This window comes from Carassius auratus, unplaced genomic scaffold, assembly GCF_003368295.1.
Source record: "Carassius auratus strain Wakin unplaced genomic scaffold, ASM336829v1 scaf_tig00013965, whole genome shotgun sequence".
Classification (NCBI taxonomy): Eukaryota; Metazoa; Chordata; class Actinopteri; order Cypriniformes; family Cyprinidae; genus Carassius; species Carassius auratus.
The window spans coordinates 1-114,928 of NW_020524464.1; the positions used below are offsets into that span (position 1 = coordinate 1).

The 114,928-nt window shown below is 36.3% G+C and overlaps 2 protein-coding genes across 3 annotated transcripts; both read left to right on the top strand.

Moving 5' to 3' along the window:
- Positions 1-34,257: 34,257 nt before the first annotated feature.
- LOC113074214 (ubiquitin-fold modifier 1) lies at positions 34,258-43,231 on the top strand. Its single transcript, XM_026246969.1, has 6 exons — positions 34,258-34,327; positions 34,427-34,483; positions 35,471-35,528; positions 37,000-37,039; positions 37,625-37,657; positions 41,956-43,231. Coding segments are annotated over exons 1-6 (273 nt in total). The 5' UTR covers positions 34,258-34,325; the 3' UTR covers positions 42,039-43,231.
- A 13,243-nt stretch (positions 43,232-56,474) lies between these two features.
- Positions 56,475-110,755, top strand: LOC113074215 (FRAS1-related extracellular matrix protein 2-like). 2 transcript variants are annotated; one of them, XM_026246970.1, is made up of 25 exons: positions 56,475-61,626; positions 63,756-63,845; positions 72,714-72,860; positions 79,462-79,692; positions 85,780-85,905; positions 86,721-86,972; positions 95,730-95,879; positions 96,529-96,738; positions 96,914-97,111; positions 98,126-98,290; positions 98,483-98,665; positions 98,927-99,057; positions 99,142-99,300; positions 101,885-102,188; positions 102,339-102,470; positions 103,239-103,570; positions 105,100-105,292; positions 106,460-106,564; positions 106,679-106,708; positions 106,794-106,921; positions 107,120-107,254; positions 107,491-107,617; positions 107,725-107,912; positions 108,276-108,422; positions 108,553-110,755. In XM_026246970.1, the coding sequence occupies exons 1-25, from the start codon at positions 56,628-56,630 to the stop codon at positions 109,057-109,059; spliced, it is 9,369 nt and encodes a 3,122-aa protein (XP_026102755.1). In that variant the 5' UTR covers positions 56,475-56,627; the 3' UTR covers positions 109,060-110,755. The 2 variants fall into 2 exon arrangements, with proteins under 2 accessions (XP_026102755.1, XP_026102757.1); XM_026246972.1 differs by having other exon boundaries at positions 106,682-106,708.
- The last annotated feature ends 4,173 nt before the right edge of the window (positions 110,756-114,928 follow it).

The following is a 114,928-nucleotide window of genomic DNA, read 5'->3' on the forward strand; positions in this document are numbered from 1 at the left end:
ATTATATATATATATATATATATATATATATATCATATATATATATATATATATATAATATATATATTTATTAATTAATATTTGTATTTTATTTTTGTGGAAACTGTGAATTTTTTCTTTTCAAGATTCTTTGCTGATTAGAAAGTTCCAAGTTCATAGAAATGTTGTAACTTTTGATCAATTTAATGTTTCATTGCTACATATTTACATAGTTACTGCATTTTCTGTGGTATACAACAATAAATAACACTTTTGCTGTCTGTCTGTACAAACCCTTTAAGCTGCTCAAAGGCATGATTCAATTATTTTGTGCTATCCCACAAAAAAAAAAAAAAAAAAATTTAATTTGCTCAACCAGGTATTATTATAAATTCACCTTCTTTTTCTGTGAGACATGGTGGCATGACAATCAGTTTGCTACACGGTGTGCCACTGAAGTCATTACAACTTTATCTGGGTCACAGCCCTTCAAACAAAGTGGAAAATTACTTAATCTTCAGCTGCAAGACAGTGAAAAGGGATAATAGCAAGTCATCTTGCACCGAAAAAGCAAGAAAGCACTAACTATTAAGAAGAGCACTACTTTCCAAAACTTTTAATTAAACATCCAGGTCTACAGGGAACAAATCACTTTCAATAGGATTAGTGCTTTCTCGGGTTCCAGGTACCTCTGCGACACGGTCAGAAAAACTATTTGAAATGCTCTGAAACAGTTTGGATGTAATCTGCACATTTACAGTCACTTCACAAAGAAGGGATTACCAAGGCAACTGGGAATTCCTGCATGTGTAAGTTGAATTGAAAAGAGGACCCAAGAGATGGTACAGTAGGTGAGACATTGAATTGTTTTAGGTATACAGGAAATTCGGAAGTAAATTTGTCTGTGATTGCCATCTTACTGCATGCCCCCACTGGGCTTTTTATGATTCAAAAGCAACTCCACAGCCCCCCACCACTTCCTTTCGTATGGCATGTAAAAGCGCATCCCCACGTACACGTAAAGCTGAGGCAGCAACTCAATAATTTCCAGGTTCTCATTCTCAATTGGCAATCAACAGAGCTTCCGTCCCAAAGGGTCGATGCAGTTGATGTTGATTTTGAAGTAGATCTCGGCTTCTATCAGAGCTTGTTTGACGCTGGCGTAGTCACCTTTCTCCACAGCAAACAGGTAGGCCTTTTCCAGCGGTGACAGTTCAGACTCGGCTCGAACTATCCGCAGAGGGATCCTGTCCCTGTATGAGAAGTTATCCGTTCTGCGAAAGTAGAGCTGTGACATTGCTTGCTATGCCTTCGTGTGAGACAACTGGGCAAAGAAGAGAGATGGAAATAGAGAGACCAAGTACAGACAATGAAAGGACGCTGGTAAATGAGGGTAAGAATCATGCATTACAGAGGAAATGGCTCGAAGCATTGCAAACCAATCATCTCCCACACCCAACATCCCCATTAGCATGACACTTAACCCTTATTTGCTTGGTTTTCTGTAGAACTTCGAGGTTTATGAGGAGGTTATTAGATTTGGGCGTTATGTTGAAGGCCACAATGAAAACCTCAGATCCTTTCTAATGGACAAGATCTTAATGGAGGTCAAGAGTTCACTTGATGTTGGGTGAAGTCATAAATGTATACGCATGGACTGGATTTTTGTTACTTGTCTAAGGGCAAAGCAACGTGGTACATTCAAAAGTCATCATTAACTTTTATCAATGAAATGATTAAATAAAATGGATCAGTTTTGCTTTACCTCACCACCACAAATAAACTCTGAAAGATGCCCTCTTGTAGTCATTTGGATTGATGTAAATCACTAAGACCACTAAGGGGATATTGTATAGGTTGTAGACCAAAACCCCAGAAATGGAGTTAACAATTTATCACTAACGGTTTCCACCAATATGGTACTATGGCAATGTGCATATTGTTTCTGACATGCACTGTATGGGTAGACCAATCAAAACAGACTGGGGCCATGCTTACCAATCAGGAGCACAGTACGATCACAGAAAGGAGGGGTTTAGAGAGACTTAATCTTAGAACGTGCTTTGAACAAATTATTTAATAATAATAATAATAATAATAATAATGAATCATTACATTTCTAGGCACTCAAGCGCTTACATAGTCAGGGGGTATCTCCTCATCCACCACCAGTGTGCAGCATCCACCTGGATGATGCGACGGCAGCCATATTGCGCAGAACGCCCACGCACACACCAGCTTACTGGTAGAGAGGAGACGGGAGTGATAAAGCCAATCAGCAGATATGGGGGATTGTTAGGAGGCCATGATGGTCAGAGGCCATTGGGCGAATTTAGCCAGGATGCTGAGGTCACACCTCTACTCTTTTCGAAAGACGAGAAAACATTGTTTGACCTATTGTAGGAGAGTCCCAAAACAATATACCTTAAAAATGGCACAATAGTATGGTGGCCCAGTAGTGCACAAACCAACGCAATTAAAAAAGCAAACATAAGCTCACAACACAATATTATAGTCGACTAATCATTAGTTGAAGAGAAAAGGCTTAATTGACCACATTATTTTTTTAGTCGCTTTTTTTTAGTCGCTGCTGGCTGTCCCATCACGGTCTTTGAACTTGAGCGCGTCAAATAATAAAAGAAACTCAGACATAAGAGAAATAGGCCTATCTATAGAAAGCAAAATGTCTCCATTAAAATGAACCAATTCAGATGGAAAACAACTATTCTCAGGTGATGTGATCTGTATGAAACATTAATATAGGCGCATTCTCTGAAGAGATCGTCAATTCATCACTGCAGCCGAAAATACAGCAAACACTGGTTTATCAACGAATTATTCAAATGTTAAGCCTCCTTGATTTTTTTTCATGATGCATTCCTAATCATTACTGTACTTAATGCCGGTGTGCTGTGTGGCAAACCTTATTCATAAACGCTCATTACTATGATTTATGGTTTATTCATATAAATGTACGATTAGTCGACCAAACTGCTTAACATAAATGACTACTGGTCGCCAAGAAAATCTTTAGTCGAAGACAGCCCTAAGAAATAATATTGATTTATTTTCTGCTCGAATCATGAATTGATACATTAAGATTACCAGGATATAAAATCATTCAGTAAAAATTAAAAAATCGATTGCACATATTAAGTTACACATATTAATCACTTTGAGAATTTCTAGTGGCATCTCAAGGAAATATCGGTGTTTAACTGTCAACACTGTCCTCTAGTGGTCAGGAGCATTTCCGCTGTGTTGTGGCTTAATGTCATTGTGTCATGAGCTTATGTCTGCTTTTTTACTTCCGTTGTGAGCTTATGTTTTGCTTTTTTAGAAATTGTGTTTGTGAGCTTATGTTTGCTTTTTTAAATTGCATTGTGTTGTGTACTCCCAGGCCACTGTACTATAGGGGTACTTTAAACACCCTAAATAAGGTCTGTGGTTAACACAAGCTCAACATATTTTTACTAGGGATGTCCCAATCAGGATTTTTTTGTGCCCCAGATCTGAGTCACTGAATATCGAATATCTGTTAATAGTGAGTTCCCAATCCAATACTTGTATTTTCCTATTGCTTGGTGCAAAATTCAAGTTCATTAAAGTTATAAAATTATTACAGTCAATCCAATTTGTACAGAGATGTGCAGAGAGTTTCTTCATCACCATGGTATAGTTTGTTTATATCCTATGTTTGTTTTTTGTTTTTTACTTTTGTCAGTTGTATTTAGGCTTTCATTTTCATAAAAGTTGTGTTCATTTATAAAGACTACCATACCCATCAAAATATAAAAGAATCATAAACTTTTGTTGGTCAACAAAGCTTATGTTTTGCAATAATCCAAAAGCCAATGGAAAAATCCTGTTAGGTTTTAGTTGAGGGAAACAGGGTGATGCTAACTTCCTGGTTGGCCAACAAAAATATGTCATCACTGCAAGAAAAATGGTTACATTTTCTGTAGTCACTGAAATCTGCATACGTGTCCGCTAGATATGGGATAGATATTTGTCATAATAGGTTCATAGCATCAGGGGCTGAAAATCAGTATCTAACCATCCACAATGATTCAGCTTGTAGATGATGCTGATGTTTTATGGAAAGTGCTTTCTGGTGTGTGCGTTCCAGGAACATGCTGTTAAAACATTTTGTTCTCCAACAGACTTAGCAGTTACTATTCTAAAACCTCATTGTGTTTTACAGGTCCAATATATATCAAGTTAAACAAACACTTACACTTGTGACTGGCACTGACAAATGCTAAAACATTATGTTCCTCAGTCTTCTCAGTGTCCTCATAAAAACTTGTAGACTAATGAGGAACTTCCAGGCTTTTATATTGTTACACTCATTGTGTCAGATTAAACAAAATTGTAAAGGATAAGCTTAATGGTTTGCAATTTTTACTTTTTTTTTTTTTTTTTTTTTTTTTTACAAATTACATAAATTCCTTAACTTTTGAATCAAAATATTGCTTATACTGTAGAAATGTCGCTATAGTCAAAGCTTTTGAACATATGAGAACATGTTACAGGCCTAATAATTATTACAAAATTTTTTAATTTTTAAGCTCTTTTGTCTTATGTTGTGTATGTTGCATTTAGTAAGTCACCATATGATGATTGTTGCTTCTAGTAAACTGGGACCTTTGTTGAAGTTATTTCTTAGAATGTGTTTTTATTTTTATTTTTTATTATTTGTGTGTGTGTGTGTGTGTGTGTGTGTGTGTGTGTGTGTTTAGATAATCAATTTATATTCAATTACTAAGAGGCCACTCACTCATAATTCCTTTTACACTATTTGCTAAAATGTTTGATATTTAAAAAATAATTTAAGCAAATTTATTTTATTTAATTAGGCAAACCCTCAAAAAAACTGAGTTCAATAAAATGGTTCAGTTCACATTTTCAGAGGATAACCTTAGATGAACTTGATAGGCTTCAGGAAAAGAAATGTGATGTAGGCTACTTCAACCAAATAAGTGTTTATTTCGAATTTCAACGCCGTTTTAGACACATCCGCACCCCCGTAGATTTGAATTCTGGCATTTTTTGGGTCTATTTATGAACCTTTTACCCATTGAAGTGGTTTTACTATAATTTACGAGGGCATTTTCATAATGTGCACAGAAGTGGTGGATGAACACAGACAGATCACTGCGCAGTGCGCTCTTCAGTCTCCACTCCTGACTGCCGCAGGCTGTGTCTCGAAATATAGTGAGCTGCCTACCTCAGCAGCATTTCTGACCATAGATGTTTTTGACTCGTTTAGAGTTAGCAAAATGTCACAATCCACGCGCACCCAAACATGATGCACATTATGTAAACGTAGGCAACGTGTATGAAAAGCAGGTTACATTTTATGTGGTGTTATATGCTAGTTTAAAGCAGTCTTTAGAGAGACTTACTTGAAATTTAATGTATTATTGATTTTCAAATACCACAGTAATTCTCTGGAAAAGCGCGTTTATAAAATGGAACTCGTTGTCACTTTACAACAAAATGCTAATTATGTTAATAGCCTACTCACCCCTGTTTTATTCTAAACCTGTGACTTACTTTTTTCACTGTGTTACACGAAACAACAAGTAACGTTATAGCTTCAGTATCCAGTGAATGGTGGGAAAAAAAGTAAATACTGACTGAGGCTGTCAATCTGCCGAAGACCTCCATTTGTGTTTAACATAAGAAAGCCACACAGATTTAGAACAACCTGTGGGTGAGCAAAGAATTTGCTTTTTTTTCGATGAACTGCCCTTTTATGAAATAACAGAATATCACCTCACCTGTTGGTTTTGGATGTTGCACCGACTCGTGACTGATTCCGTCTAACTAACGTACAACAGGTGCCCAACGAGAAGAAAACCCGTTACACTCCAACCGCCTCCACAGAGGAAAAAGCGCGAAAATGCGCAACGACAGAAATAGAACGCGGGAAAATCGTATCCATGTGTACGCGCAGCGAGACTCGGCGATCCTCTCATTTCGTATTCAAGATGGAGCTAATCTGCAGAGTTTCCCAAAGCAACATATTTGTTGTCTGTCTCCGGAAAGTGCACGTGCGAGATCTTTGATGGTTTATCATCTTGCATAGTCTACTCGCTTTCCCAAGTAGGTTTCATCGCACGTCGGTGTGACGCGTTCGCATCTTTCGTTACGAGTTCTTTTGATAATTGAAGAGACTTGGATCGCAAAGGCTACCAGATGTCCTGTCTGCATACTCTCTCTCTCTCTCTCTCTCTCTCTCTCTCTCTCTCTCTCTCTCTCTCTCTCTCTTTCTCTCCTGAGAGAGTGCTTGTACATGTTTATAGGGTCAACACTCGACGTCTAGTATCACGGACAGTCTTTAAAGGTGCTCTAAGATTTTAAATGCTAATTTATAAGGTTTGCACATTATGGATTGAAAAGCAGTTTTGAAAAATATAATTTAACAAAAAACAGACATATAATAGCCTATACCTAGAAAAAATTGGCTCCTTCTGACTGCAATGTTTGTAATCAAATGACTGTTAGAACATATGAATGTTTTGGACAGTCTTGTCTGTAAACCAGTGAGCACCTGTGCCATTTATTCACATGTACACTTCACTGTCAAAGCAGTACAAATGAAGTGAGTCCAGACACTGAGATGATGTTGGTCTCTCCTGTTCAAACCTGTGAAACTGAGTCATTGATCTGGGTTGAAGTTTTAGGTGCGAAGAAGCCAACTTTAAAATTTCAAATCCTTCCTGCAATTTGTCAGATTAAGAGGTTCAAACATCACAGAGCAAGACAAATCAAACTGCTGCAGCAGTCAAAGACATTTCTCTCTGAGAATTTCATGTCATCTCAGAGATCTGAAGGACAGACAAATGAAAGATGTGGAGCCATAAAGCAAATTTCGCATAATTCATCAGCAGCTATTGCAAAATGTTCACCACCTGTCATATTCAAACTCCTCTGAGAATGTGTAGGTCTTCTGCCTAAACTGATAATCTGCTTCTGTTTATCCTTTTTCCTTTTCCTTTTTTTTATTAATTTTTTAAAAATCTTTCTCTTTCACAGTTGTTTGCATAATATCCGTCATCTGTTTCTCAATGATGTAGAAGACGTTTACAAGCATCCTTTATGGTGAAACCAATCCCAGAATGTTCCCGCCACAGGATGAAAAAAATGTAATTCCAACTTTTTGTCTTACAATCGATTCACAAATTCTGAATCGAGATTAAAATAAATATAAAATTGTGAGATATTTGATCAAAATTGCAAGACATATTAATTGTGAAATCAAAAGTCGCAATTACTTTTCTTTTTTTTTTATGGTGGGGAGAAAATTATTTGAATTGCAAGATGTAAACTATTGCGAGGAAAATAAATTCTCGAATTAAGTTTATATTTCGCAATTCTGACTTTTATTTCCCCTCATAACTGCAAGTTTATGTCTATAAAAAAAAGAATAAAAAAAAAGTCAGTAAGCTTTTTTTTAATCCCTTGGTGGAAATGTGCTTCAATACATTAAATGCATTGATAAAATAAAAAATTAATAAATGAAGAATAAATAAATAATTATATAATAATAATAATTATTATTATTATTATTATTATTATTATTATTATTATTATTATTAATACATTTATTAATAAATTAATTAAACATATTGTATTTTCATTAAATATTATATGCTTGTTAGAGTGTTGCACAATAAACTTTTTTAAAAAAACAATTTTAAAAAAGTTCACCGAAGTTAAACAAATTCAAATTTGTATTAGCTTTTATCCCAGATGCCATTTAAAGCAAATTAATCCATTTAAAAAGAAAAAAACTTGTTTTTTCAGTTCAGAAATAGTACGTTTTTCCTTCAAGTGTTGCTGTTACTATCCTATTGCAACCTTTCCCGTGGCTATAATTGTTTAGAATAACATATCATATAATGTCTATACTGTGCTACACCCTGTAGATTCCTTGCATGGGAAATAAATATAGCAGTGAGAGGTCGGATGATGTGGAAACAAACAAACAGCTAAATTAGCTTTTAGGTGTTCATGTTTCTAAATGAGCCCCTACGAAAGCTGGGCATCGTGCTTCCTCCAGGCAATCACAGACATACCTTGGTATTCACACTCAATTCTCAACTCATCTCAATATAAATACTCACAACCTACATAAAGAAAAAGAACAGGGTAATCAAAATGAGAATGGAAAACAAATCCAATATCACCTTTTTGATTCCAATCTTTCTAAACAAATACCAAGATTTTCAGTGTGTATTCTGACCTTAGGTTCTCCATTTAGACTAGTAAAGCCTGTAAGCAGATAATGACACAGTGAATTATAATAAAATGGGATAATCTTGCAGAATGTCAGTATCGATTTACTGGGCCAGACACAATAAATTAAATGTCTCCTGTTCTTTGTTAGTGCAGGTAGGAGAATTTGTGTATAGCCTCCTTGTAGTAAAATGAAAAGAAAAGCTTTATCAGGCCTCTATATTCACGGCAGCTGTTTAAAACCATATTAGTGTTTCCACAAAGAGACCTGCTAATAAAAATGGATTGGATTTGGATTGGAAGCCAAGGCCATGACACTGCTTATTCCAGTGATCAACATTCATGGACCCTATAGTATTTGTACAGACGGCAAGACAGCAAACCTCCTTTTAATATAGTGCAATTAGAAAAATAGACAATATTGTTCTAGCACATGCACATTGTTACTCACCATTTTCTTTTATGCAATGCTTCTTGTCTCAAAATCATTTCAGTGGCTTTTTTTAAAGGTGCACACAAAGTATATATATAAATATAAATGTGTAAGATTTATCTTTATTGATAACTTTTTATTAAATTGACTTCAACATACCACTACATTTGAATAAGAGTATTATAGATAGATAGATAGATAGATTGATAGATAGATTGACAGAGTTATTTTTCATATTAGCAACATCTCAACAAGCTTATTTCATAAAGTTTCCTGCGATTTCCAGGCTTTTATCATCAGCATATGGTTAATAAATGCAGCATGTCTCTGTATGGCAGCAGAATATGTTCTCTCTGTGGTAGCTTGAATTTGTCTGGCTCTTTCAGTTTGAATGGATGGTAAGCCAGGCTTTTCTCTGTGTTGACTTCACACTGCCGAACTTGATCTTTCACACAGAAGCCACAACAGTGGAAAAACTCTCTTGGAGATCTAAGCTGTCATCGCTCAGGACACCAGTTTGCTTATTTTGAATGAAGAAATGTGAGAGGGCTTGACGGCGAACTGTCACTTGAACAATGGGGACTCAAATCCAAAGCGTCCAGAACCGAATAAATGAGGAAAATATATGAGAAAAGGTGGATGGGAGGGAAAAAACACCTCCTGTTACCTAGGCTACGGGTCTCTGGAGATGGTGTGATGAGTGACCGTCACACCGTAGTCCTGTGAATAAATACGCCATTAGCTTGTGGATTGGGTGGCATCTCAGTTGCTTCCCATCAGTGACCCCACATTTTGGACACATTTGATGTTTCAGACTGACCAAATGCTATAGAAATACATCTAGAAACTGATTAGAGTTCAGCGTTTCCATCAGCAATGGTTATCATTCAAAATGTACTCCCCTTCTGACCTCGCTGCCACAGGAAGTCGAATGAAATGATAAAACTCAGAGAAGCATTTTGAAACTCTGTCAGTCACAGATTGGCTTGTTGTGTTTGTTTGTAATAGGAATGTGAATGGACTAATGAAGCATCTGAGGGGGCAATTGAAAGCAGAAAGATTCCCGCTGAATGCTGGACAGATTCTTTGGAAGGTTGTTGGCAACACTGGAGCGGGATAAAACAAATTCACCTCAGGAGCTGCTTGATAGTCTTTGATGGCTTTAGGAAGCCTTACTGAGAAGGATTAGATCTGTGGGTTCAGAGCTGTGGTAATGAAAATAATTAGCAAATTATACACTTATCCAAATCCGAGATTGCAAATGATGCTTTACGTCCATGTAAAAAGTCGAAATACTTCGAAACCTTTGTGTTTATGTGTGTGTGTGTGGTAGTGTGTTTTCAAAACCCTAGCAACAACAAACACAAGCGCTGAACTGAAACATACAGTATAGTCTACTTGACTTTGAAATACACACTTTGAGGTAAACATTATTGAACCCAAGAGTGGTACACATGTTGTTTTGTTGTTGGTTGTGGTGTTTGCATAAATGAATCGTTAGAGACCTGTAAATAGCCTATTTATTTCTTCTGACAATTTTTTTACTATAAATAAATAATGATGTTATTATCGGTTGAATTTCATTAAACAATAAATTTTCAAGATAACGCAATTTCACCTCTGCTATCTACCTTTCACCTGAACGCAGAAGTCTTGTGTCTCACCCGACTGGAACGATGCTTTACATTTCCAGTCTAGGCAAATTAACTATATTCCAAACTGATGATATAACTGTAAACCTATGAAAATGGTTTTAAAAAGCATATGGCACCATAGTTTCATCACTTTACTGTGTCGCAATGACTGTCATCTTGGAGGAACCCATTGCTTAATGAGTGGGTAGATGACATGAAGTGACCTGGTTATCTGCCTTGAAAACACACTGAGTAGACACATACAGCCCTGAAGGGGGCAAAGTTATTTTATAATTTTACATTAGGGCACAATATTGCATTAAATATTGTATGTGATTTATCGTGCAGCCATGCTTGTTTTCTCTTGTCAGCATTTGACATAGAATGCAGAACATACACTGCCAGACACGAGCAGATTTGCTGGAGCGCAAAACTTTAGTAATTCCTTACAGGGTTAGAATAAAGTGAAACCATAAAATTAAAATTAGCCCATAAATTAGTCACCCTCAAGTCATCCTATGTGTATATGACTTTATTCTTTCAGACAAATCCACTTGGAGTTATTTTAAAAATGGTCTTAGATCTTTCAAGCTGTTTGATGCCACTCAGCGGGTGTTGCATGCATCAGTACAAAAGAAGTTAAATAAAAAGCACCCATTCTTAATAATAAAAGTAATCCACACAGCTCCAGGGGGTGAACAAAGGCTTCCTATAGAAAATCAATGTGTTTTTGTAAGAAAAATATCCATATTCAAAATGTAATAATCACTTTAATCTACGTAGCTTGTGCTCACTGTTGTAAATGGAAGCAGTTCCGGGCGGATGACGTGTGAGGTCGGCTTTGTGCATGCACCGCTCAGAATGGACATATGCAGAAATGCAGTGGACAGATCAAAACAAAACAATGGTCACTAATTAGAAGTACGAAACGAGGATTTGTAAAGAAGAATGTTCAATGATTTTGATATAAGCCAAGAAGAGACTGATATTCCTTTGGTAAAGTAAGGAAACTTTGCTTCCTTTGCTCCTGAAAATAAATGCTGGTTTTCACGAGACTCACCAACGCATGCGTAATGCTGAGCATGAACGCATTAATTTCTTGCGAAGTCTTCCAAATAAGCTGTAAGGGTTGGATTTTGTCAAAACAGCTCTCTTAGACTTTATATAGTTTTGTAATTGTGAGATACATCACTGACCCCCTTGTAAAATAAAAAAGTGAAAGTGAAGTGACATTCAGCCAAGTATGGTGACCCATACTCAGAATTTGTGCTCTGCATTTAACCCATCCTAAATGCAAACACACAGAGCAGTGAACACACACACACACACACACTGTGAGCACACACCCGGAGCAGTGGGCAGCCATTTATGCTGCGGCGCCCGGGGAGCAGTTGGGGGTTCAATGCCTTGCTCAAGGGCACCTAAGTCGTGGTATTGAAGGTGGAGAGAGAACTGTACATGCACTCCCCCCACCCACAATTCCGTCCAGCCCGAGACTAGAACTCACAACCCTTCGATTGGGAGTCCTACCCTCTAACCATTAGGCCACGACTTCCCCCAACTTTATACCTGGAATATCAGCATGTTCATATCACAGCATGTCTTAGTACAAAGTTTCATATACCTGGGATATTCCTACACCACACTGACCCCCTGGTAAAATACCCAAAATAGCATGTTAAAAGCTTGCAGCACAGTTGTTATGACATTTACAGAGAGAGCAGAAGGCTGAATCTTCAAGTTCACTTCAGAGCATCCATCCAACAATATTATACAAAAGATTTATTACATAAATTAAAGTAAAGGGATAGTTCATTCAATAAATAAAAATTATTTCATTAATTACTCACCCTCATGTCTCAAAAAAAAACAAAAATTGCTTTTGTTAAACCACTGATCTCACATGGATGTGCTTACTATTTTTCTGGGCATTGAATGTAGTAGTTATGATGCTGTCTATGCAGGGTCAGAAAGCTCTCAAATTTATATAATCATTTGTGTTCTGAAAATGGAACGACACATTCAAAAAATGATTTTAAGATACTGTTCACTTTATTTAAAAAAATAATTTTAATTGAACCCCATTCAATTTGGGTTCTTGTTCAAACAGTTGCATTGTGGTAAACTGATTTGAAACGGTTATGCTTTGGTTCAACTAAATGTTTTCAGTTTGAATGAATATTTAACAAAAGAGCATGTGGTGCTTGTTTAGTTTACTAGAATCAAGTTAACCTAACACAATTATTTTCAACCACATGCAATTTTACTCAGTTCAGTTTAGTTCAACAAATGTGTTTGAGTAGAGATAAAATGTTTCCATATCTATACCATTTTTTAATTCCTTTTTTCTTTTTTTTTCTTTTTTTTTTTAAATGATGGTGAGTAATGAATTTTTGGGTGAACTAATCCTTGATGTTTATGGTTTATGGTTTATGTTTACTTTTGTTTGAATTAGAGAATTCTTCATATTTAATTATTTTTTGGGAGATATGACACACACACACTGCCATGGAAAAGTTTGGAGTTGCAGGAATTAATACTTTTATTCAGCAACAATAAATTACATTTATTTTAAGTAACATTAATGCAGTTTTTTTATATGAAATAAATTAATAATATATTAATAAATGTCATGTTAAAATATATTAAAATAGAAAACAGTTATTTTAAATTAGTTATAATATTTTACAATATTTGTGCTGTACTGAATTTTGATCAAATAAAGCAGAGCACCAGAGAATTTTTTAAATGATATGATACAAATTGAAGACTAAAGATTCAAACTGTTCCTACCAAAATTGGTATTTTGTGAACTGCCCTTAACCCGTGTTTTTGAAGACAAAAAAATAAAATAAAATAATAAAAAAGCATTGTTTAAAACAACTGCTGCAGTGGGCCTCTGAGTGTTAACTAGAGAACCGGGTAACTGAGTCAAATGCCCTTTTATATAATAGCAAACAGCAGCTGAATTGGGCTCTAATTTCAGATAAAGTTTATCAGATGCCTCAGGAATCAGGATAAAAACATGAATGCTATTAGTGTCACTCACTCACTTTACAAGTGTGCATGCCCCCTCTCAGCTAGCGTATGTGAGGGGGTTTTATTAATTAAAGATTGATCCATCACAGACAAAGTCAGGAGGGTGGCTTAATGACATGCAGAATGGATAACTGGAAATGTCAAAAGGAAATAGGTACTTTACATAGAAAAATGAATAAATAAATAAATAAATAAAACAAAGACATTTGATTTCAAAGATGTGATTTAATATGTCTTTAAAAAAAGTTAAAACAGTTCCTGAAATAAGTATCCATGTTTGTTAGTTCAAGATGTTTTCATCAGGAAGAGACTTCCAGTACATCACAGGTCAAAGATCATACAAACAATGCCAACAATGTCTGTGTATGGCACAATTTACTACCAAATTGGTTTTTAAAAACTACAATTTGCAACCACTAAAACCAAAAGGAAAAAAAATGATATTAATAAATCCTTTGATACGCTTCCCCATTAAATGGATGGGAAATTCTGGTGAGATGGCAAAATAAGCCTTTGTCATGAGCCGGGATGATATGAAGTGGCTGTATTCTGGAGGTGGTTTTATTTCCAATGTTTGGATTCTCGTAAGGCGAGTGGGTGGAGACAGGAGATGAAACATATTTCCCACTGTCTAGAGCTCAATATGAGACACGAGTGAGCAGCTAATAAAATTCCCTCCAAGCACAGACAGGGGAGTGACCCGCTACTTTAATACAATTCTGATGCCACAAATGCATCTGCAGAATTTTCACTCCAAACACACAAAAGCCCAACAGTATTTTAAAATTCATAATATAAAATAACCACTCCGCTTATGAGGAAATAGCAATTTTGTGATGCATTTTAAAAAAATGAGGGCAAAACCAGAAAATAATGGATTTACTCACATATGTTTTAACAAATAAAGGGTCGATTTGCTTGTGACAGATAAGGAAGGGGAATCTTGTGGGTTTTCAGATAGTTCATCTGTTTCTGGGGTTCAATTCACATGATTGACAAGTCAAGTTAAGTCAACAAAAAAGTTGGATTTGTTCCATTTTCTCACCATGAGCAGATGAATTTTGAATAGCAATGAAAAATCAAACCTCATTTCATGCCGAGAAAAGTTTTAAGGCATAAGGTTATCGCAATATAATGTATCAGCCTTATTTCCCCTTGTGTTATTTCAGTCTAAACAGGATGAAATTGGAACAGCTTTTTAGAGATCAAGGTTGTGTCTTAGTTCTTGACTGTGCACTCAAAGTGTCAGAAAAAAAGTTATTACAGAACACAATCTACAAGAGCTGAGAACACCATTAACAGTGTGAACATTTAAAACAGAATGCACTCTGGTTATCAGTCGCTGCTGATTTGGCATCAAGGGATTCAAGGGTTCCCTAAATGAGGATTCAGTCATTATTTTTCGACCTCATAAACTTACTGTTATTTCTGTCTTTATTCAGACAAACACAAACACAAAAGTAAAATTGTTAGACAGGTTTTTCCATAAACAACAGCTCACTAACAAATAAAACGCCACAATAATAGTCTGTAGCACTTTATTGTACAGTCCTGTTCCACATGTACAGTACATGTAGTTATTATAGAAAATGCCAAGTTCTGTCATGAAACTCTAGATGATGCAGGCTGATGGGATGTTAATGCAAATTAATGATATTCACAGCATTTAACTACTTGGCACAAGCTGATTAGCTCATTTTGCATCTAGGGCTGTGTCGGTGGCAGATTTTTACCACCGCAGTTGTAACGGATCAACTACTGTCGGTGGCGTGGTGTTGATATATATATATATATATATATATATATATATATATATATATATATATATATATATATATATATAATTTTGAAACACAATAAATAAAAGATGCACCATCATCTATTGACGAACGTGCTATTTATTGTAGCACTTCTGTGATGTGAAAACGCAAACTACAAAACAATATAATAAATATCAAATAAATAAAGAGGTTAATAAGAAAGTTTCCTAAAAAAGAAAGTTACCCGCTGTTTACCTGACATGAGTGGCAAGGCACAACAAAAAAAATAGAACTCATTATTATCAGCAATGCTGTCTACACTGAATATGGCGAGACATGACATGACAAATCCCAGACGGTAAACTACATCATCCTTTTTGACTCCGTGGTGGTTTTGCATCCGGTGTAGACATGGTTCACTGTTCCACCATCAAGAAAGCAGGCGCATTAACTCCTCATCTGCACGCATAATGATATTCACAATGTTGAAGTAGGAATTTACTGTGAGAGCTGCTGCAGTTGTGATATTTGATCAGAATTTGCAAAGCTTAATCTACTGCTGCTGCACGAAACCTGTAAGCCCTGTTAAATAAGCAAAGTAATAAATGCCTATTGCACTTTAAAGAATGAATTTACCCTCCATGATTTATCTCCAAACTTTCATGCAACTAAAGTATTTTCTGCTGCCACAGCTATATTAGCAACAATAATAATATGAATAGCTATGCATACTGCTGCACAAATGTACTTAGAATTGCTACTGTCCCTTTATTAAATAACCAAACAACCAATGAATGTTTATTTCGCTTTGAAGCATTCTATAAACCATGTTGAACTGAATAGTAAAGCAATAAAATGCCTATTTCACCTAAAACGTACACTACCATCCAAGTGTTATCTTATTACTGAAATTTCATGCTACTAAATTTACTTTGTTATGCCACTGCTAAATTAGCAACAATGAAAATTGGATTGCGAGACTGCTGCTAATATTTCTAACACTGCGTCTGAATTTTGCTATTTGTGCTGCTGCTACTAAACTACTCACTAAGCGATCAGAATAGCTATGCATACTGCTATGCTGCTGCTATTAAATTCACTACAATCTAAATAACTATGCAGACTGCTGCTACAGCTGCACAAATGTACTTAGAATCGCTATAAGCCCCTTTTAAATAAACATCATGCTAATGATGCCTATTCGCTTGAAGAGTTCCCATACCATCGATTTTTAGACACTGAAACTTCTGCAATTGTAAGTCGCTTTGATTAAGAGTCTGCAAAATGTAAATGTAAACTATGGTCTACTACTGCTGCCGCAACTAAATGCATAATTTGATTTGATATGCATACTGCAATTAATAATTCACTAATAACCCTATTTGCAATTCTATGCTGCTGCTACACTCCATGAAAGTACTAGAATTACTGTAGCCCATCCATGCATTATCATTGAAATTTCATGCAACTAAAGTACTTTCTGCCGCCTCTGCTGTATTAGCAACAAAAATAATTGGTTGCTATGCAGACTGATGCTAATATTGTTTCTAAAATTGCATCGGGATTTGCAATGCCATTCTGCTGCTATTAAATTCACTAAAAATTGCAATATGAATAGCTATGCATAGCTGCTACAGCAGCACCAAAGTACTTAGAATTACTATAAGCATCTTTATTATACAATGAAACACAAACAAATAAGGCCTATTTCACAAACGCCCTGTGTACTCTGTTAAATAAACAAAGTAATAAAAGACTATTTCAGTTTTTTAGAGTTACTGATCCCATGTTATCACTGTAATTTCATGCAGCCATATACTTCCTGCTGCCGCTGCTATAAACAACAGTAGTAATTTGACTTAATTTGCTCTGCATACTGCAATTAATAATTAGTTAAATAACGCAGTCTGAATTCTATACTGCTGCTACACTCCATGAAAGTACTATAATTGCTGTAAGCCCAACTGAATACACAAATAGTAAATTCCAGTTTAAGAGTGTCCTACTATTAGCTACATGATTGGGAATTATTTATTATTAGTAGTATCTTTATATTTTGAAGTAATTTATGATTAATTTTCTAAATTGACTATCATTTAACATGACTTTCATAATAAACTCTTCAATATCGCTGAACCAAGGTAAAGCGTGAAATGTGGCCACTTTAAGAACGAACTCTCCCTCTTCTGAAGTGCATTGCAATGCGGCACAGATATATCCCTTATGAAACAAAAATATATTGCAGTATATTTGAAAATATCATGTAATATATTAGCCATATATTCTTATATATATTTATTTTTTCCAATATATTTCAATATATTGAAAGCGGCAATCATTTGTACATTTTGCAATATATTATATAATATATGTATCCTCAATATATTATTAAATGTATTCAAACATATAAAATATTAGAAAACAAAAAGGGAAAATAATATATTACAATATATCACAATATATTTGAAGAAATATATTGGTAAATATATTTTCCTTTCGTAAGGGATGGGTTCACCTCTACTTAAAACTGTGAACAACTGTGGAATGCCAGTTGCAAACCGACCCCACTCGTTGAGGTGTGCATCTGAAAGTGATCTGTTCATGGTTAATGTAGAAATTAATGTCCACAGAAGATATTAAAAGCAATGGAGATTTAAGGTAATCCCCAATTCACTTTACTGTTCTAAAATCTGCGATGATTGACATTGTATTCTCATTGTATTCTCATATTCTCATATGCACTATTTTCGTTTTTAAAATCTACATTGTGTTGACATCACAATTTGTGATGTGGCATCAGACTTGTCACAATTCGGTTACTCCTACTTTGGGGGAACGAGGTATTGAGGAGATGTTGTAGTAGAGCATTATGGAATCATCTTTATTTATCCAAATCAGGGAACAAAGGAGCAAGACACACACACACGTAGCAGGGAGAACAGACGTTTAACAGTAGACAAAGAAACTTCGAATTTGAATCACTATAAATGCTCGACGTTGATCTAGGATCAATGGAAATTAAATATAGGAGACACCTGGTCACAGGGAGAAAAACACAAACACAACATGAAACAGGGTCTGACAGGACTATAATACATTGATGATGTCATTTGATAGGTCTGTGTAATGTATCTTTATTGATTGGGGTTGCAAATCGGAACAAATTTTTTATTCATGTGTTTTATTTTTTAAAATAGCAGAATGTTTAATTTGACTCAAACATAATGAGTGAGTTCTTTTTAGTGAATCAAACACAACTACTAATAAAAAGCATAAAATCTTAGGCAATTTAAGTGTTTGTTTAGGTGAGTTATGATTACTGCTGTATTTTGAAGTTAGTTTTGTTTACTTTGCCTTTTAGTTTTTTGTTGTTGTTGTTGTTTACTATTGTTTTGTTTACTTTATCTATAACAAAAGGCTACAGTTTATCTCAATTGCATGTATCCACCACTGGCAAGAAATATTTAACATTTATTTATTTTTCAAATCTTCTCATCATTTTGACGATAGAAACAATTTGTCAGCTTCAAAGTACTTGGAATGCAGGATACTTTTTTCCTTGTTCATTCATTCATTCATTCGCTATAAATGTATATAGCAAGACCACATGATTTCTAGTTTTGGGTTTCACAGAACAAAAACCCTGTAAATTTGGAATAACACGAGGCTGAGTAAATAACAGTGTATAAAAAAACGGGTCATATTTCATATCGATGAAATCAATAGCAAATGTTTCACATCGGTCATAAACTGATTCATATTGAAAGTGAACCCATTAAACCATATTTCTCAGAATAAAGAATGGCTCTGAGTAGAGATTTATTGTGCAATTATCTGGTAACAAGCCAAATAGGAAGGCAGACCCTCTCTGACCCTCTCTGACATCTTTAGGGTGAATAGATTCATAATCGAGTAACGCTTGTGGCTCAAATGAAAGCCAACACTTCACTCCTGTCAAACAGACTAACAATGAAGTGCGTGTTGTGCTGGTAAGAGCGGAAAGGAAACCCTAATAGAGCCCTGAGGGCTGGAGAGTGTTTTTCTGAGAGTGAGGTAATGACTGTAACCTCTGCTGCCGCCCCATCTGCCCGCTCAGGCTGAAAAACCACTCAAACCAACTGAAGGAGAACCTCCCAGGCTATTGGACTGGAGACTGTAGGCCAGGCAAGGCTTAGGAAATGCTTTGCTTTAGCTGTGTGTAAAATAAAGAAGCAGTACAACAAAGAGACAATTTCATGAAATTAAATTTCAAGAAACTCCTGTTAATCAGTTTAAATGAGCAACCATAAGACTCATAAGGTATTCAGGAAATATAAATGTGCTAATGGTCTGAAAAAATTGTATTTAGTTTGTTTTTAATACAATTTAATGCTTTGAAGAATCCAGTGTAGTGCTAATGATGCTTACTAAGAAAGTAATTATCTACAAGGTCTTTAAAAGGTCGTAATAACTTATTAAAACATGTATACGGTTCATTTAGTCTGTTGAATCACACTAAGACTGGTGCTCAAGACATTACATAATCTGAAAACACGAGTTGAGTCTCTACACAGCTCAGAGATCTCCTCAAAGGCTGCTCAACCAGACAGTGTGACATGAATGCCACAGAGCAAGATTTCAGCTAAAGGGATCATCTGAATAGCAGGTGTTTTCAGCTGGTCATATACTGAACTGTGTTTATTTTGTGCTGGAGTCTGTTCTTCAGCTAAAATATCTGTAAAGGTTCTGGAGAGGTTTTCCATATTTGTGGTATTGTACTACTGGGATTAGCCAAACAACATTTCTTTAAAAAAAAAAAAGTATAATTGTGCTTTGCTTCATAAGAGACTCATAGTGTCTTAAAATGCGGTTCAACTGCATAATTGACTAGCAAGGACTGAAAACAGAATGAAGAATGATGTATTCGAGAAGTATAGCAATTAAGATAAGACATCACTGAGATTTAATCAACCCTGCCACTCTGAGCTGTTTAATAAAAAAAAATGAGTGCCATTTATAGACTAAGAGCTACTTGCTTGATTTAAAAAGATTTAGAATGCATATTTTGAAGAAATGATCACTGCACTTATGATATGTACTGTTAACAGCAGGGGTCCATTTCATTTCGACACAAATGTAATGTTTTATTATATTGGTTTCAAATAATGTGAACAATGTCTTAAAACTTTATTCTGAAGTATCAACAGTACAATAAGAAATATATAAAAAAGATGAGACAAGAAATTCTGTCCACAAATAAAGCAATCCATCTTCATGTCTCTATTTTAATTTAAATGACCTTAATTGTCATGATGGAATCTGTACATTTGCAGCTTGGATGAGTACAATGAGAAATCGTGCAATATAAAATAAAGCAAGCGCAAGTATACAGCTGCATTTATACAGTGGTTTTATACACAATACTATCTTTATGAATCATGTGTTACATTCATGAATAAATCAGTTTTTCTACAAATCTGTGTGAATGATTCAGGGTCTCGGTCATAAAAGCAGTCACTTGTTTCTTTCCAGAATTAATCAGTGTTTTAAAGGAATCAGTCGAATGAATTATTCAACGACTCAGTCAGTCGAGCGCTGCCCTCTACTGGCATAATAATTTAACCTCCAACCTTTAATAAAAATAAAAAAAAACACCACTAAAAACTGTCTGCACAGTCTAGAATATGCAAGCACAGACACAAATCAATTAAATGATATATCGTAACTGCTAAACTGTCCTTATTGCGGTCATGATGATCACATGCTGTAATGTGTTCAGGTAAACATTGCATTCATGTGTTCATTATTTCTGCTTGTACACTTGAGGTTAACTTACAGGAAGATTTGTGTAATCTTAGAACTACAATTACTTTGACACAGTTACACTTAACTGTAAAAATTTCTGTAAAAGCGCTTTGAAATTATAGGTATCATGAAAAAAGCTGTACAAATAAATGTAAACTGAAGTCTATTGGATAAATCAATGGTGCCAAATAAATTAAAAAGTACAATAAAATTTAAAAAGAAATGGTAACTTTAAAAGACATTACATTTTAATGCACTCTCTCTCTCTCTCTCTCTTTCTCTCTCTGCGGTTTTGGCCTTTTTTGAGTAGAAACATCAAATGGCATTGAAATGGCTTCCTGTTCTTCTCTCTGAACACATTAGGACCACTTTAGCTGTTTTTTTTATTGCCACTGGTTTCCTGTTTGCCATCTTGATTGTGGCCGGGAGAGAGAGGGACACAGTTTTTGCTCTAATGTGGTTGGATGCAAAAGCAAACAAATCAGTTTAGACATGAGACCATCCCAAACCACAAAGACAAACCCATTTTCCTCACGAACAATCAAGCACTGATATGTTTGGAAAGTCACCTGAGTAATATCATCTATGTGCTGTACAACGTGTGGTTTACCATAATCAATAAACATCAGAGAAAAGATGAAAATGAGCAGTAATGGAGTTTTCTGTCCTTTTAACGGTGAAAGGAGCATTTAGCACACTTAGCTGATTCTGTTTTATATATATTATTCTGCAAGCATGTACTGTACAATTAAAAAGTGTATTTGAAATATCTGATATAAAAAAAACTGATCTGAACATTAAAGCAATGACCATATTGCAGCATCTGATGTGATTCTCTCTGACCCATTGTATTTCTCTTCTAATGATATACTATTTATGATCTCAGAAAGCCTCAGAAGAAGCTTTGCTATTGGGGACACATATATGGAACAGAGGATCAAAGTGAAATGCAGGCTTGATTATATTCCCCAGGTGGCCATGAACTGCGCTTCAAATTACTGTCCAACACACTGACATTTCTCAGATATTTATAGGCCTGTGTGAAAAGTGTCTAAACCCTGTTAAAACTATCCACAGACATACTTTCTTTGAACTAACATTCATTATCACGCACTGACACTCGTGTCCTATACGCCTACATGATTACTTGAAAAATATACAAATTACAGAACTAATGATTAAGATCACAGAGCAGGATTGTGTCGTGAGCCTCGCACTGTAATTTTATATGACTGGTTTGCAGCTGTGCCACGCATAACAACCGCATAAACGACCCTCTTACTGTTGAATAACGTACCTTTGAAAGCCTGCGGTTTGGTAATCAGTTGTAGCCTATACATTCATTTCCCACAGTCCACTCTTCTGGTTTGGTTTTAGCCTTTTATTGTTGTTGCTATATACATTGTGTGTCGATGGGCATAAAGGAGAACTGTTATCACTTTGGAAAAGCAGCATTCGAGATGTAAGCTCGAATGGAGTCCTCGAGATTAGACACAAATGAATCATGTGGATAATTGATTTTTTGATTAGCTGTAATGTACACAGCAGCAGGTGCCAAATGTTGCTGCTGGCAACAGAATAATCAAATATGCAACAGTCACTGGAAATGGGTCTCATTTATTGGTAAATGCATAAAAAACTGAAATACTTATGTAAAATGTTAAACAATTGCATGCAAGAAATGCAAATTCTGTTTCACACGGATTTCAAGTAAAAGCAAAAATGAGTGCAACCAACTCGAACTCGGAACCGGGATTGCATAGTTTGGAATAGGTGGGCATTCACAAGTTCCTGTGATTCAAATTAATTTAGCAAAAAGTTAAAGTAATATTGAAATGCAGTCATGCAACACAACGTTTTGAGGAAAATCAATTACAAATAGCTTAGATATATACGGTAGTTTAAAAAAAAAAAAGTATTATTTAACATAGAAAAAAAATCACCTTAAGGGAGAAAAGCAGTGAAATGTCGCAATGTGTAGCAATTGAGCACTTTCAGACCAACAGCAATGCCATAACAGCTCAAAGTGGATTCAGAATCCACTGCCAAAAATCGATTTCCTGTTTACAGGTGTGCCACATTGTCAATCAATAACTGCTCTGAAATTATTTCCCTCTGCAATGGTACAAAAATATCCAGATGTTTCACTTTTCCTTCTGTGAAGTGGAAATTCAACTGCCTCTCAACATGGGGCTGGTCTAATTTTAGCACCTCTCTGTCTCGCTACCTTTTTCTCTCTCTCCGTCTCCGTCTTTTTGCTTCTGTATGTGACATCCTCTCTCTATGTCAGACACAGACAGATAGGCTTCATTTGAGATCATCCAGTGGGTTTTTTAAATAAATCATTTATCACATTTAGGTATTCTGTGTTACAAAATGTTCACTTTGGATTCAGGAAATTCCTAGTAGGAACAGATCCTATATAATAAAGAAAGCAATGCATTATCACTGTCCTCAACCTCTGTAGACCTCAATGGAGCCCACAGGTGTTGCCAGGGGAGAGATCAATGATTTGGAACAGGTGCTGTTTCTAGCCGACGTTAAGCTCGAGAAGTGAGGAAAAAGACAAGGTTTTGTGCACATCACTGCAGTTTGAAAAATGAACCCCCCACTTCCACCACGATATTGCATCTGTCCTCGTATCTTTCTCAGTATCTCCCCTCCATGAGGACTGGTGTTGTTGGGTTGGTTTCCTGCATAGCTGGACACTTTTCCTTTCTTTAGTATCTCATCCAGTGATTCTCAACCGACAGGGTTGCAGAAATGGAAAAGAATATTCTGATGAGTTTGGTCAGATTCTGATTATGTATGGATCATAAAACCATGCTAAACGCTCGCTTTCCATAACCCAGTTAATCCAATAGGTCATGCGATTTAAACACCTTAAATCGGGCACACTGCATGATTTTCAAAGTCGTCAGAACACTGTTCATCTGACCCCTCCCCCTGAACCGCCCCTTGCCCTGTCCTAGTTTCTCATTGGCTGTAGGTCATCGGCAACGTCATTTCCAGTCAAAATATATTTCAAACTGCAGGACTCTCAGGAGTCACAGACAGTTCCAGATATTTATGATGTTAAATATCTCATTGGCAATTGTCACAAATCTCCTCTTAGATCATGTCTTTGATAGCACATACCACGTGATTTTCATTCACATTGAACGAGCACCAATCTGCCTCTGAGTTTTCAGGTATTTGTCTATGATTTCGGCAATTGAAAATTGGGTCCTAAATCATGCAGTGTGTGCCTGGCTTTACTTGGAATATATATTTACTATAACATAGTTGTGTTTCAAAAATACAAGTGTGGCTCTTAAAATGTGTACCCCTAAAAATGAAAATGCTTTGTATAAATTATATGAAAGGAACAGTTTGCTCAAACTAAAAGTCACTTACCTTCAAGTCAAATGTCATGCCACCATATAAAGAATGCAAGATGTATCTTAAAAACATAAAACCATTTACAAGCATTTAGATATATATATTTCCATTATATTTATAGAAAATATGAATAGTTTTTTAGTTATGCTGGGTTGGCACTAGATTCCATTATAAAATCTGAAGCAAATCCAGTAAAGACATCCTCTCATCTCTCTTTGCCCTCATATATACTGCTATAAACATACAAAGTCATGTATAAAGTCTGATATATGTCCTGAGTACGCCCATGCACTTTGTCTGCATCAACCTGAAGCACAGTTTCAAGGGAAAAGGGGAGATGTGCAGCTGTAATGAGGCTTTCTACTCTTGACATAAACCGTTCAGCTACTGTTATAACTGCAAGGCATGAGAAATGTATTTCATTCTACTTGTGTTATGGCAACAATACTAAAAAAAAAGAAAGAAAGGACAGCTTAGTTCTTCATGAAGGTTTAGTTCACAGTGTGTGTCTATATGTCTTTGCCTGTATGACATTTGTTAATGGGGCAGGCGCCAGTGTCTCACACATTTGACAGTGATAACAAATAAACGAGGAGCGAAAAGTGGATGTTTGAGGAAGATGGTAACAATATTACATGATCCAAAATTTGGTGGATGTTTCCAGCTGTGTATGTTATATTAAAGGGTTTCTGGGTAATGCCTGAAAATGTGAGGATGGCAGTGGGTGTATTTGTATATACAGTAATCCAGTATACAATTATAAAATCAGACAAAAACTTTTCTGAACCCAAGATTTGACAGTCAGTGAATGTACTGTATACATGTATTATGTATTATTTGAATGTACTAATATATCTACTGAATATTTTTCTATTTTTTTAATATAAAATGTTATTTTCAATAATAATCTATTTCATATTTTAAGACGTACAACTTTATAATTTAAGTAGTATATTATATTATACAAAATACAAATTGTTATTTAAATATATTTCAATAGAAACGTTTTAAATAATTAACTAATTTCTTTCTAGAACATCTTTCTTTGAAATTATTTTTAGATATGCACATGTTGTGGTATATGTCCATGTTATTTCATATTTCAAAATGTAATGTAACTCACTGGAACAAATCCTAAAAGTTGAACACTGGACTTTATAATGAGTACAAAAACAGCTGGACAGTAAATTATGGCGCCATAATAACTATGAGAGTATTGATCATTTAAATGTAGCTGTACCTTCTCAATGTTATTTCAGAGCGAGTCTCAGCTGCCCACGCTCTAAATGAAGCTCAAGGCGCTAATTAGCAGATCTGTGATTGCGGTTCAGGCCTCTGACTCCTTGTCAACAGAGCCTGATCATGAAAGCTAAATATGGAGATATAAAAGGAGAACTGAAAAAAAAAACTATAATAAAAAATAAATAAATAAATGCCAGCATGAGTCTCCATTTACAAGAGCTATAAAAAGCTAGAAATGTAATTTTGAAAATTAAAATACACATATGAACATAAACTGTAACATTGCCATGATATTCCTTAAAGGAATAGTTCACCTTAACTATTATATAAATAATAAAATTTGATCTATGCATATTTTACTCCTTATTCAGGCGAGACACATTTTTTTCACTGGAGAAAGCAATATTATTGAGACGACTCATATTTTAGTTGGAAGCTGCGGTTTGAATTTAAAAACATCTTAATAATTCATTTGTTAATTGATGAATGGAGTTTGTGTGTTTTTGTAATGTTTTTTTTTTCTTCAGATGTTTGGACTCTCATTCTGACGGCACCCATTCACTGCAGAGCATCCATTGGTAAGTTGATGTAATCCTATATTTCTCCAATCAGGAAACAAACTCATCTATATCTTGGATGGACTGAGATGAGTAAATTTTCAGCAAATTTTCATTTTTGGGTGAGCTATTCCTAAGGGTAGCTCTCTGGACTTTGATTAATCAGCTCAAAATGTCATGCTGTTGTTAGCTGAATTACAATTATATACAAATTCCACCATCATTTATTTAAAAATAAAACCCACCTAAATATGCCCATGCTACAAATGCAATTATATCTCTTCTCAAACCCACAATACATGATGAAAATATTTCTATTAATGATAATGATGTTTAGATATTGACTGTCATTTCTTATAATTATTAAAATGGGGCATCTGTGGTTTTGATTTGAGCTTATGATCGCATTTTAATCATAATGATTCACAGCATGTCAGCTTTCAGGTGTACAGACATTTATTTGCCATCCTTGGCTGCTTATGATTACTGATTTGCATATTGATCGAACATGCATAAAAGTGTAAGTCTTCGCTCCTGAAGCAGAATATATTAATATATGCTTTCCAAAACCAGTTTCTAAAATAATTTCTAGAGGAAACACAGCTAAGAAAACAGCAAATAAACAGGGATTTACATTTTCCACCTGTATAGAAAAGTTGTTTGCTGCTATTGCCTTGTGTATATTAGATGTCTGATTGTATTTAACATGGAGATTACAGATTGCAGGGACCTGTCAGAATCAAGTAGATGTGAAGATGGTAGATATAACATGATGCAATCAGTTAAACCTGCATGAAGGGTGAAAAAATATATATATAGACAACTAGACTACACTGATGCTATTTGCTCGCCAGCAAGACCTCTGTATTTTACATGGCAGCATTGGAAAAGCTACACTTTATAGTAATTTAGCAGATCATCTATTTGCCACAATTAGCAAATTTGCTCTGAGCCATTGCTAAACATTAAAGGAACAGTTCACCCAAAAATGAAAATTTGCTGAAAATGTACACACACCTTAATGCCGTCCAAGATGTGATAGGTATTGAGAAATTTAGCTTTACATCACTTGCTTATCAATGGATCCTCTGCAGTGAATGGGTGCCGTCAGAATGAAAGTCCAAACAGCTGATAAAACATCACAATAATGAATTTCCTGAAAAGGACAGAATCTGTCCTTTTCATCTGTGAACACAGAATATGTCATGATCTGTCAACAGAATGTGTGCATGGATTTTTCTCAAAGACAAACAGGCTGTAGAAAATCTCTGGAGATCTGGCTGGAAGCCCTGATGAGCAACTGTGTCTCCCTCCTAGATTAGCACAGTTCACTTCATGTTAAGAAATCAGCTGTAGACAAATAATTGGCTTTGATTGCATGTTGTCACTGCTGAACCATTTGGCTTATTTATTTCCTGTTGTTTCGGGTCACTGAAGCCCAATCAAGTGGGCACAAATGATTGTGTAATCCAATTGAAAATACATGTAATCAATTAAATCTTCCATATTGGCACAACCTCTGTTTGTCCAGATAAGGTTGAATTGTGTCCAGAATTGTAAGATCTAATAGAATTGGTGGACCTGAACAAAGTAAATCTGATAAAATGGTGACTAACTGTTCACCCAGACACCTTTCTTCTTTTTGTGCACTACTTCAGGATTTGAAGAGTGACTTCCACCAACATGCAAATGTGAAATATTCCTCTGGAAATTATTCTTTGTCACTTTCATTTGTATTTCTGCTGTAGCTATTCTTGGAAAGAAAACTAGATAAACATGATAGTTTAATCTAAAATTAACCATGCACAAGAGCAAAATTAATTAAAGTTAAAACTGAGAGCCATGATGGGGCACTTTTATCTGTTCAGAGCTGTTGACACAATCAGAAGTTCACCTTCAACACACAGTTACTCAGGGTCAGCCTCACTTCAGGGATTATGCTGAGAAATAGATGAGACTGGGGTAAGATGTGCCACTGTACTTAGGTTGTCCATTTAGATCTTTTTATATTAAAAAAATAAAAATCTGAAGTTCAATTTAAGTCATTATTTGAAGAGTTCAGATGCAAAAGCCTCTAAGTGCCATTCAAAATTTTCTTCTAGAATTAGCATTTTCTCAGGCTCCTGTGTGTAGGTTCAGTAAGTTCACTTTAATGGCAATGGGTAGGTTATTTTCATTGCCATTAAAGTGAAATAACTGAACATAAACATAGGAGCCTGAGAAAAATGCTAATTTCTAATAGAATAACATTTCAGGTGACTAGGCTTTTGCATTTGAACCCTTTATTTGACACTTTGAATTAGATTGTATTTATTTAGATTTTATCATATTCTCAGTTTTGTTACAGTTAGCAATATTCAATATTGTTTTCTCTCTCTCTCTCTCTCTCTCTCTCTCTCTCTCTCTATATATATATATATATATATACATACATACATACAGTATATATGGTTTTATTTCTAATTATAAATTATATTTCATTTTTATATTTAGCAGTTTTACTTTTTACTATGTTTTGCTTTTGTTTTAGCTTGCTCTTATTCACTTTTATTTAAATTATAGTTTTAGTAATTTTAAAACTTCAGCTTCCGTTCTAATAAGCCATTAATTTTGTTTTGTTTTTTCTAGCTTGTAATACTAATTTTATTCATCATTTTGAATTACATTTTATTTATTTTTATTTTTAAGGTTTTGATTGTTTTTTTTTTTACTTCATTTCATTTTTATTAGTATCTATTTTTGTTACCATTAACAATTACATTTTCCTCTAAAATTTATGTTTTATTTATATTTATTTATTAATGTATTTATTTATTTTTATTAAATAATATTTTATTTTTATATTTTAAGTTTTACTTTTTAGTTTTAATTCACACACACACACACACACACAAACAGTGGATATGTAAATGTACTTTCTGAATATATTGTCACATGACAAAAAATGTGCACAGTTTGCTAGATTAAATGGTATCTGACACATCTTACCCTTATTTAAAAAAAAATAAAAAAACAATAAATGTCTGAAGAAAGCTTTTATCTAGAGCTCAGTGTATGACCCTTGACCAAATATGCAGCACAGCAAAATGTCACAGTGACCAAGTAAATTGGATTAGCTTTGGGTACCCTTTGTCATTCAACCTTTCAGTCTGGTACCAAAATGTGATATTCCTCGCAACATAATGGGAACTCACTTGCAGGAAACTTCAGTGAAGTGAGTGTAGGTGTTCAGCCAAGTGGCAGTTTAATTAGAGTGAAAGCACAACATATGAATACCTTAGACACTAAACTTTCAATAAAGTCATTTCAACCTGACTGTTTTATATAGGCTTATTTTCAACAATTATAGTTAATTATGTCTGATGAAGGTCTAAAGCAGAGAGTGTACTTCAATAGCACTTAAAACATGTGGCAGAACAAATACAATAGAACATTAGTAATAGCAGGGCATTAAATCTCATGAAATGATTGCCCATGTTCTTTATTTTAGAATAAACACAATTGAAGCACCTAGTTGACCTTTTCTGCATTTAATTTTTTAGCCCTCCAACTGATTCCTGACAGGTACATTCAGACGTGTTAAATGACACGCTCTCCTGTACTTTTCAAAGGGAATGTTCCAGTTGTTAGCATTTCTAAACATTGCAAATTGAGAGAATCACAAAAAAAAAAGACCCATTTGTCCAAATGACTGGCACTGGTATTGCTCATGGTTTTACCGGAAACATTGGGACGTCTTTTATACAGTACATGACAAATTTATTTGAATTTTTTTCAAGATACAATTAAATACAAATTAAATAATGGAATATATGTTTTTAGCAGGATTTTATGTAGTTTAATGTAAGGTTTATGCAATTAACTGAAAAGGTAAGAAAAACAAAGTATATTGTTGTAAATATACATTAACATTTAAAAGATTTACATTGTTACAGTGGAAATGCATTATTACAGTCTGTAAAACTCACAGTAGTGGTGTTTTGCTCTTTAATGAATCATTGTGATTGAATTGACAGTAAATGATTCAATGATTCATTCATTTAGACACTCACTTGTTTCATTCCTGAACGAATCGTTTTTGAACAAAACGGTTGAATCAGTTTATGACTGATAACAGTCACAGTCGCTGAAAAAAATTAAAGTGTCAAGTATTTTGAAATATTCTGTTTTGGTGTCATTTGTCTCTCCTGGAGGCTTAACTGAATCATTAACCTTTAGAAATAACAAGTTCACCTTTCAAATACTGTCAAAATACATCTATATAGTAGAAAGTAGTGCCAGAATGAACTAAGAATTGCACAGTAAGAAACAAAAAATGATTTAGATGTGACAAAGACAAATGTTGGTTTTGACCTGGTTACTATTTTCCAGTATTATTCAGTTTTAATATAGTTATTTAAGCTTTACAACTGAACTACTGAATTCCAACAATAGAAACATGCACTGTATTGTGTGGTTATATCAAGAACAGACAAGAAACTTTGTGCACAAGAGCAAGTAGAGATATTTAGGAGCTCATATCCCTGAGGGCAGTCCGTAGCCTCCTTAACGCTCATCTGTTCCACTGCACTGAAGATGCCACACTCCTTTGCTCTTATCAAGAGCCAGCAGATGTTCTAAGCTGTCCAAATCCTCCTTCCTCCTGAAAACAACCCGATTCTGCCTGAAATAGCCATCCAGATTCTGCTCTCGAGCCCTGAGGAATGACAAACTGACTCTGCGTGTTATTTATAGCACAGGTGAGGTGTCACACTCAAGACAATGCAAGAGGAAAGGGCTATGATAAAGTCCTATGGTTGCCTATAAAAATCTTGCAGTGAATGCAAACACAGTTGCTATGAAATCATGGTACAGAAGGAGCAAACCTGTAGGTATGAAAGGTTTTATTAATTTTCCTCCAAAAATATGACTCATTTTAAATCGCATATTGCAAATTTCTCTGCTTGGATGTCTCACGTTTGTTCACTTATTGGGGGGGGGGGGAGATACTACAAACCTGAACAGTACCTGCTTTAGGTACAGTGGCTTTTCTATGTTTGTCCTGTAAGGTTGCATTGCTCTTACAATATTGACACGATTTCTTCAGGTCTTTTGCTTTAGATGGTACAGTTCGGTTTTCAGCACCATGGACAGCAAACAAGGAACCTTTAGAAACTGGCTTTGTTTCACTTCTCCAAAACACTCAATTTTTTTTATAAATTAATTAATGCTGCTAGGTCAGAATAAGGTGTTATCATTGCACACATTAAATTAAGTCTGTCCTAAATGAAAAAGTAGAGGAAGATAAAAAAAAAAAAAACATTAAAGGGTTTACACATGAAAGACATGATTAAAGACATTTAATGCCATTTTATATTATTATTTTAATCCACAATGACTGATACAAGTCAGTACAAATGCTTTTTGCTGAATTATATTGTTGCATCATATTTTGTAATTAACCAATCAATAAATATGACATTACCTACAAAAATAATTTGTTGAAATAAAACACATCAAGAGATACATTACTAAATATTATACATTTTTATTAAACATTATAATATTATACATTACTAACAGAAACTAACTTTACACGTTTCTTCAAAAATGTAAGTTAAAATCAAATAAACAAGTAGCTGTTTGCATCTAGTTGAACAGATCTTTGGTGCATTTCCAAAAGCAACTGTGATCGCAAGTTCTGTTATTACCAGTCTAGTTGAAATATAGGAAACACATCCCAAAACATCCTGCAAACAATCCTGATGTAATTTCACATTGGTTAAAGTGTTCACCACATCTATTTTCCACCTTCAGTTGTCTCAGCTGAATTATTTGTTATATTTGTATAAAAAAGTTCATCTGACAGTATGAGCGATGAATTTTGCATCTCATCCTCATCACCACAGGAACCGCACAGCTGTTTGTCACCACATATGACTCACTACGAGCTTCAGCAGGGGACATGATTAGAATTTAGACAACAAAGTCAGGAAATTCCTTCAGGAGATGTTTGTCAAAGAAAAGAACAGTCTTTTGTTGAAAGGTCTTTTGATGTCCGTAATATTAATTTCTCAGGACTTAGTATACATAATTGAATGTTTGTGTTTTGAAGATGGCATGGCTCCTGCCTCTGGGCACGAGTTGGAGATAAAATATTTGCAGATTCTTAGAGGTCTCAGTACAGTAGCTCACATTTGATACAAAACAACTTTATTCAGTGTCAATAAAGATGCAGAGCAGCTATTATCTGATTTCTATTCAGAGGAACAACTTTTCCACTTTATCTAAGTGGTTTCAATGAGCCTGTGACAAAAGTGTAATGGACTCCTGCAAAACTGTCAACGTCTGGTGTATTTGGGTTTCGAGGCACGCTGAGAAGCCTGTTTTTCTTCAACACCCACATGTCCCTTTAGGGAAGATGCTGGCAGTGTGCCCTATGGTGCCAGCAAGCAGGGTTGGCTTTATGAGGATGACTCATGAGACTGAAGTTAGCTTCCAGCCCTCCTTTAAAACAGCAGCCGCCGGCGCTATAAGCTGCATTCTGAGACCAGCCAGGAAATAGACCTCTGGGCCAAACAGATTATGGCAAATGTGTATTTAAAATATGATTAATCAATTGTTCCAACAGCAGTCCTCCCCCGATTCCTAATTGGGCCCAAGTGGGCTTTTTGCATATGAAAAATTATACGAGTATTACACGCAGGGCTATTTCCATCTGTGTTGCTACACTGATCCTGGGTATTTTAGCTTATTTTGGACCTGTGGCTCATTGGTTAAGTTGTCTGAATTGGAGATATAAAACACACACACACACACACATACACACACACACACACACACACACACAGACACACACATACATAAAAACATAAATAATAATATTAATAATATTAATAATAATAATGTCCTTACTGAGTCCTCTGAATTTCTGCATAAAGAAATAATGCAGTTTTTTTTTTCCAGATCAAAAAAATAAATTAATTAAAAGAGTAAAATATAATACTAAGCCTCCCAGGGTGACTGTAAATTACCTTTCAGAACATATACAGGAAAGGGTAGGAAAAAAAGAAGAATCTGTGACTGACTACTGGTGTGAACAAAATGAATTTAAATGGTTTCAGTTATTGCTTTGTGCTTCTGTTATTTATAAATGATGTTAAATGTTTCTGAAAGACAAAATACAAATGTTAATTATTTTAAAACAGGGTTCATGGACCTAATTTAATTACATTTAAATATGTTTTTAAAAAGCATTCTAAATTCCATATTTTTTTTCTAAAGCACAAATTACAGGATCAAACAACACTGATAAGATGACATGTTTGATCAATTATATACATTTTTTTAAATCAAGTTTAATCACACCACATGGCCAAAATATCCTGCCTATCCTGCCCTTTAAAATGAGCAGAAAATGGTGATTGACTATATTTTCTAAAGGCTTCCTAAAGGTTTGTCTCCGACTCAAAATCTGAACTATTCACTGAAGAAGAAGATTTTTGTTGTTGTTTTGTTTGTTTCCTAATTGTGGGAATAATTTAGTATAAATAAATAATCTAACAAAAGCATACTTAAAACTCAAAATAATAATAATAATAATAATAAAAAAAAATAATAATAATAATAATAATAATAATAATATATATATATATATATATATATATATATATATATATATATATATATATATATATATATATATATATATATATATATATATATATATATATATAATGTTTTTTTTTTTTGGTACATTTTAAAAGATAAGAGGAACTGATTTCCCATCCATTATTACATTTAGACTAGCCTGAAGGCAATCATATGATAGAGAAACTGTTCTGAATAATTGTCTGCAGATAGCATATACTTTTAATAGTTTTTACAGCAATGGAAATAGGAATTGACACATTTTAAGTATTACTTATTTGTCAAAATATTTTTTGTGCCGCTGTATATTAAAATGCATCACTGTTTCCCTTCAATCCACATGCTCTTAAAAGTTTGGATGCATTAAGAGCACACTTTACGGTAACCCAATTCAAGTAAGCTTGAAATTTGCCTGACTGAAATGTACATGCTTTTTTTTTTCGCTCATCATACTTTTTTAATTCTCTAAAATACATAAATATGATCAAATCAATTAAGTCTAACATTATAAGATTAAAAGGGAAAAATAACAAAAGATGGAAAAGAGAGGTCCATCGAACAGATGACGTGTTTACAGCGGGTCCTTGCTTCTTCCGGTTCCGTGTAAACAGTGTGCAGTCCTGTAATACAAATCAGAAAAATGTAAGTAAACCATTTATCATAAAACAACACTTTATTTAGCGATATAAAGTAAAGTATATCTAAATAAACTCCGTGAATATGTGTCTCTTTCTGCTTTAGGTCGAAAGTAACGTTTAAAATCACGCTGACGTCGGACCCTCGGTTACCATATAAAGTGTGAGTGACACATCATTCAACACATGACACATGCTAAACATTAATATTCATGTTTCAACGGATGCATTAGATCTGATATTCATTATGACAGAAGCGTGTTTTAGTATGTTCCCCAGCTCTTTAGTTTGAATAGCTAAATATTCTTCTCATCGTTATTTATACATTTATTATTTAGTATTTGTATATATATATTTTTAAGTAATTGATAAAATAATGGCCTGACTGAGACATTAAACGTCCACTCTTGTGTTGATATTTCGTTTAAGCACCACTGTCTACAGAGAAATGTATGACAGTACTTTATACCTAGATAAAATAGGTTAAGCAGAGAAAAATGGTGATGTGTTCAATACTAATTTTACCCGCTGTGCATTATTTTAAGGAAACAGTTTTAGAGAGATCTACAGATGCAAATAGATCAACTGTTAAAATAAGCTATTAAAACTGTATTTTTTATTTTCTTCCCCTAGTCTGAAAGAAGCAAGACATGTTTTGGATGTCATTGTTCTAAATGTTAGTGTTCTTTTATGTGTCTGCTATATTGATTGTAATCACTATAGTAGTGCTGTGGCCAGTGGTAATCTATGGATGTCATACTGTGTCTGATGGATGGGCAGACTCACATGTTGTTTGGGTGAGAGTGGCCTGTCAAGGGCCATTCAAACTGGCTGATTTATCTGCTCCTCTCCAACACCTGCAGTGCTGATGGTTGCCAGCCACTGTGGATGATTTTTAACATGCCAAGTTTTAGCTAACATGTTTGATCTCATTGAGTGGATGGTTAAGATGACCAGAAAATCATTTGAAAAAGCATAATATTTCTTAATGTGCTCTGGTTTAAAACAGAATTAGGCAATACGATTTTTTTGTTCTTTGTTTCTGGACAACACACATTCACTTTTTTTCTACACGGGGTAGTTCTCAATATTTGTGTGTGTATGTGTGTTAATTGTTGCACCAAGATTCATTGGCATAATTGTATTTCAGATTAAGTGTACCTGAGAGCACACCATTCACAGCAGTTTTGAAGTTTGCAGCGGAAGAGGTGTGTTGATCTTTTTTTGTTTTTAATTATTGTTCATAGTCTTATTGCAACCTCATTTGAAAATGTATTTTTGAGAGAGTTGCTGAAATGTAGGGAAATGCTTTTGCCATTGTGCTTCTGACTGACTGACGATAGTTTAAAAATATATATATGATGACAGTAATTTGCTACAGTGGTTGGAGCATTACTAACTCTCTGTAAGAATCATTTATTAAATTGGCATGGATCATCATCATAGCATTGATCATGATGTGAACTTTAGCTCAGTTGCATCCTGTAGCAACAATAGAGTGTCTTTTTTGAGTAGTTAATGATTTATTCTCATCTGAAACACACTCAGGCTTATCTCTGTGTCCATAGCCTCTCTTGTAAAAATCAGAACAGGATCAATGCAGAATTATATGAAGGTGGATTAACCCATGTTATTTTATATGATTTTAAATTATCATAAAAAACAAACAAACATTATTATTATTATTTTTGTTTTTGATTTTATTCTGTTTTGCTGTATCAGCATTGGCCACTTGATTTTTGAAACCTTGCATTGTTGAAGAGTATAGGCAAACTGGAAAAAAGTTAAGTCTAATATAAAGCTGATAAATTAATAATAAAAAAAACCCACAAATAATGGCTGATATCGATATGTTCGTGATTAGCCATGTATCTTATGAAATTAGGATAAAATTTGACCTAACCCTCTTAACTTGTGGTGGGCTGTCTGGTCTGTTTCGTGGCTGTATTCAAGGCACGCAGACCCACGACAGGATGATGTTGCAGATTAGCTTGGGTGACTGCTGCTTTTTTGACATAATGAAATGCCAAATATGACAACCTCATAATAAGAAGATGTAATGCATCAGGCTTATTTTTTAGCTTTTTTTCACCCTCTCAATAATCATTTTTGTATTCCCACTTCAGGTTATGGTTATGTGATCTTTCATTGTTTTGTTTTCTCTTTTCCTACTGACAAAAGGTAGGCAAAGGAGAATTAGAAACTAAATAAACTCCCACAAAAATCGGTAGTGGATTAATTAAATATGCATTCTTGTGCAATATAAACAGTTATACATTTGATTTCCTGATCACTAATTCTGGCACTAACCTGGCTGCTTGCTCCCCATCAAGTTTTATGCTTTTCAAGGGTGTAGAAATGCCTTCAGGTCACCCTGCAAGTTTCTTAAAGCCCCTTAAGAATGAATTTGCCTGTTTTATTCCTTTCAGTGGCTCTTTGTGACAGTGACAGTTTCTACTAAGCTCAGCCCAGAGAGCTCTTTCCTCACACGTTTGAAGGCTTCTGTTCTGTAGGACAGACTCTTTAAATCACCTGACGCAAACACAGACTCAAGTTGATATTTTCTTATCCTTGGCTGACAGAGGGGATGTTTACAGGACATATTTAGCTGTCAGCATAAGTTGTTGATGGATTGGACCATAAAACGTTTTTTTTTTTTTTTTTTTCATGCATTTGAAGTTTAAAGTGCCAGCAGCCACCAGTGCCATCATTACAAACGGTAAGTTGTTGATATTATTCTAATCATCATAATTGTCATATTTTGTCAAATCCTTAAACCAGAGGTTCTCACTTTTTTGACGAATGAAACTAAAATAATCAGTATTTCAAAAACCATGGGAACTTTTTTCTTTTTTTTTGTTGTTATTTTAAATTAATTTAATGCTCTAGCAGATTCTCACCTTCGCATCTTCATTGGGTTGAGTTTTTTTGTCACCTGCACTAAAAAAAAAACACTATAGCTCAAATTACAAACTGGTCGTTTTTCGTGAATCAGACAAAACATCTGCTGAATCCTTCACAGAATGAATTCACTCAAAATGAGCTGTTGTGCAAATATATAGTTAGAGAGGGAGACTGTGGGGCTATGCTGCGTCATGAGGTATTATCAAACAAATCATAAACAGAATGAAGATATAACTCCCCAATCAACACAGGACAGATATTGTAAATGAGATTGCTTGAATTGTGATTGTTCAGCGTTCTTGGCCATCTGTCTTATTCATTGATTGTCTTTAATAATGATTGTTTTGCATATGTACTCACATTGTAATGCTGATGTTGTTTGTGATTAATATTTGTGTAGATGGCATCGGAATCAACCCGGCGCAGACAGCAGGTCGGTGACGCTTCTTCACTCGATCAGGGCTGTTCTCTGCAGCAGCATCTGGCTGTAATAAATGTACTTTTGTCAGCCATAAATTATTTAGATATATCCATATGTCACACAGGAAATAGTTTTTTTTGTTGTTGTTTTGTTTATTTGTGTTTCAATCCACCTTCCATGTGTTTTAAGCTTCCTTTTCCATGCATTTTCTCATTGGCATCTTTTGAAATGATACCTCATTTTGCTCTCACTGTTTACTTGCGTGGCTGTGATTTTCCTGCCTATCCTTCATAATAACGGACATGCAAATGAATGGACCCTTCTGTTTTCTGCCTCATGTTGTTCACGTCTATCCGCCTGGGGACCTTTTGAGAGATCGAATGATTTCCTGAGACTCCTTTAGTAGGCTATGCTTGTGAATTTCACATATTACCTGATGAATATTGATGATGTGCTTCAGTTATACCATCCCCCATTGCTGTGAGTTTTCCATCCTACTTGTCACTTAATGTTGGAACGGTCTATGTCTGTAATCCATTATCCAGTGCATTTACAATATTCTTAAGAATACGGATATTTAAAAATGGTTTTACTCACAATTTTGTTGTGATAATATTTTTTGACAAAACTAGAAAAATGTATGTACTTTATCAAAATGCCAGTGCCGTTTTAAGATTTAATTAAGTTATATGACTTATTTACATTAATCACATCTTTAAAAGTCCCATATATTTAGGTTTTTCATAACCCAGCCTGGGAACCATGTTTTTAAAAAGTTATTGATTGGCTGAGAGTCCATCAATAGGCTTTGCATGTTAATTTCGGATATTAGCTGATGAATATTTATGATGTGCTTCAATTATACAATTCCCCATTGTTGTGAGTTTATTCCCCCGACTAAATGTTTCTTTACAGATGTTTTCCATCCTGCTTTACTTGTCATTTACCGCTGGATCTGTCTCTGTCTCTGTAATCCATTATTTGCTGTCTCTAATAACCTGTCCCAATCGTGTTCTGTCAGTGTTTTCCTCTCTGAGTGCCATGTTGCATCTAATTACATGAAAATGGCCTGTAATTTTTCATACATGTCATAGGTTGAGATTAATGTCAAATGAGCTGTGATTCATTATAGTAGGAACCTATCTAGCCTGACCCGAATATGAAGCGTGTGTGTATAATAGAAACATGTACCTTCAGCTCTGGAAGTTATACAATCACTTACTAAATATAGTGCAGACACCTGAATAGATTTTGCTTTATATGATGAGTGAGTTACTTATATAAGAAGGGACTGAGTGAGTCACACTTTGTACCTTATATACATTATACAGGTGCTTTGATCTGATTTCATGAATTCTGCTGAAACAAAAACGTCTCTGGTTGTGTATGTAACCATGGTACCCTGAGAAGGGAATGAGACACTGTGTCTTCTAGAGGTTGCTATGGGAACAATAACATTGGTCAGCAACAGCCTATGATGTCATTACCCAGCGTGATCACAGTATAAAAGGGCTCTGGGAGAACACGTCTGAAGCTTGCGTACAAAGCATGGTAAGGGAACTAATGGACGCAGTGTCTCGTTCCATTCTCAGGGAACCATGGTTGCATACATAATCTGATATGTTGCTTTACGAGGGAACTTCAAATTGTGTTGTCTAGAGGTCGCTATGGGGAATGGTATACTCATGCTGCCATGCTCAGGGTAGTGTATGCCAGAAACTCTTCCATAGCCATGGGAGTTTCCCCAAGGACGCCTTGATGGCTGTCACTGACATTATCCCCTCCAGCCAAGGACCTGAGCTGCATATCCGAAACAACTTCCCTGATACGCGCTGGGCTGGGAAGCCAAGCCTAGGGCAGAGATCAAAGGCTTGGAATCAGAAGAAAGAGATTCCTCTGAAGTAGGGCTGGGCGATTTTTACCAATTTTATTGATTAATTAGAATTCATTTTGCCATGATTTTTTTTTTTTTTTTTTTAATTGAGGAATTGCAATTTTGAATAGAGAACTATTACCAAATGTTAGAATTAGACACTTTGACAATAAGCTTGTGATAACAGTAAAGAGAAAAGAACGATCCAATCACATGTCGACGCATGAGATTAACTGCTCACGTGTGACGCGAGTGAAGGACCATAAATTGGCTCTATGCGCCAGTCACACAGAATGCGGGTTTGTGTTGACATGAATACGATGCGAGCAGTGGAATAGGTAAAACATGCAAGAAGATGGGGAACTTCTTTTAACTTGAGCTCAGGATTTTTTGAATGCCGTTTCATGAATGAAACACCGTATGAGACGCAAGCGCAACAGTAAAAACAAATCCATGTTTACACAGAAAAAACTATGGAAAAGCAGCTTAATCGTATAAAAAACCTGTAAAGAACAATTACTGTACGTCTGATATTTCATGTTTGCATCATGGTGACAGGATGAAAGCTGGTGTTCTTTTTAAAGAACATTTATAGTTAACAATAGTCTACTGGTGTTATACCATTTTGAATTTGATTTTTTTTTTTTTTTTTTTTACTTTTGAAATGTTTTCTCTTATTTCTGAACACAATATGTAAAAGACAAGTTTGTACATTATGTAGTTTATGCATCTTTTCTGCAAAGATCTTTAACATTTGGATAATGTTGACAGCTTTGTGTGTGCTGCACTTGGAATATAATATTCTTTAACTAGAAAAATAAAATAATTGAGAATTGGTCGAACATTCTGGAAAAATCGAGATTTTAATTTTTTTGCCATATCGCCCAACCCTTCTTTGAGAGGATACAGCTAGGTGTCTTAAAAAAAAAGCTCAGAACATGTTGATTGAAAAGGCGTATCTCAAAAAAAAAAAAAGGAATAAAAAAAAAAACTCCATGTGAGAGCAATATCCCCAACTTGACGATAGCAGTCACAGAACAGACTCTAGAGCATCTGCTAATGCATAACTAGAAGAGGTGTAGCACCCAGCTCTCAGACTGAGAGGGGACACCAGTGCCTGCCTGGGAAGCAGCATGCTCGTAGATAACCCTCAAGGGTGAGGGAAGCAATGTTGAGCTAACCTCACCAATAGAGCAGCCTAAAAGGAAGGCAGAATCCTGATGTGCTACCCAGCGACACTCACAGAGCAAAGGATTCGACTCTCAAATGAGAGGGACTCAGATGCTCAGAAGGGAGCCATTTGCTTGCAAAAGACTCTCTATGGTGAGGGGAGCACATCAAGCTTACTCAACAAGCAACCTGCCAGGGATGCAAAAGATGGCCCAGCAATATGTCATGACTGCTAATCGACAGTTCAAAGGAGCAAAGGCCCAACTCCAAAAATAGGAGGGGGACTCAGATGCTCAATCTGGGAGCAGCGTGCTCCTAGGTGACCCTCTATGTGAGGGGAGCACTGCTAAGCTCAACCGACAAGGAGAGCAGCCTGACAGGGAGGCGGAGAGAGGCCCAACAACCTGATGCTGCTGCTCAATGGAGCTCCACTAGCAAATGACCTGATGAGAGGAAACCTCAGACACTCGATTGGGAGCAGCTTGCTCAAATATGACCCTCCGAGGTGAGGGGAGCACTGTTAGGCTCAACTAAATAGGAGCAACTAATCAGGGAGGCAGCAAGGGGCCAAACTACCTGATGTCACCGTCACAGAGCTCAAAGATTAGAGGCCTCGACCCTTAGCTAAGAGAGAGGAACCCAGCTCAACCGAAGTGATCAATAGCCCAGGGACGACAAGCTTATAAAAGACCCTGCTGCAGTAAGGGGAACACGGCCATGTCAGGAGAGCAGATTGACTGCAAATGGGACATCAGAAATTGGATCCAGCTTAAAAGGGGATCACATATTTCAACAAGGAACAACAGGGTCCCAGCATAGAGGCAACTGACCAAGGAGGCAACAGGGATTGTCCTAGCAATCAGTATTGTTGCATATGGAGTTCTCGGTAGCAGCACTCTTGGCTTTCAAGCTGAGTTGGGCCTCAAAGCATGGACTGGGAGTGATAGGCTCATAGCTAACCCTCGCAGTGAGGGGAGCATTTCTCAGCTCGACGAGAAGGCAGCATTAGATTAGAATGGGCAGTCTAACAGGGCCCAATGAGAAACCATCAACTGATGCAGCCAACGGGTAATGACATCATTGGCTTTCGCTGGCCGATGTTATTGTCGTGTTTGGATGTATGCTTCAGACACTGGTCACGCTGAAAGCATTCCCCATAGCAACCTCTAGAGGACGCAGTTCAAAGTTCCCTAAGAAGGGAAGGGAAGCTGTGCACTGAACATGTGTAATACGCTGTATGTAATATGCTATATCTCTATGATTACAGGAAATGTGTTCCTGAAGCATGGCTCGGAGCTACGAATTATTCCCAGAGATCGGGTCGGAGGAGGTCGCAAGCCCAGGATGTGACTATCCAGTAATTTTCTGTCACAGACGATGAACATGCTTATTTATTGTCCAGCCTTGAGGTGTCAGCTCTCGCAGGCACTGATGCGGCTCCAAATCTGTCAGAGGACCTCACAAATCTCACAGAGCTGCCGTCACAGCCCCCTTTTCAAAGATATTGACTCGCAGAATGTTGTTGATTTCTTGTGGCCCAAAGTTCTAACCGCCATGTATTGATCTTTGATCTTTCACAAAATATTCCATCTCTTTTTTTTTTTGAGATCACACACTTAGTATGTTCATAAAGCATAGTTTTACCTGCCTTAAATACATAATGTCTACGTAAAATCCAATTCAATGTTTAAATACTGTTAAAAAATTATATGATTCTCATTTTCCATTTCAAGAAGAAAAGGCAAACATCATACTTTTTTTTTCTTCATATTTTGTTTCATTAATGGTTGTTTTGAGCTGTATATAAATTATTTCAGGAAGATAATGACAGTGTCAGTGTGATGAAACTCCTGCAGTTGTTTAACTAAACCAAACTATACAACAGTATGACTAAAGAAGCTCTAAATAAGACAATAAAAGATGCATTTCATAATATACTTTCTATGTAAAAAATTACAAAATAACTCCAGTTTGACGTCTAGTTTCTTAAAAGTTGCTTTTTGTAACTTTCATGGTCGCTCAAGTTGGCGTGCCTTTTCATTTAAGGCTTCAAATCATGGCTTGACTTGAATTAGTACATCAGGCTAATGAATGACAGGCTCTGCCTTTGCTTTTACACCTTCCACTTACCCTCCTTCACTTACATTACTGCCAGGCAGAAGTGGAGGAGGAGAAAAAGGGTCTGACTATTCAGTGTGATAATGGATCTTTCATTTGTTTTAATAAAAGAGCAGGCATGCTTTGCCCTTTCCATGCCACTCATTACTGGGAAAAGGGTAGAAGTGCATTATAAATACAGCAAGGCCTGCATTATTCAAACACAGACATGTTACTCTGGATCACATATGAAAAGGCATCGCTTGCCTCCAGCCTCATTTGGCAGGAAATGATGCGGTTTGTTCATTAGCCATGGAAGAAATTGTGCTTTTACAGAAGTGAAAGATCTTGCCAGTGTGACAAATGTCAGATTTAGAAGTTATAAAGTTAAAAATACACTTTGTAGTATTCTTGTCATAAGCATTAAAGAAACCAACGAATACTGATCTGTATACTGCCTGTTTTTGTTGAATGTGTTCACCTTGTAATTCTGCTACACAGGATGTTTCGTCTTATTTTGTTCACTTAATTTAATGTTTATAAACATAAACCATGTTTCAAAGCTTTCAGTGGATAAGACGGGTTTTTAAAATTCTCCTTTATGGTTCAAAGAGGTAGAAAGACATGCAGTGATGTTGCTATTTGCATAAATTCAATCCTGTGCCATCTGTAAGAAGCCGCCTTAAGCAAGCAAATGACAGAACTGTTGAATATTTATGTTATATATTTTGTATAGGTGTCGTGGACATGACTGTGTTATTTCAGGGGTATAAACGATATTACCTGTCAGAGCTTTAAAGGGGTCCTGAACTGAGAAGTCAAAATTACGTTGATTTGTTGACATATAAGAGGTCAATGTACTATGCAGTCAGATGAGGGGGGTCAAAACAGGACAGAAATGAACCTATTCTACATTTTGATGTTTTTTTTTTTTGATGTAAACATTTTTAACATTATAAGTACAACTCCGAGAACAGTACAAAATAAAAAAGGCAGATTTGACCCCTTTAAGCCTTATGATGGTACAGATATAAGCCAGCTAAGCCTATGAAACCGCTGTACAATACTGGGGTCTTGTGATTGTATAACCGTTTTATGTACCTGCAAAAACATGTTTTTTTTTTTCTCATATAGCTATAGAAACTCCTAATTGAACATTTCTGTGAGGTTCATGAGAGATTGAACACTCACACAAAGGCCACCACTCTGAATTGCTGTTGTCAAATAAGTCATTTTTCCCCCACCTCCTCAGCGTCTGAACGTTGTCCATGTGTATTACAGATAAGCTATCGCTGCCTGTCAGTTCTGCTTCTCACTCAGTGTATCTTTCAGATGAAGAGATATGTGGCATGAATTTAGATTTAGCTTGTGCATTCAAGCAGTAGATTCATTTTCCGGATTTTTAATTCACAGTTGTAATTAATTTGCTATATTTTTTTCAAGCGAAGGAAATACTATACCTTTGTGAGTGTACAGCAGCAAATTGGTTTGGCCTTTGAAAGAATGTGGTTTTATGATGTTCATTTTTTCAGTCACAAAAATGAATTATCTTTGTCCTTTGTAGCAACAAGGTTCAGGAAATGCCTTTTTTGTCACTGCATCATAATGTTTTGACTTTACAAGACCTCGTAATTGGCAGAAAGCCTTTCTGCATAAACCGTAAACTGGAGTTACAGTAAAGCCACAATAACAATTAAAGCAAAGGAAACCAGAAACAAAAATAAAAAAAGCGAAGCCAAACACAAAACAAAAATTAAAACAAAACAAAGTCCTAAATAAAACCCTCAAAACAAAAGTCTCAGAATTAAACCAGAGTAATACAAGAAAAAAAATAAACAGAACAAGAATTCAAGTAAAGCCAGAAACAAAAAAGCAAAGCCAAACACAAGATAAAAATTAAAAGCAGTCGAAAATAAAACCCTCAAAACAAAAATCTCAAAAGTTGAAGGAGTCATATGATGCGATTTCAAGTTGTCCTTTCTCTTTGGAGTGTTACAAGCTCTTGGTGCATAAAGAAGATCTGTAAAGTTGCAGAGATTAAAGTCTCGAATCTAAAGAATTATTCTTTATAAAAGTTTAGACTCGTCCACGCCCCACTAAAACGGCTCGTTCTAAATATTCACAAAAAGAAAGAAGGCGTAGCTTTTATTCTGCTGATACCACCGGTGCCATGTTGTGGAGACGCTGTGTGTTTGGTTGTGAAAGCGAAACTACTTGGTTTGGTCTTCCAAAATAGGACACAACTAGAAATCAGTGGATAAGTTGTATTCACAACACCGTTCCAGAACAGTCTAACCCAAATATGTGTGCAACACATTTAACAGAGGATGAGGAGTGTTTCCTGTGAGAGTAGCCTTCAACGTGATGTTTTATTAACAAATTTTGGGAGGAGCAGGTGCAGATAATCAATGTGGCCAATTCACCATAAGTAATCACATCATCCATCCAACCACCACGAGAGAGAACCACTATAAATAGTCATAGCAGCCTTACCTTCATTCTCTCTAGTGTTTCAGCATCCCTCCACCAGCGACTCCTCACCGTCGACCCGACCCAAGTTCCTTCATACATGCTACAACTACATGTTCAAGAAAACACCTTACATTTATCTGATTTTCTCAGCCCATTTTGTTTGCTGATGTAAATATGTACAACGTACATGGGCGATTATATTTTATATGATTTTTGTTGTTTCTAAACTCTGATTCAAAGTTTACTTTGTACATTATTGACATATATATATTCACACTCTAATTCTGTATTAAGGGGACTTTTTTATTTGTTTATTTCTATAACTCAGGGTTAGGGGTTAAGGGAAAATGTTGTTTCTATTCTTCTGTATCTTAAAACAAATAAAATAAAATCTCAGGCCAGTCAGCATATTGTGATATAATATTGGAGAGGTCATCCTTAGATATGAGATCAGCCCCTCACCCTTGCACCTCTCTTAAATTTGTGTTTGGTATTCTAGAGGTGTCTTGCCCTGCTTTCAATTCTATTAGATGAAATGTCATGCTGGCACGAGGCTGCACCTTCTCAGAGCTCAGCTTCAGTTTCACTTTACACTTAATGTGACAGGAATGACTGAACAGGACATTAGCAGCGGCACACGCAAGCATGCAATTCCAACATACGAAGAAATGTTGATAGTGTAATATGTTGTGAAAATGTATTTTAAGTTATTGCACATTATTAGCTATGAAAAGGCATCTTCTCAGGCATCTCAATTTCATTCCATCATTACTTGAAATCCAACTTTCGATTGAATGTTTCAAATTTAAATCCAATTTAAATGTTTTGCATGACACTCATTTTTCAACAAAACAATCTAAAATCAGGTTTTCACAAGGAGTACTGTTGTAGTCCCAGTGATGTTTACACAATGCCAGACAAATGGATGACGGGATGAAAAAGCAAGAGGCTATTACCATTACATGGAAACACCTTCAGAAAGTCAGTCATAGATCAGCATGAAACAAATGCAGCTCGAAGCTAATGTCACAGTGAGCATCAGGGTGTGCTTGAAGAAAATGAGAAGACCCAGACAGTTCAAGTGATGATAAAGCTCTTGAGTAGGACAATGTCTCTAAAGGAATGGAATTGTGTGTGTGTGTGTGTGTGTGTCTGAGAAAGCTATAGACATGCACAGACCATAATATTTCTTTTCTCCTGAGCCAAGTTGCCTTGTAATGGCGCTGGTTTGGATTTCTCGGAACATTCTGGCAAGGTTCTTTCATGAGCTATGAACAAACATCTGATAATAACGTTAAAAGATAATGTTAGTTCAGTGTTATCTGAATTTAAATTAAGTTCTCAAAATGTTAGCACAAAAACATTATTTATACATTATAGCTTTTTTTATTTTACTGAAATTTTAGTTAGACATGGGATCAAGTTTTTTTTTCGAATGTTTTTTAAACTATAAATAAAATTGTTTATTTCTTTATATGTTTAGATCATCGTCGTTTTAATCATAACAACTGATTAATTAATGTTAGTGCTCATTCAAAGTCATACAGTCTTCAACAATGTTTTCAAGAGGTTAGCAAAAACATTATTTATGCTTCATGGAATGATTGTTTTACGAAACATTTCAGCTAGACATCGGACAATATATTTTTCAATTCATGTCAATAATTTTTTTACAGTATAATTATAATATGATTTGTTTATATATTTATTTGTTTAGATTATCATCATTTTAATCATGTTATAACTGATTTATAAACTTTGATGGTACATTCAAAGGTATCTGGTTTTTAATAATGTTCTAAAAACATCAGCAACAACATTATTTATACATCAAATGTCTTTAATGAAGCATTTTAGTTGGGCATTGGATAATTTTTTATTTGTTTTTTTTGTTTTTCATTTTCGTTTTTATAAATCATTTTCACACTATTAATAATAATATTATGTTTATTTGTTTAGATTATAGAACATTTGGTCTTTAATAAAAAAAAAGTTAGCAAAACATTGTTCGTGGAATGTTGTTTTATGAGATGTTTTTAGTTGGACATTGGACTTTTTTAAATTAAAAGTAAATAAAAGTTTTTATGTACATAATTTTCACACTATAATATATGTTTAAATTAAAATTCATTCAAAGGTATCTGGTCTTTAATAGCATCCTAAAAACATCATGGCATGTATTTTTGTTCTGAAAATGTTTATTTGGACATTGGATTATTTATTTATTTTGAAAAAAATTATGCAAAACATTTTCACACTGTAAATAATAAAACTGCTTAAGTTTATTTAGATTATCATAGTTTTAATCATAGGCTATTTGATTAACAAACCTCAACACACTCATTAAAAACGTTTTCATAACTTAACGGGAATGTTAGCAAGACATTCTTAGAACTTAGAACATTTTGTAAGCTTTGGTACCCTCATCAAAACAAAACATCCAAACAAGGTTTCATAAATGCAATTTCTGATAATTCAATCAACAAACACGATTAAGCTGGAATCTGATACAAATGCATCTCGAATAATGAGACCGCGGAAAACGAAACTCCTCAGAACTCATCTAATCCAGTGTAAATTTCGATTCACTATTGTTTACCAAATGTTACAAGCATTTCAACCTAATCATCCCTTCATAAAAGGGTTATTTGATATCTCACATTTGAAGAACTAGATATACAAACAGCAGGCAAACACTTAAGAAAGCAGCATTATGTCACTCCACGACATCGATTAGGCCCTCCATCTACAGCATGCGGCCTATAATTAACCTCCATCCCCCTTTCTCTCACTCTCTCTCTCTCACACCACTCCTCCTTCCTTGCTTTCTTCCCATTACTTCAGACAGCAAAAGTATGATGTGGCGGCACCAATTATAACAGGCTATTTTCTTTAGTGGCTGCACAGAGGTTGAAAGTTGGCTGTAGAAAGCAGCAGCAGAGCTCTCCAGAGAGCCAGGTCAGTTTGCCCACATGCTTTTGTCAGCCTCATTAATGAGCATCTCACTCTGCTGTCCATAAAAGCATTTTTGAAACCACAGCTCAAACTGCAATCCAGCTGAAGTCCTTCGTCTATGTACAGAAAGATTCGATTATGGCTGGTGAAGTGATTGATACGCGAGCGTGTTTGCTCGGTTTGAACTCGCCGTGCTCCGAGTCAGGAGTTCATTTGAGTGTTTAGCTGTTGTTAATATGGTGTTTAATCTTTGATTAGAAAGTCAAAAGAGCTCATGATAAATCTGATAGAGACACACTGTAAAAAAAAAAAAAGTTGTGGTTGCCGGATTTTTACTGTAAAAAAATATGATTTAAGATTTAACGTTTTTCATTTAAATTTACAGTTAAATACCGTAATTTAATTAACTGATATAATGTTAATATACCAACCTATTGGAGTGCTGAAATCTGTTTTATACCTTTGTAAGACACTGATAACCACCAAAAGCAGGCGGTGATGAGAAAGTCACATGATGAACCAAACCCATCACAAGCAGCTTTTAAATAATAACATGTATAGAAAGTGCACACAGCCTTATTCACACAAACGCTAAACACCATCAATGTAAACACACATGAAACTGAAAAAATGCAATAAACATTCATTTAACAGCATTAGTGTAACACACAGTCCTAATATTCAAAACTGATAAGAAAAAACATAGTTATTTAAAAAAAAAAAAAAACATCAAATTTGAAATGTAACACAAGGAATTCTGGGGATGTCAATTTACGAATAAGTCTTTTTCACTTCCAAAAACAGTATACTACCATAAAATTATTGTCCAATACATGTAAAGTTTAATATGGTTCTTCACCGCATATAGTAGGGGAATTTACCGTTAACCATTTAACAGGTTTTTACTGTAGCATTTTTACAGTCTTTTACCGTGAAATTCACTGTAATTTTTTACAGTGTAGGCAATTTTCAGAATGGCATCAATAGGAGTGTTTGAAAATTAAACAGCACTTTTTTGCTTTTCATGCTAGCTTTTAAATAAGAATAACTAAAGCCACATATTTTACATATGACTTATATCTATGAATTATGGGATAGCAGCGAAGAGGTGTAGGTGAATTAAACTTATTCAAGCACATTACAGCCTACAATAATTGTAAAGGTTTTCTTTTTCTTTTCTTTTTTTCCTTAAAGTAATGAAAATATAAAAAGATTAAGCATAATAAACACATTCTTTGATATTACGTGGCATTCTTTATCCTGAATTTTCTTTTATGAATTTTCTTAATGTTTCACCTGTCTTTTTTTTTTCAACTCAAGTTTGTTATAAACATGCAAAAAAAATAATAAATTATAAATAATAATTAGAGATTTGTTTTGTGTTGTTAAAATGGCCATGGCATGGTCATAATCTTTTGAAAAATGCATATTAGCCATTTTCATGCTATAAAAATACAGATATTTACTAAAAAGATATTTAACTTGATTTTCATCACGTACCAGATTTTATCTCAAGCTTTTTACTGACATTATAAGTTAATAAATAAATAAAAAGAGCAGACAAACAAACAAATAAATCGTTTTATGCTGTGGAAATGGCAAAACAACTGCAGGCATGTCTTTTTTTATATATAAATATGTTTTACAGTTATTTTTACACTATAAATATTGAAGTGATTATCATATGCATTTTCAGAGTTACAAAAATATAACAAATGACTACAAGAAACACTTGGAGGTTATCGCCGGAAGGGTAAACCATTTATGAAATCTTTTCACCCGGCCATATTGCGATTCATTCAATAAAGTTATGAAAATGTAACATTCATGGATGTTATTTGTTTAGATAGGCTCGGTTTATATCTTTTTGACTCAAGATCCAATTTCATGGATAACCTAATTTGTGGTAAATTTCAAACATTTTCCTTCTTATCTATATGTTAGCATTTGAGGTAAGCCAAGGAATATAATGAACTCCACTGCAGTCCTTTATAATTGTCTTTCCTCCTCCATCACGACTAAATTTGCAGATCTGACCTTCTCCCACGGCATCATTTTAAAAAGCTTTACCCAATCATTTCTGGAAGCTGGATTCTCTCTCAATCACCACAGTCAGATTCAGTGTGAGGGTCTGACCTAAAAACGCTATTTCATTCTCTCAGATAGTGATTTTAGAAACTATTAGCCCACTGGTGTGGCACGGTCCCCTCTGGTTGAGCAGATCTTCGCCTGTGGCCTCTCCTGATACCAATGTATCTATCCATCCACCCTCTATGGCCAGCATTAGATCTAATTTTAGATTACCTGTTTCTAATGGAAATCCAAGTGACCTTTCATCGACAGGGCCTAAACATACACGAAAGACAAACATTTGTTTCTGTCCTTCACCTTCCTTGATTCTTCTCCACTCTTGTTCAAGCCTATTCTTTCAGTTTCAACCTGACACTGTAATACACCTTGAAACTCTGCTATTTTTTGCATCAATACTGTAATCAGCTGAAACGTTACTATTCTTTGACCTATTAGTGAAGGCTAGACAATAATACAACAGTGCCCTCTTCTGGATCATCCACCTTATTGCACGAGGATTTGGACATTTGCCAAGAAGCTGAAATGATGCCCAATTATAACTGGCTGCCATAGAGCTGATGAGGTCTGTACTTCTCAACCCCTACAATCTGAACTCTTTATGTAACACTCAATTAATCTCTCAAACAAGCCGGAGTATGAGAGTTTTCTCTCTCCCGCGGGTTACTTTTGAAAATTAGCCGCGGTAATAAGCAGCAGGTGACACACCACTCGCATGTACACTATTACACCTCACTGACTCATACGGGCCTTTTGACTGTCTATTAAATATAAAACTTACTTTTTAACAGTGACCGGAAGGGGCTTGGGTTGGTACTTGTCCTTGAACTTCAGCAGCGCTCATTGAAATAATGATATCAGTCAGTTAACAAGCGCTCGTGCACGTTTAGTGACAGAGTACAATATAGAAACTAAAGTGCAAATGAGGCACTAATGAGGGCTGTTCTGGAATTTCTGAGAAAAATATATAAATATTTACCACATAGTGTGACATTTATAAAAAGGGTAAACAAGTAACAATTGATTAATTATACTAATTACTCCTCCGCCCGCTCCTGCCAGCAACACTAATACAGAAAATTAGCCTAAAATGTCAGAGCATAGCCTCTCCAAAATGCGATCCCTGTTAAGTAACTTCTAGAGGTTTGCTATATTTCTCCATGTGTTTTTTTTTTATGTGTTGTGTTTTATTATATTCTTTTAAATTGTTGTTGTTGTTGTTTTTTTTCAGCAAAAAAAAAAAAAAAAGTAATTTAAAGAAAAATGTAAACAAAAAAAATCTGTACTAAAAATATGCGAAATTCTGCTTAAATGTAAGCATCCTCTTTTTTAAATTTTCCAATGAAGGCGTAAGAAGCATCCAATCATTTTCCAACAGAGGCTTTCTTGACACAGTTTTCCCGACCAGTACCCTGTTCTGAGGTTTGTTAGAGAAAGTTGGAAATTGTATCACCAAAACTTCAAACAAACCCCATGGCTGACATCTAGAGCCTCGATCTGGTATAATACTAAATTACAAATAGATAAGAAGCCTTTCTGCTGGACACAGTGGGCCAGTAAAGGGATATGGTTCTTGGATCATCTTTACGAAGGAGCACATGTGGTCTCATTTAACAATTTGAAACAAAAGTATAACCTGCCGAATAATGACTTTTAGAAATACCTGCAAATAAGACATTCTCTCTTTGCAACCATTAAAAATTCCCCCGACCCACCAACATATAAACAAAAAAAGGAGGCTGTTCAGCTTTCTGTGCCTTAATTAGTGATGTTAATTCACCCAATTTAAATGAACTTAAAATGGCATGGGAAAGAGATCTGGAGGGAACAATCAAAGGATGAAATATGGAAGCAGGTTGTATCTAAATGGCAGAATTGTGTCATTGAAATTCATTCTGAACTGATAAACTATACAGGTGTTACTGGACTAAGCAGGATGGCTAGACTTAAATTGAGAGATGACGACCTGTGCTGGCGATGTAACACCGACAGTGGTACTGTGGTTCATATGTTGTATGACTGTGATAAGGTTAAAGAACTGTGGATTTGCATTGTGCATTTTGTTAATAACATTTTCAGCCTACAGTTACACATAAATCCTGCTCTCTGTATGCTGGGTATTTTAACAGAAGATGCGGGCAGCAAAGGCAGTGGTGCCGTCTATCTGTGGTGTCTGCATGTAGAGTCATTCTAAAACATTGGAAATCTGTTAAACGCTCTTCTTTTGATGAATGGCTAGAACTCATGTCCAATATTGCTGGCTATGAAAATGTAATATTTGGAGTCTCAGGAGGACGCCCTGATCTGTATATGAAAATATGGGGTTCTTTTCTTGCATTGATTGAAAAAAATGGTATAAAGAGATAATTATAATGTCAAACATGCTTTGTCTCCTTAAGAGTGAATATGAAGTCTAAGATGTCTCATGTGTCTAAACCCTAAATATGTATATATTTTATTTGTTTTTTATTTATTTCTTTTATTTTCAGGGAGGGGTGGGCAAGTCAATTGTTAAATGTCTTTTTCATATGTCATACTGTTACATCTCTGAATTTTATTGCTAAGTGTTATATTTGGTCAGATCTGTGACTGTCAATCATTTAAATCAAGTTCAGATTGTTTTAATGTGTTAAATAAATAATTAAAAAGCAGCCAATCATATAAAGGCTTATATAGGATTGATGAAGCTCATAGGCCTTTATATGATAGTTCATATTAAGCCAACAATGACTTATGATATTATACTTTCATCTTTTTATATGATAATTATTACTTTTATCTCATAATTATGTCTTTTAAGCATAACCCCCACCCCTTCAAATGTGTCTTCCACAAAAAGCATGTATGATGCTGAATATGCTAATTATGACCTAGAATGTCATACTTCTTATCTTGTCATTTTAACATACACTGTATGTCATAATTATAACATTTAATGTCATAACTATGATGTTATCTCATAATTATGACTTTATATATATAAAGATTTGCCAAAGCATTTTTTTTTACATTTTTCTCATGTGGCAGAAATGGTCTTCCATAAAAAGTATGTTTGAAGCCAAATATTATAATTATAGCCTAACCTAGCATCTCATAAGTGTGACTTTTATCTTGTATTTTTGACTTATGTAATTATGACATAATTTAGATTTTTTATCTCATTTCAATTTTATTAATTATTAATTGTATATCATAACTATGATTTTAAAATACATGCTATTTCATATGTGGCAAAATGTACATTTTTAGGCCTGTGTATATCATTTTAATTATATAATAATATTTCTTTATTTTTTATTGTTGGATGCTGCCACTATAATGGCAGCTGTTATTCCTCAGAGCAAACACATTTCTCCTCTGACTTGAGCCGTCAGCATGACAGCTGTTTCAATAATTGTCAATAATTTAGCTCCAAAAAAAAGTTTTAATTTGAAGCTAAAGCTCTAACGGTGAGTAACATCTTTCCCACCATCTTCATGTCTTTAGCTGAAAAACATATCATGTTAAACGAGCATTTAGACAACGAGTACTGGCTTGAGAATATTTCCCTTCCCTTCAAACATCTGTGACAGAAATGGCAACAGTCCTCAAGAGGAACAAGCGACCTTTCAGAAAATACACTGTAATGTTAACTCTCACAAATCCTTTAGATGACATTTGCTAGTTTGTACGTTTGAAAGATGCACATTTAACCGTTAAACTGATAGATATTTTTAACTGTGGTGCAGCTTCTACCAGAAGCATTGTGGCTTATTTGTGTCTTTAATAATCTTACCTGTGTTCATCTGTACTATATGCAAGAGATAAAGAGAGATGAATAAAACTCCACAAATTTGTGAAGAACCTGATGATCATGTTATCCAGCATAATTTGTAAATGAGAGAACGTGAACACCTGCACAAGAAGATCTCGTGGTTGATGCCACACATTTCCTTGCAAAGAAATTGCAAAGAAAGAGCAGATTTTGAAATAAATGTTATTCAGAAAGTCTGGTTTTAAACTGGTTTGATTTATGACTCATTCAGCGAAATTGTCAGTGTCTGACAAGTGGGCAAATGTATTGTAATTCTGTACTTTTCTCAGTCTGCAGTTATTCCAGATGACAGACGGTCACCACAGGATAACAGAAGGAACCTGAGAACGGATGTTTAACAGCTGTGAACTTTAATAGGAGTGGGCTGCCTTTTTTCACATGTATTTGCATGTCATGTCTGTATAAAATAAATAAATAAATAATAAACCTTCTAAGATATCAAACAAATAAATGTTTTTGTCACTCGTGTGTGTTATGCCATTGGACAGCTCAAGGCATGATTGCATCAGTTTTAGTACCTAAATTTGCTTATTGTTTAAAAATCAGTTTAAACACTTTTTTAAAAAAACAAATTTTTTAAAACGCATTTTTGCTTCTTTTCTTTATTTTTAAGTGCCCCACTTTTTGCAGCACTGCAGACTTTTCAAGGCACTTTTGTCCCTTTGGACAAAGTTTGTTATATTCTTGATCACAGAGATTAGAGGTCTGATTGATTCTGTCTACCTTCACCAATAAAGTGGTCGTATTTTCCCCGGGCTACACTGAGACAAAAAATTTAATTGAAAAACTGAGATGGGGAGAGAAAATACCAAGACTGTAGCTCAGTCAAGCCATCAGGAGTTTTTATGGTGCCTGAACAGATGATTGATTACAGGTTTGAAGGTTTGTGGGAAACATTCTCAGAGAGCACACGTGAAAACTGACTGTAGTCTGTCATGTTGTAATAAAAAAAAACATGTGTCCCGATGAACTTCAGAAAACTCTCGCCTTTCTTCTCCATCCAGCATTTTTCTTTAAGCAAGAAAAACTAATTGTCCAAAGTGTCTTCCCCAGAAAATCTCAAACTGTAGAGAAAAGGTTGTTTGATTGTTTAATTATTTAAAAATGTTTCTTCTTTTCTCACAGACTACACACAGTACAATTTTACTGTCCATCTTTGGCATAAGAAAAAAATATACCCTGACAGTATTAGCATCATTTAATAGTATTAATTAGTTATACAGTAAAAAAAGGACATGAGTATAATTTGAAATCATTCAAATTAATAATAATTCAGATTTATACATTTATATACTATACCGCAATATTAATTATTTTACACATATTTAAATTGCCAATTATATGAATATATATATATATATATATATATATATATATATATATATATATATATATATATATATATATATGGGGGTTTGAAATGAGTTGTATCTTTTTTACTAAAATATATTCATCAGCAGAATCAAGAACAGTCTTTAATGCTTTTATATAGGCACTTTAATGAAGTAATGTTCATTACATGTTTTAAATATTCAATACTTCAATTCATTCAAACAATTGTTATTTCAGCTATGCCCTGACCTCATAGATTGGATCAAGTATTTTATGGCTCCCAGTGACACTGTGAGTATGTATTGCTTATATTAACTCTTAAATGGTCTCTGTATCCTGGGGGTTACAGGTATTTGAGGAACAGTGATTGAGTGGGCCTAATTTCTAAGTAAAATATTAATCAGGGTCCCTGAGGCAGGTAAAGACTCTTACAATAAAAACTCTGGGATTAACTCTTCTTCTTCATCTGAGTTTAAGGTAAATGTTATTCATCTTGCTCACTCCTTTCTATGTCCAAAGCATCTTACATTGCATTTATCACTTCTTGCATTCCCGGGGAATTGATCCATCACCTTGATATTGCTAATACTAATCGTTGTCATTTACGTTACACGGGAAAACCTGTAAGCAGTTATTTTGATGTTTCACAATAGCAATACATTAATATAACATAGTAATGAATATAAGTTTAAATTCAAATGCATTGCAACTATAGACAGCATGAATAAACAAACAAACAAATAATAATAAAAAATACTGGATATCCAAGGGGTAAAAAGAAGCTTTTACAACTTAAATATATATTGTAAGAAATGTAGAGAGTTACACTTGTACCCAGACACGCCTGTCAGATGTAGGCTACAACACAACTACAGAAGATCGTCAAATCCTCTGAGAACCTCACCTGCGAAAGTGGGAATGCAAGGCTCCGTCCAATAGAATCAGCCTGTGGGCGTGTCCTTCTGCTGCCATCCATGCACAAGTTAAAACGGAGCTCGCGCTGACTCTGTGGGAATGCCGCGCGAGCATCCTGGCGCGTGTGTGGGATTTCTCAACTTTCTGTATTTGTCTCCTCTTCCTTCCTGGATATAAAGCATAAGAGCGGAAAACCCCATCGAGCTCCATTTGGATATTTCATTTGCCCAAGCACCCCCTGTGGCTGTCTACACTGCGCGTGCAGCATGGAACTTCATAGATTTCTCATTCTCTTGCTTTCATTGACAGGTAGTTCTGCGCGAGGAGTTGAAACGCACGGATTGTCGTACGCTTACACGCCAGAGCTCTCCGAGGACGCGATACTGGTGGCAAACAACGGCATACACGTGCCTTTCGGGAGATCTGTTTACATCGATCCGATCAACGACTTGGTCATTGAAGTTCAGCCTGGAGACAGGTGCAGTATTACCGTTCTGGATAATGATCCGCTGTCTCAAAGACCGGGACATGTGTCTCCTAAAAAGTTCCCGTGTGAATTTGGTCCTAACGATGTGAGGTACTCTCATCTCGGTTCTAGGAGCCCTGCGAGTGACAGGGTGAAGCTGCAACTCAGGTATGACACTCAGACTGAAACTATTATCATCCCCTTTATGCTAGAGGTGGAGGTTGTTTTCACACAACTGGAGATTGTTACTAAGAACATGCCTCTTAATGTTGATAAACTGCATGGGACTAGTAATCCAATCGGCAGAAAGGTTTTAGACTTCACCTATGATAAAACCTCAGAAAAATGTGAGGTAACGTCACTGGCAGCCAGCAATGCGCTTCCTAGATATGGTAAAGTTGTGGATGAGAGCAAACTGGAGAAAATGATGGATTGTGATCTGTTTCTCAAATCAGATATCCGCTATGAGCATACATCTACCCACAAGTCCCCCAATAAAGATTACATCCCAATGGTTGTGGAGCTACGGAGCAAAGAAAATAATTTACTGAAACAAGAGTTTTTCCATGTGATGATTCGGATAAAAGAGGGTGAAGAAAACACTCCCCCCAAACCGAGTTTTGTGGCTATGATGATGATGGAAGTGGATCAGTTTGTTATGACGGCTTTAACTCCTGATATGTTGGCTGCGGAGGACACACAATCAAATCCCGATGATCTCATTTTCAACATTACTTCTCCTCTGTCCTTTGAGGAGGGATATATTGTGAGTACAGATGATAGAAATTTACCTATCACATCCTTTTATCAAAGGGATCTCAAAGATTTGAAAATAGCTTACAAACCTCCCTCTTTGGACTCGGATACCGAGAGGATCTTTCAAATAGAGTTTGAGGTCATAGACACAGATGGTGGCATTTCAGATCCTTTTGCATTCATGATTGTTGTGAAGCCCATGAATACATTAGCGCCAGTAGTCACTAAGAATACTGGCCAGCTTTTATATGAAGGCCAGTCTAGGTCTTTGTTTACTCAGAACAATTTAGAAATAAGTGATGAAGACAACCTGGACAGTGTGAGGATAAAGGTGGTTGACGGTCTGCGTCACGGTCACTTAACTGTTCTGGGCACCAACAGGAAGTATTTTACACCGGCTGATCTGGAGGTCGGCATTGTGGTTTACCAGCATGATGGCAGTGACACATACAGTGATAATATAATATTCAGAATGTCAGATGGCAAGAATGAAGTTGAGTTTTTGTTCCCCATTACAATTGTACCCACTGATGATGAGCCACCCATCATAAATGCAAACACTGGGTTGATTTTATTCAAAAATCAGATGGTGCCCATCTCACTGCTCATGCTCAGTGCAGCAGACATCGACTCTGAGGATTCAACCATTAAATTTACAATCCAGCCTCCATTTTCTGCTATTGGCGAGGTCGTGTTAAGGCAATCTGAAGCACCTGAGGACCCATCCTCCTGGAAATTTAATGCAGAAGATGGTGTGTATGAGAAAGTAGTGACACAGTGGCTCCAGAAAGACATTACAGATGAAAAGCTCTTCTATAGGCACATAGGTCCACACATCACAGAGGCAGTTACTGATCAGTTCGTTTTTAGAGTACAAGATGATGCCGATCCTCCCAACCAATCGGGAGAGAATTCCTTCGTTATTAAAATTTTACCTATTGATGATATTCCACCCGTGCTGTTCCCAGGCACTACTTTGCAGACGACAGTACATGAGTACCAGCTGACTCATTTCAACAAGAATGTTCTTCGTTACACTGACTTGGACTCTGAAGACCGTGACCTGAAGTATACAGTAACTCAACTGCCAACCGACACAGATGAGAATAATCCCATTCAATTCGGGTCTATTGTTTTGACTGACAGCCCCAATACTGACGTAACGGAATTTACCCAAGCGCAAATTAACCATCATAAGATTTCCTACAGCCCACCAGACCTTGAGCTTGGCATCACACCACATGTGGTGCAGTTCCATTTCACAGTAGAGGACACTGCTGGAAACAGTGCTAATGGAGTTTTTACAATTTTCCTGCAGCCTGTGAACAACAAACCCCCACAGATAACAAACACTGGATTCACAGTCCTTGAGAGAGGAGTGCATATCATCACGAGTGCTGAACTCGACGCAAATGACCTTGACACTGACAGTAAGCAAATTTCATTCACATTAAGTCAAACTCCACAGCACGGCCATGTTCAGCATACATTTACTGACTTAATAAAAGGAAATAGTTTCAATTTGATGGATATCTCTGATGGCAAAGTGTCATATATCCACAATGGAGATGAAACAACAAGTGACTCTTTTAAATTAGATGTTAGTGATGGTGTTCATGTTTTAACAATCACTGTGAAGGTAGGGGTAAAGCTTATTGATGATGAAACCCCAATTCTCAGCCTCACAATGGGCACCTTTGGCTCTCGCTTGGACGTGCTGGAAAATGGTGCCACAGAAATGACCACCAGTGTTATCCAGGGAAAAGATGAAGACACTGATGACCTGAGGTTGACATTCATTGTGGAAGAAGTCCCTAAGTTTGGAGAAATTCTGGTGAGTGGAGTTTCCTCAAGCAGATTCACCCAAGCTGATATCATCAGTGGTCTGGTTGTGTATGCTCACACCAGCGGTGAGATTGGTCTCCTTTCGATTGAAGACTTTTTCAACTTGACCCTCTCTGACATGTCTGATGAGTGGACTGTAGGGGGTAACCGAGTAAACGGAGTCCGTGTTCACGTCACCATTCTGCCTGTAGATAACCAGATTCCAGTGGTCACAGTTGGCCCTACCTTTACTGTCTTTGAGGGGGATAAAAACACAATTGGTAGGCATCATATTAAGGTTGAGGATGCAGACACACCAATTGAGGACATCCTGTGCACCATCATTGTTCAGCCTACATCAGGATACGTGGAGAACATCTCTCCAGCACCAGGCTCTGAAAAGTCAAGGTCCGGAACGGCAGTAAGTGCTTTGACCATCAGAGATGTGAATGAAGGTCATATTCATTATGTCCAAAGCATCCACAAAGGAGTCGAGCCAGTGGAGGACAGGTTCACATTTAGATGTTCAGATGGTGTAAACTTCTCAGAGAGACAGTTCTTTCCAATTATAATTATTCCCACCAATGATGAAAAACCTGAGATCTTTATGCGAGAGTTTGTAGTAATGGAGGGCATGAATGTTATCATTGACACGCCACTCTTGAATGGAGTGGATGCTGATGTTCCTACAGAAAAACTGACGTTTATCATCACCAAACCCCCAAATCATGGGTTCATCCTCAATCAGCTTGCTAGTGGCTCTGTCCCAATCACAAATTTCACTGTGGAACAGATCAAGGAAGCCTCTAGCATAATTTATGAACATGATGATTCGGAAACCACTGAAGACAAGTTTGATGTTCTTCTTACAGATGGGAAACATTCAGCTGAGGCCACCATCATGATCATGATTATCCCTGTGGATGATGAAACACCAAGGCTTTCTGTTAATGATGGACTTGAAATCGAGATTGGTGAGACAAAACAGATAAACGGTAAAGTACTAAAAGCCACTGATCTGGACTCCGATGATGAGTCTCTTACTTTCATCATTCGCCATGGGCCCGGTCAGGGCTTCCTTCATAGAAAATCAGCAGGAGATGTGAAGAAAAGATCTGCTTGTTCTCTAGAGAACATAACCGTTAGCATGAACTTTACACAAAACGAAGTGAACAAGGGTCTCATTTTGTACACTCACAATGGACAGGAAGGCATTCGAGACCTTATAAAGTTTGATGTTACAGATGGCATAAATCCTCTTATTGACAGATACTTCTATATTACTGTGGGCAGCATTGACATGGTGTTTCCTGATGTCATCAGCAAAGGGGTGTCTCTTAAAGAAGGTGGCAAAGTTACACTCACAACGAACCTCCTTAGCACTAGTGATCTCAATAGCCCTGATGAGAACTTAGTCTTCACCATCACAAGAGCCCCGGTGAGAGGGCATTTGGAAAACACGGATTCACCAGGCATGCCTATTGTGTCTTTTACCCAGTTACAGCTGGCCGGAAGCAAGATCTACTACATTCATACTGCCGATGATGAAGTCAAGATGGACAGCTTTGAGTTTGAGGTGACCGATGGCTACAACCCTGTGTTCCGCACGTTCCGTGTTTCAATTGTTGATGTTGACAATAAAAAGCCAGTACTGACCATTCATGACCTTCAAGTGACCGAGGGACAGACCAAACTCATTACGCCCTTTGAGTTGACTGTTGAGGACCAAGACACACCTGAGCACCTTCTCAAGTTTACAGTCACCCAGCTACCCATTCACGGCAAACTGCTCTTCAATAACAGTCGACAGGTGACTTCGTTCACCAAGCAGGACCTGAATGAGAATACGATCAGCTACAAGCATGATGGCACAGAGTCGGACAAGGACAGCTTTTCTTTTACAGTCACTGATGGCACCCATTCAGAATTTTTTGTCTTTCCTGATACCATTTTTGAGACCCAAAGGCCTCAGACCATGAAGATTACCATTGTGTCAGTGGACAACGGTGTGCCACAGATTGTGGTTAACAAAGGTGCACCAACTTTAAAAGTGTTGTCCGCAGGTCACTTAGGTTATCAGATCACAAGCACAGTCCTGAAGGCAGTGGACAGAGACAGCAGCCCAGAGGCTTTGGTTTTTCACATTACCACACAGCCAGAGCATGGCTACCTGATAAGCCTGGACCGAGGCAATGACTCAATCAGCATCTTCACACAAGGTAATGTGTCATCAGAAATGTTCTTATCACCTTTGATCACATTTTTACATTTGTGAACTGAACTGTGCAGTGTTATGCTCTGTAAAACCGTATTTGAAGATATGCATGTCAGAATTGTCTCTTTAAGAAAATATATGTACCCGACATGTTCAGGACAGTTTCTCTGGTCTTATTAATGCTTGAAATAATGTAGGTTCCATAACAAAACAGACACTTTGCCCTTTGCCAAGAGCGCAGGCTGTAAGATGTGTTTGTCTTTTAGCCTTCGGCTTAAATTCTTTATGAGACAACTAGAGCGTTCACACATCTCCTTTCAATTATTAAGTTCTCATACTTTTGCCTTCTAAGTTCCTGTAGTTAGAAAGGAGTTACTAGTTACAGGCAAACCACATTTTAAAAAGAGATAGAGGTGAAGGGGTGTAATTTTTTCGCTGCTAGCTATAACATACAGACTTGTAATCTTTGGGGGTTTTAAGCATCTTGACTGGGTCGTACCAGCAGTATGAGTTTTGCGCTCATGCTTCATTGTTCAGATAAACAGCCCTGTCTATTACACACTTAAACTTAAATTTTCTGTTTAAATACTCACTGTTAGGATACTTTGTTTTGTAATTTTTTTAAATAAGTTGACATACTCCCTGCTCTTCAAATAGATTTCTTTTTTTTTTTTGAGAAATTACACATTAGGTAATTAAAAGTGAAGTGACATTCAGCCAAGTATGGTGACCCATACTCAGAATTTGTGCTCTGCATTTAACCCATCCGAAATGCACACACACAGAGCACACACCCGGAGCAGTGGGCAGCCATTTATGCTGCGGCGCCCGGGGAGCAGTTGGGGGTTCGATGCCTTGCTCAAGGGCACCTAAGTCGTGGTATTGAAGGTAGAGAGAGAACTGTACATGCACTCCCCCCACCCACAATTCCGTCCGGCCCGAGACTAGAACCCACAACCCTTTGATTGGGAGTCCAACCCTCTAACCATTAGGCCACGACTTCCCCAAATTTTGTACAAATGTAATTTTATATATACAATTATATATTTTTTTTATAACCTATATAAGTTTTAACTTTCAATCAAAGATATTAAAGAGTTATTAAATCTGTAAACTGTTTTCAATTTTAAAAATATCCTTTTGTACAGCCAGAATAAGAATTTTGTTTAGAAACAAACTGTATTAATCAGCACCGGTTCATGGCTTCTAAAGTATTAATGCACTCATTCAAAAATGAGAGCCATAGTGAGAAGATGTGAAATCCATGTCAGGCTAACTTAGTCTGAAAGGTGTCCCAGATGTTGGAAGAAGCAGAAGTGAGAGATGGGGAGAGAGGGAGAGATCTGGCAAACCTGACTTGACCTCATCAGTATGAGCAGTGAAGCAGAAGGGACAATCACTTCTCTTTATTTACTTTGCCCTTTCCCCATATTCTGCTACCGCTTGCTCTTTGGCATTTGCTAAATATTTTACGATGAGAGTGAGTGCTGGTGATGAAAGAAGACATTTTATTTTCAATATGAAAAGCGGTTTCATCCATGCATAAAGAATCACAGGTTTACATTTTTATGAGGCTTCTTCCACTGATATCAATAATTTAAAGAAGTGGGTCAGAGCAAGGGGAAGAGAGAGCCAGGTTGATCATGGTACACCGTAACCTAACCACTGTGTATCAATGCAGAAGTGGTTCAGGGGTCTAATTTGAGAGATGGGACAGACCAGATGTAGGGAAGTCTGGGTCTGTGTTTAAAATTCCTGTTCTCACCTGTCATTATGTAACAGCTTGTCACCTGTTTTGCTGATTGTTTTGTGACTCACTCCCTGCTGCTTTTGTGAAAATTCTCTCCTGGACTCATTAAAACCTAAAAATCCTTTTACCCACACGTTTTTTTTTTTTTTTTTTTTTTTTTTGTGCAAAATCAAGCATGCTCTTTGAATTATAATGCAGATATTTTTAAGTTGATCGGCTTATAGAACAATTTGATCTTGAGGGTGTTACTCTAGGGTTTGTAGATCATCATAAATACAAGCAAATTCATAGATTGCTCTGAGATACATTTTCTTCTGAATGAATAATACATTTTTGCGTTGCACAGTTTTATGCTACAGTTTTGTGTTTGTGTGTGTTGTCAGCTGACATAGATGATCTGAAGATCTGCTATATCCTGAAGGATGAGAACAATGCCACCAGTGACGTCTTTAGTTTCACCGTGGAGGACAATGGTAAGGAAAATGGCATGAATTTAAAAAAAAAAAAAAGAAACATGCCCATTTTTCAGCCTTTTAATGGTTTGATTATGCGTTTAGAATTATTCATGAACACATTTAGCCATATAACGTGAGGAATAATACAGCACAAATCATTTGAATTCATGAATGATATAATGTCCTCTGATTTTAGGTGTCATTGCATATGAAATAGCCTTGGATGATTAATTGTGAACCCTTAGACCAGAGAGGGATATATTTGGATATGTAGCATTTAATTAGGCCTTTTCTTTCCATGGTGAACTTTCTGTGTGTACAGATTATTGCATGCTGTGCTACCTTTGACTGCAAAAAAAATTTACAATTAAAATTAAAATGAGTTTTTAGTACATCAAAGAAAACTTAAAAGTGAGTTAGTGTGGGCTACAATGACCCTAAGAACATATTTCAACAGGGCAGGATTAAATTTCCTGAAGCATAGATAATCATGTATAAATTAGGCTGAACGTGATGATCCAGTCACTGTTGCTGGAAAAGCTTGCGGCTAAAGACCTTGTTGCGATTTAATGATGATTTGTGTTTTATTTGGAAAGCCAAATATGTGTAATATGCAGGATGTGGATTGACTGTTACAGTGTCTCGGAAAAGGACATTGTGGATTGAAGTGTCTGCATAAATGCAACACAAAAGTCTGTTTGGTATATAAAGCTAGAGGCAAGATGACACATAATTAGAGCCTGTAGCCATGAGTATAAGACACACCCCTTGTCAGGCTTACAATTACGTTGAGTATTAGAGGGTCTCTGGCATTGGAAAGAGTTGGGGAAAATACCAGCTCTATAGGAAAACAGCTGGTTCAACTGCTGTATTGGGGCTTTATGTCTGTCTCATGCTTAAAATCACCAGCTTTGTCATGAAATAATCTGTTGTGGCATGAAACAAGAAACCATTACAGTCTGCTAAGCACTTTCAAGTCAAGAGGCATTATGTTTTAAAGGATTGTGCAGTGGATGCAATTAGTGTTTTTTTTTTTTTGCACTGAATTAAGTGCACAATATGATAATGGGTCATCCCATGTCAAGTCAACTAGAGGTCCCCTGCTTAAATTTTTGATTTTGCTAATATTTTTTCTTAAGACAGATAAAAAATATTTTGTGATGAAAGCCAAATATTAAATGTCGTGGATGAATGTTTACTGAGTAGTCCACTATTTTGTAGAGGGGAGTCAAAATGGCAATTTTCACCAGAAATTCAGAGCCAAATTACAGTGGGTTACAAATGGCTTCAGAAAGATGGCAGCATCATAATGTTTAGGTCTGTAAGTAAAACCTTTTGACTTCAACAATCTTTGTTGCATTATGTGCCAATGGTGACCATTTAAAAAATGGGGAAACAACACTTTCAATTTTTTTATCTTCAAAGTTTATATCCCTGTTACTCAATATAAAAAATATAAAAAATAACTTAATGCCTCTTATTTATATATAATATATTGGGTCTTAACAAACGTTCCTTTTTAAATGTTAATTTTCAAGGCATTTTCCTCTTAACAATAAATTTGACAAATATGGCTCCAAGAGTAAATTGTTAAATTGTACACATTTCCAAATTGCAATGCTCAAAAACCAAACATGGGTCACTTTTCAAAAATATAATGCTGCTTTTCTTAAAAAAAGAGTAAAGATGTGGGGTTGACATGGATTGACCCTAATTAATTTTGTCTTTATTATTATTACATTTTATTTTATTTTTTTTAATAAAAGTATTTATTAATTTTAAAAATATATGTATATAAAAAAATGTATTACAAAATAACACCTTCAGTTGACATGACTAGTTTTTAGAATTGTTTTGGGGTTATGTTTCTATTTGTTTCTACTTTTTTCTCTTCCTCCCTCCCCCTTTGGTAGCGTTTGTCCCTCTGTAAGTCATCTCTCAATTCAGACAGGAAAGACTGAGGAGTAGCAACTCGTTGGTATGCAACTGTGTTGGTGTCTGAGCCCTGAGCCCAGTGGGTCATTACCAGTTTTGTTTCTTTGCATTCCTGAGGATAGTTTCACTCCATACACTTCATTGGTTATGAAGGCATTCATTTTACTGGAAAGACCTCAAGCAGTAAGGGACTATCTGTATCTTTCTCATCTCATTTTACAGATGTAGTGTGCAAACAAAAAAGGGCTCGGCAGAGCTGTTTTTATCATGAGGTGCCTCAAGGCTTTCTCCTAGGACCCATTTTTTCCCCACATTTGTGCAGTAATGTACAGCTTCAGCATGAAATTCAGTGATTACAGCCACTTTGCCACATTATGCCTGAAGAAGCTGAGCTAATTAGCCTATCTTAGTTTGTGCTTGTCCAAAGAGCCTGCCAACCACAGCTAACATCATAAGCTCAATTTTACAGCCAATTTGTGTTAAACAGCTGCATTTATTTAATGCAATATGTTAGACTGTGACTTAAGTATTTACTACTAGTATTCCAAAGAGGTTTAATTAATTGTTTTGTTTTCCAAAATGTTCTTTCTCTGCATTCTCTATAATGATGATGAGGCTGTTTTTCAATGCAAATAACTATTGTCATGTTTTTTGCATGCAGTTTAGTGGACTATTTGAGTTATTTCAGTGTACTTTTTCTGAATTTAAAAATCAGCCACATTTTTGTTGGTAAACTGTCCATCAGAGTTTGGCCTAGATCATCTATTATTTGTTTATCTTTATCTTTGTCGGTCTCTTTTGCTCTATTCCAAAACCTAGCAAGCTGCCTCCAGAGACAACATTGTAAGGCATCAAAGGCACACTGCCGATTCTAAAGCTGTTCCAAAATGTAGGCAACTTCATTATTCTGCCTCCTAAAGCATCATTCACACAGACAGTGATTCAGTAGATGGAGGTCAGCAAGTTGGTTTATAACACAGTCTCTGAAATCATCAACTTTTATTGAAAATAAATGATATCCAGTTGTTTTGTCACAACAAACTGTTATCACTACAGTACTATTGACAAAATTAAAGGCGGGCAAGGCAATTAATACATTTATTTTCATTTCATTCAATACCAAAACACATTAATAAACATAATATTTGTGCTATGTATTTTAATACCTAGATAGTGCACCCTAAACTTAACAGGTAAAAGAGGACAGATTTATCACTTACCCTTCCTCTGCGAAAGGTCATGATGGGTAGCACTTATTCTGAATCCTCTACACCTCTCACTACAATCATGTCTCAGAGGCAGAGATAGAAATATGACAGGAATGACTGCAGGGACACACAGAGGCTACAAAGATCAGAGTGAAGCTTTACGTGATGCATCATAGTGCTGTGGGACTTTTAGATTTTTTTTTTTTTTTACATTTGTTGACGTGAACCTACACCACTGTTCACTCTAAAGCAAAAATGCAATTCTATATGTAAATATTGTTTTCTATATACTGTTAAAAAGAAATCTTGGTTTATTTTCAACAGACCTGACCATCGACATCAGGTTGGGAACTAAAATGATTTTAAATGATTTTAAACCATTTTTATTTCCTGGAAAGCAATTTCACATAAATTTTCCTAAAAATCTGTTGTGTCTGGGTTAACAACAACAACAACAAAAGCCATTGCTGGCTCTGTTTTCCCTGGTGTATACCTTGTATTGTGAAGTTTTTTTTACTGGGGATTTGTTGAAAAGGATCCAGGGTGCTATAGTAACAATACAGAACAATACTAATCATATTCATGGTTGCAGATAACCATATGTTTGTGTTGTTTATTTTCTTCTCCCATATCAAATTAACCAGAAATACCATTGCAATAGAACATTTTTGTAGCTCTGTTTCTAATTGTTTGCTAGACATAAGATTGTGTATTCACATTTGGATTAGCAAGAGCTAGCATTGAATTTCCCCTGAAAGCTTCATCTCTTCAGACTAAACCAAAGGTGGGATGTTTTGTTTGGTTTAGAGGGTTGCGCAGGTATTTCGGGTCAGTTCAGATGTGGATTTCTGGGTTAACCTTAGACCTGCATGGCTGACTGTTTAAGTGACAAGACCACACCTGCAGTTATTCCTGGTTAAACATTTCAAAGTGCCGCTGATCGAGTGGACAGGTGATGGACCAATAAGAGGTTTGCGACTGCTATCTTCAGTCAGTCTGCTGACAGTTAAAGGATCTGCTTTTCATTGCAGGTCATTGGTGAAGAAAGAGGCACAGAAGAAAGTAATTGAGGGCATCCAGGCAAATTGTGATCTTCGTTGAAGATGACTTCCTGTGTTTTGTGAGGTTGTGGACCTCTTGTTTAAATATTTGTTGCATGACTACATGTCCTTGTTGAATTGTTTCCAAGTTCTGCTAGCCTAGCTCAGCTTTTTCAATCCAAGCAGGAAACAGTAAAGCAGACAGCCAAGACTTTGTGGCTGTAGCCAAGAAAAGCCCATTGAGCTAGACGATGAGAGGCTAGAAGAACCATGAAATGTACAACAAGCTACTGTCCTTCACTCAAGATCTAGAATCAGTGGTGCTTTTTCAGGGAAACCTATACTGAATGGGGAGGCATAAACTGACACAACTGTTATCATACTTATCCATTGATATCCAAGTAATCCATCCTGGAAAATCAATATAGAAACATGAGTGTGTGCAACATGCATAATAGTTTTGATAAAAAGGCCTCAAAGTAGCACTTATTTTTGACTTGTGTTTAACTACGTTTTGAGAGCGTGGCGCTCCTGAGGGTTTGTTGCTGTTGATGCTGTTGGCACTTGGCACAGGATTAATAAAAAGAAGGAATTGTGCTTTATTGCACATAATATTCTACCCTTCTCATTCATTCTCATATTCAGATTTATTTTCCAGCCCTGATGGTATTAGACCCTCATGAATCACTATAGTAGTTTGTAAGTACCCTCAGGGGTCATCTCCATTTGACTTCTGTCAGACTCTCTATCCAGTCACTCAGGAGGATTGAGAGCGTATCTGATGAAATATTTGTGAGCTCTATTTTTAGATGCTGTTAAGAAGTTCTTCAAAGTTTCTGGATGGAGCCAAGCTGCTCATTCACCAGACACTGATTAGCTTTTAATGAGTTATTCTGAGTGAATGTCAGCTGTTGTGTTGTCATGTCTTTCTAGGAAACTCTGTCTGAACTAGCGGCTCTGAAATGCTATGGTTTAATAAAATTATTAAGGGCTTTTTGTGTGAGAAGCTTCGTGGAGACTGTTAGTATCAGGGGTTGGACAAATCCTCTGGGCTTCAAAGCAACTGTCAATATTTTTTTTTTCAGAGGCAAAGCTAATGAGAGTATCTTATTGTTCAGCTTGACAACAGAACAAATAGAAGTGATTTTTAAACTCACATGTGTGATGCTGTCCTTTATGACTAAATAGCTTGTTTATCTTTTCTACTCATTTATTTCAATCCTTTGTTTACCTCATTTTCAGTGGCCTTTTTAGGCAAGAATCAATAATACTGTTTCTCAAAACCTCCAAATATTACACTCATTTATGCTAGAGACAAGGATGTGACACCTTTATATATATATATATATATATATATATATATATATATATATATATATATATATATATATATATATATATATATATATATATAAAATCACTTTTTAACCTCATCTACATTTTATTAACATCCATTTTAGCTAAATATACAAAATAGTTTTGTGACGTTGTGGCAAACACCACTGATGTTCTTTAAATAAATGTAAAAATCCATTTTAATTTAGTTTGTCTTTGGGGTAACTGATGGTGTTGCGTTTGTTTGGCTCATTGACCTGAATGAACACCCCTGAACACAGAGAAGAGTGGAGCCCTGAGCTGAGAGCTTTTTCTTTATTCGCAAATGGATTTTGGCGACATTTAAACCACACCCTATCTATCTCTTCTTTCTTAAACTGATAGAACCTGACAGGATGAAATAAAAAGTGTTATTGCTGCTTGGATAATGCGCTGCATTAATACCCTGCCATTGACTGCAAAATGATAGGAGAAATGCTTTAAGCTTGCTTATATCCACTCAAAGAGGTATAATAAACCATAAAACCATAGATCAAATCAAATATATGTGATTATAGTATCTTTGTTTTTGAATATAGATGTGGCAGTTGCCTTTCAGATTTATACAAATGTATATTTATTTTTAAATTATATTTCTATTTACTACAGATTTCTTATCTGCAGTCCACATCTAAACACAAATAATTATGTGGACCACTATGATCATTCAGTGAACCATGTGGCTTATGCTGCTAATCTTCATGAAATGTCAAATACTGTATAATCACTTCAGCACTTCTGAATTAGTATATGCTGCATATCATCTACCGGATGGTAATCACCTAGCAACCAGACTAATATCGCGTAAAAAATACAGGGGCATTGGCAACATGTCAATTTTCTCCAGTCTTGATATCTATCAGGCAAGGTTAGAAAGTGAGATATTAGGAGCCCGGGGTTAGCTTGAGGAAATCAAGTGAAACAAGCAAAGAAAAGCCATGAATATACATGGTCTAGCTTGTTGAGAAATTGGGAATTAGTCTCTGATGTTTTGTGTGCAGACTACGAGACATGGCGTGAATATAGATTAGAGATGCAGTTGGTCCATAGACATGTGTGCACAAAATGATACATTCACAAATACATTTGTTAGAGATTTAATCATATGCTCCGTTCATGCTTTTTGGTATATTCTTTCATTGTTTAATCTATTAGAGGTGTAGAATGCCTTTGAAAGCATCTCTGTAAGCTCAGTTTGGTTAGCCATGGTAATCATTCAGTATCATGGAATAAATTGATATTTATTAACTAAACAAAATGTGCGTTTACATGGAGCATTGTAATCGGTTTAAAAGTCCAATCCGAATGAAAATGCTCCATATAAACACCACCTATTATTTATTACGTTTTCATAATAAAAAACTTGTGATGTTTGTTCGCACATTGCGAGCACTTTCTGTGTTCATAAAGCAATGCTCCTTTGATTCATTGTTCATCAACACTTTGTGAGATATTGTGTATTTGTTCTATTTAAGTACAGTAAAACTTTTTTATTATCAGAATACAATTCATTTCAGAGCTGCATTACAGAGGGTCGTAGGCTACGGTTATTTCATCCCTTAATGCTATTACATTAAGAAATTAGGGCGATATGATGATATAATTATCAGTTGGCCGTAATGATTTCTGCGAGTGTGTATATGATCGTGTTCTGGACACATGACTGAGCGCTCAAATGAATGCTAGGGATTCAAATATTAGTCTGTTTATTCCAAGCAAGTGCAAGCAGTTATTAAAATATTAATGCAAATACGTGTGTTTTTTCCTATGGTGCTTTGTAGTTGATGTCATTGTAGGCTACTTCGCATGTCCCAAAATCAAAAACACAGGCACATGTAAACACCATATGGGATTAGAGAGTCTAATGTAAACAGTCCACCAAATCTGTCAATCGGAATGACAAAAAAAGTTGTACATGTAAACGTGGCTAATGATGGTTATTAAGGAACATCTGGATGATACAAATAATGTGAGATACACCAAGGATTGTGAAGTGTGAAGTCAGCATGCACAAGTTATAAATATTTCATCATGTCCATTCTGTAGCACAAACTAGTTAATTGTGCTGTTTGCTATAAAACCTGATAAGATTAATTATATGTATGTAGCAATATGAGAAAGTTATTTCCCATAAACCCTTTAAGTAAACAACTGGTGGTGTGTACATTGTTATGATGTAAATGATCACTAATTAATCCCTTCTGAGTCGATTATATGAGGATCATTTTCATAATGTTTTAGCATGTGTATGCAGAACTCCACAGAAAAGCTCTGCAGAATCATAATGACTTAAAGTTTTGCACATCTCTACTCCGTGGATATTTTTTTATATTTAAACAAAGTGCTGGAATGAATCCTGTAACCTATGAGTTTGCATTTTTATACTTCAGGTTCCATCGTGGGTTTTTTGAATGGGTTTGTGGTTGAATGCCTGATAACAGCATATTTTTTTATTTAATGACATAAAGTAGTAATACCTCCTTTTTAAGTTAACTAGTTGCAAAATGGGACTACAGACTTTGCCTGGGTCATTAAAGTCATCACACCAAACAGAAAAGCAAATGTTCTCACTAGTCTGCTTTTACAGCCTCATTGTGTTTATACTTGCGCTATTCTAACTCAAATTTTCCAATTTGATGCATTCATATAAAGACTGAGAGAGTTGATAGTGGTGACGTTAAAGTCATGCAACCATAGTGTAGTTCATTTATAGTCTACATTTAGCTTTTTACTCCTGTGTAGTGTTGTCAAATGATTAATCGCAATTAAATGCATCTAAAATAAACGTTTTTGTTTACATAATAAATGTGTGTGTACTGTGTACATTTATTATTTATATATGAATACACACCCATACAGTATATATTTTGAAAATATTTACATGTGTATTTAATTCATATAATTTATATATATATATATATATATATATATATATATATATATATTTCTGCATGCATGTGTGCATAAATATGCATAATAAATATACACAGTACACATACATATATAATGTAAACAATTTTTTTTTATTTTGGAAGCGATTAGTAGTTGCGATTAATCATTTAGTCTTCAAAATTCATAAAAGTTTGTTCATTTTTGAAGATTATCATTATGTAAAAAAAACGTTAGAATCATAAACTTTTGTAGGTCATAGAACCTATTTTCTCCAGTAATCCAAAAGCCAGTGGAAAAATCCTTTTGCTTTTTTTGTCAAATGAAGCAGGGAGATGTGAACTTCTTGGATGGCCTAGAAAAAGACTTTGGTACTACAGTGCTCTATTTATGCTTTCAAATGCTGATAAGAGTGTGTACATTTTAACTGTTGTTTTCAGGAGGGAACAAGCTGAAGAACCAGCAGTTTCGTCTAAACTGGGCTTGGGTTTCTCTGGAGAAAGCGAACTATGTGGTGGATGAGCAGGACAAAGTTCTCGAGGTGATCCTCAGACGTAGAGGTTTTCTAGGTGAAACGTCTTTTGTCGGTGAGTATCAGTGCACTGGGTCATTCTTTATTTGATTTTCTGCCAGCATAATACTTTATTTCATACATTTTCCATTCGCCATCACCTATTTTTTGCTGATAAACAAACTATCCAGAATTGATTAAACTTGTCAAGAAGTCACCAGTATAGGCGAATGATTAGCATTCAGCAGCGTCTGTGTTCACAGTGAGAGCTGTTATTATTTAAGCTTATCAACGGGAAGCTGTTAAAGATGTTTTTCTAAGTGGTTTTGGCTTCTTTGTGTCGGAGATGAAAGCCTTCGCTCTCTCTGACATCCGTAGAACAGTCTGAACTCTTTTGAGCGTACACCTGCTTATCTTGCCTTGCACCCAGCTCAGCTCAGCCCCACATGTGGTCAGTATTCATGAAACCATGGGTCTTTGTTCATGCTGTTTCGGATTTGTGGTGTGTGTATGTTGGCTTGAAGGGATGTTGAGGTTAAAAAGAAAGAATGTGAAAAAGTGAAGAGCAGAAGGCAACAATAGAGATGAAAACGAAGGAGGGCAGAATGAAAAGCAGGATATGGGGTGTAAATAATGAGTTTCTAGAGTGCGGGTTAATAAAAATGTCTCTGGGGGGCGGTAGGTTATCAAGACCTCTCCTTTTTGACCTTAATCATTCTACTCATTTCTGCTTTTGATTACTGTTCCTGCTGTGGATAGTGTGCAAACTCATAGGGTCCTTTTCCATTGTTTTTCTACGTGAACATGCACTAGAATTTTGTAACCATTACATCTTTCACAGCATTATAAAAATGCTCCACTTAAGTTACAAGAAGTTATGGAAGCCTGTGTCCGCTACAGAGTTAAAAAAAAAAAAAAAAAAAAGGTCATTGCAACTTATATCTCATTTTTACGCAATTGCGAGTGCACATCTCGCAATTCAGTTTTTTTTTATTTCTCAAAGTTGCGAGATAAACTTTTTTTCAGAAATTGAATTTATGACAAATGTTAGGTTATATCTCAATTCATGATGTCAGAGACATAAACTAACATTGGCAAGTTATAAAGTAAAAATTGCGAAGAAAAAAAAAGTCTGAATTGCAAGCTTATGTCTCGCTATTCTGACTTTTCTTGCCTTTCTCGCAGTTTTGAGGTTATATTACGCAATTCTGAATATTTCTCACATTTGCAAGTTTACATCCCACAATTCTGAGTTTATATCTGGGTAGTCTGACTTTATATCTCACAGTTGTGAGTTTAGATCATGCAATTCTTGGATGTAAATTTGCAACTGAAGAGAAAAAAAATTATGAGAGAAATATATATATAAATATATATTGTAGCGGTAATTTTGTTAATTTAAAATACAATTTATATTAAGCCACATTAAAACCTGGAATTACATATGTTGCATATACATTTTTTTCAAACATGAAAGTTGTTTTCCATACAAAACTTCTTATACTCAAATATTTAGTAATACACTTTAAAAAGTAAGTGATCGAGAAGTTACAGGGCTTTTCAATTTGAAATGAATGCAGTTTTTATTGTCTATTTCCACAAAAATATTACACAATATTACACATGTTTCTTGAGCATCAAATCAGCTTATTAGAATGATTAATGATTAGGATCATGTGGCACTGAAGTATTGGCTGCTGAAAAAGTAACCATCAAAGAAATAAATGACATTTTAAAACACTATCAAATAGAGCAAAGCTATTTCAGTTTGTAATTATATTTCACAATATTACTGTTTTTACAGTTTTTTTTACACTTTAACAGAAGAAATAAAACACACATGGGTTTCAAATAACCTTAGTGTGTGAAAATGATGTCCGAATTTCATTTTTAGATGAGCCATCCCAGTAATAACAAAAGTGTGATAGTGATGTTCACAACCAGTGAAGAGTGTTTGGGATCAGGCTTCATCTGCCTCTGTGCTCTTTGGAGCCTGGAGCACTCTCTGCCAAACATATCTACCCCCACCCCTCATATAGCTTTCTACTTTTTCACACCCGCCTGCCTCGGCCCTTTTCTCTCCTTTTCCTCTTGTCTCACTCACTGTGGCTGGCACTTATGCCGCTTGTTGTAGTAAGAATGAGCCCCCCTGTTGTTAGAGAAATGGAATTGAACTCTCTCTCTTTCATATATTCCTTTTTTTTTTATTGAACTCGCCTTATATCTTTCAATCAATTTCTGTCTTTCTGTGCTTTCTTGGATGATTTTTTTTTTCACATGCATGGTTGGATGGAACATGTGAAGGCTTTTGTTCCATCTGAAGTTATATTCTGCTGAAAGCTACAACTAAATAACCTCTAATGGCCACGAGGGAACGTCTCGCTGACAAAAAAATGGTTTCAAATGCAGTCCCTTAAGTGCAGTGTTTTGGAGTATCTAGTACTGGTAGCGGAGTTACGTAAATTAATTACAAAATAAATGTAACCGTAATCTGTTACAGTTACTGAGAATTTTTTTTATTTACTGTAAATGACCATTACTTGAAAATGTTAACAATTACAAAGGGGGTTGCATCTGAATATTTTCACACATGCAGATTTGATTGATTTCTTTGATGAATGAAATTGCATTGATGACTATAAAATATGAGACATCAATGTTTCAAGAGTTTAGGACACAGAAAAGGACACATGCTTATTTGATAACTTTTAATTTTGATTTGGGTTTATGTATATGCTTTGTATTTTAAGATTTTTTTTAAAGACCTTTTTCCCCTAAAGCATTGTTAGATGCCAGTGTTGTTTTATCCTGTCATACAGTAGCTATGCAAGGATTTGATTTCAAAAACACTATCATATCCATTAAACTATATTATGATTTTAAATCTATGTTTAACCTCAGAAGGATCGCAGAGTAAAAAAAGGTGCTAAAGTCTGATTTTGTGGTGGCTGTGCTTTAAAATTAAATTGTTATTACCAATTCAAGTGATGAAGGATTTAAAAATCTTACAGTAATCAGTGTTGAGCACTACTGTAAGATTAACCTTGTCTTCTTTAAATGTTTCAGAATTAATAATACAGTAGCTGAAAATGTTCATTAGAAATGTAGAAAAGTAATTACTTTGAAATAGATACACTACTTATTCAATTTTAAATAGGATAACTTGTGATCTGTAACACACTACATTTCCAAAGTAACCTACCCAACATTGCTTAAGTGTGACAGAAATAAAATTATTTTAATTAATTTTTTTCTTTTTTTGTACTTATATATTCTTATTGCTTACATATACTTCGCTCATGATGTTTCTAATTTCTTTTTGGGGAGATTAAATGTTACTTCAAGATCTTCTTTAAAGGTGCCATCTGTAATGTTTGGCAAAAAAAATCAAGTCATACTCCACATTCCATACCAGATGGGGGCAGTATGCCTCATAAAGTGAACTGGTCTACTCTAGAGTAACAAACGAGAAACGGCATAGTCTCTATGCTCCGCCCCTACTTTCATAACAACACTACAGCCATAGCTGAAGCCTAACTGTGCGTTCACACCGCCGGCGTCTAGAGCGTCAAAAATCGCTCTTGCCGCTCTGCTCACGATGCTGCAGAAAGATTTGTGAGCGCTCAGACGCTGTAACGAAGATCAAATGCTTATTTTGTATTTAAAGCGGCCGCAAAGCAAACAAGCTTGTTGATCTCGTGCAGACTAACCACAAGGAGTTATAACCTCATTAAATATTGTTGTGGACGAAATATTAGGATCCTTTACTTAAAATGAACAATCTCAGACACCTTGGTCCACGTATCACTTTTAATTAATTTTTTTATGTCCCTGTACGCAAACAGGGACACATCATAGATTAATACAAACGCTAAGCCTTTATTCTGCTTGAGAACTAATGTGCCAACTCTCAAGCATTCACCGTGAGACACACACAATTGACTCTTTTCACACGCTTTCACGCCACACAATTTTTTCATGCACAGAAAAATCACAAAGCAAAGAGGACACGGAGACCAACAGACTAGACAGAGCAGGTTAGTTATGATATTATAGGGCTGTGGAAAAATTTTTTGTGATTTTCGTGCACCTCTCATCAGTAAAGACGCTCCTGTAAGTAGAAGTATATCTCCAGTATGTGCGTTCAGATCAGGGTTGCCAGGTTTTCACAACAAATCCTGCCCAGTTGCTTCTAAAAACTAGTCCAAAACTAGCCCAATCGCGTTTCCGGGAGGTTCCCCGATAAAAATTGCTTACCGGGGTTAAAATATAAATTTTTGGGAAGGGTTTCCATGGTAAAATTAGCATTTTAGGGGCTAAATATCACGTTATTGGTATTGGGATTGCTTCAAACCGCGGACATGAAAAACAACCGCAGACTTGGCAACACTGGTTCAGGTGGAGCGGCAGTTACTGCACAGAGCCTTAGTCTACCGATAACTAACACAAAATCGCTTTCAAAATCGACAAAGAATCGCCTGCGATTTTAACATCGATTTTGTGTAGCTTGTCAGTGAATTACGGCTCTGTGTAGTAAATGCCAACCAGTGTTGCCAAGTCTGTGGTGGTTGTTTTTCATGTCTGCTGGTCACATCGACCCCAATACAAATAATGTGATATTTAGCCCCTAAAATGCGAATTATACCAAGGCAACCCTGCTAAAAAACGTATATTTTAACCCCGGGAAGCAATGTTTTATCGGGGAACCTTCTGGAAGCGAGATTGGGCTAGTTTTGAGAAGCAACTGGGCAGGATTTGTTGTGAAAACCTGGCAATCCTGATCTGAACACACGTGCTGGAGATATACTTCTAATTACAGGAGCGTCTTTACTGATGAGATGTACATGAGTAAAGACATGCTCAGCCCTATATAATAAAATGGGTAACGTTAAGTTATAGCTAGCTAATTATCAAACGCAGCTACGGTTAGCCATCGCTAACATTAGCACGTTTATCGAACAGCCTTTGATACATTTCTATGTTATAACTTCCCGAAAACAAATACACAAACATATAAAACAAACTTCTAGCGAAATACTAACAGCATCTAACTTGCAAGTTCGGAGTCGAACCTCATTTCTTTCAGGTCCATCAGTTGTCTTCAGCGATTAAAAGCAGTGCCGATGTTTACTCTGGTATTCTTATTGGATTTGATTTGTGATTCCGAACGCGGTTGTTTCCCTGTAGCGGGTTTTGGTCTCTTGCCAAGGGCTTCAGCTATCCTTCCAAGTATAGGTCTCTGCAGGAATGGGAGTTACGAGATCAAGGTGTTTTTACACCATGATACCTGATTAGTTGATGTAATAGTGACGTTAGGTTTAGGGGTGGGGTTGTGTAAGGGGGATCATTTAGATTGCATGATTCAGAAACACCCACCAGTTTCAAAACACCCACATGGTGATAAACGCCCACTTTTGCTCTGCAGAGACCTAAGTCTCTATCCTTCCGCTCTCTTCCCTGAACTGAAAGTAGTGGGCTGTACTTTCCACACCGCCTCCCATGGCCGAAACTGGTATTACAACACCTGTCGGGCCGGGGCTAGTAATGCTAATGCTAATAAAGGTTGATATCTCTGCAGCACTATAACTTGACATTATTTTAATGACATCATCGCCCCTTATTTCTTCTCATTCTTTTGATGCGTGTAGGTCATGTTATGGATATTTTTACCTCAATTTTTGCATATGGCACCTTTAAGGATAAAATTACATTTCCCAAGGAACGCAATCTTAGGCATCATTTATGCTTTAAATATGATATAGAACAGTCTTTCATATCTGAAACAAATTAATTGTAGAAGTTGTTGATGCAGTCATACATTACATATATTTATTTTTTAAATGCCCTTTAATATAATCAATATTTCATCATGACATATTCATAAATTTGAGTCTGACTTGAAGTAAAATTACATTTAATTTAAATTAAATTATTATATTTTTTATGTAACACTACTAAGTAGGAAAATAGCCTGTGACTGCTTAAGATATCTGAAACCTATAGTATGGCCTTTATTCTGTTTAATTTGATGTACAATATTGATGCTTGTAATGTTTCTAGTGGGTCAATACAAAAAAAAATCAATATTTATAATTAAATCCCTATCTGCAGTCTTTTTTCTACAGTTTGCTTTTCCTGTCATGTAGTAGCTTAAGTGTTATGGATTGAAGCTCAGCGATCATCCAGCATTGATCTGAAATACTGAGGTGCTTCAGTTCCTCACATCTGTTTGGGAGGTTCTGGCAGACGGATCCCTGACAGTGTCTCTGCTTAATGTATCAGAGATCAAACGCTTCCGGGTAGATTCACTGCAAGTTTTCCCACTGTGAGGGAATCCCATCACAGCTTCGCACCAGTGTTACAGTAGAGAGGAAGTTGAGTCTACATGCTGTACTTTAGTTCAACATGCTCCTTGATTTTGTTCCTACATCTTAGCCTCGGAGTATCAGACCCCTGCATCTCTTTATGTATGGCGTCGATAGTGCGTAGATGCCTGTGCTGTTGTGCTTGATCTTTATAAATCTGGAAAGTGCAGACTTAGCTAATCCCTGCTCATAAATTTCATAATAAGCTTCTTTGAGAAGATCGTTCTCAAAGTCATGAGTTTTGACACATCTGGAGGCTGGAGATATGAAGTCAGGAAACTTTGTCAAGATTGTTATATTGTGTTTTTTAAGGGATTGGTACTTTGGATGGCAGTGCCGAGAAGGAGAAGGATTTCCTGGGAAAATCGCAGAAGCAGGTGCAGTTTAACCCCGGTCAAACCATAGCCACATGGAAAGTGAGGCTTCTCTCTGATGGGAAATACGAGCAGTCGGAGACATTCCAGATCATCCTGACGGAGCCAGTGATGGCTGTTTTGGAGTCACCAGCAATAGCCACAGTTGAGATTGTGGATCCAGGTGATGGTAAGTCCAATAGAAGTTCACCAAGCATTTTCTGATAAGCATGTAACAATGAACAAATTCTTAAGACATTTACACTTGACAGGTTTGGTTTGATTAAAACAAACTGTGGTGAGATTTGTGGTGAGTTTCATTTGAAAAAGTGTGAACGCTGTCTTCTGAATCTTCGGTGTGCACCACACAAGCTGATAAACTCTGGTGCTGTTTTACTGAAAAATTAGTGCAACATAGTCCAAAAACATCTAAAGGAACCAAAAACAGGACATGATGTCACAATGCATGTCCCTAAAAAGGCCCGAATATTGAAATCTTCACGTCATATGAGCTTTGTTGCACATTACAATTGAGTACAGGTCTTCTCATCATAGTAGGATGAATATAACAATCCCAGTCATAGTTATTAATATTCTGCTTTGTAGTTTGACCTGCTGAGATATCACTGTAGTACTACAATTAAGTGCTTGTCTCAAAACCAAACACATTTTCTATCAGGTAAATAATATATCCATGATATATATACACAGACTGAAATGTTTTAAAATCACTTGTACTCTACCTGTTCAAAAAATCCAGTCTCTGCCCGTGCCAGTTTGAGTCTTTTTGAGTCAGTTTGAGTTTTAAATCCCTGCCGCCAAGATTCTTCCTCTGTCGGTCATGGATTATGGAAACAGAAACATAAATCTATAGGGGTGGTTGGATTTATTCACGCATTTTAAAATATTAATTTGAAGCTTCTTTCTTTTCAGATTCTTACAGCTTTATCATAATAGGCTGTATATTAACTTATTGGGAGTAGTTCTATGTGAAATCAGACATTTGAGCTCCCCCATATAGTGAAAATGTCATAATCAATAACACCCCGCGAATATTCGATTGGTATAGATCGGTAGTCGAATCAGCCTCCTCAAAACAAATCATCGATTCATCGACTATTATGGGTCACCCCTAGTGAGGTCACGTCAATAAAATTTGTCCAGTTAGGTTGTTACCATTTGCTAATGTCTTGTGTTTTGTATCTTTAGCTTCAGTGTTAAAAGTGACAGTTTTAATGCTAAGTGAACCAGGACTATCCTGCTGAAAAAAAAACAGCATATGCTGGTTAGGTATGTTTTGACGCTTGGATGCTGGTTTATGCTGGTCGTTTGGTGATTTGAGCTGGTCTTTTGCTGGCCCTTTACCAGAAAAGGACCAGCATAAACCAGCATCAAAACATACCTAACCAGCATAAGCTTTTTTTTCAACAGGGTAACCATATGATTTTCTCTTTTGGCAGGGACTAAAAGAATCAAGAGAATCAAACTTCTAGTATAAACACCCTTAATTTTTTACAAAAGATTAAGTTTATATTTTCATACCCACCAGAAATATAAACAGATGTGTATAAACTAATGTGTCATTTCTGCACCATTGGTGTCACTAAATGGAATTGGGTGATTAAAACAAGAATTGGAAACAAAATGTTTTCATTTTGGTCCATTCTAAACAAAAACTCAGTTTTTTTGTGTTCCACAGAATTCAGATGGTATTCAGAGAACTGATTTTTCAATTGAATTCTAACTAAGCAATGCAATGAAGTAACAGCCATAAAATAGAATTAGAATTTATTCATAAACCTATTATGTTCTATGACTGATGTTTGATAGATCACACACATCAGTCACAGACTTGTATGAAACTCATTGTAAAAATTGTCCAAACACCAAAAATTCCAAACAGTGGTGTTCATCATATGTTTTATCTGATGATGCACATTGGCTTTTTGAACACATACTTATGTATTTGTCTCACACTGTGTGTTTTGGGTTTTCTTGCCGAGAGCTGTGATGGAATTATTTGCCTGTTCATCATCATGACATCATCTCATATTCTCACAATTGCCTGCGTATTTAGATGTGTAGCGCGATCTTATATAAGATCAGAGTCCTTTTTCAGACCCATTTAATTTTTCAAAAATATTTAAACATCAGCGCTTCAGCCGCTCAATATACCAAACCCCAATTACATCTGGTGAAGATGTGAGTGAGTCAGAGGCAGGCAGGATGTTCAAGAGGGCAAAAACACAACAAAGCTGCTAAAAACATCCCAAGCTATGTTATTTTCAAAAATGTTCAGTGTTGCAGATAAAAACACAAACCTTATCTCTAGACTGCAGATGCCTTTTTCTCTCTTTCAGTGGACCTCAATTATCTTAGCTTTTTATATTTCTTCCTACCTGTGAGCTTCCAGTGCACCGCCCACCCCCGCGTTTCGGCGGCCGCCTTTTCATCTGGAATTCTTGTCTTGAAAGCGTTTCGTCTATAAATGTAAATTATCGACCGGCGTTTGAGAAAGCTTTGACAAGTCTGCGCCGGCTCCCTCTGTAATTAAATCGTTCGCATATGAAAGTTAGTCGCGTAGGTTTTGAGGGGTCATTTTGAAGGGGGCGCCACACTTTTATCTGTGAGAACCCAAACCGAGAGGCATCAGAAAGCTGTAATGAGACAGCCGCGCACAAACCCTTTCCAAGCAGCTCTCATTACAAAATACAGCTTTGTCAGGGTGTTGATCAAACCCCGTTTGTCTCACACTGTCTGTTTTGGGTTTTCTCGCCGAGAGCCGTTACGGAATTATTTGCCTGTTCATCATCACGACATCATCTCATATTCTCACAATTACCGGCGTATTTAGATGTGCAGCGCGAATAACCGGAGGCTTACGTTGTTTTATTCTGTGTGTTTTTGTCTTTATCGCCTCCTCAGGGTCCCTGGATAATTAAAATTTTCATCTATAATCCCAAACGCTGCGATCGTTTCCATCTGAATTTTACTTAAGCCTCGCTATCTTTGCAGAAGTTATTTCTCCTTAGAAAAAAAAAGAAAGAAAACTGCACTGCTTCCCCAGTGAGCTAATTATCAGTCTAACGGTGGGGTTTGTTTGCTGAGGTTAATGCCCCATGGGAGGCTTAACGTGACGGAGTCTGGCTGCTCTTTCTAATGGCGAGAGGGAGGGTAGATGGGCTGGTCGGCATGCTGCCGTCCTGTTGCTCCACGTGCTGTTTTTTTCCTTTCAGGTTAATTGTCCTTTTAGGGTTTATGTGTGTGTGGCAGTGTGAGGTCGCCCTTCTCGCGCATTAATATTTGAATGCGAGAGGGAGGTGTTTTTTTCCGACGGGGCCGTCAGAGACCTGTCTGACCCAGTTGCCACAGAGCTGTTCACACATGATGGCTTACACCGACCTGCGGGATCAGACAAAAGCCTGCATCTGGAGGCACATCTGTGACTGGGACGGCTGCGATGTGACAAGCCTCCTGCTTTACAGCCAGAACCTTTCACTGCTCATTAGTGTAAGGAGCAATAAAGGAAGAGCAGAGGCTGGAAAGGCATTTTTAAAGATGCTTACTTCGACTTTGCTTTCTGGTTTTAATGTCTTATGTTGGAAATGGGTTTAATGAAGGTTTTAAATGGCTGTAGCTTTCCTTGAGTGAACACTGAAATATTTCATTTTAAAGATGGCGTGAATTGAAAAGGTCAAGAAATCTACACTGTAGAGATGCTTTATATCTTCAAAAAAAGAGAAGCTTGGAAAGCAAAACTGTGGTTTGTTTTCAAGTAACTCATATTGAAAATAGAATTAAGTATTTTTAAGTATATTAAAAAATAAATGATTTAAACTTAATTTTCTTGTTTTAAGTAAAAACCACACTAAATTTAAGCTAAATTCGCGTATGCTTAAAACAAGAAAAAATTTATTGCAGATGGATATACTGTATGGATATTGATGCATGGATAGATGGATGAATCGGATGGACTGGATATAGATAGATAGATAGAGGGATGGATGGATATGTATGGTTGATATTGATCTGGATCTTTTTTAGTTTTGCTTCTCAATAGTTTTATCTTGTTTAAGGGCAATTATTATTTTATTATTGGAAAACAACAATATCTAACTAAGAAAAAAATTGTTTTAATAGTTTTTATTTTATTTCTTAGTAAATTCTTGTAATGATTTACTCCCAAAAATTTATTTGTAAGATTTATAATCTGTAAAAGAATACATTTTTAAAGCTTTTTAAAGCAGTGTATTTAATAAAGAACAGCTATTTACCTAATGCATTATATATTAATTCAAAGTGAGTTTAGAAAATACTATATAAATAATGTTTTATGATTGACAAGTATGCAACTAAAAAAACTTGTCTATACCATGCTATCTTATAATTCATATTCAACCGCATATCTGCAGAGGACTGTACCAAGAAGCTGAATATAAATGCACAGGATTTAACTTTCTCATCGGCCTTGTTTTTGATCCTTACAAAACAAGGTCATTATTTTGGCCCCTCATGCATGAGAGTTTCCTGTGTGAGGGTAAGAGACGGTCTAAATACGTAAGCCTTATACCTGAGAGGCTGCATAGATTCACTTCATTGTTATTCTTTTCTCACAGCCAGCGTTTGAGTCTTGTTGGCTGCATCATGAGAGTAGTCACTCTGTACAACACTCAGAGACTGAAAAGTGGAAAACATTCTGGTTTTGCAGAGAATATTTAGTTTTCAAGTTCACGCTCTCTTGCCAGTGTCATATAATTGAAATCTGAGATGGGTAAATGGCTACTAAAGATAGTAATTTTAGTCTTTTTTTCTTTATCTTTTTGAGAACAAATGGGGAAAATAGGTCTTTAACCTTCAGAAAATCTTAGTCATCAAACTCAGGATGTCAAACCACTTCAAATAGTTATATTCTATTCTATTTTTACAACCCCGTTACCATGCTAGCGTATCTAGCGTATTTTCATGCTAGCGTATCTAAATACAGATTAAAACAGTTGATCTGATGTTGTTCTAGCAATATACATTAAATAAACAAAAGTAGAGACAATTGCTTTAAAAAATATATCTAGAAAAACTAAAATTGCAAGTAACGGTTGCAAATGTGATAATCGTTGATTTTATGCTGTTTTCTAGCAATATACATTAAATAAACATGAGTAAGGAGAAGAAAAACGTAAAATTATATTTGGAAAAAAAAAAAAAAATTTTTTTTTTACTGAACTGCAAGTAACAGGTTGTAGATTTAGCCTAAATTAAGCTGAAATTCAGTGGAGTCTAGCCAGTTTTAGACCAATTTTTAATAGCTTATTTTCTATATAATATTCCCCATAAATATTTGATATTTTTTGAGTAAAAGGGTTGTGCATCAATAACTAGTGTAAAAATTTAAACTATATATAAAAAAACTGGCCCATTATAATTCACAGTTAAATTCAGTGCACAACATTTATGAATATAATATTGTTTTAAAGTCCTGGAACACCAGGTGTACTATATAAAATTTTTCATCTTTCAAAGCTGTCAATGAAAGTGCAATGGTCTAAATGTTTTCTTCTTTACTGTTTGCTTCTTTACCTATTATTTGAACACCTTCACTCTCCCTTGGTACTAAATGACCGCTTGCAGATTGATGAGTGGAGCTGTTTGCAAAGGATCATGTATAATTGCATAGAAGGATCTGGGGCAGGACAGGCCACGCAAAAAGCACCCTTTGTTTTTTTTTTATTGGTCCCTGTGCGGCTCCATTTCAGAAACATCACCAGCCTTTCACTAGCTATGTCTTTTCTATTGATTTTCCATCTCTGGCTAGAGCATTTTTCTCCCTCCTTTTTCTTTCAGTGCTATAAAAATATAGTTTACATGTTGACTCAGACCTGACCTGCGGTATTTGAAAATAGCGATGCCTGAACAAGCTCCCACTCAGCCAGACGGTTTACTCTGCAACACAACGCAATACACAGCTGGTATGGACAGATATCGATGCCGCTGACTCCAAAGGCCACTAAAAACCTAATATGAAGCGCTCAATATGAAAAATCTATTTTCTCATACAAAATGCATGTTTGCCTTTTGTGAAGGATAAATGTGCATTACACACCCCGTATAGATGTGTGTGATTTAAAATAATTATATATTGAAGAATCAGTTCACCGCCTGTGGTGTTTTTAAAGCCCTGTGGTAATAGTCTTTCTGACAGGGAGCTGCTAAATCCCTCTGTGACTGATATAACAGAACAGCAGTCATAATACTGAGCTATATCTTTTTTCCCCTTCAACAGAGTCCACGGTGTTCTTTCTTCAGGCCAGCTTTGCTGTGGAAGAAGATATTGGAGAACTCCTGATCCCGGTGCGCAGGAGAGGAGATGTCAGTGAGGAGCTGATGGTGGTCTGCCACACTCAGCAAGGTGCAATACACAGGATATTCAACCTGATATAAGCTCTCGTTTTTACACCAACAATCACTGTGTGTGTGTGTGTGTGTGTGTGTGTGTACTTGTTTTTCTATTCTGGTGGGGACTTAAACCTGAATACACACAGACTCATGGGGACTCGTGTCATGGTGGGGACCTAAATTGAGGTCCCCACGGGTAAACAAGCTAATAAATTACACAGAATGTGTGTGTGTGTGTGTTATGTTTAATGATCAAAGTAGCCTTTATAAAAGAAATAAAAATGTTGTTTTATTTTATTTTTAATTTTTTTTTGCACATTTCTACAAAAATGTTACTGTTCACTATTGAATAATATTTTTTAATTGATCTTTTCTCAGTCTTATTTAAAATACTGTAAATAGATTTTGAAACTTCTGACCTGACCAATATTTTGAAAATTGGTTTAAAATGTGTTCAGGAAGTGTTTAAATATTTCAGAAATGGTTCTTAAGAACCTTTTGTGCTGCTCTTTCCACACAAGTTTAAAATGTCCATGTCTCACTAGCTTCTAATAGGCGGATAGATCAATCTAAAGGCTTTATTCATGTGTAGAATTAAAAAAATCTCGTCAGTGTCATTCATACCAAGCCAGCATTTCATTGTGTGTGTTTCTATTTTGTGCCCCATGAAAAAAAAAAGGAAATGGGTTTGAATCGAGGTTCAGTGACATGAAATGTTGAATGACATCCCTTTACAGGTTCTTTTGGAGCATCCTTTTGAAGCATCTGTAAATGCTTTATGTGGATTTGAATGAATTCCCTGCATGTGTCCTTTCTGTGCTGCTGCAGGCTCCGCCACAGGAACCGTCCCCACTTCTGTTCTGTCCTACTCTGACTACATCTCCCGTCCAGAGGAGCAGGCCAGCATTCTGCGCTTTGATAAGGACGAGACGGAGAAGCACTGTCGTGTGGTGATCATTGATGACTCACTGTATGAGGGAGAGGAGAGCTTCAACGTGACCCTCAGTATGCCTGTGGGAGGCCGTCTGGGGCCAGAATACCCCACTGCTCTTATCCGCATACTGCCAGACCAGGACGACGGTAAGAGCTTGCTTGCTTTTGTTTGAATGAAAGTAAACATGAAATCTTCACTCCAGGAAATATTGATGGTCATATTGACGATTTGATGATAATATACACGTGACCTGAACAAAGAAAGAAACAAACTCACTTCTGTGTCATAAACGGGGTTTATAGGAGCCAGTGTTATATTAGTATTGTTTCAGTTTTAGTTATTTTATTACTAATTTGAAATGATCAAATTTGAAAAATTATATACTGTATATACACATAATATTTGTATTATTTAATTATTATTTATATTATTATTTAGTGATTTTAGTTTTATTTTAAGGAACCAGTTTTTATGGCTTTATTAATTTCTTTCTATAATAAACATGGTTGGTGCTGTGGCATAGTGGTGTAGTGCTCATGCTGTAATGCATATGTGAGAAATGTGAGTTTGAGTCTGGCTCGCGTCATTTCCTGTTCCACTTTTTCCCCAAAAACAATAAAAGTTCAAAAAGTAACAAATAAAAACTGGAATATTTTTTTTAAACAAAAAAATGATTGCTTAAAATTCAGTCTGTAAACCATACAAATAGAGCTATTTATAGTCCATATCATGCCAGGACAGATATGTATTTGTTAGCTCAACACGCAGTGATATTTAAAGAACCATTTATCTTTTTCCAAAGCTTTGTATAGCTGCAGAATTTCTGTGTGTGTCTCATGCACATACAGCAGCGAGCAGATGAACCAAGAATAGACACAATGCACATGTAAATGGGCAACGCTGAAGTTTGCAAAGGAGTCTCTTTTTCCTCCAGCGTTATGAGGCCTGAAATCACAGATAAAGCGGAGTTATTCCAAAGCCTTCTTTCCTCAAAGCAAGAGAATTAATTATTTTCCAGCGGAAAGTGAATGTATTTTTGTTCTTTTATCTCTGTTTTGCTGTTATTACGGCACCTCTCAAAAGTTTGCTGAGGAAAATAGGAGCCACTGGCTTAGCCCACCTCAGACAGAAAGTGTGAAATTGCACTCAGGAGGGAGCTGGGAGGGATAAAGTTCATCCTTCGGCTGGGAAACTACACATGCACATATGTGTATATACCGCTGTGCGACTGAATCCCTGCGCTGATCGATGCTTAACGTGGATTAGTGCTAATTCCCATGTGACACGAAGGTGAAAGTTTTCATCAAGTTAAGTTCAGCTGAGCATGCTGCATTCGGTATATCTGACAAATAGTGTTTATTAAAGCATAAAGAGTGTGTGTTTGTGTGTGTGAGGGTGTGTGTGTGTGAGAGAGACTGTGTAATTAGAGGGTGTTGTTGGCGCATTGTTTTGGCATGTCTTTCCGAGTCTTAATCTTCCTTTTAAAACCCGTCGCACACATACACCTCAGGCTACTGAAGTTTTTTTCGAGAGCAATCCTCTTGTCTATGGTACAATATCCTAAAGGGTATTAGATCTTATCTCGCTCTATCTGAAGCCGTTATCAGTAAATCTGGGCTAAAACCACCTGAACATCAATCAGCATCCTGCAGTACCAAAACACTCCTTAAATTCAGTGTTAGAGCCGCAAATGAGAATAATAGTTTCAGCCTGATGTGATTATTTATGTTATGAAGGCTATGAGGTTCCTTAAGGCTTTAATCATTTAGTTAGTGTACTATTACAAGACAAGTGTAACTGACACAAACGTGAACTGTGAAAGAGACGATCCTGTGTAAAAAATAAGCTTATTTATTTCTTGATCTCTCTCAAACATACAACATTTTAAGGAACCATAGGCATGTTACAGTGGGAAGCAACACTATTCTGTCCTCTACGACTCTAATGCAGTGTCAACGGAGACTGAAACTTGAGCTTAAATTTAAAAAATGAGACACACTTGGATAAGATGCTGAAAAAAAATATGTGTGTGTATGTGTGTAACAGTTATTTTTCTAAACATCTTTCTACTTGTGAAATGCTGAGTGTGAATAGTAAAAATGGAATTCTGTATGAAATTGTGCATACCTCCGAAATCTGTCTCGTCTCGTTCTCCTCGGTCTCTCTCTTTCTTTCTTGTACACACACTAACACATACACACAAATGAATTATTGATCTGGTGGCCCTAGTTGGGCTGCTCAAGTAGGTTGTGTATCATTTCTGTTTTTATTTTTCGGTTTATCAAAGTTTTCGGATCAGAATGAAGCGAGTGAAATTTAGGCTGTTCTCCATGTCATTTAGATTTATGTTGAGTGGTTAACGGCAGATGGAGAGATAAACACAGCTCCGACAAAGTAAAGCAAAACACATCCCCCATATCATCAGAGACAATGAGAAAGACTGGAAGTGTGTGTGTGCGTGTGTATGTGTGTGTGTTAGTGTATAAGGTAGGAGTTTGCAGGTAGGTAAACAGACAAAGGTTGACTCCCTCAGGCAATGCAGGAATGATTTTATCTCTGAATGCTGGAGAGAAGATCTCAACGAGCAAGGAAAGAAGGTCAAAACTACTGCTGAAAATTCAGTCCAAAACTCAATTACTCTCTCTCAGTTGTGTGAATGTGTGCTAAACCTGAGAAGTGGAATGCTGTTGCCTCTGTATGAGCGAAACCCCACTGGAGAGTATCTAAAACTAGTCAAAAATGATACACTTTTCAGTAGCGTGACGGTAGTTTAGCAGTTTTCAAAATACTCTTGCTTTTTCAGGAAATCTGGGAGCCGTGTGGTGGATTGAGTCAGGAAGTTCCCCTCCGTATTGCTGTCTCTCTCTGAGAGCTAATGAACTGCATCAAAACAAACATGGCCCGGATGCCGAGCTCAGTGTTGTTTGGCCGGCAGCAACTGAGCACACTGCAGATTAAAACTGAAGAGATGTTTTGCTGCAGAGATAAAGAGTACAACAAGTGACTCCAGTGAAGCATCTGCTCCTCACTGCTGGATGTTCTGGCTCTTTTAAAAAAGGATGAGACCACCTGATTAATATGTAAAAATTACTATTCACCGTTTTTTGTTTTTATGTGCCATTTAGGCCAGGGTTACTGAAATAGATTTTACTTCATCAATATATTTGCATAGGAAAAATAATTCAAAGATGCCATGCTGGCTTTGTTAAAGGTTATCTTGAAAACACTAAAAAAAGTGTTTATTATATTATATTATATTATATTATATTATATTATATTATATTATATTATATTATATTATATTATATTATATTATATTATATTATATTATATTATATTATATTATATTTGGTTTTGAAATGCATGAACTATGCCATATAAACAAAATCTGATAAAAACGCACACTTCAAATAATTTATCCACAATATTCATGTGCTATCTGGGATATAATATACAGTACCATTAAAAATTATGTGTCAGTAAGATTTGTTTTTGTAAGACTGCATTTATGCATTGTGCATTTGTTTATTCAAAAGTACAGCAAAAATAATAATATTGTAAAATATTATTGCAATTTAAAAATATATATATTTTAATGTATTTAAAGATTTTATTCAATTTATTCCTGTGATGTTAAAGCTGAATGTTCAGCGTCATTATTCCAGTCTTCAGTGTCACATGATCCTTTAGAAATTATACTAATATTCTGATTTGCTGCTCAAGAAACTTTTATTATTATCATTGTTGAAAATCGTTGTGCTGTTTCAGTCTTTGGAAAGACACTCTTTTGTTTGCAGTATTCATTAGATGGTGGCTGAATGGATGTGAGAGGTCCGTATGTGTGCCCCCTGAGGCTCAGACCATCCAAGAGCCAGAGATTGATGTTGGACATGATGCTTTCTGCTCAGCATCATTTGTATGACAGCGTAGCCCAAGGTGAAGGTGGAGAATACAAGAACATGTGGTGTACATAACTGTTTGAAGGAAGTAAATCTACAGAGACACCCGTCTTTAGTTTCAAATTAATGCCTGACAGCATGTGCGTCTGTTTGACAGATGTTCATAGCCTGAGAACAACAAATGTTTATGTCTAGAGAAACTCAAATATTAGCACACATCTCGGCATGCACTGACTGTCAATGAGTATTACATTCACATTATGTACACTGAATCACCCCCTCGTGCATTAGCTTTCACGGGCGTCGATATCAGAACGCGGCGTGAAGATGCACACCAAACCTATGCAGATCATCAAGAACTGCTGCACACTGTGATAAAATGGCATTCTCTGTCAGCAGTATCTGCAGCATCAGAGAGCCAGCTGTCTGAAGAAATGCTTTGTGCTGTTTCCTGTGCTGTCAATTATTGTGTGCAATGTACACACAGGTGTTATTGCTCACATAAATCTGTCAGTACTAAATCAGAGCTGTTGAAGCCTCGGGGCATAAAGACCGCCTCTGCATTAGAAAACCACCTGTGTAGCTCCAGACTAAATCAATACTTACTTTAATGTTCAGATGTGGACAGTGGACCAGTGTTCACATACTGCTACGTGTTTGTTTGTATTTTGGAACATAAAATGTTTCAAAGGTGCCATACAGTAGTTGTTTTATAGTTGTCATGTCTTGTAGCTGTTTGTGTGTGTTTTGAAGCGGTTTCAAAAATGAAAATTATGTCATTAATAACTCACCCTCATGTCGTTCCAAACCCGTGAGACCTCCGTTTATCTTTTGGAACGCAGTTTAAGATATTTTAGATTTAGTCCGAGAGCTCTCAGTCCCTCCATTGAAGCTGTGTGTACGGTATACTGTCCATGTCCAGAAAGGTAAGAGAAACATCATCAAAGTAGTCCATGTGTCATCAGAGGGTCAGTTAGAATTTTTTAAAGCATCGAAAATACATTTTGGTCCAAAAATAGCAAAAACTACAACTTTATTCAGCATTGTCTTCTCTTCCGTGTCTGTTGTGAGCGTGTTCACTGCAGTGTAGTGATATCCGGTTTGCGAACGAATCATTCGATGTAACCGGATCTTCTTGAACCAGTTCACTGTGTCTCCAATACGCATTAATCCACAAATGACTTAAGCTTTTAACTTTTTTTACGGGGCTGACACTTCCTCTAAGTTAAAATAAACCAATATCCCAGACTAATTTTTACTCAAACAGAGTAAAAATTTACTCACACAGTACACTGACTGAACTGCTGTGAAGAGAGAACTGAAGATGAACGCCAATTCATCTTGACGTCATTGGCAGAATCAGTTCAGAATCAATCACCAAAAGAATCAGTTCGGTTCAGACGCTGAATCACACATGCACAGTATCATCAGCTCCTCGGTTTTCGAATCGGACGCGTCTGACCGAAACAGTTCTTGACTCGAGAACAAGTCAGTCTTTTGTTCGTTATCTGGCTCTGCTCGGTGTTCATCTTCAGTTCTCTCTTCACAGCAGTTCAGTCAGTGTACTGTTTGAGTACATGAATTACTCCGGGATATTGGTTTGTTTGAACTCAGAGCGAGTGTTAGCCACATTAAAAAGTTCATTATTGAAGATGCGAACAGTTTAAAATGATTCAGTTCGATTTGGTGAACTGGTTCAAGAAGATCCAGTTACATCAAATGATTCGTTTGCGAACCTGATATCACTACACTGCAGTGAACACGCTCACAACAGACACGGAAGAGAATACAATGCTGAATAAAATCGTAGTTTTTGCTATTTTTGGACCAAAATGTATTTTCGATGCTTCAACAAATTCTAACTGACCCTCTGATGACACATGGACTACTTTGACGATGTTTCTTTTACCTTTCTATGCTTTCACTACAAGCCCTACAGCTCAGCTATGCTTAATATGCAAGAATGTCACAGAAATATTCTACATGCCAAAAACACGTTTTTGATGTCTCCTTTCAGAATCAGTTCCTAGTTAACAGTAATTTCTAATCTTATTTTCCCTTGAAGTGTAAAAATAGCTTCAGTTTTTGACAGATACAACTAAATACTGCACAAGTCTCAATGGTTCCCACCTCCTTTTCCTACTCCGTTTTCTGAAAGATGTTTCACAAAGCTGTCAAAACTGCATAAACCCATCCGCACTCCATGCTGCCGACAGACGAACTAGCGAGTTCAAACATGAGTTTCCAGAATCGAAGAACACAGACATTTTATCCGTCACCTGAAGCTTTAAAAAGCTCTGACAGAATTGTGGCCGACAACAGACTCCTGGAAACAGATGTAACGTGCTGAGGTTTTGATTGGAACGGGACATCTCGGGGGAGATAGCCGCAAATATTTGCTAATATAATGAATGTTTTGTATGAACACAAGCTACTTTTGATAATTGGAGTATGAATCTAACTGTGCGGTCTTATTGAAACTGTTTGTTTGGACACCTGGATATGAATTATCCCTGTGTGCCTATATCCATATGGACTTGATAAATTGCAGCTTTGTCTAATTGTATCTTCTTCATAAAACTGAATCTTTTGCAAGTTTGCTCTCTGTGGTGCAGATGCCGTCATTCATCTGCTTTGCACATGAATCATCCCTCATTAGCCCTACTGAGTATGAGAACGCTCGGATGATTCAGCACAGTTCATGTATGCTGTGATAAGTCCTGAAATGGGTTTGCTTGAAGCTTCCGCCTGTGTATCAAAATATAATGCAGCATGAGATTTTACCCCGAGGGGCTTTAACCTTCAGCTTCACCCTTTGTGCGGCTGTGAATATTTCAACACGCTAATTCTTTTTTAATGCTTCCCCTCGTTTTTAACAATTGAATCATTTCAAAACATCTTAGCCATGAATATTATACTTTCAATTTTATACTGAAATCATGTTTGTGCTTAAAACAAATGTCTCAAGCTGTATCTAGGGACCAGAATGTTTTAGAGACTTGGTCCAGTAAGAGTTCACCTTGCAACAACATGGCAACAAATGTTCAGAATGCCTTCGTAACCAAATAGCAACACCCTTGAAATAACTCACAATACTTGTTGGGCCATTACGACCATTATCTCACTGTCATGTCCGTGTTTTAAATAGTCAAGCACTGACATGCAGAAATGACTTCTAATTGCGTATTTTGACTCTAATAATAATAATAGGATAGAACAGTGGTTGCAAACCTTTTTCAACTCGCGGTTCACACTACTTGACACATATGTTGTGTTATTTAACTATATGAACTGATGTTATAACTTAGAAATTTTTACATAATTAACAATATTATTATTAATTTTAATAGTAATTGGCGGCCCACATGTAATACCATCGGCCCACAGGTTGAAAACCACTGGGTTAGAAAAATGTGGGATTTGTATGTTTACATGAGCCAGAATCCATTGAATCTATTCATTTAATTTAACTAAATAATGTATTAATATAATTGCTATTATTTTATATTTTCAGTTATGCTTTCAGTCACTTTAATTTGTCATTTTTATTTATATTTCTGTGTTGTTGGAAGCCTGTTTCGGTCACTGATTAAAAAATAAAAAAGGTAATCATTGCTTTTTATCTCAGAATTGCGTGATCTAAATTTGGGATTCTGACTTTTTTCTCAAAACTGCGTGAAAATTTTAGATTCTGACATTTTTCTCAGAATTGAGTGATCTAAGGACTGAATGGTAAGTTTAGATCAAGCAATTCTGAGAAAAAAGTCAGAATTGCAAGATGTAAACTCGTAATTGCAAGAAGAAAAAAAACAGAATTGAGATAAAAAGTCAGTTATCAGACGGCAGAAACAAGCTTTTATATAGCATTCATTTTTATTTAAATTATTTTATAGTCTTCTTACTTGCCAAGTCAAAATTTCTAATTTTCATTTGATATTTATATTTTACCTTTGTTTCAATTATGAAAATTATTTTTTTAATACGCCGACGGCTGTCAAAAAAGAAAGAAAGAAAAAAAATGTTTTGGTCTGTTAGTTATCAGAAATCTATAGAAACATCCACAGAATCTTAGTTCAGGGCATGTATTATTGCTATTTATACCTTGTATTATTATTCAGATTAAACCCTGCAATTTGTGACCTGATCTTATGTTTGGAGTGTGTTCTGAACAGAGAGGTTACAGGCTTTTCTTTGTAAGTGGCTTCCTATAGATAATGTGAGATGACAGCTGTTGAATCTTCTCCCAGGGACCTCTGCTCTTAGACGCCACGGGTGAGAGAGAAACACAAACGTCCATATAAGGTGTCAGTTTGTTGTCATAGAAACCAGCGTTCAGACGGCAAACTGAACAGTGGTGGAGCTGGAGGTTATGAAACAGAGCTGGTTTCAGCCGGCATACAGCTTTCATTACTTGGTAGGAGGTTGATTTATTCAAAGGTTTGTCTCTACTGTTAAATGTAAATAATAAGGTGTTCTGGTGTGTCACAGAATAAAAAAGGAGGGAGGAAGTTTGATTTCGAGGGTTGCTACATGTATTATAATTTCAATATCTGCAATCAACAGGGTTCGTGTGGTCACGGAATATACATCTGATAATAAAACCTTAAAGGTCATGGCTGGAAAAGTTATTAATATTCTGTAATGAATGAAACTTTTTTCTTAGTTATGTTCTGCTATAAAACACTTTTTAAACTGGTTTTACATCGCACTTGTGTAACTGCGAACATTAACAGTGAAACTCTTGAATTTGTATTTAATTGGATTTTACAGGCTTACATATTTTCATATCCTTCAAAAGAAAAAATATTGAAGTTATGTTTAGTTATAAAGGAATATTATAAGATAACAATAAACAATATAAAAGAGAATTTAACATAGCAGTTAAATATAGAAAATGGATAAAGTTTCAAATGACTGTAACATTCATGTAAAAAAAAATCTAATAATTGAAATTCATTATTCACTTAAGTTATGTTTATCTTTTTGGCTTATTTTGCCCCACAGCTCCTGTGTTCTATTTTGGCAATCAGGAGTATAACGTCGATGAGAGCGACGGCCATGTTGAAATCCGTGTGTGGAGGACAGGGACGGATCTTTCTAAAAAAGCTTTGGTCACTGTGAGGTCTCGCAAAACAGACCCGGTTTCTGCTGAAGGTGTGTGATACCATTTGATTTTCCCAATAATCCATCTTTCCTTCCATCCTGAACCAGCATTGTTACTCATTTCATGCAATATGCAATCATAACAGAGGACATTTAGATGTAGAGTTCATTTTAATTAATGGCCAAGCAAAGAAAATATAATATTTTTTTTTGGTAGAAAAAACCTGACTTGTTTTGGAAAATATAGATGCCAAAAATTTGTAAAAAAAAAAATCAGTCAATCAATAAATAAAAAAATTGAAAAAACTCATTATCTCATTATCATCATCTTCTTTTAAAATATTGCCCATCCCCAGGACACAAACTAGAATGACAAGGGTATTTCAGCATTGTGAGAGTTATCAAACAGCATTATTAAAAATTACAGCCAAGTCCTTGAACAAGTGACGTTTGGCATCAAATATGCAGCTTGGAGCACTCAGCAAAGCTGAAATAAAAAAAAAAATCTCTGTTCATCCGAGTCCCCTGTGCAGTCAAACCAAACTTAAGCTATAAGCTCTATACTGTACATCGATTTCTCAAAAAGAAAAAAGCCGAAACAGCAGTCTCTCTGAGAGAGGATTAATGGAAAGTGAGGATCCTATGATTCTGCAGTTAAATATCGTCTGACCTTAGCCTTTTTCTGTGTGTTCATCTGCAGCGGGGGTGGACTATGTGGGAATCAGCAGAAACTTGGAGTTTGCTCCGGGTGTGAGCATGCAGACGGTCCGGGTCACCATCCTGGACGACCTAGGCCAGCCTGTTCTGGAAGGGACTGAGAGATTTGAGCTTATTCTCCGGATGCCCTCCAATGGAATTCTGGGAGAGCCAGCGAAAGTCACGATCTTTATCAACGACTCCATTTCAGACTGTGAATATTTACATTTTTTCTCACAAAATTGTGACTGTGACACATGAATACACTTTTTCATAGACTTGTCTGTCACCCACTGCGTGAATGACCCAGTTGTTACTAGTTTTTGTCCTTGATGTGGAGATGGACTGTTGTATTCGAGCGTTTGGATTTGTTTGTTCTCTTTCTTCAGTGCCAAAAGTGCAGTTTAAACAGACTGTGATGACTGCAGAGGAGAGTGAAGGTCACATCACCGCGATGGTACACCGAAGCGGAGACATCAGACACAAGTCCACTGTACGCTGCTACACCCGGCAGGGCTCTGCACAGGTGGTGTCCGACTTTGACGAGAGACCCAACACTGACACATCCATCATAACCTTCTTGCCCGGTAAATAGCCTTTTACTTGAGATGGGAAGTGGAACGAACAAATGAATAATTGAACCAACAAACGAATAAATTAATGAACAAACACATGATAAGAATAAATGAACAAATTAATGAGCAATGCATTTATCAATGAATGAACAAACAATGAACAAATTAATAAATGAACAAACAAATAAATAACTGAATGCGTGAATTAACAAGCAAACAAATGAAATGAATGAATGAACAAATAAACCAACAATGAACAGATTTATTAATGAATGAACAAACATAATGAACTAATTAATAAATCAACGAACAAATGAATGAAGGAATGCATGAATTAATGGACAAAAATGAAGTTAATGAATGAAAGAACAAACGAAACAAATTAACTGATAAAAAAGCAATAAATAATAAACAAATGAATGAACAAAGGAAGCAATGATGGACAGATAAATGATTGAGTAAATGAATGAACAAATAAACTAACAAATAGGTGAGTGAATTAAACATTTTAATTACTCACTTAACCTCTATTAACCTCAAATTCATGTGAAATATGCAAGTTATGGTTCATTTTGTAAGTTTGCATTTGGATTGGGGGAATACAACGGAGTAAAAGATTGAACACAAAGAAATGAATGAATGAGAAAAAATCATCTAAACAAATAAACAACTAAATGAATGACTGGATATACAAATTAATGAGCAAAGTAATGAATGACTAAAGACAAATAAACTAACAAATATGTAAGTGTATTAAACTTAAGTTAAGCAGTTAAAACAATCACACACTCTTTATTTGGCCAAATTCAAGGAAAATATGCGAGTGATGATCCTCTAAGCTAGGATGTGAAATGGGGAAATACAACTGAATAAATAAACATTAATGAGTGACATAAATATTTGATCAAAAAGGAAGTCATGCCTTGTTTAATTGCACAATGTTGTCAGTTTCGTTTTTTTTTTTTTTTTTTTTTTGAATGGTGAATAAATATTTTCAGACTTTGGTGTCCATGTTTTGGTCCTCAGGTGAGTCTGAAAAACCCTGTGTGCTGAAGCTGGTGGATGATTTGATTCATGAGGAGGAGGAGGAACTGAGGCTGGTTCTGGGGAGCGCGAAGAGCGACTCGCCGTACGGAGCGTCTATAGGCAACCAGAACGAAACGCTCATCAAGATCAAGGACAACACTGACAGTAAGAAAGAAACAAAAACATTTTTATCATCTGATATACGTGAAATAATAAATACCTGACATTTAGGTTCAGATTTCTGGAACTCGGGTCAAACTCCAGTAAACTGACTGAACAGATTCTCTTTCAGCCAAGAATCTTTTAATGCACAAAAACTTCTCAGTCCTCATCTGTCTTCTCATCCTCCTCTCTCAGAGCCCATCATCAAGTTTGCCGAGACAAAGTTCAGTGTTAGTGAGCCAAAAGAGTCAGGGCAGATGACGTTGGTGAAGATCCCTATCCGCAGGACGGGAGACACTTCGAAAGTGTCCCTGGTGAGGGTGCACACGAAAGACGGCTCTGCCATATCTGGAGAAGACTACCATCCCATCTCCCTCGGTGAGGCTTCTGGAGGCCAGAACGGGTCATTTGCATTCGGAATATGCCGTATCTAATTATCCTTTGTAGACTGGCAGGTGGCTCCAAGCTGCTTCCACATGCATGCATTTCCTCTCTACATCAGGTTATATAGAGTTCAGGATGCAAATGACAAATGCAATCAGGTGTGGAAGCATTTAGGAGAAGAAATGTTAGGATGCGTTTATCTTTTAGTGGATGTAATCATATATTTTGTGTGTATGTGTGTGTGTGTGTGCACAGATGTTGAGTTTAAAGCTGATGAGATCGAGCATGTAGTGGAAGTGGAGGTTTTGTTTGATGGCGTAAGAGAGATGAGAGAGGCCTTCACTGTCCATCTGAAACCAGACGAGAACATGGTTGCTGAAATCCAGGTACTACATATTCCCAGTGGTACGTATCTGGAGTTTAATACACAGTTGATGTAAATTGAAAATCTATGTCTCTCGTATTGGCAGATGGCTAAAGCCATAGTGTACATAGAAGAGACCAACAGTATGGCTGATGTCACGTTCCCTTCACTGCCTCATGTCGTGTCACTGCTGCATTACGATGTTGTCAGACGAACTAAAGAAAATGCCCACCCACCCGCTGGATACCCTGTCGTCTGCATCACGGTATGTTTGTCAGAAGAAAAAGTCAGAAACATTTCCCACCTTACTTGTGACCAGCGTCACAAGTAAAAATGGTAAATAAATGCATAAATGTATAAATGCATTTTTAAAGCTACAGTTGAAACCAGATATTTACATACACTTAAGAAAAAAACACAAACTTTTATTTGTTTTTCTGTCATACATCAAATCAGAGTAAACTTTTTCTGTTTTAGGTCAATAAATATGAACATATTTTTTGCATTTGTTAAATGTCAGAATTGAGCGAGGGAGTACTTTTATGTATTTTTTTATCACTTTCATCAAAATCAGAAGTATACATACACTAAGTTTAATGTGTCTTTAAACAAAAAAGAAAACTCCAGATGATACCATTCTGAGCTTAAGAACCTTCTGATAGGTTAATTGATTCCATTTGAGTTAATTGGTGGCACACCTGTGGATGCATATAAAGGCACACCTTAAACACAGAGTCTCTTTCTTTGACATCATGAGAAAATCAAGAGAAATCAACCAAGACATCAGGAAAAGAATTGTGGACCTCCACAAGTGTGGCTCATCCTTAGGTGCAATTTCCAGATGCCTGAAAGTCCCACGTTCATCTGTTCAGACAATAATACGCAAGTATAAAAAACATGGGAATGTACAACCATCATACCGCTCAGGAAGGAGACGGATTCTGAGTCCCAGGGAGGAACGTTTTTTGGTGTGAACTGTGCGAATCAACCCCAGGACAACAGCAAAAGACCTTGTAAAGATGATAGCTGAAACTGGTAAGACCGTGTCATTATCCACAGTAAAACGAGTCCTGTACCACCATGAGCTAAAAGGTTACTCTGGGAGGAGAAAACCATTACTTCAAAACAACCATAAAAAAGCCAGACTACAGTTTGCCACTGCACATGGGGACAAAAATCTTAATTTCTGGAGAAACGTCCTGTGGTCTGACGAAACAAAAATTGAACCGTTCGGCCATAATGATAAACGGTATATTTGGAGGAAAAGGGCGAAGCTTTGAAGCCTCAGAACACCATCCCAACTGTGAAGTATGGGGGTGGTAGTATAATGTTGTGGGGATGTTTTGCTGCAGAAGGGACTGGTGCACTTCACAAAATAGATGGCATCATGAGAAAAATTTTTTTTGTGGATATATTGAAACAACATCTGAAGACATCAGCCAGGAAGTTAAAGCTTGGGCACAAATGGGTCTTCCAAATGGATAATGACCCCAAGCATACCTCCAAATAAGTTACAAAGTGGCTTAAGGACAACAAAGTCAAGGTATTGAAATGGCATCACAAAGCCCTGATCTCAATCCCATAGAAAATTTGTGGGCGGCACTGAAAAGGCAAGTGCGAGCAAAAAGGCCTACAAACCTGACCCAGTTGCACCGGTTCTGTCAAGAGGAGTGGGCCAAATTTCCAGCAAACTATTGTAGAAAGCTTGTGGAAGGATACCCAAAACGTTTGGCCCAAGTGAAACAGTTTCGGGGCAATTCTACCAAATACTAAGGAAGTGTATGTATACTTCTGACTTTGATGAAAGTGATAAAAAAAATACATACAAATTATCCCTCACTCGATTCTGACATTTAACAAATGCAAAAAATATGTTAATATTTATTGATCAAAAACAGAATAAGTTTACTCTGATTTAATGTATGACAGTAAAGAAATAAAAGTTTTTGTGTTTTGTTCTGAAGTGTATGTAAATATCTGGTTTCAACTGTAATTATGTGGTCGTTTTTATCAAGTTTTTAATAGGTCCTTGAAGTGCAAGTGAATGAAAAAGATAAGATTATAATGTTTTTTTCAAATCGTCAGCTATAAAAATGTTGTAATATACTGTAGGCTTCACAGTGATTGTGCTTTTCTTGAACCAAAAGTACTTAAGAAAGACCACAAGAAACACAAACAGTGATTATTATATTATATTATATTATATTATATTATATTATATTATATTATATTATATTACACTTTACTTAAAGGTATTCAATCTTTGTTTTCAAAACATAATAGTAACCAAAGTTAAAATTAATTATATTATTTGGAGGTTTGTTTTTCATGTGCTTTAATGCACTTTATTTGTTGTTTTTTTTTTTTTTTAGTTTTTTTTATATATTAACAAAAATACAGTAAAAACAGTGATATTGTGAGATATTGTTACACTTTATAATAGGTTTTCTATTTTAATATATTTTGAAGTGTAATTTATTCCTATGAACGCAAAGCTGCATTTTCAGCATCATTACTCCAGACTTCAGTGTCACATGATCCTGCGGAGATCGGTGTGCTGATTTATTAACATGCTGAATTGGTCCTCAAAATTATCATTATTTTTTAAATATTTTTTATTACAAATATTATAATTAAGTGGAAACCTTTTATGTATTTAATAATATAAAAAAATGTCTTTACTATCACTTTTGATCAATTTAATGCATGCTTGCTATGTAAAAGTAAAAAAAAAATTGAATAATTGTACTTTTTTTTTTATCAAATAGTATTTTGTATTTTAAAATGTAGTGTTTTCATTGTCAGTTTTTTTTTTTCTTGTCCATGTTTATTTCTCTTGACTTGTCCAGGCCTGCAATCCTAAATATCCCGACTATGACAAAACGGGCTCCATCTGCATTAGCGAACGCATCAACGATACACTGACTCGTTACCGATGGCTCATTAGCGCTCCCAGTGGTCCGGATGGCGTCACCAGCCCCATGAGAGAGGCTGACTTTGATACATTCTTTACTTCCTCCAAGATGATCACCCTAGACTCCATTTACTTCCAAGCGGGTTCTAGAGTGCAGTGCGCGGCCCGTGCCGTGAATTCTAATGGGGATGAGGGTTTGGAACTGAGCAGCCCCATTGTGTCTATTAGCATGGAAGAAGGTGAGCCCGAAACCATCACATTAAGTGGAATCATATCTTTGCTTTGTATAGCTGCTGGTTATAATATGCCATTTGCAATGTTGAATTAGAGTGTCAGTAGGTGGTAATATGCTTGAAGTAATGTTTCATGTCTTTGATGTTCTTGGGCAGGGATGTGCCAGCCACGTAAATTGGGCACAGTAGGTGCTGAGCCCTTTTCTGCCAAACTGCGTTATACAGGCGCTGAAGACCCTGAATATGCCAATCTCGTCAAGCTTACTGTCAGCATGCCCCACATAGACGGTGAGAGAATTATTTCCCCTCTGGCTGCCAGGTTGTTTGCTTAGTTTAGCCCCTCTGAGAGAAACCCCTCTCACATATCCCCTTGGGAAAAAAACTGGCATTCTTGTAGGATTTATGTCACATTTGCTGTCAAAACTAAATATTACAGTTCTCTTCTGAATGAGTCTGAATGATGCATAAACATGAAGTGCCATGTCGCACATTTGCCAGCAAAATGTTCCATCAAAATGATTTCTGGGGAAGAAAATAATAAAAGGGTAATGTATTTTAAAGTATTCTGGGGAACAACTGTCACAAGTTTCACACCAGGAATCTAGGCCATTTGACTAAATATGGTCGCGATAATTTTACCTTCCTAACCAATCAAAAGCTGTTTGCTTTTAACTGAACTTTTCCATAGCATTCCTACAATACAATAACACTACCTTTACTGGAGGTCAAATGTGCAATTAAACTATTATAAAAATGAATATTTTATCATCACTTACTCACCCTCATGTTGTGACTTTATTTCTTCTGTGGAACACACAAAAAAAAATTAAGATTTTTAAATTTAAGTTTAAATTTAAATTTAGACTTCTAAAACCATATGGTAGCTTTGTGTAAGGAAAATATGAAAATTGAAAACAATAAGTGAAAATGTACATTTAAGTTTACTGTAGGCTCTAATCCAATATTCTGGCATGAAACTCAGTCCTATAGGTGCACTATTATGAAAGTGATTTTAGTTTGTTAATTGTCATGTATTTTTTTCGTGGTGTGCTGCAGGCATGCTCCCTGTGGTCTCCACTCGTGCACTGTCCAGTTTTGAGCTGACTCTGAGCCCGGATGGCACTCGTGTGGGAAACCACAGGTGCTCCAATCTGCTGAACTTTAATGAGGTGTCCACACGCCATGGATTTCTAACCAAGGCCACCCGGAATATAGAGAGCATCGGTGAGACTCTGCCGTATCAGTACAGCCCCGTCCTCAGAGGCCAGAGCACTCTACGCTTCTACAGGAACCTGAACTTGGAGGCTTGTCTGTGGGAGTTTGTGAGTTATTATGACATGTCTGAGCTGCTCACAGACTGCGGGGGAACGATCGGAACAGATGGGCAGGTGAGACGTCGCTGCCGCTTCTACAATCCTCTGAATTCTAATGATTAGTGGTTCATAAATTGCAACTGTTCTTGTCCTAGAGCTAAAAAAAAAATGCACATAAAAGAAAGGTTTGCGGGTCAGTTATTATTATATTAATTATTCAACAAGGAGGCATTAAAGTGACAGTAAAGACATCTGTAATGTTACAAAAGATTTGTTTAAATAAATACTGTTCTGGCTGGGGAAAAGAATACCATAGTTTCCACAAAAAAATATTACATAGCAGAACTTTTCTTAACATTAATAAAAATAAGAAATGTTTCCTGAGTAGCAAATCAGCATTCATCTGAATGATCATGTGACTCTCAAAACTGGAGTGATGATGTATTTAAAAATACATTTGAAATATATGAACACAGAAAAAGAGATATGTTAAATTGTAATTTTATTTCACAATATTACAATTTATACTGTATTTTTTAATTTTTTTTATTAAATTTAACTCAACATTCCAAAGATAACTGCATGTTTTTGCTTGTCATAAAAAATAAGGAACTATGCTATATTAAGTATTACACAGAATAATAAAAGCTTTAATGAAATCTGTATAATGCAAAGTTAAGAAGCAAAATATGCCAAATTTTAAAGGACATCGGATTTAAGAAGAAAATGACCATTTGGTGTGGATTTAGCCCATAATTTCTATTACTGGCTTCATTGTATGTGTTCTGGTACCACTCATCTGCTGTACTAAAGACCGTGTATAGAGTGGGAACTAACATGTTTAAACAAAACAACCAAGTTAAACTGGATTAACACCTCTTCATGAACGCACATCTCCATGGGTAGGTTTCTTTTGCAGGATTCTGTCTTTTTTTTTATCTATTATTATGCACAGCACTTAGTGACAGACATAGCTCTGTTCAGGTTTTATTTCTGCCACACTCCACATTGTTCTCAGTAGAAAAGGAGATTGACTTCACCCATTCATTTCATTTTCAGAATTTGAGGTCTTGCTTAAATGGCTGCTCCCCTCTCCTAATCTAGCGTCTAAATGTCTGAATGATCTATGTTATTACAAAAATAAGCCCTAAAGTCTGCAATCGCTCCGTAACACGAGACATGAATGCAAAACACTTCATCTAAAGGACGTGCTCGGATCCTGCTGAGGATATTGAACGGAGCCGGTTGAATATGAAAAGCCTGGATCTTCTCTCCCTCAGGATGGGAATTTGTCTGCGTTCATGGGGATTTTTCTCGTCTTGATTAAACCCAGTCCAGCAGGTGTTCAGACCGGCCTCATTACTGAGGAGCACATTTTTATAGCCTGGTATTTTGATTATAATTGACTATGTAAATTAGCAAATGTTTCATTCAATCAAAACAAAATGCATCCTGGCTTATTGATGAACTTTGACTAACAGCCAGTGCCGAGCAACCTCTAGTGGAGAATTGGGCTCTTTTTTTGAATCTTAAAAAGGCTTTTTGCAGTATTTGTAGTTAATTTGCTGTTCATCTTAAATATGATTTGAATGTGTTTTTGAAAGGTGCTGAACCTGGTGCAGTCATACGTGACTCTGCGAGTTCCTCTCTACGTCTCTTATGTGTTTCATTCCCCTGTGGGAGCTGGAGGCTGGCAACACTTCGACCTGCATTCTGAACTGCGGCTCACCTTTGTGTATGACACTGCCATCCTGTGGAGGGACGGAGTCGGCAGCCCTCCACAGGCTGAACTGCAAGGCAAGTTGTCAACTTGAGCACAAATGTGTTTATGAATTAAATCAGTGTCTTCATCAATAAATCAAATAGGTGACATTTTATGCCACATAGGATTAGGAAACATATTATAATTTAAAAAATAATTATATTTTTTAAAGATAGATATACACTTTACAGTAAGATTTTATTTGTTAACATGAGTTAACTACGTTAGGTAACATGGAGTAATAATGAACCATTCTTCTTCAGCATTTATTAATATTATGTTAATTTTAATGTTTACCAATAAACAAAATTGTATTAGTACAAAGTATTTGTTAACATTAGCAAATTCACTGTGAACTAACATGAACAATTATATTTTTACTAACTAACATTAAAGGTATAGTTCACCCAAGAATGGTGTTCCCCGTTCCAAACCTGTAAGACCTTGGTTCATCTTCAGAAAACAAATTAAGATATTTTTGATGAAATCGGAGAGCTTTCTGACCCTGCATAGACAGCAGCACAACTACCACTTTCGAGGCCCAGAAAGGTAGTAAGGACATTGTTAAAATAGTCCATGTTTACAAAAATAAAGAGAAGACTTTTTGAATAAATTTGTCACATTGGCTATTTTAACAATGTCCTCACTACCTTTCTGGGACTTGAATGTTGTAGTTACTGTGCAGGGTCAGAAAGCTTTTGGGGTTCATCAAAAATATCTCATTTTCAGAAGATGAATGAATGTCTCAGAATTTTCATTTTGTGGTGAACTATCCCTTTAATAAAGATCAATAAATGCTTTAATAAATATATTTTAGTTGTCAATATATTCAGTCAATATATTTTAAATGACTTTTTCCTCAATTTTAGGAGTGTTGATGTTAATTGGCCAGAATTTCACTGTTTTTGGATTCCATTTTCCCTTCTGTAATGTTTAGTAAAAGTTAAATCAACGCCTTTTCTATGAATATAAAATACAGTTCTCAGTGCATTTGTGTTATTGATTTACTAATAATTGGTCATTTTTATTTTGTATTTGGCTGTCATAGAAATGGGAAGCGACATCTCTGTCAAATTGCCCATATTTTAGGGATACAGATGCCACATGTGGACATTTAGAGAATTAAACTGGAACTTTAAGTGGGAAGACATGTATTATTTCCAATGAAAAGATAATCACATTTGGACATGTTTTCTCTGCAGGAGCTTTATATCCGACCAGCATGAGGATCAACGAGCAGGGGAGGCTTGTGGTCAACTTCCGCACAGAGGCTCGCTTCAGGGGGCTGTTTGTAGCGGCCCATTCTGGTGCGTTTTGGCATCTCTGAAATCGTGTTATATGAATATCAATAAATTCATCAACATTTTTCTTATGGAAGGAAAGATTCATTTAAGATTAATTAACTTTCTGCCTTATTCTAGCAGCAAATTTGAGGGGTCAGAAAACTGCAGGTAAAATCTCTCTTCTTAAATGGTTTATACAGAATAAATGCCTTGGTTTGATTAAATAAACTTACTTTCTTACCTGACTACCCAGAATCCCCTGTGAAGTCCTTTGTATTGAGTGCAGACCACCCAGGCTTGACCTTTAACCTCACGCTGGTTAGGACTGAGCCGACCTACAGCCAGCCTGTCCAGCAGTGGATGTTCATTTCAGACTTTGCAGTGAGTTGATCTCTCTCTCTCCCAACTCTGTAGTTTTAAGGACATTTCTGTTTACTTTTTGTGATAAACCGTTCTGGCAGTGTTGAGTCGCCAATTGATGTAAAAGCTGTGTGCTAAAGCAAAACCATTGGAGAAAAACGAATGCAAAACAATTCCTGTGATGTTGACCTTGCATGCCTGTGTGTCTGCGACCTGCAGGTTCGAGATTATTCAGGCACATACACAGTGAAGCTGATCCCCTGTACAGCAGCGCTGAATGTGGAGTACACCGTTCCTCCGGTCTGCAACCCTAGAGAGCCCGTTACTTTTGATCTTGATATCCGCTTTCAGCAGGTAAACTAATAATAATATACATTCTCTCATTTCAAGCAAAATTAAATACAATTTCAAATTCAAACTTTTTATTTCAAATGTTCATTCTACTTGTTGATAGAGATATAAAATAGAATTTATAATAAAAAGTGTATTTAATTAGAAGAATGCAGACAGGCTCTATTGTGTGTGTTATACAGTTATCAGTTCAACCCGAGGCTCTTGTAAAGGAGTATTATTGTGTTTGTGTTCTGTAGGTGAGTGACCCTGTGGCGGTGGAGTTCAGTCTGAACACACAGATGTTCTTGCTGTCTAAGAAGGCCTTGTGGTTGTCAGATGGATCTATGGGCTTCGGTCAAGAGAGTGATGCGGCTTTCTCTGAGGGTACGTCAGAACTCAATCAGTTCAAGAGGCTGTGTGACTGAATATCATTTCTAGAACTGCCATTTCCTATTCTGTGTTATGCTGCCACTGAGCTTGTTCTCTTCAAGGTGACACAATCTACGGCCGGGTGATGGTGGACCCTGTGCAGAACTTGGGCGGCTCGTTCTACTGTAACATTGAGAAGGTGTATCTGTGCACCGGCGCTGATGGGTATGTTCCTAAATACAACCCCGCCAAGTCTGAATTTGGATGCCTTGCAGACTCTCCGTCCCTGCTCTACAGATTCAAAATTATCGTGAGTATGTTAGCGGTGTTGTTAGTGTAATTGACTTAATTAAGAATGAAAATATTAGATGAAAAGCATGAAATCTTGGCGACTTAGTTAAAGTAGTATTAGTTGAATTACTGAAATAAATATCAATGAAAGCTATATAGAAATAGAAAAAGACAAACTGATAAAATGACAAGTATAACAAAATGACTTAATGCTCATTCAAAATAATAATAATACTAAAATAGTGCTGTATACAAGTCTTTAAAATAAAAAAATATTTTCATTTATATTAAGTTATATATTATACAATTTAAACAAATTTTATGTTAATAATATTCAAAATATTACAATTTACAAAGTCCCATGACTCCACCTTGCCTCTAGGACAAAGCCCAACCAGAGACCCAGGCCAAGAGTTTTGGGGACGTGAGTTTCAAGGCCCTGCTGGCTGTAGATGACCCCTCTGCCCTCTCTCTGGTGAAGCAGCCAGGATCTGACGGATTCAGACTGGATTCTACTCCTCTTTTCCAGGTCTAATCTTTTTGAGGGTTTATTAGTTATGGCAGTGTATTCCTGTATACAGTGTGAGATCCTGTACTGAAATCCTGTCATTTACACAGTCGACCTTGCTCCAATCCTCTATTATCCTTCTGGTCTCTAGGTGGCAGTAGGGAGGGAGTGGTTCATTCACACCATCTACACTGTGCGTTCAAAAGACAATGCCAAGCGTGGCATTGGCAAGAGAAGTGTAGAGTACCACTCAATAACATCACGTGACCTTGTTCCAGCGGAGGCCAGAGGACGCTACAGACGGTCCAACAGAGACGTCCCAGTCCTGGCAGAGGAGATCGGACCCGAGAACAAGCGAGGAACGAATATCATGCACATCGCTCTGGACCGCAGCCGTCGGCGCTCTGCGTCTGGGGAGGAGCTGTTCGCTGACGGACTGTCTCCACGGGAGCTCAGTGGACGAGGTGTTGAAGAGGATGCGGTGACTGTGGCAGGAGCCATCGTGGGACTGCTTCTCACCGCCCTTGTGGTTATAGTGTTGGCACTGATGGTTCGCTCAAGGCTGACGCCTGTGAAAAAGGCCCCAAGAGTCTCGTCCAGCCTGCAGCCTGTTATAGTCAGAAGTAGCCTTGATGATGGTGACAGCTCAGAGGTCTGAAGGACTAACGGACTGCTTGGAGATCCTACTGTTCTCCTTTGTCATAGATGGGATCAATTTGCTTTCTTTTCTTTGTTTTAAACAAGTGCCTCTGACAGGTTTTATCTTATATTGAACTCACGACCCAGTTCATCACCAGCCCAAAGAAATCATTTTATATTACGTTTTATGTTGTAATGCTGAATTTTTGCTTGTCCAATAATGGATTGAGGTTTACCCAGTGTTCAGAGTTCTCAGGAGTCCCAATAGTGCACTGCCCACTTTTTTGGAAGTAGACTAGAATGTGAAAAAAAAGAATGAAAGAAAGACTGAATTATCCTTTAAATATTAATCATTTTAATATTATTTTACATATTGACAGAAACAAGATCTCTTTTGGTTCCATTTTAGTTCCATTAAATTCCAAAATGATTTTTTTTTTAATCCAAAATAAAATATTAACTAGAATAATAGTGGTAATAGTGATGGTAGTAATAAAAGTACAATAAAATAAAGAAGGACCACTCTTTAGAATACAAAATAAATTAAAAAAACAAAAAACTTTTCATGTAATAAAGTTTTTTTTTCTCCGAGTAATAATAATTGAGGGAGTTTTTTTTTTTAGGTCTAAAATATTATTATTTATTAAAATCATAATAATAATCATTATTATTGTTGTTTGTTGTTAACCTAATTTTTTTTTACCTTTAATTAGTTGTGAATAAATTTCTTTTCATAGCACATTCCATACAAAGTGTATGAAAGTTTAAATAAAAAGTACATTTGAAAAAATCTCAATCTCATTGGCCCTGTCACTTTGAACACTGGGTAACACCAGATGAAAGAAAAATTATATTATAATTTATAAAGATGATAAGATTCTGAAAGGAAAAGTAATGTTTAAGTCATTTCTAATGGGTCATGTGGTGCATTCAAATGAGCTGATCACGACACTGTCACCTGTATTGTGTGCTTCACCTTTATTTATCTCTAGTATTAAACATTTGCTTGTATTAAAGCATATCACAGATATGCTGGTTTTAAACAGCAAGTGCCAAGCTTTTAATGGAGAAATGCTGAATATGCATTTCACATCATCTTCAGATAGTTGTTGTCACGAAGTTTACATTCAGTGCATTGCTGCTGTTTTTATTACTTGTTCTAATTTAAGCATTAGAATTCATGGGAACCGCATGTATTAAATATTGCAGTCTTATCTCACTGAGTGTCTTTTTAAAATAAGGGGAAAACTGACACAGGAAATCCATCAGATTTCTAAATTTGTGTTTGACTGTCTATTGGAGTTGGGTTTTTTTTCTCTAACCAGATTAACTCCACAGACACTGATGTATCAGCTATAACATTTTTGTTGTCTTCACTGTCATCAGACACATTAAACGGTTTGGGCATTCATGAAAAACCAGCATATTGTCAAATCCAGTTCACCTCCTGACAAATATATTCCTCATCAGGCTAATAATATTTAAAAAGAAATGTGCTATGCAATAAAATCAGTGGATTGTTTCTGTATTCACAGGTTCAGAAACACGAGCACGACATTTTGGGCACAATGAAATAATCTTTCTTTGAAATGGTATTTATGGTGAGATATTGTGGTTTTTGTACATGGTTCACTCCGAAATATTTACAGTGCTAAACACATTTTATGTACTGGGCCTTGAAGCACAAAATAAACAAAGTCTTGAGACTTTACATATTTGAATGTCTGATAACTGCCAAAAATGTGTTTGTTCAGTTGTAGTATGCTGATCTCCTGGAGCACCGAAGGGTCCTAAAATCTGGAACACGCTGAAGAAAGTACCTTGAAGTGAAGGTTCCCTAGGCCAGAGACTCAAAATTTGGTCAATCTACTTTAGTCTCTCTAGGATGGAGATGCAAGACATGATGCATCGGTTGTTGTCTTGCTGGACAAATACATTGAAAGTATTTTATCTGTTGATGTCTTGTTCCTCACAGGCTTAAAACTCAAAATCTGTTGCTGCCTCAATAGCTGGAGACTCAGAGCTTGCATCTGTTACTGCATCTCTGGATGGGAGACTCAGAATGCTGTTTATTGTCCCACAGGAGACTCCGAAGTTATGTCTGTTGGAAGGGTACATTTATCCCTTTCTGATGGGGAAGAGATTACAGTTTGGTGCGTTTCCATTTCAGTGCTGAGATTGGCTCCTGGTTTCAGAGGGGCCACACACAGTTAGAAGTTTCTAATGTTTTTTTTTTTTTTAAGTTTGTAATTACCAATGCATTTCTCATTTTCCAAACCACTACCAGAATACCTTTTGTAATGTTCTGAATGCATCAAGTCCAAGCACGATGGAGAAGGATTGCCTGCATTCATTTGTCCATCAACAGCTAAATTTGTGTAAGATGTGCGCTACATATCTTTCATCTGTCACTGAGTACTCCTTTCTCTGAGTACGAGAAAAATGGATGGGATGTAGCAGGCTATAAATACTGGTGCTGGTCATATAATTTGAAATATCATCAAAAAGTTGATTTATTTCACGAATTCCATTCAAAAAGTGTAAGGTGTATATTATATTATTCTATTACACACAGACTGATATATTTCTAATGTTTATTTCTTTTAATTTTGATGATTATAACTGACAACTAAGGAAAATCCCAAATTCAGTATCTCAGAAAATTAGAATATTACTTAAACCAATACAAAGAAAGGATTTTTAGAAATCTTGGCCAACTGAAATGAAAAAGTATGAGCATGTACAGCACTCAATACTTAGTTGCGGCTCCTTTTGCCTGATTACTGCAGCAATGTGGCATCGATCAGTCTGTGGCACTGCTCAGGTGTTATGAGAGTCCAGGTTGCTCTGATAGTGGCCTTCAGCTCTTCTGCATTCTTGGGTCTGGCATATTGCATCTTCCTCTTCACAATACCCCATAGATTTTCTATGGGGATAAGGTCAGGCAAGTTTGCTGGCCAACTAAGAACAGGGATACCATGGTGCTTAAACCAGGTAATGGTAGCTTTGGCACTGTGTGCAGGTGCCAAGTCCTGTTGGAAAATTAAATCTCAATCTCCAATAAAGTTGGTCAGCAGCAGGAAGCATGAAGTGCTCTAAAACTTCCTGGTATATGGCTGCGTTGACCTTAGACCTCAGAAAACACAGTGAACCAACACCAGCAGATGACATGGCACCCCAAACCATCACTGACTGTGGAAACTTTACACTGGACCTCAAGCAACGTGGATTGTGTGCCTCTCCTCTCTTGCTAAATTTACTTTCATCAGAGAACATAACGTTGGACCACTCAGCAGCAGTCCAGTCCTTTTTGTCTTTAGACGCTTCTGGCGCTGTCTGTTGTTCAAGAGTGGCTTGACACAAGGAATGCAACAGCTGAAACCCATGTCTTGCATACGTCTGTGCATAGTGGTTCTTGAAGCAGTGACTCCAGCTGCAGTCCACTCTTTGTGAATCTAACCCCACATTTTTGAATGGGTTTTGTTTCACAATCCTCTCCAGGGTGCGGTTATCCCTATTGCTTGTACACTTTTTTTCTACCACATCTTTTCTTCCCTTCGCCTCTTTGTTAATGAAGGTTGGACCCAGAGCTCTGTGAACAGCCAGCCTCTTCTGCAATGACCGTTTGTGTCTTGCACTCCTTGTGCAAGATGTCAATGGTCGTCTTTTGGACAACTGTCAAGTCAGCAGTCTTCCCCTACACAGCTAGACTGAGAGACCATTTAAAGGCCTTTGCAGGTGTTTTGAGTTAATTAGCTGATTAGAGTGTGGCACTAGGTGTCTTCAATATTGAACCTTTTCACAATATTCTAATTTTCTGAGATAAAAATTTTGGGATTTTCCTTAGTCGTCCATTATAATCATCAAAATTAAAAGAAATAAACATTTTAAAATATATCAGTCTGTGTGTAATGAATGAATATACCGGTAATATACAAGTTTCACTTTTTGAATGGAATCAGTGAAATAAATCATCTTTTGTTGAGTTTCTAATTATATGACCAGCATGTAGGCTATAGTTAGCATCAGTTTTTGAGGTTTGAAAACATAGTTGAATCAATGGATTTGGATGGATCTTTCTGATTTCTCTCTGTTTCACCCACTGCTGCTACATCCAGAGGCCCTAAGAAATTGTTATGGTGGTCACAAGCCAAAAACCTTAGGAATTAGGCAAGGCAAGGCAAGTTTATTTATATAGCACATTTCATACACAATGGTAATTCAAAGTGCTTTACATCAAAGAAAGTAAAATAATCATGAAAAATAAGAAAAAAAAAGTCTCTGGGTGAAAGGCAGAAACTACATGTGGACCAATGCCAAGTCCTGTCTTTACCAGGCTTGGTAGCAGAGGTCTACTTCTTGGCGTCTAATAGGTGTCTGTTGTCCCAGCTGAGGTGCTTGTGTATGTGTGTGTTAGTTCACCAAGATCCAATAAAAATTTAGAAATCCTTTGTCCACTGTTGTGGTCAGAGAGGGGGCCCTGGAATGTTCCATTCACCACAGTAAACATAAGAAAACCACTTTATTTGATAGAACTGTATTAAAACGTATTATGTACCCACACATGGTTCTTTAATGCCGTTTTAATGCAAATATCAATACAATAGCAGTCAATCTTTTTTATGATTGTATATTTGCCTGTGCCTTTTGGGAAGATCTGCATTGTTTCCTAAATTTGAAGATTTCTCTGTTTTAACAAAGGAATTATTCAGTTTATTTTTGAAATATGAAACAAATGATTTAACAATTATTGTTCTTGGGGAGTTATTTTTGATTAAAAACAGATTCCAAATGTCTACATATTTCACAAATAACTATATCATTACTTTTTGTCACTTGAAACAAATGAAGGAAAAAAAAAAACTTCTTAAACTTACTGAAAACCCCTAGTAGCCTAATTGTTTTCCCTTTCTTAAGTTATGATTCCTTGTCTGTTGTCTGAAATTTTGCTTTTGTACCAGGCCATTTATGGTAGTTTATATTGTTCAATAAAGTTCATTAAAATAAAAAAAAGCTCAGTACACACAAGCATCCGATGAAATCCAAGAAAGAAAATATAAATAATGTTGATGAATACGAACTACTAGAAAGAACCGATTCGAGAACATCTCTCTGCGAGCTAGATAACGTAACCAATCAGATTTACCACAAGCCCTCACGTGACTGTACCAGGAAGTGAGTTCAGAATGGGCTCTCTCTCTTTTCTTATTTCTCTTTTCCGCCTAGAGTCCACTTCTGGTCCTGTAAAGCAGTTACACTGTTTGCAAACTTGCTTGGGGAAACATGGCCACTGCCGGAGATTCGAGAGGAGAGCTTCAGAAGGAATTAGTCTGTTCTATTTGCCTCGATTACTTCGACGACCCTGTCATTTTAAAATGCGGCCCACAATTTTTGCCGCATGTGCATTTTGATGCATTGGGAGGAAAATGGAGGCGATGATGTGGGTTACCAGTGTCCGGAGTGCAGGATGGTGCGTGGTTTGTTTTGATAAATGTTGCTGCATTCTGGGTTGCTTAGTTACAGCTGCTCGAATGAACTTAACGGATTTTCATAACGTTACATTCGCGTCTTAATCATGCACATTGACCTAAACCGGCAGTCTAAATAACAACCGGACTTTACTGTGTTGACAATATTAGGTGTGATTTCTCCGACCTCGTTTATTGTATCATAACATAGGGCAGGCTACAAGTCGCCGCACGAGCATTTTATTAATGCACATCACCGATACCTTTCTGCGTCCTTTTGCAGGTGTTCGCGAAAATGAGTTTTCACCAAGAAAACTACCTGTAAAGAACTTAGTGGATAAACTGAGCGACTTCGACTATCTGAAGACGTGCAGGCCTCAGCACCCGCGAAACCCGTGAAGATGGACGGGAAGTGTGAGC

Bases quoted from the DNA above. Each gene is read 5' to 3' on its own strand.
- LOC113074215 (XM_026246970.1), top strand. From the start codon at position 56,628: ATGGAACTTCATAGATTTCTCATTCTCTTGCTTTCATTGACAGGTAGT. The intron at 96,739-96,913 runs GTGAATATTTAC...CTCTTTCTTCAG, and splicing joins CAACGACTCCATTTCAGACT to TGCCAAAAGTGCAGTTTAAA. The intron at 107,913-108,275 runs GTGAGTATGTTA...CCTTGCCTCTAG, and splicing joins TCTACAGATTCAAAATTATC to GACAAAGCCCAACCAGAGAC.
- LOC113074214 (XM_026246969.1), top strand. The intron at 35,529-36,999 runs GTGTGTTGATCT...ATGCATTTGAAG, and splicing joins TGAAGTTTGCAGCGGAAGAG to TTTAAAGTGCCAGCAGCCAC. The intron at 37,040-37,624 runs GTAAGTTGTTGA...ATATTTGTGTAG, and splicing joins CAGTGCCATCATTACAAACG to ATGGCATCGGAATCAACCCG.